This window comes from Hyperolius riggenbachi, chromosome 6, assembly GCF_040937935.1.
Source record: "Hyperolius riggenbachi isolate aHypRig1 chromosome 6, aHypRig1.pri, whole genome shotgun sequence".
NCBI lineage: Eukaryota > Metazoa > Chordata > Amphibia > Anura > Hyperoliidae > Hyperolius > Hyperolius riggenbachi.
Genome location: NC_090651.1, coordinates 99,611,227 through 99,726,175, shown reverse-complemented (window position 1 = coordinate 99,726,175; position 114,949 = coordinate 99,611,227). Strand labels below are relative to the sequence as shown.

The following is a 114,949-nucleotide window of genomic DNA, read 5'->3' as shown; positions in this document are numbered from 1 at the left end:
GATATCCGGGTAACCCGAATATCCGACCATTTTTCAGCTATCCGACCGGATTCGGATTCCGGATACCTGGGCCCAAATCCGGATAGCTATCTGCGGATAGTTGGCTGGGCAATGCGGATATCCACGGATACCGCGGATATCCGGCAGATATCCGACCATTGAGATACTGTATGACGTCAAGGACATCCTGGAGCCAATCAGAGGGCTCCCAGCAGAAGCCCTAGCAACCAATCACAGAGGGGAACCCTGGCCCCACCCCACCTGACCTCATTGAGCCAATCAGAGGGCTCTCAGCCTAAACCCTGGCACCCAAGGAAAGGAACACTGGCCAGCCCCCTGTATAATAATGAGGGCTGCCATGATGAGACATATCATCCCTTGCTTGTGAATGCTCACTGAGAGACATGCTCCAGTGCTGCTGGCCTAGCAAGTGTTTATACAGTGATAAACCACCTAAAGATGTTCAGTGATTAACCCCTTCACTATCACTACACTTTTGTTAAATCGTTAATTAGCTTGATTTCATTGTGTGACAGACAGTCAGAGTGTGTGCTCCAGTGCTGCTGGCCTAGCAAGTTTGTATACAGTGTAAACCTAAAGCTGTTCAGTGATTAACCCCTTCACTATCACTACACTATTGTTGTATTTTTAATTAGCTTGATTTTGTAACAATGTGTCAGCGAGAGCACAAGTATCTGATTATGTGGTGATCTGCAGTATCACCACTCAATGCAGATATATCCCTGAACCAAAGTAATCAGCATCTTACTGATAGTAGATCAGCGGAAGGCTCACTAGCACAAAATCAGTACTTTAATAAGAAATGTGATCACAGGTGTTTAGTGCACAGTATACAGGAATACTCCTATGTGATAGCCCCCTGGCTGTAGGGACTACCACTAACAGAGTGGTCGTACAGGCAAAGTCGGTAATGGATCGGTTCGGCAGCAGTACAGAATCGTCAGGCTAATCATAGTCAAAGGTAAGCTGAGGTCGGCAACGGGTCGGGCAGATAGGCAGAGCACAGAGTCGGAAGGCACAAATCAGAGTCAAAAGTACAGGCAGAAAATCGGCAACAGATCAGATAGCTAAGTACAGAATCAGGAGGCAGAAATCGGAGTCAGAAATTCGAGCAGAGGGTCGTACACAATAAATCAACAATAATAATGAGTTATAATTATAGCTATCAAAGGTCTGAGCGCTAACACGAGGTATTCGCAACAGCAGACACTGAGCAAATGACATCTCCATGCTTAAATACAGAAAGCATGTTAAAGTGAATGTTTACCAGATTAAAAAAGAAAAAGTCAGATACTCACCTAAGGAGAGGGAAGGCTCGGTCCTAATGAGCCTTCCCCCTCCTCTCCCGGTGCCCGGTCCCGCGCAGGATCCCCCGTGGCAGTATTCCACCAGTTCGGTCAAATACTGCCACTTTCGCATGCCTTCGGGAGCTTTCGAAAGCCTTCGGGAGCACTCCGGCTCCCGATGACGCGGCCGCTCCATACTACGCATGCGCGAGCGCCCTCTATGACGCACTCGCGCGTACGTAGTATGGAGCGGCCCGTCTTCGGAAGCCCGAGTGCTCCCGAAGACCTCCGAAGTCCCTGCGGCGCTGTATCCGGTGAGTGGGGACCTGAAGGGGGGGCAATCCCTAGCAGTCAGTGTCCTAGTTTTGTGAACTGAACCCTGTGGTCCCATCATTGGCAGATGTATGCATACGTGATGAACTTTTATGGATATGGGACTCTGATGAACTACTATTATGTTATAAATAATTCTTGTATGCAGCGCTTCTAACCCATTTGTTTATATACTAATGAAGGCTTGCACATAGCAGGGCAGCACTCTACATTTCACTGTTGGTGCACATATTGTAAATTTGATTGCCCATATAGCTGGTTGAGCGCTAATCTAATTGTTAGCTAACAGATTTCATTGTGACAGTCAGAGTGTGTGCTCCAGTGCTGCTGCAGCTGCTATGTGTCTGTGTGTTTGCTGTGCACAGACCAGGCCAGCTGCTGCCTGCTGGCCAGCTATTAGCCTTAGCTAGCTACAGTATAGGTTAGGTTAGGGATTAGGGAATAGCATTACTGTGTAATTGTGTAGTTAGTACTGTAGTACTGCAGTCAGTAGTTGTTAGAGTAGTAGTACTACTGTGTTAGCTTACTACAGAACTGCTGTATGACAGTTAGTGTCCTCTCCTCTGCTGTCTGACTGTCACTCGGCACGTGGCACGTGGCCCTTGACACTTGGCACGTGGCACTTTGCACGTGGCACTTTGCACGTGGCATGTGGCACTTGGCACGTGCAAAGTGCCATGTGCAAAGTGCCACGTGCAAACACGTGCAAAGTAGCACTTTGCACGTGGCACTTTGCGTGTGACACTTTGCACGTGTTTGCACGTGGCACTTTGCACGTGGCACTTTGCATGTGTTTGCATGTGGCACTTTGTATGTGTTTGCACATGGCACTTTGCACTTGGCACTTTGCACATGGCACTTTGCACATGGCACTTTGCACGTGGCACTTTGCATGTGTTTGCATGTGGCACTTTGCACGTGTTTGCACATGGCACTTTGCACTTGGCACTTTGCACGTGGCACTTTGCACATGGCACTTTGCACGTGGCACTTAGCACATGGCACTTTGCACGTGGCACTTAGCACGTGGCACTTTGCACGTGGCACTTTGCATGTGTTTGCACGTGGCACTTTGCACATGTTTGCACATGGCACTTTGCACTTGGCACTTTGCACATGGAACTTTGCACGTGGCACTTTGCACATGGCACTTTGCACGTGGCACTTTGCACGTGGCACTTTGCACGTGGCACTTTGCATGTGTTTGCACGTGGTACTTTGCACATGTTTGCACATGGCACTTGGCACTTTGCACGTGGCACTATGCACGTGTTTGCTCGTGGCATTTTGCACTTTGAACATGTTTGCACGTGGCACTTTGCATTTTGCACATGATCATGAGGGGCATTACTATAGCCCCTGCAGGCTCCTGAACTGCAGGTGGGCCTTGAGACTCACAGGGGCCCACCCATGCTGGCTGCCTGCATAAGGTGTTCCTTTACTGAGGAGAGCAGGCAGCGTACAGAGAGTGCAGGTGGCACACAGGGGCAGTAAAGGTAACCTCCTGCAACTTAGATGGAAAACTCACTGTCCCTGGCAGAGACACATATCCCAGCAGTCACTGTTTAGCATCAGATAGCCAATCACTAGTTCCCTTCCCTCACAGGATGTTACATCCTGCCAATAGCTTGCTGATGGAGTTGGTCACTTCTGCACCACTACCCTCTGATCTGATGCTGGCTGTGTGCTTGCTGGGCCAGTTCATCAGAGCAGCATTCAGTGACAGATGTAGTGGACTTCTGCTGGGAAGATGCCTATCTCTCCAGCACTGTGGTGTCGGGTGACACAGGGAAGGAGAACACAGTCTGTGCAGGCTCAGCAGAGGGATGAGATCCAAATCCATATCCAAAAAAGCTTTATTGGCAGGACCAAATACATTTAGCATTGCCAATGCAAAACAAAACAAAACATTAACATGGGGGGGGGGGGGATTGTGGGAATAAGGGAAGGATAAAGGGGGTTGGGGTATATAGTCCATAGGTGTGTGGAGGATGTAAGGGACAGCATGGGGGACTGGGATATACAGTCCATAGGGGGGTATTGGGGGGAATACAGTCCATGTGGTATCATGTTCCTCTCAGTTGGTGGCAGGCTGTGACATATCGGGCAGCTATTTGCACGGTTGTTTCCTCCTCCCCCAGTAGGATGTAGAGTTTCCTCTCCTCATCTGTGGAGGTAAAATCCTGGATGTGGGCGGAGAGTCTCTGGAAGTGGGCGGTCCTCACAGGTGCATATTTGCTGCAGTGTAGCAGGAAGTGGGCCTCATCCTCCAAGACCTCCTGGTCGCATTGTCTGCACAGTCTCTACTCCCGGGGCTTCCATGTCTGTCTGTGCCACCCTGTCTCTATCTCCAGGCTGTGGGCACTCAGACGGTACAAACTCAAGACCTGTCTGTCTTTGTGGTGATGTAGCCTCCCCAGATATGGAGCCATTGTGTACTCCCTCTGTAGTGATTGATAGACAGCGAGTTTCTTGGAATTCTTTATGTCACTTCTCCATTCCTCTATGTATCGTTCCTTGCAGCTTTCTATAGTCTGTTTTATTTGGGCTTTTGTCAGCCTGTGTTGGTGGCCTTGGCTGGGCTGGCTGCTGATGCTTTGCTTGAGAGCGCGTGGTATGGCCTCGCCCCCCTGGCTCAGTGAGGCTTTATGGTGGTAAGTGCTGGGGTTGCTGCTCTGTATATGCTCCCAGTATGAGAGTGCCCTCTGCTGGATAGTAAGCCATAGTGGGAACCTGCCTAGCTCTGCCCGGCAAGCTGAGTTTGAAGTGCTTCGATGGACTTGGAGGAGATACTTGCAGAACTCTAGATGGAAGATTTCTGTTGGACTGGAGTCCCATTTTGATTGGTCAGGGTAGGTGACCGGGCCCCATACCTCACCGCTATAGAGCAGGATTGGGGTGATGATGCTGTCGAATATCTTTGCCCACACTCTCACTGGCGTTTTAGGTGGTAAAGCTGTCTTCTGATGGCATAAAATGTTCTGAAGGCTTTGTCTTTCAGGGCCTGTACTGCTGGTTTAAAGCTTCCTGATTGGTTGATCTCCAGCCCCAGGTAGGTGTAGCTGTTAGTGGACACCAGTGGGGAGCCATTTAATATAAATGAGGAGGTGGGGGTTTTATTTCCATCCTTCCTCTGGAACACCATCACTTTTGTCTTCTTTGGGTTGATGGGCAGTGCCCATGTGGTACAGAAAGTCTCCAATACTGACAGGCTGTCCTGTAGTCCTTTCTCTGTTGGGGAGAGCAGCACAAGGTCATCTGCATACAGCAGGAACTTCACCTCACGGTCATGCAGGAGGAGGCCTGGAGCTGGGGAGGATTCCAGGGCTACAGCCAGTTGGTTAATGTATATGTTAAAGAGTGTTGGGCTCAGACTGCAGCCCTGCCTGACTCCTCGACCCTGCTTGAAGAACGCACTTCTCTTCCCATCTACTTTCACACTGCATTGGTTCCCAGTATATGAACTCTTGATGACATCATAGGTTTTTCCTCCTATTCCACTCTCTAGGAGTTTTAGGAAAAGGCCTGGGTGCCACACTGAGGCAAACGCCTTCTTAAAATCAACGAAGCAAGCGTGTATTTTGCCACGTGAGCTGTGGACATGGGTCGTGATGAGGCTGTGCAGTGTGTAGATGTGGTCGGTTGTGCGGTGGTTTGGCATGAACCCTGCTTGGCTTTTGCTGAGTACGTCCTGCTGTGTGAGGAAGGAGAGGATCCTCTTATTGATGATGCTGTTAAACAGTTTCCCCAGTGTGCTGCTGACACAGATTCCTCTGTAGTTTGCTGGATCATATCTGTCTCCATTCTTGTAGATGGGTGTTTTTAAAGCCTTCACTCCAGGCCTGAGGAAAGGAGCCCGCACTCAGGATAAGGTTGAATAGTCTTGCGAGTGCCTCATGTATTTCCTGGGGGCTGTATTTGATCATCTCTGGCAGGATGCCATCGGTACCGCTAGCCTTCTTACATTTTATCAGCTTTGTTCTTTCTCTTATTTCCTGCACCGTGATTGGTGTATCCAGAGGGTTTTGAAAGTCCTTGATTGTCTCCTCCATGTCCTTCAGTTTTGCGGCTATTTGTTTCTGCTCCAGGGTTTGGGCATTTTCTGGGATGTCTTTGTAGAGGTTCCTGAAGTAGTGGAGCCAGATGTGGCCATTTTGGATATGAAGAGGGCTTTTTTTAGGCTTTGCACCGATATGGTTCCAGGTCTCCCAGAATGAGTTGTCTTGGAGGGAGTCCTCCAGCTGTTGGAGTTTGTGGGAGATGTGGCTCTGTTTTTTCTGCCTGAGGGTGTCTTTGTATTGTCTCTGTAGGTGGTCATGGGTTTCCCTTAGGTCTCGGTTGTTGGGGTCTCTGTGTTTTTGGTTAGAGGCTGCCCTTAGCGAATTACGTAGAGCCTTGAATTCACTGTCAAACCATTTTTGGGACTGTTTATTTGTGGATCTCTTGAAGTTGGTCTGCTTGGGGCCTGCTTGTACTGCCATGGTATGTAGGATGTTACTGAAGTCCTTCACTGCATGGCTGACACCTTGTTGGTTTGGTTCATATGGGTTGTTATAAAAGTTTGTCAGCAGTTCTTGGATTTTGGCAGTTTTGGTCATGTTGGTGTATTCGGTGGCAGACTGTTTGGGCCATTTGAGGGGTGGTGGCAGCTTGTAGAGACCGGTCTGATGAGGCTGCTGTGTGGTTGGTTTGTCGGTGGATTTTAGGTACAGCAGGATTTGGCTGTGGTCTGACAGGTGTGTTTCAGGGGTGACTATGAGGGCATTGATGTTTATGGGATCTGTGTCTGTGACAGCATAATCTACCACACTGCTGCCTACGTGTGAGTTCATAGTGAATCTCCCAAGAGAGTCACCCCTGGTTCACCCATTCATTATGTATAGGCCGAGGCTCCGACACAGGTTCAACAGGGCTTTCCCGCTTTTGTTTACTGTCTTGTCATAGCTGTTTCTTGCTGTCTGCATTGGTTACTGGTAGTAGCTCTCTCCTCCAAGTATGTATGTGTTTCCCTCAGAGGTCAGATAGTCCTTCTCTGTGCCTGTTCTCGCATTAAGGTCTCCATAGATGAGTACTCTGCCCTGAGACTGGAAGTGGCTGGCTTCTCTTTGTAGGACCTCATAAATATCAGGTTTGTAGTAAGGGGACTCTGTTTGGGGGATATATGCTGCACACAGGTACATGTCAGACTGAGAGGTGAGGATGGAGCTGTTTATTTTGATCCAGATGTGGCTGTCTCCTCGTTTGATAGCTTTAATGTGCTCTGTAAGCTCCTCCTTGTACCAGATTAGTATGCCTCCTGAACGACGACCCTGTTAAACGTTCTTGTTTTTCTGTGAAGATACAGAGAATTCCCTGTATCCCATGGGTGCAAGAGATTCATCCTCTGCCCGGGTCTCCATGTCTCCAGGAGGATTTGAATATCAATGTTTTCAAGTCTCTTTTTAAAGTCTGGATCATTTGTTTTGCATCCAAAAGCTGAGGCATTCAGCCCTTGAATGTTCCAGCTACTGATAATGAGTGATGTCATTTTGGGTCTGTATACCTTGTAATGAGCAGGGATTGTCATAGGACTCAATATTTTTGGGGTGTCGCATCAGTATACTATATAAAGTGCTACACAAAGTCCTGATTTCCGCCGTGTTTCTGTCCTCCCTTGTTCCGTGTTGCCATTGTGGGTCAGGCGGTTTCCTCCGCATTTGTTGTGTTTGTGGGGGCTCTCTTTGGTAACGCTTTATTGGAGTTTGCCATCTGTGTGTTGGATTAGGTCTTTCTTGGGGTGTCCGAGGTCTATTAAGTACCATGTCCTTAAACTCCATTGCAAGGAGGCTGACTCCTTGTTTGCTAAGGTGCTTGTTGTTGTACAGATGTCGGTGAGCTGAGATTGTAGGGTGCTGTGCCAGTTGTATGCCTGGTGAGGATCTGAGATTGGAGGTCAGCTTTGCATTGATTTGTTGGATTGTCTGGTGAGAGATATCTTTTCTTGGGAGCAGGGAAGAGATGATAATCTTTGTATTGGGGAATTTCAGCTGTGCCCTTTTTGCAATTTGTGACAGTTTGTCTGTGATGGTTTCTTGGTCTATGGTGTTTTGTTTAATGTCATTGGTCCCGGTGTGCAGGATGAGATGTTTTGGGTCAGTGAAATGAGGCTCATTAATGACCCCTGCTACTTGTTCAATAGTTGAGCAGGTGATTTTAATGACATTCTTCCCTGGAAAGAGTCTCTTTATATCCAGGTATGTCCCATTAGAGTCTATAATCAGCACAATGTCAGGACTGCGAGGTCTATAGGAGCCATTTGCTTGGTGTTTAGGCTTAAGCTCTGGAGTGTTGGGTGGGGCAGTCTTGGCAGCATTTGGGGAGGGGTCTGGCTGGCAGTGGCTGGGCTCTGGGGTGTTGGGTGGGCATGTGTTGGTAGCATTTGGGGAGGGGTCCAGCTGGCTGTGGTGGTCTTTGGTGTTTACTGTATCTTGTGTGTGGTGTACAGTGCAGTCCTCAATCAGTGCAGGACTTGTGGGAACCTTTGTACATTTTGTTGTCACCTCTTCTTTTGGCTGATTTAATATCTGTATTTTCCGGATCTCCTTCTTAAGCTGTGAGTTCTCCTCCTGCAGTTGTTGAAGAGATGCTTTGATATCACACAAAGTTTCAGTGTGCTAAGATTTCAGCCTGGCTAGTTCTTCTCTCAGTTGGTCATTTGCATTTTTCACACCTTGTGTACTAAAAGGATAGAGAAAAGGACGGGAAGACACCGGGAGCCCAATCTGGTGTAGTATCTCACGGAGGGATACCGTAATTATTATGAAAAGATTATATATACTCACAAAGCTAGGTTGCACACAAGGCAACCAATCTGTATCGCATGTGGGGAAGTACCGTCCCCACTCGGCCTTGTGAGATAGGGTCGATGGTCGCAACTCCTTCAAGAAGATACTACCTGCCAAGGTAGTGACCCCTGATCCCAGGGGGAATTGTAGTACGGGAGGGTAGGAGGCGCCCCTAGAGGTACTATTGATCCGGCTTTGATTGGAATTTACCAATAGTTATACAAATTGTTGTGTGTAACAAAACACACCAATTTTTCGAAAGAAATCTATGTATAGTTCCTGGTGATATACGTATTGGTATCAAACAATTGTTGGTACAAGAAATTGGAATGATCCTACCTTAATAAGTAGTCAAATCCATTAGTGTAAAATTTAGAATTTATTGTAGCACTTTAAAATGACAACGCGTTTCGCGGTTGAAACCGCTTCATCAGGTCGTGTGTTGTGCCTTGGAAAAAAGAAGAGGAAACAGGGCACTGAGACAAAGGAACATCACATGATAAGCTATTTACACCAAAAGGTTTACGGAGTTTGCAACTAGTAAAAATAATTTTAAAATTAATACATTGCAGTGAGACATTGGAATAATGCATCAGTATAACTCAATCAGAGTATAGGCATCAGTATTTTACATTTTCCACATTGCAATGTGAGATTAATATAATGCAACAGGCATCAACCAGAGTATAGGCACCAGTGTTTTCCATATTGTGGAGAACACCAAAAATCTCATATTTGGGGAGAAAGAGAGGGGGGGGGGATGGGAGAGAGAGGAGAGGAATTAAATACATACATATGCCCAAATGTAGGTATGTTAAAAGAAGTATGCTGTATTACATATACACAAATCCTAGTCCTATGGTGGAGAAGTGCTCAGAATAAGGGGTGGTGTTAGTACACTTAGTTATGATTTACAGACCCCGCTAGGAGATAGTGACCTGTATAATACAAATCCCTGTGGGTCTAGGTTGTGGTATGAGAACGTACATATGAAGCTCACCTTTAAATAACAGTCCTCTGAGCTCAGGCGCCTTTGTGCGCCGCTGTAGCCGCTCGTGGTTTAAATAAAAAAGTATTTCCGCATTCATGGACGGGCAGGGGAGGCGTGGTGAGCAACGTCACCGCGCCTCTTGCGTAGTAGAGGGGCGTGACTCCATGTGTAACCTTACTTCACACACGGAGGAGAGGGGGCGTGGCCGATGATGTTCTCTCGCTCCCGGCGAGAGTACGCTATGCGTAGTGTTTTGTTATCATTGTGTCTCCTAGGAGACGAGGGAGGCGGCTCTCTCCCGGGGCTGCCCTATACATAGAGGTGTGCACATGTATAAACATCCCATGTTCCTACCCATGGTCGGGGCACCTGGTATATATTAACAGTATATTTGATTGTGTCTTTTAAAAACGTCAGACAATTCATTCCTATGGGTGTATAGGTATCCCAATTTTTCTAGTATAACAGTTCGCATCTGTACCCCCTATATCTCCAGATATGTATAGGGTATGTAAATATGTTTATAAAACTGGTGATCTAATGAGTCTACTGTGGTAATGTATTCATCATGTACTTATTTTGTGTATGTATTTATTTTGTCTATGTCTCCCCATATATGGGCTACTCCTTCCTTGTCTGAAGCACCAAATCTAAGGTTATGTATAAAAAAACGTGTATGCATATGAATATAATCAATATTCCTCTTAGGTAAACACTGCCGCGGAGCTGACAGGCTTCGGAAATATGGCCGACGCAGCCCCGGGAGAGAGCCGCCTTCCTCGTCTCCTAGGAGACACAATGATAACAAAACACTACGCATAGCGTACTCTCGCCGGGAGCGAGAGAACATCATCGGCCACGCCCCCTCTCCTCCGTGTGTGAAGTAAGGTTACACATGGAGTCACGCCCCTCTACTACGCAAGAGGCGCGATGACGTTGCTCACCACGCCTCCCCTGCCCGTCCATGAATGCGGAAATACTTTTTTATTTAAACCACGAGCGGCTACAGCGGCGCACAAAGGCGCCTGAGCTCAGAGGACTGTTATTTAAAGGTGAGCTTCATATGTACGTTCTCATACCACAACCTAGACCCACAGGGATTTGTATTATACAGGTCACTATCTCCTGGCGGGGTCTGTAAATCATAACTAAGTGTACTAACACCACCCCTTATTCTGAGTACTTCTCCACCATAGGACTAGGATTTGTGTATATGTAATACAGCATACTTCTTTTAACATACCTACATTTGGGCATATGTATGTATTTAATTCCTCTCCTCTCTCTCCCATCCCCCCCCCCCCCCCTCTCTTTCTCCCCAAATATGAGATTTTTGGTGTTCTCCACAATATGGAAAACACTGGTGCCTATACTCTGGTTGATGCCTGTTGCATTATATTAATCTCACATTGCAATGTGGAAAATGTAAAATACTGATGCCTATACTCTGATTGAGTTATACTGATGCATTATTCCGAAGTCTCACTGCAATGTATTAATTTTAAAATTATTTTTACTGGTTGCAAACTCCGTAAACCTTTTGGTGTAAATAGCTTATCATGTGATGTTCCTTTGTCTCAGTGCCCTGTTTCCTCTTCTTTTTTCCAAGGCACAACACACGACCTGATGAAGCGGTTTCAACCGCGAAACACGTTGTCATTTTAAACTGCTACAATAAATTCTAAATTTTACACTAATGGATTTGACTACTTATTAAGGTAGGATCATTCCAATTTCTTGTACCAACAATTGTTTGATACTAATACGTATATCACCAGGAACTATACATAGATTTCTTTCGAAAAATTGGTGTGTTTTGTTACACACAACAATTTGTATAACTATTGGTAAATTCCAATCAAAGCCGGATCAATAGTACCTCTAGGGGCGCCTCCTACCCTCCCGTATTTTTCACACCTTGGCTTCTTTGATATTGTTCTCTGAAGAGGGTGAAGTCTATCTCTAGATTAGACAAACAATCTCTGAGGGTCTCCAGGGAGGGGTGTGATTGAGAGTCTCTGGGGGGCAGTTTTTCTCCCTGTTTTGTAGTTTGATCCTCACATTTTTGTGTAGCAGGGTTATTTATGGTTTTATAGTTTTCTGCGTTCTCTCTGATATGGGGAAATAGCTTCTCAAATTCCTCCAGTCTGCATTTAGCACCTTGGATCAAGATGGTTCCACTGTTATAAACACTGATGGTTAATGCTGTCTGCTGGGGGGAGTCCTCATCCTGAGTTCTGATTTACCTGCCTGTGTCCCCATCCTGGTTGATGTCCACAATTGTAATATCTTTGTAGTGTTCACATATTGCCTTGTGCCATGCGAAGATATGTTCTGTATATAATATTAAATTAGTTACGCTCCCTAGGTTGTTATAATCTGCACATAGAGTTTCTGTATTGTCTTTCAGTATCGACCTCTTAATTGCCTTCCTTTGATCTTTGTTTGTTCCTTGTGGATATGTTATCTTTAGGATTCCTGACCTCCTGCTGGCTCTGCCTTCTGTCTCTGAGGCTTTAGTCTTGTCTATGCTGCTTTGCCTTTGCCTTTCCATTATCACAGTACTTTTCTTATTTTATATCTTTGTCTTTCTATTATAATGTATTGGCAAGTTTATGCAGTTTATGCAGCTGTATGGCAGAAAGCCCTTACCTTGGAGAGGGCTTGTGTTCTGTTCCTCTGGATTTCTGTTATCTCTCTGAGGGCAGGGCAGGGGTCTCTTCAGCAGTCTGCTTGTTGTTACTCCATAAGCTTGTTTCTTTTATTTTGTCTGGATGTCCTTGTTTAAAATTGTTTAGTCCATGTCTTTAGTTTTTTATTCTGTCTGTATGTCTGTTCCTTGCTTTTGTGATGTCCTTCAATTTGCTCATTACAAGGTATAAGTTGTATAGAATCAGGAGCTCATCTTCAGTGCTGCTTACTCTGCATGAGCCATCTCCATCTCCATGTGCAAAGGTATGCTTCATCCCTGGTGTGCCCTGCATTTCTTACACTCTCTTACACTCTCACTCTCACTCACTCATACTCTCTCACACTCACTAATACTCTCTCCCACTAAACTCTCACTTACTCACACTCTCACTCACTCACTTACTCACTCACACTCTCTCTCTTACTCATTTTCACTCACTCTCAATTACTCACTCTCTCTTTCACTCACTCACTTTCTCACTTACTCACTCACTCTCACTTTCACTCACTCACTCACTCACTCACTCATTCTCACTTTCACTCACTCACTCACTCACTCAGACAGACAGACAGACAGACAAACACTTATATTGCGCTTTTCTCCTGGCGGACTCAAAGCACCAGAGCTGCAGCCACTAGGACGCGCTCTATAGGCAGTGTTAGGGAGACTTGCCTAAGGTCTCCTGCTGAATAGGTGCTGGCTTACTGAACAGGCAGAGCCGAGATTCAAACCCTGGTCTCCCATGTCAGAGGCAGAGCCCTTAACCAGTACACTTCCAGCCACTGACTCACTCACCCACTCTCTCTCACTTACACCCACTCTCTCTCACTTACTCACACTCTCTCTCACTTACTCACTCTCTCTCACTTACACTGTTACTCACTCACTCACTCACTCACTCACACTTATTCACTCTCTCTTACTTAGTCACTTTCAACCATGATTGGAGTAAAAGAATTCAAAGAGAAATATGAGAACCAGAGAAAAGGTAAGAACCGTGCATAGAGTATATCCCATCACCAAATGGAGATCTAGGATCAAGAGCTGAAAAGAAGAACTGTAGGAAGATCAGGTAAATACACTCACTCACTCACTCACTCACTCACTCCCACTTACTGCCCCTATACACTTTTTCTCCTCTATTATGTAGTCTTTACAGTGGAGGTTAGTGCTCTACTATTCTACTGTTTGAATGTTGAATGCCTCTACATGACCCGATTCATCTTTGCACTCTGCAGTGTATTTACCTGACCTTCCTACAGTTCTTCTTTTCAGCTCTTGATCCTAGATCTCCATTTGGTGATGGGATATACTCTATGCACGGTTCTTACCTTTTCTCTGGTTCTCATATTTCTCTTTGAATTCTTTTACTCCAATCATGGTTGACAGCTGTTCTATGACTTATGCAGTATTCTTGCATTCGCTCCTCTTTTTCACTTAATTCTGCTTTTGTAAAATTTGTTGATTTTAAATTTGTCTATGTTTTATTCTTAGATATATTCAAGCTTTGTAAAGGCCTGATGAAGCGTTATCAACCCAAAATGGACTAGTGTCATTGCCTGAAATATATTTTTTCGTCTATCAAAGCACACTGTGTTTACTATAATTGTCTGTCAAAACAGAGTGATCTCCTGTATTTATGCTCTGAAGAGTCTTTGTTGACAAAAAGTTTTTACCATTTTTTGCAATTTTTGATATAATAAAGTCTGATATTGACCCTCGGATTCAAGAATGTATATTATGTAGTTTCATTATCTGAAATGATCTTCCCATTAGAGTTCAGTTTGTGTGTGGCTGAGATGGAGAGAGGACCTCTTCTGCTGAGCTCCAGCCGTTCCAGTTGCTGGAGTATCTCTTTGGATCCCTGCCTGAGACCTGTGACCCTGCCAAGGCTGTGAGGGAGGGAGAAAGACTCCATGGGGTCCGCAGGGCCCTTGATGTCTAGCCTGCAGAAGGACCCCATGTAGTCTGCCACCATGCGGGTCAGCCACTGGTGCTGACTAGTGGAGGATGGTGCTGCTGGCACCTCCTCTCGGGAAAGCTCTACTGTGTAGAGTTGCCTTGTAAGACTAAGCAGATCTCGTGGGCGCCTGCTGCTGCTGGCCACAGGCACCTGCTGTTGGGATGACTGGATAGGGACAGAGGGGTGGAAGGCTGAGGGAAGGCTTCCTCCAGTTTCCAAGCAAGGGCCTCCTGCAACTCCCTTGTTCGACGCTGTAACTCGTGATCATGAGTCGGTGCATTCGAAACCAGCATCCATGATCCACGCGCAGGTGCAGAGCTCCTAAATGTCTAAAGCAGTTCTGTGCCTGAGCGTCATTACAAGCAGGCAGAGCAGCAGTGTTTGAATGGACTGAACAAAGGAGAGCAGCTCAAGCATCTTATTGCGTAGCCATGTCCGCACTGTGCTGAAGGCTGTCTCACTAAATGCCTGCAAGGCAGCCAGTGTGGGCTGTGAGGACCTTGTCAGTGCGGGAGTTTGCATGAGGATTTATGGCAGTTGGGAAGACTGGGGCTGAGGGAAGAACGATTATACCATCAGTTATTTAGTTTATTTACTAGGACTGACAATGCTTCCCCTATGATGGGTTTATAGTTACAGAAGTCCATCAGTGTGGATGCAGGGACTGACATATACAATATACATTGTCTTATGGATATTTAAAGGGCCATGCTAGAAATTGAAATAAATGAGACTGTGAATATTCTGTATGATTGATATAGCTACTGTGGGGGTGTTTCAAAACGTAGTGTTTCGTGGCAATGGTCCTTTAAGCATTAAGAGCAGCCCAGATGTCTCCTGTCCTGCATGAGTAATTTGACCCCTAGAGCAAGAGCTCTTGGTAGTTATTTTTCACACCTGATCTTAGGGCTTGTTCACACTAAAGGCGCTTTTGGGGTTTTTTTAAGCGCTGGTGATTTTCAAAATCACCCTAGAAGCGCTGGTGCAATCATTCCCTATGGTAGTGCTCACATCTGAGCGGTGCGATTCCGATCTGCTCACCAAAGCGCTGCCTGTACCATTTTCTGAGCGTTTTGAATCAATGGAAGGTATAGAGAAATCACAAAGTGCTGGAAAAAACGCTTTGTATAGCGATTTCCCAACCGCTTTTATAAATAAATACATTGTATTTATTTTCATTGTACATTTATTGTACATTCATTTTCGGGTGAAAGATTTCACTTTTCTGACTGACGTCAGGAAGTGAAAAAATGAATCGCTCTGCAAAAGCGCTTAGAAAAGCTCTTTACAAAAAAAAAGGTAAGTGCCGGGAGGCGCTAAAACAAATTGTGCTCAAAATTGAAAAAAGCTGGATCACAGTGGAGAGGCTGGGTGAATCTGTGCTAAGAATCAAGTTATGCATTGTGGGAAAAAAACACATGGCAGTATTCCTGGCAATTTGAACATCTGAGTGAAACTGAAGGGATGCAAGAGACAATATCATTGCATCACAATGCAATGCAATAATATTACTATGGGGATAGCAAACTGATTGCAGTGTGGTGCATTGCAGCGGGTTCCATCAGGATAACATGCTGCGTGCAATGCATTTACAGGGTAACGTGTGTATTTACAGTGGCAGTGAAGCATACTTTCAATGATCCAGTATGCTTCACAGCACATTGCATCACATGTCTAATGTACAATGCAACTTTTCAGCATCATTGTGTTGTGATTGTGATGCAAAGTGCATAGTGTGAAATCAACCTAAGCAATGTGCAGTTTCCTCTAAAAGGAGCAGTACAAATACTTCTACCACATGCCCTCACTTCAGCTTTCCTTTCATATATGTGTAATATGTGTACTGTGCTGTTTACATCCTTCAGGTTACCAAATAGATTCAATATCAAAACATTAAAATAACATATTAACACACAGCTTGATGCAATGAATTTATTGATAAATCAGCCAGAAAAGAAATGAAATCATATGTTGATATAAGTCAGTCATTAATTATTTGTTGTAAAGAGTATTGATTAAAGAATGTTGATTAAAGGGAAAAAAAAAGAGAGAAATGATTGGATTTTCTTGGATTATTGGTATGCAGTTACACTCAGGATTAGCGGGATCAGTCCGGTTCCTGGAAGAAAGAAGAGGCACATTTAATATGTCAAACCAATAGAAATTTCTGAGTAGCTCTAGACTGGGATCTCCAGAGTAGAGATGTTACGGTGCAGAGAGACACACAAATAACAAGTACAAGACTCTGGAACAATCTTTTTAGTGGGTTTTAAAATAATGAAAAACATGACTCAGATTTTAAATCTATACTCTACAGTGTGTATTTTATTTAGAAAGATGTTGATTACCTCTGCATACTTTTTCCTCACAGGGTTAAACAAGAAGGTTGAAAGCACCACCTCCAAGGGCAGGCACTTGAGCGCTACCAGAAGCACTTACACCTCCTTTATTACCATCAGTGGCACCTTTACCAACAGCAGGGAGATTTGCAAGAAGTCCTTTCGCACCATTAAGTGCTGCATCCTTGTAGAGTAAAAGAAAACATCTATGAAATGTTTGCATTACAAAGAAGCTGAGAAAATGTTTTAGTATAAATAGAGACTAAGCACTGGCGTAACAATAGAGGATGCAACCCCTGCCGCCGCGGGGGGCCCGGGGCCCCCCTAGGGCCCGCTCAGGGACTTTTGTAGGGCAGGAGGGGTCGCAGCATAAGAGGAGAGCGTGGCCGCAGATCGGTTTGGGAGGGGGGACATTCCCCCCCTCACCTCGGGCTCTCCGCTCAGTGCTCCCCTCCTGCCATCATTGGTGGCAGCGGGCGGCGGCGGCAGGCTGAGCACATACCTCCTTCTCGCCGGAGGTCTTCTGATCGCTAAGAGCTTCATGCTGCTTCCTGTTTACACAGGAAGTTACATGAAGCACATAGTGATCGGAAGACCTCCGGCAAGAAGGAGGTATGTGCTCAGCCTGCCGCCGCTGCCACTAATGATTGCAGGAGGGGAGCGCTGAGAGGAGAGCCCGAGGTGAGGGAGGGGGGGAATGTCCCCCCTCCCCACCGATCTGCGGCCATGCTCTCCTCTTATGCTGCGACCCCTCCTGCCCTACAAAAGTCCCTGAGCGGGCCTGGATTTTTTTTGCAGGGGGGCCCAGGGATTTCTAGGTACACCCCTGAGACTACGGCCAGAGAATGAGTACAGTATGCATGTCCAGGGCTTCCTAACATTACTCATAGTGGAATTTCACCAGGCAACATTGTTGCTGAAAACTACAGTCAAATATTGCTAGAAAAGAGTTATTTGTCAGCACCAGCACTAGTTCAGCAGACTATGACAGGCCACACCTTCACACATAAACTTCTCTCCAGCAACCTTCACGGTCCCGAAGTCCCCAGGATTGTTTTCTTTGCACCCCATACCATACACCTGGGCTTCCTTTTGGACTTGGCCTTCCCTTGTTCTCTCAAAGTGATAAGGCCCTTCATGTAACACAGTCAACCAGATCCTGCTATTTCACCGCAAAGCTTTTTTAAGATAAATACCTGCAGACAGATCATGGGCAGATGGATCGGGGATCTCCGCCAACAAATGATCAGTCCCTGATCCATCTGGCCGTATCCGCAAGCATTGTGCGCGCCGTCATAAATGACCAATCTTTTACATGATCCCGGCAAAACCAGCGAAAGTCAATGAGGATCGGGACAATCCGGCATTGTGGTCATTCAAAAACGAACAATCACCGCGGGTGGCATCCATCATGAAATATGGTTTAATGGTTTTATTATTGTTTATTTTTCTTTGAGGGTTGCAGCACTGGATTGGGGCTGCTGAGGAGGACGGAGGAAGCCTCAATAGGGCCCAGAGGCTTCCAGCTCCTGAGGTAAGTATCTGATTTTTATTTTAAAGAAAGTTGCAGGTTTACTCTAATTTATGCTACCTCTGGAGAGCCCTCTACAGTCCCTGAGGGATAGTTTTTAGAGACAAGTTAGTAGGGAGGGGATTAGTGTAAGGCGTGGAAAGGAGGGAGGTTAGTGTTTGGCGTGGACACGGTGGAGGGGTTAGTTTTAGGCAATAAGAATGCAGGAAGGCCGGCTAGCATTAGGCATGTTAACTTTCTGTAATATCTTGTGCCAAGATTCACCTGTGGAGATATCATATAAACCTGGGATAGTGTTAGGTATATGGCATGGAAAGTTGGAGTTAGCAGGATGAGAAGGGTGCTAAGGTTAGGTTTCAAAAAGAAAGAAAGATTAGAATAAGGAGTTACAGAATGAAGGAAGGGTTGGAATTAAGCAATAGGCAGTAGAAGGGCTTTATTTAGGCTTGCACAGAGAACTAAAGGACTAGGGTATATGATCTGTGCACGGAGGGCTGCCCCCCGCTCCATAAATGCATACAGTTTATACCTCCATCATATATACCTCTTATCATATATACCCCCTATATAAACCCCATTATCGGTGAGAGATCACCATGGCCAGTCAGAGGGGAAGCTTTGGCACGTGACCAATCAGGGGGGGCTGGCACCAGACTGGCCAATCACCGGCCAGCTGTTGTTTTTCTTGTTAACTTGTGCCTATGGTCTAGCGGCCATGACCACGGAACCGTCATTGGGCAAATCACATCTGATTGGTCACTGCTACTGACCGAGCACCCTATGACGGGGCTGTGGTCTCGCCCAGAGGACCATCGCCACCAGTTAGCAAAAGGAGCAGCAGGTATCTGTGATTGGCCAGTAGCACCCCCCCCTGATTAGTCCAGCAGGTGCCACCAGTTGAATGAGGGTGGGGATGAGGAGGGTAGTGTGTGCGCCAGGAAAGCGGGTGAGAGAGCGGAGAGGAGGCAGACACCTGGTGGCCCAAACTGTGTAAATACTGCCTTCTAGATTTTGCACCTGAATCATGTGATTTAGGTGGCTTCATGTTAGGTTCAACCCTGCACAGGAAGTAGTTATTTCAAATTCTATATCTGTGTTTAAAGGAATACTTAAGTCAAAATAAAAAAAATATTTTTACTCACCTGGGGCATCCCTCAGCCCCCTGAAGCTGTATGGTGCCCTCGCAGCCTGGTTCCGATCCTCCTGTCCCCGTCGGCGGCTACTTCCAGGTTCGGCGACGGCCGCCGACAGGCTGGGAATGCGAGTGATTCTCCGCGTTCCCAGCCGCTATATCACCCTTTATGCTGCTATAGCGTATAACATACACACTATAGCAGCATAGAGGGTGATATAGCGGCTGGGAACGCGGAGAATCACTCGCGTTCCCAGCCTGTCGGCGGCTGTCGCCGAACCCGGAAGTAGCCGCCGGCGGGGACAGGAGGATCGGAACCAGGCTGCGAGGGCACCATACAGCTTCAGGGGGCTGAGGGATGCGCCAGGTGAGTAAAAATCATTTTTTTATTTTGACTTAAGTATTCCTTTAAGGGGGCCTTAGATACTTTCCTTGCATTCATAACATGCATGGCTATAATTACTAGGTAATTGCTGGCAGTGTCTATCCAGGGATTTTTTTTCTGTTTTGGGGCTAATTGGAACTCAATTAGAACTCAATAGAGGTATGTTTTTTTCAACCCAAATAGCTATGTAACTATGTTTAGGTTAGACTTAGGTGTATAGGAAGGGGATTGCAATGAGAGGGGGGATAGGGTTAGATGTATAGGAAGGGGATTGCAATGAGGAGGGTTAGGTGTATAGGAAGGGGATTGCAATGAGGAGGGTTAGGGTTAGGCAGGAGAAAGAAATTCACTGGGGTGTAGGAGGTTACAAAGTGGTAGGGCAGGTTTGGGTTAAGCAATAAGTAGTAGAGATAGGGGATCAACCAGAAACTGGTACAAAAAAATAAAACAGATGAAACTACCGTTGCAAAGCCAATAGTAGAACACTATTTTACCTATCAGTAGGGACAAGTTAAAATCTCCTTTGAAGTAATTTTGAATTTGATTGACTCAATTTTTGGTCAAAAAAACAACAGATTTTCCACATTTTTGCAAAAATGAGAACTATTCTGAAAATGTGTTTTCTGATGCCCATTGACTTCAATGCATTTGGAAAAAATGTGTTTTCATATGCAAACCATACATTTTCATGTATACAGCCATCTATGCATCAATGTCGTATCTCCTGCTCAGTTAGCTCACAATTAATCTTGTACTGGAGAAAATTAAAACTTAACCTTTATGGGCAATTAATAAGTAAAAAGAAAAGACAATTTGGATGTAACTGACCAGAGACCAACAACTACACTAACATAGTGGAGGTGGATGTCGACCTGTCCTTACATCATGCAAATTAGCACCCCCAGTAGTTTGTGGAATGACAGGTTGAAATCCACTGCCACTATTTTTCTGTAGTTGTTAGTCACTGATAAATTACATGCAAATAATGTTCTTTCTCATGCTATCTTTCATCTGTGCTACAATGTAACAATGATAGCAAAACGAAAATGGCCACTAACTCTCATCACTACCTATAAATATCAGTGGTTGCCTAAATGAATGCACACTTCTATTTCATTCAATACCATTCTTACTACATGTGACAGCTAGGCCCTCTATCCAATAAGCAAGTAAATCTGAAGTGGGAGGAATATAGTTAAAGGTGAATGTGCCTCCCTCCACCCTTACTCCATGGCTGCCTGCACATTTAATCCTAGGCTACGTATGTATACCCCCTGATTCACTGACATTGTTGATCCTGATATGCACTGTCCACACATGATTATATTAATTATTACTCATGTTCCATCAGCATTATATCTACACACTAGCACTCTTATTCTTTTTGCACCTTGGTTATTTATAGGAGGTTTTTCAGGTGATTTGCAATTGTTCAGACCCGGGTCCAGTACTGCTTAACATTGGGTTCAACTTTTGAACCCATGTTGGGTAATTGTTTGCAGCCTGCAGGGTTGATCTTGACCATAGGAGGTGAGGCATTGTTGGTTGGTTCCACATAATATTGTATTGTGGTCAGTTGCTGATGTCAGCACTTGTTTTAAATGTTCTTAGATGTTCTTAGACAGAATGTCCAATAAAGCGTTGTTATATTTGTAATTGGTGGTGCAGCGTTTTTGTGCAGGATTTCTTTCCTTTTCTGGTTTCTAATATAGTTAAAGGTGCAATTGCCGATTACCTGTTGAAATGCTACTTGCTCGATTGCTGCTCTGATCCACATTTTGTAATACCTGCTAAATCACTGAGCTAAGGAAAAGCAAGCAGATCAGCTGCTCTGACTACTTTGTCTTTACTGGTGTCAGCCTTGCCTGGCTATTGTATCTCAGGCCCCCTTGAAGCCAAGCGGTCTACATTACAGCAACCAGCATTTTATAGGGAAACTAGTCTACCTAAGCCCGTTTAAAAACAGGCTCTAGGTAGTGATTTAACCGCGCATGCCCGCAGCGTGCGCCTGCGCCGCGCTCACGCATCGTGCGTGCCATGCGCACTTGCCTGCCCGCCGCATGCACATGGCCGCCCTGCTCCCTGGCCTCACCTCCCGTCCCAACGGCTTTCTGTACTGCGCACATGCGCAGTACAAAAAAGCTTCGGACAGACAGACAGGGAAAGTGGATGACGCAGGGACAGTTAGGTTTTATTGTATAGGATAAAGATTGCACCTTCCACCTTTCAGTCACCTCATATTCAAAAAGTGCCCGATACTTGGGATTATTATAACTGTTTGCCTTTTCCTTTTTCAGCCAAGTTATTACATACAAGTGAAACTTGAAAAATTAGAATATCGTGCAAAAGTTCATTTATTTCAGTAATTTAACTTAAAAGGTAAAACTAATATATAAAATAGGCTCAATACATGCAAAGCAAGATATTTCAACCTTTATTTGTTATGATGATGATTATAGCTTACAGCTTATGAGAGCCCCAAAATCAAAATCTCAGACCATTCGAATATTGTGAAAATGTTCAATATTCTAGGCTCAAAGTGTCAGACTAATCTTCTACTACGACTCTAACCAGCCAATTGATCCAAATCACCTGCAAATAGGTCCTATTTCATATATTACTTTCACCTTTTCACAGTAATAAATGGACTTTTGAATGCTATTCTAATTTTATGAGTTTCACTTGAATATTAATACTGTATGGATAGTCTTCTGAAATTCTCTATTGGCAAGAGTCAGATTCCTGTTTCGTCACATGAGTTGAACATGAGTCTATGTTAATTAGTTTGTCATTACTTAGCTATGTACACAGAGATTTTCCTCCCCTGAGATGATCCTTCATACTCATGCTGGGGAAAGCTGTCCTTTGACTTTGCTGACAAGTATTCGACTTAGCTACATTATCATTGACCAATAGCTATTGTTATTTTGGGAGCTTCTGCCAAAGTTCCTGCAACAGGATCCAGCTTATTTGTCCCCCCCCCCCCTCTACATAGAATAGAACTGGCTTCTCAGCTGGCAGCTGGGCAGTGTGTCTATACAGTCCTCCTTCCTAAAACTGTCACCCAAATACACTCTAACAACTGTTTGAAGTTAAAATAACTTAAAATGTGCACCGACTTTACATTCAAGGTCAGTTGTGTTTAGTTTGACCTTAGTTAGTCCCCTATTTACCATTTACATGTATAGCCAGGATATGAACGTATGGTAATCTCAATGTAAACTGAAATCAAAGTGATATCAGAAGCCTGTGTGTGCCAGCAGTATTACACCTGGGAAGATGAAGAAATAAAGAAGTAACTGATATCTTACCACAGCGCAAAAAAGTGGGTTAAGAATGCCATCAACCGTTGCCTGTAAAAGAAGATTTAGAAACAAATTATGTCAAAGTAATAAGTTGATGAGGTTTCCTTAGGTTGGTTGTGAAACTGGAATAAGAACTGACATTTACACTTTCTTTTTGGTCTTTCAAAAATTACCAGCTGCAAACTTTGGGGTATTCTCCAATCTGTGTGTGGCCAGCAACATTCTGGCACAATTCTGGAAGTAGTCAGAAAGATAACTGGAGACATATTATCAGCCAATAGAATCAGAATCAGAACACCTCATCTGCATATCGAGTCTGGGCCAATAGTTCAGAAAGTAATGACAACAGTCGTATAGGCCTTAGTAATAATAGATTTCTTTAAAGAAGAACTACGTCTCCAAAATAGTTTCTTAGACATAGGGGTGTTCGGAAATGCCAATTTCCGATTCCGTGGAAAATCCGCATTCTGCCATTGCCAATCACTGATACCGCTAACGATTCCACTTTCCGCTACAGATTTCCGCATTCCGATGCGGATTTCCGCCGGAAATCGCAGAAATTCCTGCGGATTTTAACATTGATTTTCTCAAAAACTATAAGGTCTTTTTGAAAACTTTTTCTTCATCTTGTTCACAGTGTCCTGTTTAATAAACCCTGAAAATGTGGTGTGTCTAGGACCTATGGGGGATTTGCTATTAACCGCTAAAGTTGGCGGCTTTTGACTGTAATATAAAATGCAGAAAATCCGCATTATCCGTCATGCGGTAATTGTAAGCCAGACAACTCAGAATGAATAAGACAATCAGAGAATGTGGACATTTCCGCCTAAATCCCAATTCTTTGATTGGTTTATTCATTCCGAGTCTTCTGATTGGCTTAAAATTACCGCATATCGGATAATGCGGATTTTCTGCATTTTAAATTACAGTCAAAAGCCGCCAACTTTAGCGGTTAATAGCAAAGCCCCATTTCCGATTTCTGCATTCCGATGCGGAAATGCAATTTCCGATCGGAAATACGGAAATTGCATTTCCGCAGAATCCGAATTAGCATCCCTACTTAGACAGTCTGTTCTCTGTTATATGGCTATAACATGTGTAATATATACTGTCTTGGTAGTAATTACTTTTGCCGTCAGCTACAGTGCAAAGCAAGTCAGGAGACAGTCTGTAAACTTCACTAAACATCAAAACTGTAATAGTGCTGTACACACTATATACATAAAAAAAGAACAAAACTTGAACAAAATCCTTGCCACCTGATGAGTGACTTACTAGAACCTAAAGCTGAGAATCCCCTGACCTGGGTGCAAACCTAATGTTTGTTACAATGCAGAACAGAAATAAACACCAGCACAAGATTCAGATACATTTTCTTTCAGACCACCACAAGCCTGTGGTTCCCAGAGCAGGACTACTTGGGCTGATCAAATTACCAATTTTTCCCCACAAATGTATCTAAAAAATGAACCGGGCTCCTTGAGTAGCTGTAATTTATCTGCAATGGGAGAGATTTGGGGAGGGGCAGCAGATTGCAAAATGTAAACCACAGAGGTCCAGGGCCATATGCAATTCACTTTTTCACCTGAGTTTTCTCCTAGGTGATATTTTTAAACTTGTCAATAAAATGCCTTTTAAGCCACCAGAAAGCAAGAAAATGCTCAAAATAAGTTTGATAGTACTATTTCACCTACTTTTCGGTACTTTTTTAGTTGAAAAGTGTTGGAAAGTTATTTAAAATCAATGATGAAAAATTATCTCCTAGGATAAAACTCAGGTGAAAAAGAGAATTGCATATGGCCCCCAGAGAGATGACTTGAGAGCACTGCAAATTGCAAACCTTTTTTCCTGTACAATTTTTGATGGATTTTTAAAGTTCAATGCAATTGTACTAAATGGCACAAAATTGAGGGCTTTCTGGGAAACTGCACATCATAGCAATTTCCTGATTGCATGTAGTGTTGGGCGAACAGTGTTCACCACTGTTCGAGTTCTGCAGAACATCACCCTGTTCGGGTGATGTTCGAGTTCGGCCGAACACCTGACGGTGTTCGGCCAAACCGTTCGGCCACATGGCCGAACTAAGAGCGCATGGCCGAACGTTCCCCGAACGTTCGGCAAGCGCTGTGATTGGCCGAACGGGTCACGTGGTTCGGGCCCGAACGCGCTCTGATTGGCCGAACGGTCACGTGGTTCGGGTAAATAAATACCCGAACCACGTCATATCTCCGCCATTTGTCTGTGGGTTTAGCTTTGGGTAGGCAGGCAGGGTAGTTCGCTCTCCAGCCACGCTAGCCAGGGTCCCCCCCAGTCATTGTGTGTCGCTGCTGGGAACAGTAGTACACCGCTCGCTCAGCCACACTATATATAGCATTGTTTACTGCCACTGTGTACCTCGCTCAGCCACGCTATATATATAGCATTGTGTTTTCTGACACTCTGTGTACACGGCTTAGGCTAGTCTGACTAATATAGCATTGTGTGTACTGCCACTGTGCACCTCGCTCAGCCACGCTATATATAGCATTGTGTGTACTGCCACTGTGCACCTCGCTCAGCCACGCTATATATAGCATTGTGTGTACTGCCACTGTGCACCTCGCTCAGCCACGCTATATATAGCATTGTGTGTACTGCCACTGTGCACCTCGCTCAGCCACGCTATATATAGCATTGTGTGTACTGCCACTGTGCACCTCGTTCAGCCACGCTATATATAGCATTGTGTGTACTGCCACTGTGCACCTCGCTCAGCCACGCTATATATATAGCATTGTGTTTTCTGACACTCTGTGTACACGGCTTAGGCTAGCCTGACTAATATAGCATTGTGTGTACTGCCACTGTGCACCTCGCTCAGCCACGCTATATATAGCATTGTGTGTACTGCCACTGTGCACCTCGCTCAGCCACGCTATATATAGCATTGTGTGTACTGCCACTGTGCACCTCGCTCAGCCACGCTATATATATAGCATTGTGTTTTCTGACACTCTGTGTACACGGCTTAGGCTAGCCTGACTAATATAGCATTGTGTGTACTGCCACTGTGCACCTCGCTCAGCCACGCTATATATAGCATTGTGTGTACTGCCACTGTGCACCTCGCTCAGCCACGCTATATATAGCATTGTGTGTACTGCCACTGTGCACCTCGCTCAGCCACGCTATATATAGCATTGTGTGTACTGCCACTGTGCACCTCGCTCAGCCACGCTATATATAGCATTGTGTGTACTGCCACTGTGCACCTCGTTCAGCCACGCTATATATAGCATTGTGTGTACTGCCACTGTGCACCTCGCTCAGCCACGCTATATATATAGCATTGTGTTTTCTGACACTCTGTGTACACGGCTTAGGCTAGCCTGACTAATATAGCATTGTGTGTACTGCCACTGTGCACCTCGCTCAGCCACGCTATATATAGCATTGTGTGTACTGCCACTGTGCACCTCGCTCAGCCACGCTATATATAGCATTGTGTGTACTGCCACTGTGCACCTCGCTCAGCCACGCTATATATATAGCATTGTGTTTTCTGACACTCTGTGTACACGGCTTAGGCTAGCCTGACTAATATAGCATTGTGTGTACTGCCACTGTGCACCTCGCTCAGCCACGCTATATATAGCATTGTGTGTACTGCCACTGTGCACCTCGCTCAGCCACGCTATATATAGCATTGTGTGTACTGCCACTGTGCACCTCGCTCAGCCACGCTATATATAGCATTGTGTGTACTGCCACTGTGCACCTCGCTCAGCCACTCTATATATATAGCATTGTGTTTTCTGACACTCTGTGTACACGGCTTAGCCTGACTAATATAGCATTGTGTGTACTGCCACTGTGCACCTCGCTCAGCCACGCTATATATAGCATTGTGTGCACTGCCACTGTGCACCTCGCTCAGCCACGCTATATATAGCATTGTGTGTACTGCCACTGTGCACCTCGCTCAGCCACGCTATATATATAGCATTGTGTTTTCTGACACTCTGTGTACACGGCTTAGCCTGACTAATATAGCATTGTGTGTACTGCCACTGTGCACCTCGCTCAGCCACGCTATATATAGCATTGTGTTTTCTGACACTCTGTGTACACGGCTTAGCCTGACTAATATAGCATTGTGTGTACTGCCACTGTGCACCTCGCTCAGCCACGCTATATATAGCATTGTGTTTTCTGACACTCTGTGTACACGGCTTAGCCTGGCTCTATAGCATTGTGTGTACTGCCACTGTGCACCTCGCTCAGCCACGCTATATATAGCATTGTGTTTACTGCCACTCTGTGTACACCGCTCAGCCAGACTATATACCATTGTTTACTGACACTCTGTGTACACGGCTCAGCCTGACTATAAAGCATTGTGTGTACTGCCACTGTGCACCTCGCTCAGCCACGCTATATATAGCATTGTGTTTAATGACACTCTGTGTACACGGCTTAGCCAGACTATATAGCATTGTGTGTACTGCCACTCTGTGTACACCGCTCAGCCAGACTATATAGCATTGTGTTTACTTCCACTCTGTGTCTGCTGGGCCTGGGAACAGTAGTACACCGCTCACCCGCCACTGTATAGCATTGTGCTCTGTGTCGCTGCTGGGAATAGTGGTACTGTATAGCATTTCTGTACTGCCACTGTACTGCTGCCAGTCAGCGTGTACTGTAAGGATAAGTGAAATGAGGAAGAAATCCGGTGAAAGAGGAAGGGGCAAGGGAAGAGGTGTTTCCCCTGACGGTTCACGTACAGGCCACAGGGGAGCACCCAAGAAAACCCACTCAATACCGCCCATGTTGTCCAGGACAACAACCCTCACAAATCCAAAAGAACAGGACCAGATAATTACTTGGATGACCTCTCAAGCGTCCAGCAGTGGGTTAAGCAGCACCAGCACATCACGCACGAGGTCCGAGTCCTCAGCCAGTTACAAGGAGCCAGTGGGCACAAAGCTGACACAACCGGCAGCGACACCACGCACACAACTGCCAGATAACCAGTCCTATGAATTACCTCAGGACACAATGGGGTATTCGCAGGAGCTATTCCCAGCCCAACAAACTTCCACCTATGAAAGGTCAATGGAGGAACAGCCAGAAATGTTGTGCCCGGATTCACAACCATTAACTGTGGGAAATGCACCGCGCACTGAAATACAAGGCGAGTCCGAGGAGGACTCGGAAACCCAAATCCCAGAGCAAGTTGAGCAGGAGGGGTTGCAATTGCAGGAGGTCGGCCGACAAGATCTGGAAGACGACGTTGGAGTGAGCTGCGCAGAGGTTGTTCTGGGGAGCTCTACTCCACGGCGGCGGCCCCCCACAATGACATATGACGAGTTTGAGGAGATGGAAGAGGAGGGTATGGACAATGTGGACAGAGACCCAGATTTTATTTGTGAACGAGAACATCGCCGTCGTAGCAGCAGCACAGATGAGTCTGTTGAAGAACCCACTGCTGCACGAGTTCGCCTTGTGCCACAAGGTAGGCGGCGCGCAATTTCAGGCACCACAAGCGTGGAAGTTAGAGTGAGAGGCAAAAGAGGAGGAAACAGAAATCGCCAGCAAGGAGGCAGGTGCTCCAAAGTCTGGGCTTTCTTTGAAGACTGCACTGAGGATGTTACCATGGCGATTTGCAAGGTGTGCAAGACTCGCCTGAGCAGGGGGAAAAGTATTAACAACCTCTCCACCACCAGCATGAGCCGCCACATGCTATCCAAACATCCCACTCTGTGGGCAAACGCGGCAGGACAGGGTACCAGCAACACTGCCTCCCTTGGGTTCACCAGACTCACCACCAGACCCGCCTCAGCAGCAGCAGTAGCCCAGCCATTGCGTGGTTCACAACATTCACAAACATCAGACGACGCTGACACTGTCACTTTCCGGAGTAGTGCTCTTGAGGTCTCCCAGTGTTCATCAAACACAACAACCAACAGCCCTTCCGTGTGCAGCGCTACGGTTCAGTTGTCTGTGTCGGAGATGTTTGAGCGCAAGAGGAAATTGCCAGCAAATGACCCCCGGGCCGTGGCAGTAACAGCCAGCATAGCCAAGCTTCTGGCCTGCGAAATGCTGCCATATCGAGTGGTGGAGACAAACAGCTTCAAGGGCATGATGTCAGTGGCCATCCCACGTTACGTGGTTCCCAGCCGCTACCACTTTGCGCGCTCTGCAGTGCCTGAGTTGCATGAGCACGTGGTCAGCCAAATAACCCGAAGCTTGAAGAATGCCGTTGCCTGCAAGGTTCACCTCACCACTGACACTTGGACGAGTGCGTTCGGCCAGGGTCGATACATCTCCCTTACCGCGCACTGGGTGAACCTTGTGGAGCCTGGCAGCGATTCCTCACCTGCTACGGCGCGGGTGTTGCCCACGCCGCAAACAGCTGCACCGCCGTCCCTCCCACTGGATAACAACAGCAGCACCTACCTCTCTGACTCCTTCTCCTCCAACGCATCTCAAAGCTGTACCTCATCCGGAAACGCTAACCCAGCAGCAGTAGGATCGTGGAAGCAGTGCAGCACAGCTGTTGGCATGCGTCAGCAAGCGTTGCTGAAGCTGATCTGCCTTGGGGATAAGCAGCACACAGGGGAGGAAATTTGGAAGGGAATAAAGGAACAGACGGATTTGTGGCTGGCACCGCTGGACTTGAAACCGGGCATGGTTGTGTGTGATAATGGGAGTAATCTCATTCGCGCTTTAAGGTTGGCTAAGCTGACACACATCCCTTGCCTGGCGCACGTGATGAACCTAGTAGTTCAGCGGTTCCTGAGGACATACCCAGGCGTGGCCGATCTTCTGTTGAAGGTGCGTCGAGTGGCCAAACATTGTAGAAAATCCAGTACTGCTTCGGGGGCACTCGCCAAGATGCAGGAGCGCTTCAATCTCCCCCACCATCGCTTGCTGTGTGATGTCCCTACGCGCTGGAATTCTACGCTGCACATGCTAGCACGCTTTTGTGAGCAGAAGAGTGCAGTGGTCCAGTACATGACGGCGCAGTACCGAGGCGCATCCGGCCAGCTGCCAAGCTTCTGTGGATCCGATTGGGCCAACATGTTGGACCTCTGCCAAGTCCTCCAAAATTTTGAGCAATCCACGTTGCTTGTGAGCAGTGACAACTCTTCAGTCAGCATTACCATACCACTGCTGTGTTTACTGAAGAGGTCAATGTTGAAAATCAAGGAAACAGCTGTCATGATGCAACTGGGGGAATCTGAAGGAGAAAACGATCAGCGTGATGGTACCAACATCAGGCCATCCGCCTCAGGGAACGCTGGCCCCAGCAGCTATGACGAAGAAGAGGAGGAGGAACAGCTGGAGTTGGAGCAGGAATTTCATGCCACCACTGACGAGGGCCAGAGCGGTGCACGTTGGACTTCCACAATTCAGCGCGAATGGTCAGCAGAAGCAGACCAGGAGGAAGGTGACGACTATGATGCATCACAACAACTATCACAACGCTCACAAGAGGATGATGAGGATTCTGGTAGGACTCTTGCACACATGGCTCAATTCATGCTAGACTGCATTGAACGCGACCCACGCATTGTGCGCATTCTGGACAACACCAATTACTGGGTTTATACCCTTCTGGATCCACGGTACAAACACAATGTTCCAAAACTGCTTGAAGAAAGAGTCAGACAGGTCAAAATGGAAGAATACCAGCAGGCCCTTGTGGAGACTTTAGAGAGGAGATTGACATCCTCCCCCTCCTCTAGCCAGTTGTACGCCGACAGACTGACTTCCGCAAACCCAGGACGACCAGGAGGGCAGCAAACAACGCAAGCCGCAGCTAGTGCCCAAAAGGGAACGGTATCGGCAGTGTCCTTGGAGTGGGAAAATTTTCTGACACCCATGCAGCAGCAGCCCACTGAACAGGAAGCGTGCAGATCCACCTCCAACACCGATCGCCTGGAGAAGATGGTCAAGGACTACATGTCAGATGACGTAGCTGTGTCGAACAATCCATCTGCACCCTTCAACTATTGGGTATCGAAGCTAGACACCTGGCACGAACTGGCAATGTACGCAATAGAGGTGCTGGCTTGCCCGGCAGCCAGCGTTATGTCGGAACGCTGTTTCAGTGCTGCCGGAGGCATCGTCACAGATCGGCGTATCCGCCTCTCCACAGAAAATGCAGACCGTCTGACTCAAATTAAAATGAATCAATCCTGGATTGGAAACGACTACGCAACACTCCAGGACCCCAACCAAGTAACATGACCAATGAACATCTGGGATGGTGTAGCGTTACCGGTCCCTGTTTATTGAACCTCTCATCTGTATTACATTTATGACTGCATGGCGGCAAAAAGCATTGCTGCTATATCCGCACGCTTTTTGTCCTCATGCAAGGCCTGGGTTGTTGTGTCTCACAAAGCGTGGCCTTCTCCTCCTGCGCCTGCTCCTTTTCCATCACGTGTGCTGCTGCTGCTGCTGGGTTAGCGTTGCCGGTCCCTGTTTATGGAACCTCTTATCTTTATTAAATTTATGACTGCATGGCGGTACAAAGCATGCTATCCGCACGCTTCTTGTCCTCATGCAAGGCCTGGGTTGTTGTGTCTCACAAAGCGTGGCCTTCTCCTCCTGCGCCTCCTCCTGTTCCATCACGTCTGCTGCTGCTGGGTTAGCGTTGCCGCGTGGTCCCTGTTTATTGAACCACTTATCTTTATTACATTTATGACTACATGGCGGTACAAAGCATGCTATCCGCACGCTTCTTGTCCTCATGCAAGGCCTGGGTTGTTGTGTCTCACAAAGCGTGGTCTTCTCCTCCTGCGCCTCCTCCTGTTCCATCACGTCTGCTGCTGCTGGGTTAGCGTTGCCGCGTGGTCCCTGTTTATTGAACCACTTATCTTTATTAAATTTATGACTGCATGGCGGTACAAAGCATGCTATCCGCACGCTTCTTGTCCTCATGCAAGGCCTGGGTTGTTGTGTCTCACAAAGCGTGGTCTTCTCCTCCTGCGCCTCCTCCTGTTCCATCACGTCTGCTGCTGCTGCTGGGTTAGCGTTGCCGCGTGGTCCCTGTTTATTGAACCACTTATCTTTATTACATTTATGACTGCATGGCGGTACCTCATGCAAGGCCTGGGTTGTTGTGTCTCACAAAGCGTGGCCTTCTCCTCCTGCGCCTGCTCCTGTTCCATCACGTGTGCTGCTGCTGCTGCTGGGTTAGCGTTGCCGGTCCCTGTTTATGGAACCTCTTATCTTTATTAAATTTATGACTGCATGGCGGTACAAAGCATGCTATCCGCACGCTTCTTGTCCTCATGCAAGGCCTGGGTTGTTGTGTCTCACAAAGCGTGGTCTTCTCCTCCTGCGCCTCCTCCTGTTCCATCACGTCTGCTGCTGCTGCTGGGTTAGCGTTGCCGCGTGGTCCCTGTTTATTGAACCACTTATCTTTATTACATTTATGACTGCATGGCGGTACCTCATGCAAGGCCTGGGTTGTTGTGTCTCACAAAGCGTGGCCTTCTCCTCCTGCGCCTCCTCCTGTTCCATCACGTCTGCTGCTGCTGGGTTAGCGTTGCCGCGTGGTCCCTGTTTATTGAACCACTTATCTTTATTAAATTTATGACTGCATGGCGGTACAAAGCATGCTATCCGCACGCTTCTTGTCCTCATGCAAGGCCTGGGTTGTTGTGTCTCACAAAGCGTGGCCTTCTCCTCCTGCGCCACCCTCCTCCTGTTCCATCACGTGTGCTGCTGCTGGGTTAGCGTTACCGGTCCTTTTTCCTGGAACCTCTTATATGTATTACATTTATGACTGCATGCCGACAAAAAGCATGTTACCTGTGCAAAGAAAACAGACATTTCCCGCATTTAAAAGACAGTTTTCCCTTTGAAACTTTAAAATCGATTTTCTCAAAAACTATAACCTCTTTTTGCTAAAAAAATTTTTCCTCTTGTACCCAATCCCAAGGTGCACATACCCTGTAAATTTGGGGTATGTAGCATGTAAGGAGGCTTTACAAAGCACAAAAGTTCGGGTCCCCATTGACTTCCATTATGTTCGGAGTTCGGGTCGAACACCCGAACATCGCGGCCATGTTCGGCCTGTTCGGCCCGAACCCGAACATCTAGATGTTCGCCCAACACTAATTGCATGTGAGTTGTAAAGCAGATTAGAACATGTGCAAGTGAAACAAAGCCTTTAAAATAATGGTAGGTTTGCAGAATTAGAATCTCAGACTAAATACAAACAACCAATAAACAAATAAACATAATATATTGATAATAATCTAATTATAAAAATTAGGACTTTGGTCAGCACCATGTATACTATAGCCTCCTGTATCGTATTCACTTTGTAGTGTCTCATGTATTGTTTCTATATTGTCCCCTGAGTGGTGCCTATTGTATAGTGCCCTTAGTATATTGTCCCTTTGTAATACTCCTTGTATTGTGCCAAGTATATGTCTAGTTCTCCTCGTACCCCTTAGGCATAGCTTGTACTGGCATATGCCCTGCCTCCCACTCCCAGATTGTGCAATGCTTGGCTATGCCAGTAAAGCACAGTTATCTGCTTGGATGATTTCCTTGCGGCTGGCGATTTATTGTGTGATCTCAGAAATCCTATGAGAAACAGCTGCAATAAAGTTATCAGCGCTAAATATCTTGTGATAAGCTCCAATGCACAATCTGCAGAGCAGTGGATAGCAGCTTGCTGCAATGCAAGCTCTGAACTGGTGGGGGTTCTGTGGTTCAGAAATCATAGCGGCCATACATTTAAGAATAGCACTTCAGAACTATGGTGCTTCTTTAATGTTTTAGGACATTTCTAAAATGTTAAATAACGATAGTAACAAAATGTCATTACTGGCATCTAGTATTATTATTCATTACAAGCTCCCAGCAATCACATCTCCTCCACTTCCTGGTTAGTTTCCAAGTGTCCTGCAGCCAGCAAATTCCAGTGCAGGAACTGAAGCCGCATGGTGATTGGCTAGCTGCAAGAAACCTTCAAACTAACCAGGAAGTGGAGATGTTATTGTCAGGAGCAGGTAATCTATAATAAAGCCCCTGCCCACTCTCACACTGAACCCCCTCTTCACCTATGCCTAACCCTAAGACCCCACCTGGTGACTATACCCCTGCTGCCAAACCTTAACCCCTTAAAGTGGAACTTCAGCGTAAACAAACATTCTGTCATTAAGTTACATTAGTTATGTTAATAAAAATAGGTACTGTATATACTCGACTATAAGTCGAGAAATTTAGGTCTGATCTACTTTTGTAAAGTAGGGGGGTCGACTTATACTCGCAACAGACCTACATTTCTGACTTGAAGCAGAGTATAAAGCATCTCCTCTGCTCTACATTTGCTGCATTCTGCCCCCCTTGTGCTGCTAGCCAGCCAGATTGTGTCCCCCTGCTTCAGTTAAGATGCCTGGTCGCCATAATCCGCCTCCCCCTGCAAGCTGCATAATGGATTAACCTCCGCTCTGATAACACATGATCTCATACAGCCAGCGGAGCAGGAGCAGCTAAAATCCTCAGTTGAATCTGGAGCTCCATTTAATCTTTTTACTGCTTTAATCACTGAAGTGTCAGCACTGCTGATAACAGTGACACCTTTATTGTGCAGTGCTGGGGAGAGCAGCATTATCTATCAGCATTGAAGCAGTTTGCATTAGGGCTGGTTCAGACGGACGTTTCGGCGGTGTTACGTTCGGGGCGTTGCGGCAGCTGCACGGTCAGGTTTTCAGTAACCTTCGCGTCGCGGTCGCGTTTTTAATCCCCCTAGGGGGACATTAGCCGTCGCGGTTGGCCGCCCCCTGGAAGCTACATGTAGCTTCCAGGGGCAGCACGAACGCTACCGAAAATCGGGACCCGAACGCCGCGTTCGTGTAAAAGCACGCAAAAGCTCGGTGTAAACGCTTCCATTCACCTGAATGGAAGTGTTTAGCGCAACGTTCCAAAGGCTTGCGGTAAACGCACCGCAAGTGTCCGTCTGAACCAGCCCTTAGGTCTCCCGGTCCTGCTTCCTAGTGACATGAGGAAGTGGGGGAGGGGATCAGAGTAGCAAGACATGCTGGATGGGAGCTGAAGCCAGCGTGTTTCAGTGATTTGTGGAGGATATCAGCATTGAGAGGAAGTTTAGATGCATCCAGACTGGGTAATTCTCTAACATGTTTATTTGAGTCATAGGATTGGGCTCATCTTCCCTGTCAGCACTCAGCTCCTGTGTGCATTGTTGCTTATCATTGTTTTTATAACTGAGGCAAGATACTTGAAGTGATTAACCCCTTGTGATCTGCAAGCATGTTTCCAACACTGTGCTGCTTTTAATGTTCTGTATTAACATATCAGCAGCGCAGTGTGAGGAAGATGCATGGAGATCATGCATGGTTGCTCCTGGTATCAGTATCATACATGCCCACTGTTATTATTATTTAGTATTTATATAGCAGTGACATCTTCTGCATTGCTGAACAGAGTATATTGTCTTGTCACTAACTGTCCCTCAGAGGGGCTCACAATCTAATCCCTACCTTAGCCATATGTCTATGTATCATGTAGTGTATGTATCAAAGTTTTGGGCCAAGTTAGGGGGAAGCCAGTTAACTTATCTGTATGTTTTGGGATGTGAGAGGAAACCATAGTGCCCGGACGAAGCCCACACAGACACTGGCAGAGCATACATTGTTACGTTGCATACAGATGTTGACCTGGCTGGGATTCGAACCGGGAACCCAGCACTGCAAGGCGAGAGTGCGAACTACCTTGCCAGCATGCTGCCCTTAAAGGAATACTATCGATCCACATATTTTTTTCAATTGACACAGGAATTGTTTAGGAAGTGCTGCTAAGTACTGGTGTATACATTTTAGTAGCAACTTCTTTGTTTACTGTTATCAAAATAAATTCAAACTTTACTGACGCCAAAACTGACGGCTGACTGAGCCATGAGGAGAGGGGAAATTCCCCTCACACTTGATCAGTGAACTCTATGTGTAACTCTGCATGTGACAGAGAAGAGAGCTCCCAACAGCTGCAGCTCCTGTGTCCTGTGTTTCTGACTGACGTGTCTGAAGAGAGCAGAGGAAATGTAACTAATTGTCACAGCTTTTCATACGGCTTTTGCTTTCAGAGTTTGATATGTTTAATATTTGCTTTCTGTAGTCTGATATGCAACTCTGGCTGTGCATTGAAGCAGACACCCCTTCTGCAATTGATTTGTCCCAATGTAGCTAAATCCTACCCTCAATAAATTACAGCTTTTGCCTCTGATATTTAACATGAAAAGTAGGAAAATGTTTACACAGCTACTTAGACATTATTTGCACACTGTCATTTTAGAACACTTTTGTATCGATAGTATTCCTTTAACCTTGTTTATGATTTCTTCCAAAGACAGAAGGTTTGGACTTGACTACAACTTTGCTGGATAGACTTATATTCGAAACTAAATGCCATTAAAAAAATGCGATTAAAAAATGCCAGCTTAAGAGGGTCAAATATTGGGGTCGACTTATACATGAGGTCGACTTGTATTCGAGTATATATGGTGGGTAATATAATCTCTTACCCACCCTGTTTTAAAATAACAGGCAAATGTTTGTGATTTCATGGGGGTAGCCATCTTTTTGGTTGAAAGTAGGTGACAGGGAGCATGAGACACAGTTTCAACTGTCCTGTGTCCTGATCACCCCTCCCACCTGCGCGCGCTAGGCTTCAAATCTCAAATTCAAAATGTAAAAAACTAATTTGCGCAAAAACAGCAGAACGAGAACAACAACATCAGAAATCCCATCATGCTTTTTAGTCTGGAGGTTCACTTTTCACTTCACAGTAGGAGTGTGCGCTGTTGGTCATCCACAAACTTTCATAGCATTTGAGTGATGTTTTCCTGACTGATTTGTTTATAAGCACTGCACCCGGACATGGTAGCTGCTGTATCTTCAACAATAAATTCTGTCTACTAGCTACACTTTACCCCCTATCCACATGTAATGCTACTATTCTTCACCTTTAGCACCCCAATCCTGTCAGAGTGCCTGCTTGTTCACTCTTTACCAATAAGTAGTAGTGGTGGATACACTGTTTACTATCTGGTGTGAGAAGAGGAGGAGCAACATAAGTGCAGGAGTGACTGTTTTCAGCAGTCCCTGTAGGAGCAGGATCAGCAGGAATGTGGAGCAGATCACCTAACCACCTGCTGGCCAGGCATGACAACATGTGCAGCAACATGTCTGAGACCAGGCCCTGCATGACTAGAACTGGAGCAGGTAGAAAAGCAGCTGGCACTGCAGCGTTCTTCCCCTTCTATACTCTTGCTAATATAGTAATTTGATTGTATAAGCAATGGGGTTACACTAATCCAGGTCATTTGCCCCCCCCTCAGCCCCTCCAGATGTACATGATGCCAATGCATCTTTTTAAATGAGTCCATTCCCACCTAGTCCCCACCTCTGCCACTTTTGACTAACATGGTGCATCGTATATGGTATCACTTTTCCTCACAATTTTGCATTTATATACTTTTATCGATTTTTTTTATTTATATATGCACAATTTGCACTTTTCTATGTGCACCATGCATAATTGTGCAATTACTGTAGCCACTTACTGTGGTGTTTACTGTTCCAGTCCCTGCCTTAATATAAATGTACACTATAAATATATATATATATATATATATATATATAATATATATATATATATACATGTATATATATATATATATATATATATATATATATATATATGTACTGTATATATATGTACTGTATATATATGTACTGTATATATATATATATATATATATATATATATATATATATATATATATATATATATATATATATATATATATATATATTTCGCTCACCAGTGATATTTTATTCAGCCACTAGATGGCACCTATCCCCCACTGTCATCCAATACATGCAATAGCATTTGCAGCCATCTAATAAGTTTGGTCTGCAAAGGATGCCATAAGTGGGAGGTGAGGCAACAACCAGGAAGTTTGGTGGAACACATATGTGTTCCACTGTGCTATTTACTGCTCTTAAAGGAAATGGGCAGATTTTTACGGCGTGGATGCGCCGAATACCGTCCCTAGAGCTTATTTAAACCTGGATTATTGGGAGCTTGCTCTCCAGCCTCAGTAGAATCGAGATATAGCACGAAACGGCCATCAGGCGAGCAGTGCCCAGCACCCACTGCTACCACCACACCTCTGAGCACCGGTATGTCCATGCATGCTGCACTACTGTTTTGTATTTGCCCATTTGGACTGTGCCTCAGTTTTTGAAGAATAAATGTACTTTGCAGTGCCGATCATTCCTCCTCCTTCCTTCATGACTACAACTGTTATCACTAGTCTTTACACGGTTAGGAAACCTACAATCTCAGCAGACAACATAAAGAGGAAAGGCTAAGAGAATATACAAGCAGTAATAATAACAGCAGTAAGAATTTACCGCAAGATTTGATGCAAGTGGTTGAACCAAACTGATGACAGGTTGTACAGTTTCAAGGGCTTTCTGAAAAAGAGACACAACATTACTGGTTACTTCCAGGACAGGACAGATAGCCATACATTTACATTACATATCACGGAATAGGCCACATCTGACCACAATATAATGTGTATAAGGGTCCTTGATTCTCCCCAAAGTGTCAGTGAAAGATCATCCAGACTAGCCAACCTTATTCTTCTTTAGCTCACCCCACCAGCTCTGAGCCACTTTATCTCTCTTCATAGCAACAGAGCACATCACTAGCCTGGAGGCTAGCGATGTGCCTGTACAGAACTCAGCCCCAAAATGTTGCCTGACTGACTGAGTCCTTATCACTTGTAGGTCCCACTAATTGTAACTGTATCCACTCCTTAAAGGGAACCTAAACTGAGAAGGATATGGATTTGTCCTTTCAAAATAATACCAGTTGCCTGACTCTCCTGCTGATCTTGTGTCTTTAATGCTTTCAGCCACAGCCCCTGAACAAGCATGCAGATCAGGTGCTCTGACTGAAATCAGACCGGATTAGTTGCATGCTTGTTTCAGGTGTGTGATTCAGCCACTACTGCAACTAAAGACATCAGCAGAAGAGTCAGGCAACTGGTATTGTTTAAAAGGAAACATCCGTATCCCTCCTAGTTTAGGTTCCCTTTAAGGCACAGTTCTAAATATCTAAATATATTACCTGGCAGCCTGGTAAGTGCAGTGTCTAGGAGCTAAGCCTCGTATACACAGTAACATGACAACATACATAAGTGACTATTTAGGGATGTCTCAGCCATGAAGCTAGTATGTCTACAAGTGTCCCTGTAGTCATTTGAAGCTATGGCATAATGGTATGATGAGTTATTTTTAAATCAATAAAATACCTTTAAATTCCCCACCATGCAAGAAATGATTTAAAATAAGTTTGACATTACTTTACTTTTTACCTACTTTTTAGTACTTTTTGAATTGCTTAGTGTTGAAACTCAGGAGAAAAGTTAATTGAATAAGAGCTAGTATCTTTACAGGACAGCGACCGTTAAGAGCATTGTTCCTCTCCTCACCTCAGCTGCCAGAAGCTCCATTGTACACTGCGCTGTCATCCCTCCTCCCATCTCTGTCAACTGACTGTAAACATTGGCCCCTATTCAATTCAATTTTTCTCCTACGTTTTCTCCTAGGAGATAATTTTTCACCTTCTATTTAAAGGGAAGATCCGCGCTGCCCAAAAAAACCCAAACTACACTTACCTGGGGCTTCTTCCAGCTCCTGGCAGTCGATCGGTGCCCTCGCCGCAGCTCTTCTCACTCCCGGTGTCCAGCGGTGAAGAAGCCGCCTCGCCAGGTCGGCTTCCGGGTTGGCTTCCTGTGTGCTGCACGGCGCGGGTCACGTGGGGTACGTGACGTCATCGGGTCTCTACTAGTTCTGCGCCTGCACAGTAGAGACCTGATGACGTCCCTAAACCACGTGACCCCCCGCCGTGGAGCGCTCAGAAGCCGACCTGGAAGCCGACATGGCGAGGTCGGCTTCTTCACCGCTGGACACCGGGAGTGAGAAGAGCTGCGGCGAGGGCACCGATCGACTGCCAGGAGCTGGAAGAAACCCCAGGTAAGTGCAGTTTGGTTTTTTTGGGCAGCGCGGATCTTCCCTTTAAATAGAAGATGAAAAATGATCTCCTAGGGGAAAACGTTAATTGCATATAAGCCCATGTGCACAGATCTTTTGTTCATAAGAGATAAGACCTTCTTCAGATGCAATATTTTGTGTAGTCAATAAGAGACAAGACTAAGAACATGAGACAGGACAGAGATGTAAGAAGCAGGGATACTTAGAACAACCAAAAGGCAATGCAACAGGAAAGAAGGCCAAAAAAATAAATATCAAATGCAAGAACAATGAGGAGACAGGATGAGACAGGAAATGCAAGGCTGGGACTAATCAAAGAACTCCAGGACACGATCGGAGTGGATGAACACTAAACAGCCAAACTCAAAGCAAGACTGGGGACAGGATTACAAACTGTGACAAATCACCAGAAATATACCAGATAGAGGTGTAGTAATGCTAGGATCTCGGCTGGGATGGAACTGAATGGCCTCCTTGCCTGAGTATAATCTAGCGTAGTACATGCCTTAAAGAGACTCTGTAACACATTTTTCAGCCTTAGTTCTTCTATCCTATAAGTTCCTATGCCTGTTCTAATGTGCTCTGGCTTACTGCAGCCTTTCCTAATTGCACTGTCTCTGTAATAAATCTTATCTCCTTTCCTCTGTCGTGTCTTCTTAAAACCCACCTCGGGTTCTCTTTAAGGTAATATACACATTTGTGCAGCTTGAAAATGTACTTGCCAATAGCAACAGCTGCAGTATTTGAGGAGTCCATTTTCAAGCTCCAAATATTGCCTAAAATTAACAGAAACTTTTAATCAACTAATAATTATTTGTATCATATTTACCATCCCAATTTTTAAGTACAGATGGGTCTTTATTTTGACATTGCAAATACGCTTTATGGTGCACTTAAAGCACAATCCACTCAAATTGTACTGGAAAGTGAAATTCTTCCAGCACACAGGTTTTTTTTTATTTATTTTATTTCAGTTAAATTCCACTTTAAACACTTGTTTAGTAGTTAACATATATTACCAGATTCTTAGGTAGTACATCCAGGCAGCCTGATTTATCCTAAAACAAAAGAAGAACATTTTTGAATTACTAGAACTCAATTTTCAAACACTTTTTTAGTTGCCTCATAAAAAATAAATTAATCCCGGCTAATGGAACCTCTATGTAATATGAATCCTCTTCCGGTGCATTTGATGAATCAAAGTCTAATATGCAGCCACACATCTTACTATTTCTATATTACTATCTTGTAATTCCTAATGACTTACCGTATTTTCTCGGACCATAAGACGCACTTTTTCTGCCCACAAAAGAGGGAGAAAATGTTGGTTTCCTCTTATGGTCCCAATGTGGCTTTTTTCCCTCCTGAATGTTTGTACCCGTCGGACCTGCTCTTATAGCAGCCCTTCTCCTTATGCACAGCATGCTTGCAGGGATGTTTGTCATGATCTGTGGCTTTGCTAGTACTGTGGGTGCTTTTCTCAATTGTATCACAGCGGGCGCTTTTCCTAAGCAGTAGCAAGGCCGCAGATCCTGACAAAACATCCCTGTAAGCATGTTGTGCAGAAGGAGAAAAGCCGATATGAGAGCAGGTCCGACGGGCGCAGACAACTGCAGCACAACTGACCCCCTTAAATACTCTTTCTTATAATTGGATTCACCTGTGTATGTAGGTCAGGGGTCACTGAGCTTACCAAGCCAATTTGAGTTCCAATAATTTGTTCTAAAGGTTTTAGAATCAATAAAATTGCCCAACTTTATGCACCTGCCTAATTTTAGTTAAACAAATATTGCGCACTTACTGTAAATCCAATAAACGTCATTTCACTTCTCAAATATCACTATATATATATATATATATATATATATATATATATATATATATATATATATATATATATATCCTATATGATATATTTAACTGACATTTTTTATCATAACAACCAACGATTTATACAGGAAAATCATGACAATTAACAAGGTTGCCCAAACTTTTGCATCCCACTATATATTGCCTGTGAGAACTGCTGTCCTGCCTCACAACAGTGACCATAATAACTTGGGGGGAAAGCTCCAAAAGACTGCCCTGCACCATGGACACACCAGGTTTAGTATACATTTTTCCCCTGGTTTTTGCCCTATAAATTTGGATGCGCCTTATGGTCTGGGGCGTCTTATGGTCTGAAAAATACAGAATATGAGATGTCTTAAGGGAGACCTGAAGAGAGAATGGTATGGAGGCTGCCATATTTATTTCCTTTACAACCATACACATTGCCTGGCTGTCCTGCTGATCCTCTGCCTCTAATGCATTTAGACATAGACCCTGAACAAGCAGATGTTTCTGACTAAACAGTCAGATGTTTCTGACTAAAGTATGACTGAAGTCTGGCTGAAATAGCTGCATGCTTGTTTCAGGTGTGTGATTTAGACACTACTGATGCATGAAAAATCAGCAGGACTACCAGGCAACTGGCATTGTTTTATAAGAAATAAATATGGCAGCCTCCATATCCTTCTCAAGTATCCTTTAATAGTGTGTCTGACCACTTGTATATTTGGTTAATTGTAAATAAATAAACATTGATTTTAAATGATAATTTTAACCCCTTTACCAAGTGAACTACTTCACCACTAAGGGGGTTTTCCCCTTATGGACCAGATAATTTTTTACCTTTCAGCACCGCTCCCTTTTATTTGCCAATAACTTTATCACTATTTATCACACTAAAATGATCTATACCTTATTTTGTTTGCCACCAATTAGGCATTCTTTAGGCAGTACATTTTGCTAAGAATCAGTTTTATTGTGTATACATTTTAAAGGGAATATTAGGAAAACAAAAAAAATCAGTATTTAAATATTCTATTTTTAAAATAATATGTTACTGTAATTAAAATCCACAAATTTTATTTACCCATTTTTCCTAGTTATTACAATATTTAAATGATGTCCCTTGTACAATGTATGACAACAGTATTTTATTTGGTTTTGGTTTTCTCATTGTACTCTACAGATAATTAAAAGCCCTGATTTATAAAAATAACAATAATATATCCGTATAGCATACATATATAAAAAGCTAAGTTCCTAACCTAACGTATAGTTGTTGTTTTTTTCCAGGTTTATTTTTTTTTCAGGGGGGGGGGGGGAGGAGGGGGGGCAACTATGAATAAGTTAATGCGCTAGGAGTATGATTTTTTTTAAATAAAAATACATATAATAAAAGTAATTTTTACCACTTGATGGTACCTTACTGCTTAGGAAGCTGAATCACAGCTTCCTAAGCTAAAATAAAACCAGAAGTTAGTGGGAATTTTTTAGACATTCATTGAATTAACATTGCATGCACACCACCCGTTTGCTGCAGAAGACGAGTATCTATGCCTCTGAGACAGGAGCAGTCTCTTCCCTCGGAGTGTAGATATACTAGGTATACTGGTTAAATTATTTTGTTAGCATTTAACCACTTGAAGACCACAGTCGTAAACCCCCCTAAAACTAGGCTATTTTTTCATAATATGCCACTGCAGCTTTAAGGCCAAGCTGCAGGGCCGCACAACACAGCACACTAGCGACCCCCCCCCTTTTCCCCCCACCAACAGAGCTCTCTGTTGGTGGGGTCTGATTGCCCCCCAAATGTGTGGGTTTTTTTTTATAAATATTTATTTGTTTGTTTTTTTAACATTGTTCAAAAAATTTTTTTATTTTTTTTCAAACCCCTCCCTCCCCCCAGCCGGCCAATCCTTGCGATCGGCTGTCATAAGCTTCTGCCTATGAGAGCCGTTCGCTCTCAAGTGCCCCAGGGGGACAGCCGTGTGACACAGATCGCAGCGCTGTACATGTAAATATACGGCGGTTACGCCGACTAACAGTCTCCCGAGCGGCTCGGAGACTGAAGGAGGGGTGGAGCTCCACCTCCAGAGCAGGAGATGCACACAATCTTCTGCAAACTGCAGCCCCAGGACTTGACGCCAAGTGGCGTTAGGCGGTCCTGGGGCTGCCTGGGGCTGCCACGCATGTTGGTAGTTAAGGCATTAGGGGTTTATAGCCAAAGGACTTAGCTTTTCCTCTCTCTTCACAGTCCAAGAGCAAATGTGGGTAGGGTGGATGTAGGCAACGAGGAATGAGCCAACATTTTATGCTGCATCTGCAACACTTTGTATAAAAGTACTGTTAAGGTCTACTGACATTTTGGGTTTTGGTGCATGGTAAGAAAAGTAAGAAAGTTATAGAATATACTGTGGAACCTTGATTTGTGAGCATAATTTGTTCTGGAGCTTGTAATCCAAAGCACTCTTATTTAAAAACAAATTTCCCCATAAGAATTTAGGGAAACCCAATGGTTAGTTCCACAACCCAAAAACAGTTATAGTAAAACAGTATAAAATAAAAATATAAACAAGACTTTCACTATAACTAACATAATCATTGCTATCTGTTGGCTTCTCCAAACTTTTTTTTGTGTAGCTTTAATAAGGGACTTACCCAATGACAGTTACTATTGAGGATTTTGTAGAAATGTGACTTTGCACAGTCTCTACACTCTACACAATTAAGTACAATCCTGCAGCCCCAAAGGGAAAAGAACTATTGGCTCAGATGTGATGACGTGACGCGTGTACACTTTTTTGCTTGTATATCAAGTCAAAATTTCACAAAAATGTTAGCAAAGCGTTCTTAAACCAAGTTACTCTCAATCCAAGATTTTACTGTATTTAATTTGTTTTCCAGAATTTTAACGGATTAACTAATATTTCAGAATGATTAAATACCGGACTTTTAAAATAGTTTATTATTATTATTATTTAGTATTTATATAGCGCCGACATCTTTCGCAGCTCTGTACAGAGTATATAGTCTGGTCACTAACTGTCCCTCAAAGGAGCTCACAATCTAATCCCTACTATAGTCATATGTGTATGTATGCATCATGTCGTGTATGTATTGTAGTCTAAGGCTAATTTAGGGGGAAGCCAATTAACTTATCTGTATGTTTTTGGTATGTGGGAGGAAACCGGAGTGGCTGGAGAAAACCCACGCAGACACGGGGAGAACATACAAACTCTTTGCAGATAGTACCCTGGCTGGGATTCAAACCTGGGACCCAGCGCTGCAAGGCAAGAGCGCTAACCACTACGCCACCGTGCTGCCCCTTTGAGTGCTTTTTAGTCTTTGGATAGTAATGCAGAACTGAAGTAAAACGTGTCGTAAACTACGTTATGATGTCACGCTTACCAAAACACTGGTTAATGCGTTTAAGTCCAAGTTGTCCTTTTTAAGCTGTGAAAGAAGCAAAAACATTGCAATAAGGATCACAGTGTTCACGGATAATAACAATTCACTGCCCTTTCATTTAACATATATCCTTCTCGCTGCTGCTGCTGCCACTTACCGGCACCCTCGGAAAGATGCAGAAAAGGAGGACAGAAGGGCTGGCAGTGGCACTCAATGTGGCAAAGTACAGTAGAATAACGTAGCCTCCACGTGCTCACAACAAGTAACAAGTTGTATAATTGTAAGTAGAGAAATCACGCTGAGCACTTGGGAGTTGACCTCACCCCTCACACACTTTGTTTTTGATGTACCAACTGAAATAAAATATGCAAGCAGCAACTCCTCGGAGCCCAGCGTAATATCTCTACTTACAATTACTGTCTGAAATATCCAGGCCGCTCTACTCTTCATGCATGCACTAAGCCGTGCGGCCAATAAGCAATCATAGCCACACCTACATAGTAGCACAGAGCCACTTGTGCATGAGCAGATCTGGCTTACTACACAGGCGCGGCAGTACTCACATAAGCCCAGTACAGCTGCGCTCGTGCACGAAGAGGACCGTGGCCCAGATCTTCAATCCAACAAGTTCTAGTCAGATTTCTCTTTGGGGTCTGTAAGCAGCAATGGAGGTCCAGAGAATGACATGGGAAGCCTCTATGGGATCCAGAGGCCTTCCTATTCTTAGGTAAGTATGTGTTTTTTGAACCAAGGATAGCCTTGGGTATAGTTTAAGGGCATATTACTAAGGACATAAACATCTTTTTTATGTTACCTTGCCTCATTATTTGGCACAGAGGTACTAATTATTTATCACATTGTGAAATTCTTCTTGAATCTTACAGCAACCCGCTAACATCTCCCCAGCATACTGCTATCCAGAGTGTTGTTGGAAGATCATTTCAGGTGACAAATATCTGAGGTCTGGACAATGCTAAACCCCTCCTTGTAAAGATATCCCAAGATATCCAGGGGCTTCCCAGCTGCACAGGAATGTATTAGGGATACCTGCAGCTACTCACCTGCTGGCTGAAGTATTATTATAGTCTCATTTGTGATGTGAAAGGTTTAAAAAGAATTTTGGGAGTAATGTCACAGCACATAATTCATACCTGACATAAGTCAAGTTTCAGGGCCGTTTGTACTGCCTTATCAGATACTGTCTGTAAGATAAAACAAAGATTAAATTCAGAAAAATTCATAGGAAATACATATTTAATCATCAATGGTGGCATCTGCTGTAAAAATGACTCCGGGTTGTATAATGTCACAATTATTCTGATTTTGCTAAATGGTTAAACCCAACTCCACAGTTTCAGGCAATAATATTTAAGTTTTGGATAGTGTGGGAAATCTGTTTTAGAACTTTACTACTGTCTTCTAAGCCCCATGGGCTACTACAGTGGTGGTAACTGCATATCCAAAACTAAAAATACTGATCATGTTACCTACTAATACTGATCTACTGTATGTATAATACATCATGCTGAGACCAACAAAAATTGCTCCTCCCCATGTGTTGCCACTGAGAGTCATGCCTACTGATTACACATGTTACACTCAACTGCATCTAAATAAACAAACACAGTTCAGTGCAGCTGATTTCTGCAGTATTTCTTTGTGGAATGAACAGTTTTCAGTTTGTTCTTTGCAAGAGCTCGGGTCCACTTTAAAGTGAACCCGAACAGAAAACAAACTATTGAGATAAACAACTAGGTCTGTCCTCCTAAAATGACTTTTTTTTAGATAGCTCAAGGGTTTATTTTATGTAAAAACATTTACAAAGCAGATTTAATGTTTTACCATTTCTGCTCAATTACAGTGTCTCAAGAGTCCCAGAGCAAAAATACATGAACTATTGACCTTTTTATCTTGCATCCTGTAATCAGAAGCTTAGTTATCTGCGTAGGAAAGTGTTTTATAGCTGTGATTTGTTATCAGTGAGCCGATTGAGTCCCAACGGGAGAAAAACTATCAGTTCCATAGCTGAATATTAAATCTTTACGCAGGGAAAAAAGGAAAGGAGCACAGCAGAAGTGTCTGTATGCTTGCCACTGTACATACACATGCAGACAGAGGCGCTGTACTTGGCTACACTACTGCTGGGTTACTCCTATCTGTATTATTTGCAGGCTAGAGACCTGCAAAATGTGTTGCATTTGTTCTGTAGTACGAATTAAATCTTGTTTAAACCATACATAGTGGTTGTGTTTGGTTTTGGGGAGGTAAGACCCCCAACTTTTATCTGTTTTTACTTATGTTCAGTTTTTACTCTGCTGGCGCCTCTGCTTCCATTGCAATTATTGTTATCCACCTGGTGGATAAGTTGCCTTCCGCTGCCTGCACATGGCAAGTTTATCATTGTTACAGAAAGCATCCAAAGACATACAACAAAAGTTGTTCAGGTGATACATAATGACTAACTGTACAAGATTTTTCTGCAAGCTTTCTAGACTTTAAAGTTTATTTTTCAGGCATGTTTCAGCCTGAAGAAGAAACTTAAAGAGAACCCGAGGTGGCATTGCATTACGTTAGTGGGGCATAGAGGCTGGTTGTGCACACTAACACCAGCCTCTGTTGCCCCATCGTGTGCCTCAAAGAACCCCCTGCTCGCTGCTATACTCCCCGCAGTGCTGGCGACACTCAGCGCATCGCCAGCACAATGTTTACCCTAGCGCTGTCTGTCAGCGCTGCTCCCCCGCCTCCTCCGCATCGCCGCTACCCGCCCTCGTCCCTTCCCTCCAATCAGCGGGAGGGAAGGGACACGGGCGGGTAGCGGCGATGCGGAGGAGGCGGGGGAGCGGCGCTGACAGACAGCGCTTAGGTAAACATTGTGCTGGCGACACGCTGCGTGTCGCCAGCACTGCGGGGGTATAGCGGCGAGCAGGGGGGTCTTTGAGGCACACGATGGGGCAACAGAGGCTGGTGTTAGTGTGCCCAACCAGCCTCTGTGCCCCACTAACGTAATGCAATGCCACCTCGGGTTCTCTTTAAGGTTCTGAAAGCATGCAGAGAAAATCTTGTAATTGAAAGGTAAAATAATGTGCTTGGAGGTTTACTTGAAACAGTTCTCTATTTATGCTTTTAACAAACAGAATTGAATTAATGTAAATTATCAGTTTAACTTTTTATATCATATTTTCGTTTTGATAGTTTGCAAAATATTGTTTTAACTTTTTATACGTTTTTTCTTTTCCATTTTAATAACTTGTAAATTATCATTTTAATTTCTTATAGCATTTTTACATTTGTTTTGAGAGTTATAATTTTGTTAATTATCGTTTTTTTTGTATTAACCTTATTTTAAGCTGAGAAAGGGGGTTTTTAGGTTTAGGCATCAGGAAGAGGATTTTAGGGTTAGGCACCAGCTAGGGGGGAGGGGGAGTCTTAAGGTTAGGCACCACCAGGGGAGTCTTAGGGTTAGGCACCACCAGGGGAGTCTTAGGGTTAGGCACCAGCTAGGGGAGTCTTAGGGTTAGGCACCACCAGGGGAGTCTTAGGGTTAGGCACCAGCTAGGGGAGTCTTAGGATTAGGCACCACCAGGGGGTTCTAAGGGTTAGGGATAGGTAGAGGGAGGGTTCTGTGTGAGAGTAGGGTGAGGTGGTTTAGTTGTAGTCAAATATTGGTAATATTTACCAATGTTTTACTATAGTTATTACAACTGTACATATATTTTTAGTTTTCATTGTTATAGATGATATTTTCAGATTTTATTACATGAACAAAAGATACAAATATTGTAATATACAATATTATAACATTTTGGCTATAACACACGCCCTTTTTCAAGGAGCCCTATTTGATGTACGCTTAATTATCAGTTTACCACAGAAAAGAAGAAGAACACAGTAATTTTGTCTACATAGGGCAGTATTAGGAACAGTGTTATATTAAAATCTAGTACATACGTTTGTTATTTTGCTCAAGCATGCTGGATTCAGCAGGGAATTGATCTGTAAGATATTGTGAAGTTACTAAGTAGTATTGTAATGTGTACAGTTCAGGATACATAAAATATTACTGCAATGCAAGTATGATTCTGCACAACATTGCCTGAAAACAATCAAGGAAATTAAAGTACATTGTACTAAAAATAAAAGTCTATAAAGTAAAATGAGAAAGATTTTAATTGAATTTCAAAATGAATTATTGTGATAACAATAGCTCACTGTTACCATCTAGTTCCTCCACCAAATCATATGTCTCCATTTAAACCATACCTGTTACAAATCTGAGAAGAAAAGTGATGAAAACGTAACCCACGTGTCACTTTTAGTGAGATCTGTGTGTCAACTATAAACAGCAACTTCAGGGATCTATGCGCTGAAATGTTGACTTTTCATGGATAAGGAGCTTGGTTCCACCTTTCCTATATCTCAGGCTTCCTTACTGCTCTTTTATATTTTTATATTATTTTTAAATAGTGTAAAAAGCGGTTAGAAACTTATGGGGATTTTCGCTGCTTTTTCTTTCGCCACTGGAGAATCTCCTTTCACTTCCTGTCTTTGGGACCACTATGGGAATTTGTGACATTAGAATGAAAACTGGTATTCCTGGGAACAGGAAATGGGAGTACACTACAATAACTAGATGGTGGATTTTAACTCTTCTCCTCTTTACAGATTTGTATTTATGTATTTATTTATGTATTGCTTTCTCTGGGTACAGGAGGTATTAGCAAAAACTAGCTCTTCACTGCCTTCACTCTCTGTTTTATGAAAGTTATTTCCGTGAGTGTGAGACAGACAATATTTTATATTTAAAATCACAGAACATTTTTTTTCAATATGTGAGGCCTTGTTTATACTACAAGAGATTTTCTAAGCCCTTTGTGATTTTAAAAGCTGTGTTCACACTGGAGTGATGTGATTTTGTAAAAATCCCCCATAGCATTGCATTACCAAGAGTTTTTCAAAATCACTAGCGCTTAAACAGCTCTTGTAGTGTGAACAAGTCCTAAGAGTCAAAGTCAGTCATTTATGTAAGAAGAAAGCGTGATTTATTCAGAGAAGTATTTTCTTACCAAATTACATGCATCGGTCACTATATTATCTGCAATCCCAAGTTGCTTCTAGAATATAAGAAAAATTTGTTATGTTTCTTAATTTTTTTTTTTCTTATAACAGACTTTTTGAGTACTGTCAATCCCTATTAGCCTGACACAAACACACATGGGAGGTCTGTGCTAAACAGCTCTACTGGCAAATCAGGCAATGTTATGTTTTTATTTTGGACAGAGCAAAGGATATTTTAAACTTTTCAATGGTTCTTATTACAATTTCATAGCTACAGAAATATATATATAAAAAAAGTATATTTGCATTATTAAAAGCTATGAAGTACAGTGGAAGTGAGGGTATATGGAGGCTGCCATATTGATTTCCTTTTAAGCATTACCAGTTGCCTAGCTATCTTGCTGATCCTCTGACTCTAAAATAGTTTTCTATATATCATGAACAAGCATGCAGCAGATCAGGTGTTTCTGACATTATTGTCAGAGCTGACAAGATTAGCTGCATGCTTGTTTCTGGTGTGATTCAGACACTACTGCAGCCAAATAGATCAGCAGGGCTGCCAGGCAACTGGTATTGTTTAAAGGAAATAACTATGGCAGTCTCCATATACTTCTCGTTTCAGGTTGCTTTTTAAGCCTAATCTTTTACTCTATGTTAGCTCTCTTCTATTTGACACTCTGGGCCATATCCTATTAAAGGTGATAAGTAGCTTGGAGATGCGAGCTAATTATCACCTTGCCATCACGTGAGGATTACTGGCTAATCCTATTGTCGCTTTCCTTAGTGCGATGGCTGATTACTAGAGAGCATTACTCAGCAAAAGCCTGAGCAACGCTCCCTTTTCCTAGACGAAGGGGAGTGAAGTTTTATGTTGTGGCGCTGTCCTTCAGCACCACGGCCTCGCTCCCCAGAGATGTGCGCAAACCCTCCGAACATCCGCCACCATCTTCCACCACTGCATCTGGGGTCTCCATTAATAAGGAGACCCCCAGAGCATTCAGTTGGGCTGCCGCATATTGGCGAAGCCCCCCACAGCTGCGTCGTCACCCATTACCACTTTACCTACCACCACTAAACACCCTCTGCCTCTCGCTGCAAGTCCCGATGCTGTAATTACAGTCTATCTGTAATAGTCTTTCATGAAAATCCATTTAATTGCCACAGTTTAGATTAACTTCCAAGAAACTTTACACATGCCATGCCTGGATGATTTTCCCCACTAGCTCCTAACAGGTACCCAAGAGGTTAAACACACACGGCCTAAGGTACTCAGGGGATGCCTGTTTTGTTCCGTTGTCACTCTGCTGCTGTGCTGCTGCCTAAGGGGTTTAAAAGCTTGTCCCGCCAGTGAAGGCTGCGGGTCCTATCAGATTTGATCAGTCAGACTTGCAGGAGAATGGGCTGATTCTATTAGCTCCCTGCGTCTGTCAATCACAGCTGCACCTGCTTCTGCTAGTGAGTCACGCTCCCACAGTCTACTCTCCACATTCTTTTCACCACTTCAAAGCAGCTGGTATTGCTTTGTGGCTTTATCGCTCCTTGGGCTTGATTCACTAAACCGTGGTAACTCATATCACGGCCGTTTTAGCGTGCATTTGTACGTTTGCGCGCGATCGCGAATTATTGCGCGCAATCGCAAATGTTCACGCACAATCATGCATTTTCGCTTGAAAATGTTCACGTTTTCGTGCGAAAATTCTCAATTGAACGCGATAATTCACAATTGCGCGCAAATGCGTGTGAAAACGGCCATGATATGAGTTATAACAGTTTAGTAAATCAAGCCCCTTGTCTGCTTTATGAACTGACATTTACTAACATGTGTTGAGGTAATTACCGCACAAGTTGGTGATTTACCTCACTGCTCGGTAATTTTAGCTTTTCCTGCGGTAACAGGCTTTATGAATTGACATTTCCCTAACTGCTTGGTAAAGTCATCTGATTTCTGTATTGCCAAATGCGGTAATGCTTTATGAATTGACCCCATAATCGGCAGTGTGAGATGCAGAAGCTTCCTGTGTGGGTGTGCTGACCACCCTCTACCAGCTTAGCATAAAGCACATATTATCCCAGGCAGCTGAGGAGGGCATAATGTTCAATAAGTTTTTATAAGGAGCTATACTAAAAGGCATTGAAGAATAGCACCTGTTAGGCGCGGTTCACATTAGCGTTTTTTTGCGGATTGGAACCGAAACGTATACTGTACAAACAGAACGGATGTGAATGGATCCAATGTTAACCTATGGATCCATTCACATGCGTCCGTTGGTACGGATACGTTCCGTACGTTTCAGTCCATGAATCGAAACAATGCTGAAGACCCTAATTTTCCGGACCGTTCTGCCTAGCGGAACGGATCAGGACAAAAAATACTGCAGCATTGGGGCAATGGGAAACGGAACGTTTGTTAACACTAGTGAAGAAACGGACCGTTCCACGGGGGATGGGGGCATATGCCGACGCAAATCTATGGACGGGAGGGTGAGGGGAGGGCGCAGCAGCTGGGCGGGTGGGTGGGGGAGGGTTTATACATACCTAATTTTCAGTAGTAGCCGGCTGTAGAGGCTTCCGTCTTCTTCCGCGTCATGTGACAACATGACGCTTCATGTGAACCGGGCCTTAATTTGGGTGACCCATTTGTGGCAATACAAATATCTTTTGAATGGCACTAACTGTATAATATGGATTGATAGGTACATTGTGGCTCTACAGCCACACTAATTAGCAGCTTTGCAGCTGCTGTAATTAGTGGCTTTACATTCACTCAGGTAGTGAAGGGGGGGTTAGTGTTAGGTATAGCGCATAACACCTTTGTCTTGCAGCGCTTGATCCCTGGTTGGAATCTGACCAGGGCACTCTCTGCACAGAATTTGTATGTTCTCCTCATGTTTGCGTGGGTTTCCTCTGGGTACTCTGGTTTCTTCCCACATCCAAAACACATACAGATGAGTTAATTGGCTTCCCACTAAAAAATGGCGCTAGCCTACACTATGACAGACAGTTAAAGGACACCTGAGGTGAAAATAAACCTATGAAATAAACAATTGTTTCTATCATCCTCCTCCTCCTAAAAATGACTTTTTAAGATATTCCACATTTTATTTATAATTTAAATTTACTTTTTAAGTATTTACTGTTTTATTGTATTTGCTTAATGACACATTCATTAAAGTATGCCAGAGCCAAAATTGACAAACTATTGACCCTTTTTATCTCATTCCTGCTCTCAGAAGCCATTTTCTGCTAGGAAAGTGTTTTATAGTTGTAAGATCTTATCAGTGAAGGTCACACTGTAGTCTGACCCAGTCCTGACTCACTTACATACCTGATGCTTAACTCTTTCAGGGAGAGAAAGAAAAAAGGAACACAGCATAGTTATTTGTGTGCTATTTGTGTGCTAGGCACTGTACATACACATGTTTAGCTTATCATGTCACATGTCACCTCAGGTATCCTTTAAGTGACAAGACTATATACCCTGGACAGCACTGAATAAGATGTCTCTACTACATATATACTACAGTAAACAATAATAAAATAATACTTATATAGGGAGAAGCTTAGTGTTGGGAGGAGATGAGGGCAGGTTAGTGTTATGCATACAGTAGATGGGGGGGGGGCTTAGTGTGAAAATTAGGTTACAGTGGAAAATAGTAGAATATCTGTCTTATTACCGGTATTCTACTATAGGTGTAGTAGAATATACAGTAGGTAAAATGATTCTACTATTGGTATTTCCTTGTGCCTATTTTAGCAATATTAATCACAGTGCTACGCTAATGATTAACAAGGTTATATAAGGAAACTACAGTCAGCTGATGTTCCCTATTTATTCTCTGGCACTGCATAGTATGTTGGCACTTTATAAATAAAATAGGCGAATAATAATAGACTAATAAGGTTATGTAGGGGAATTACAGTCCATTTATCCTAGGGTAACAGCTGTACAAACACTTTCAACTTACAGTAGTTCTTCCAAGTCCTTCAATAATTTTTTGTGCACCTTCTCCACTCTTGTCTACTAGTGGTTTCTAGAATAAAAAAAAGTATACACATTATGATCAAACCATCATATTGACCATTATCTAAATGTGCTGAAAAACTTTGAAGACCTAAATTCCCCACTGCCATCATTATGACGTCATGCCTTCCACTTGTCCCAATTGTGACAAAATATTCCTGATCTCTAGATTACTCAGGAATGAGGTTAAAGTAGAATCCCGCCTAAAACTTTTGGTATATAGAAAGAAAGATGTGAGAGCTTTAAGCTGTTGTTTATTTCTATCTGTTTCTCTTTCCCTGCAGGTCTTATATAAGAAATCCTTACAACAAAAGGTTTTCTTTGCTGTCTATGTAGTCATTGGAGAGCTTCTCCTGTACTTTCAGTCCTGTGGCATTACAGCAAGTGAGGGGGAAATCACACACCACAAACTGCAATACAATAATGAAAGTGATCAGCGGAGGACTGGCTGGGGGGAAGGTGGGACATTTCCCCCCAGGCTACCTCTCCTAACGATTTAGGGCTGGTGCAGGGCCTGCTGCATTTCAGTTTTTTGTAGGCAATGTGAAACACTAGGCTAACTGAGGGAAATAAAAGTGCAATTAGGCCCAGTGCACACTAAAAACCTCTAGCAGATCTGCCAAACGCTAGAGGTTTTTGAAACAGATTTCAGAGCAATTCTAGGCATGTTTAGACTAGAGACGTTTTCTAAACATGCCTAGCGTTTTTTGGAGCGTTTTTATGTAGCAGATTACAAATATTGTTACAGTAAAAGCTGTTACTGAACAGCTTCTGTAACAAAAATGCCTGGAAAACTGCTCTGATGTAGCGTTTTTCAGAGCTGTTTCCTATACTTTAACATTGAGGCAGAAACGCCTCAGAAATCTAAAAAATGCTGCAGCCCCCAAGTTTGCGTTTGTGGAAAAAACGACCCGCTCTGGTGTGCACCATCCCATTCACTTTCATTAGCCAAGCGGTTTTCCCCTGCAAGTGTTTTAAAAAACACTTCAGAACTGCTCTGGTGTGCACCAGCCCTTACAGAGCAATTAGAGGAGGGGTACGCTGGTAAGTGTACACAGCAAGATGCAGAGCAGAGACTTGCCTGGAGTGTCCGTAGAAAACAAATTACTGTGTGCTCTCTTACCATCAAAGCTCCCAACTGTCCCGCTTTTGAAGGGACAGTTCCTCTTTGGACACAAGTGTGTGTGGCCATACATCTGTAGACTTGGCGATCAGCCAACTGTTTTGATAATTACTATCGAATCCCAATTGATGATTTGACTGATTTCAGGCAGAAATTGGTCGAATTTGATATGATGGGAAATCTCAGGCTGAAGTGGCTGACCGGGTACACAGCTGTAATGGCGTGTGATAATCACCAATGACAGACATGGCGGAAAACCCTGGATATCTTCCCTCCAAATGTATTATGTGACCCCCGATGCCTGTGCATTTATACTTTACCTGTCACGCGGTCTTGCAAGTTTCCTTGCTATATTTCCGCATTGGCGTCCTAAATGACTACCGGCATATAGCAAGTAGGGCGCATGTATGAAGCCATTTGGGCTGGGGCTGCCATGATAACCGTCCTCTAGGTTGTGTTTTCCCCCCAGGCCAAATGGTCCCAGACCTCCCCTGAAAGTGATTCTGCTACTGACCCCATTTGCATGTAAATGAAACACAGTTAACAGCATGATCAGCAAGTGCTGTGAAAACATTTTAGAGACTTGTGAAAAATGCTCTGAGATGAGGATATCTTGCATAATTGAAAGGAGTTTTGAATCAGGATCATACCATTTATTGGCTAACTTAGAGATGAGTAAACAGTGAGCTTTCAGCTGTGTTTTTCAGTTTTGGTCAGGAACCAGTCCGACGAAGGCTTTTTATAAGCCGAAAGCTCACTGTTTACGCTTCTCTAAGTTAGCCAATAAATGGTATCATCCTGATTCAAAACTCCTTGCTTTTACTGATGGCTAACACGGTACAACACTCTACTGCTTCTACTTAGCATAATTGAGGAACTGTTTTATGTTTTATATTATCTGGATGAAAGTTTGTAGCTCAACATTCCTTTTTCTGTTCTGGGACTTTATACACAGGATCTCCTGTCCAGAGACGAAATTTCTGTATATACCTCATTTCACCCCAACCGTTGTCATGACAACTACCCATGAATTATTTTTGTTTTGTATGTACTAGAATATAAAATGCAATTAAGGGATTCTGAGTTTTGGAATTTAATATATTATCATTTTTGGTCAGTTACACCATATCCCTTGTATAAATATCCATCTGCCTTTATATATGTAAAAACCCTTTCAAGGCTTGCACCAATTAGCCCTAATAGGGAAAAAAAATTCAGACCTGACTCCATATGGCAATCAGAAAAGATTCCTGGATCAACACCGCTGGGAATGACCTAGTAATTACAGCCTTGGGTGTGCTTTAAAGCAAGGATGGCTATATGATGAATAGTTTTTCTTTATCAATAAAAAAAACCCTAAAAAGTGCATTACCACAAAAAAAGAAAGAAAAAAGATGAATGTGATGCATAAGTGGTGTGACCAACTTTTTGGCTTTAAAGAGAACCAGTTTCCCTAGGGAGGTTCTTGTCTGACATGTCTGACGATTGTGTCTGGTCACACTGACAAGTTTCAGGTGGCATTACCCCACAGTGATGCCACCTTCCAACATGCATGGTGGGAATAATTAATAAAATAGGATGTACATACATAGGTAGATTTGGAGCAGCACAGCTCCGATAAAATACAAAATGCTGCATTAGGGAAGTGTATAGGCTAACATGTATGTGGCCTGGCAGTTACACTCTCACAGAAAATAATGGAAGTGGTTTCTAGTCATTGTTACAATTATTTCAGCATTTTACAAAGCAAGGCACAAATTCCCATTCAACCAGAATGCACTGCAGACAGCGTGGGCACAAGCTTGCTTTAGATGTTTGATGCTTAAAACCACAGAAACAATTTCTTAAAATGCTTGCAAAGCACTTGAACGATGAGCAAAATGCTATGCATGGTTTTCAGGTATTTAGGTCATCATAGTGAGTTTTGCCTGAAGGTCTTACAACCACAAAAAGTATTTCCAGGATCAAAATCTGATGTAACCATATTTACATTTCTCTATAGAAAGAGGTGACTGACATTATTGTTCATGCTGTCTCTTGTCTATACAACAACCTACAGGCATTTATGGTACATTTTAAATATATATATATACATATGAATATATCTATATTATGTATCAGCAAACTTACTACTGTTAGACCAGCGAGCTTCTGAGTAATGCACTCAGTTTTAGTCTGTAAATTAATGAAAAATATTATATTAATACAGTCATTAGTTTATTAAAGTTCACTAAAATGTACTCTATTTTAATCCTTTCCAATCCATTTTCGCAATCACTCACATCCCCCCAGCACCTGCTGTTTTCTGCTGTGTGGCGGGAGGATGTGGGTGATCGCGGTTGTGCTGCAGCGGGGTGGGAGGTAGCTCCGCCCCAATTGCACACACCCCTGCTTCTGAGTATTTTGAAGCCAGTGAAAATAATGCATGGTCTTCCAGAATGCTCTTGGTGGAGAATTCCACATAGTTAAACAGCCTAAGCTAAGCATCACTGGAAGGCTGGGGCTACATACCCCTATACAGGATCTTCTCAAAAAAATAGCATATTGTGATAAAGTTCATTATTTTCTGTAATGTACTGATAAACATTAGACTTTCATATATTTTAGATTCATTACACGCAACTGAAGTAGTTCAAGCCCTTTATTGTTTTAATATTGATGATTTTGGCATACAGCTCATGAAAACTGAAAATTCCTATCTCAAAAAATTAGCATATTTCATCCGACCAATAAAAGAAAAGTGTTTTTAAAACAAAAAAAGTCAACCTTCAAATAATGATGTTCAGTTATGCACTCAATACTTGGTCGGGAATCCTTTTGCAGAAATGACTGCTTCAATGCGGCGTGGCATGGAGGCAATCAGCCTGTGGCACTGCTCAGGTGTTATGGAGGCCCAGGAAGCTTCCATAGCGGCCTTACAGAGAGAGAACAACACTTCTCTCTCTGTAGGAAAAAATAAATGTCCTATGTGTACTTCAGGAGGAGGAAGCCTCTGGATCCTAATCAAGCTTTTCCTGTCCACCTCCGTCCCTCCATTCCAGCGCTGTCAGCCACTGAAAATCCAGGGCTCCAGCTTCATAAACATCCTGTGTGAGCCTCCTGTCGTGGCTTTCCTTCAGGCTCAGGCAGAAATAGCCGAGCCCAATCTGATCCGTGCGCGGTGTCTGCATCTGTGCGGATCCAATCATGTGCGGCATTTTCTGCCTGAGCTGGAAGGAAAGCCACGACTGCTTCTTCAGGAGGCTCACACAGGATTGTTATGATCCTGAAGCCCTGGCGGATCTTCGGCAGCTGACTTAGCTGAAATGGAGGGATGAAGGAGGATGGAAATGCCTCATTAGGATCCATAGGCTTCCCCCTCCTGAGGAAAGTACCCCATAGGGGCACATTATTTTCTTACAGATTATTTTTCACATATCTAACAATTATGGTCATTTTACCATGTATGGGAGCTTTGCTATTAAGAAGAAGAACCAGCCTCACATCTGTGCAGGAAAACACTGGCTGTATGAAACTCAGAATAGGCAAATTCTCTCTGGGCAAATCCCCTGAGCGTCCCTCAAGCAACTGTATGTTCTTAAATAACATATTTCCCCGTGATCATTGAACTGAGCTATTTCTCGTAAATCACATGACTTTCTGTAATTATGGTGACATATGATGATATACTGCGCATGAGCAAATTCTGTATTGAGTAAGATATAAGGAAAGCAATTGAAGTAAAGAACTAGCATATTGTGTGCTCACATTCTGTGTCTGTCTGTGTTCTGTTAACCATTTTATGTCCTGGCGCCAGGAACTTAAATAGTCTAAAAACATCTGATATCTGACAAGGCCGTGACATGAACTTACATAGCAACCACTCCTTTCACTGCTTAATTCGGCACGATTGACTTTAATATCATTTTCAAAACTGTTACAGACAATGATCGTAAGTTCGAGAAAATTATTGTGAGACTGCCAGAGGTGTTATTATTATTATTTTTCATTTATATAGCGTCAACATCTTCCATAGCATTCTTGCTCATCCCTAATACTATTTGTTATTATCTGTATATTGCCTATAAAACTTCTTTGTGAATTCTGCCTTATAAATTCACCCCTTAAAGTGAACCTTAAGTCAGAAAAAAAAAAATTGTTTTACTCACCTGGGGCTTCTACCAGCCCCCTGCAGCAGTCCTGTGCCCTCGCAGCCACTCACTAATCCTCTGGTCCCCCGCTGCCAGCTAGTTTCATTTTTGCCGACAGACCCGTCAGGACTGGCCACGTGTAGCATGTTCCGCAAAAACACGTGGCTGTCCCATTCACTTTTCAGCGATGGGATCAGCCACGCAACGCATACAAACGCGGATGGCGTGCGTTCGTACGCGTTGCGTTCCGCGTGTGTGCCCGTCCGCGTTTGTAATGTGAACGTGGCCTAAAGGTAAACAAACTAAACCAGTATGAAGAGAGGCTTGAACGGAGGTGCCAGAGTAGAGTAAAAATGTTTAAAAACCATTTAAAAAGCGCGGCCGTGGTTGGCTTACCTCCTCCACAAGTAAAACACAGACTGTGTTGATTAAAAGTTTCAACAAAGATACCGTTTATTTGAAGAGGTTTAAAACCCGGACATAATATTCAATAAAAACATGTTTTCCTACATTTTATATGCCATACGGTTATCATATTTGCATTTTTGCATAAGTATTATTATTCATTTATAAGTTATAGCTTCCCAAAAGTACCGTTTTTTGCTTTATGCATTTTATTAATAACTGCTTTTATTCATTCATTCATTCAGGCAGACATGGTTTGACTCTCTCTCTCTGTGTCCGGGAGCTCCTGCACAGTCAGAGAATGTGTCACATTCCACACTTGATACATTTAAGTAAACACAAGATTACATTGTTTAACTTTCGGAAGCGGACAGCTCTGAAGGCATTAAAGCTTCTAAAGCCTGTGTAAACCCTTTGAATGATGTTCTAGTAAAAAAAAAAAAAAGCTGGTTGTATATAATATGCTGTGAATAATCTATTAGAGCAAAGAAGAAATTCTGGGTTATATTCCGCTTTAAGTACTCCACAATGCAACGCATTTCACAGGTTATATCGACCTTCACTAGGCAATCAAAGGAGTAAAAACTTGTACAAGTCTGGGTCCAAGACAAACGCCTCTGTAAAACCAGCTATCACAACTCATGCATTTGTTGCATCTGATTGAAATAAAATACATCCATGACTTACCGACAATGAGCCAAGTTGTGTGTTGTATGCATTAATAGCTGCATTCTGCTCGTCAACCTGTGGAATTGATATGTAAATCCCATTAAAAAATGAACACCATGATGGATTATTACAGGTTTACATCTGACGTATTCAGAGACTTGCATGTGGTCAGGCTGGTCTGCAGAGAGCCGAGCATGTAGAGCAGGACTGCAGCCAGTCATGCTTCATCAATCAGGTGGCGTTCTGCAGATTTCTTACATCTTCATGCAGTGGTGTAACTACAAATCATGAAACCCCCAGCAAAACTTTGATGGGCCCCCCACACCCAGTTCCTTGCTTCCCCTTGGTAAGCCTTAAATGGAACCTGAAGCGAGTAAAATTATTTAAAATAACCACATGACGTAGCTGCAAATGAATATTACATACTTACCTCACCATCAGTTCCTCTCAGAAGCTCACATATTCTTCTTACAATGATCCCTTCCAGTTGCTATCAGTTATATACAGTATTACCACCGCTGTCAGTTACAACTGAATGAGCAAGGTAATGTCCATGTTTCCCTATGGCTCAGGTGGGCGATATTACAGTTTAACAGTGAACTGACCAGGAAGCTGTTGGGGGATAATGGCCATTTTTAAAATGGAGGATGGAGAATTCCATTGATCACAGTGGACAAATAGGATGCAGGAGAGGAGAAAGAGATTGATGAGTAGACTACACAGGAGGTAAGTATGAGCTGTGTATGGTTATTTTGGCTTTTTATTTTCAGTTCAGGTTCTCTTTAAAGCCATGGAGCCAGTGCTGGTTTTACCATAAGGCACTGTAGGCGCATGCCTGCAGGCGCCTGATGATGGAAAGGTGGCTTATTCCCCTCCCCTAGTGCCTCCCTCCTTCCCTATGCAGAGCCCTGAGCAGAGCATACATGCGAGATTACTCATCCAGCTCTCTGCATTTCACTGTTGAGATCTTCCTTCAGTCGGGACACCACTATATATTTAATACTGAGGGTACCTCTGGCTACCTAATGCTGAGGGACACCTGCAGCTATGGCGGGCAAGGGAAGTAAGTGAGAAGTGACAGCTGACACAGCCAGCACACTTGCAGTGCAGTTTGGTGGGGGTTTGATTTGTAGGTTTGTGGAGGGCAAAGTCTAGGGTGCCAGAACATCTGTGCCTATAGGCTCCTGTTAGGTAACTCTTGGCCTGCTGGGGGTCCATCTCGTAAGGAGCGTAGGAAGTGTAGTCCCAAAAACACTTGATCTGAGGAAGGATCCCTTTATAGGAGGAAGGGAAGATTAGTAATTGGGGTCCCCTCACAGCTCTGGTCCCCCTGCGGTTTCCGGGGCTGCCACCCTGTCATTACGCCCGTCTCCATGGATATATTTAGCAGAACAGTAAACTGTAGTTTACAAGAACAATCCTTAATAAGCATATTACAGTGGAAGAAGTCCAACAAGCCATTACTGAACTTAAACCAAATAAATCTCCAGGCCCAGATGGCCTTCCATCTGAATATTACCACTGTTATTCAGATATATTAGCCCCAAAATTATGCTCTCTTTTCAATAACGTATTAGAAGATCACCCCCTGCCAGATACTTTTTCAGACGCAGTAATAGTGTTAATACTTAAACCAGGTAAGGATCCGACATTGTGTGGGTCATACAGACCCATCTCCTTGTTAAACACAGACGCTAAGATTCTGGCGAAAGTACTGGCCAATCGGGTTAAAATGATTATTACCACATTAATCCATGGGGACCAATCGGGATTCATGCCCAACAAGGGCACGGATATAAATTTACGTCGGCTGTTTACCAATATAGCTCTTCCCTTCTCGGTGTCTGATCGTAGAGTAGTTGCCTCGTTAGACACCGAGAAGGCATTTGACTCTATGGAATGGATATATCTCTGGGAGGTACTAAAGAGGTATGGGTTTGGTGACGGATTTATTAAATGGGTTAAAGCTCTATATAGATCTCCTAGGGCGAGGATCCGCACTGGAAATACCCTCTCCACATCCTTCTCCCTACACAGGGGTACGCGCCAAGGCTGTCCCCTTTCTCCATACCTATTTGCCTTGGCAATTGAACCTATGGCAATTCTACTACGCGAGTCGGATCAAATACAGGGGATCCAAATTGGCAATATCGAAGAACGAGTATCCCTCTATGCCGATGACACTTTGCTATACCTTGGGGACCCAGAGGAATCCTTAAATGCAGCTCTCAATATAATCACGACCTTTGGCTCCTTCTCTGGCCTGTGTATTAACAAGAGTAAGTCTGTCGTCATGCCCCTAGACAATATTAAACCAACAACTAATACTACCCCCCTACAATGGGTGACGCAATTTCGCTATCTAGGTATTAATGTAACTAATGATGTGCAAGACTATTTCAAACTCAATGTTGCGCCCGTGGTGGAGGCCTTTCGTGGGAAATCTAGATCCTGGAAACGACTACCGTTATCACTCATTGGGAAAATAAACATTTTCAAAATGATTTTCCTACCCAAATTTCTGTATGTGCTACGACAAACCCCGACCACCATATCTAAAAATTTTTTTAAAAACCTTCATTCTCTAATAACGGCATTTGTTTGGACGGGCCAGACCCCAAGAATTGCTTTCAACACATTACAACTACCCATAGATCAAGGGGGCCTGGCTCTTCCGAACATGCAATTGTACTATTATGCTGCCGTTCTGGTGACGGCTCGATGGTGGTTCGGACAGGATAATTACAATCCCGCGGTGGTTGCTGAAGCTGCTCAAATGGGATCCTACGAGAGGCTTACACTTCTAGTCTTTAGAGGAACAACGAATGATCATAGGTGTACTATTCCGATGACTACAGTATGTAAGGTTTGGGCTGAGGCTATCCGTTATATGGATGGGGACCAATACACTTCTCCACACACCCCCCTATGGGAAAACCCTAAACTGCAACATTTTATGCAAATACCGGACCCAGTACTCTGGGCTAGATCTGGAATTAAGTCTTTGAAACATATCATTGGAGATGGAATACTTATTCCTTTTAACGACCTCAAACATACATTCTCCCTTTCAAATAAGATGTTTTTTAGATATTTGCAACTCAGGCATGCCTTTTCTGCGCAGTTCCCTGAAGGAGCCCCTACTTTATCAGCTAGTGATATGGAGCAGACACTTATGATACGCTTCCTTGAAAAACCCCTATCCATAATATACTCGGCCCTGGTGGGGAGAGGTACTGAAAAACTTCTCCTTTGCCAGACTAAATGGAATCAAGATATTCCAGGCTTAGATAATAGTGACTGGGAGGATATTCTGAACGACTTTGTTAGACTTCCGATATCCGCTAGAGACAGACTGGTACAAGTCAAATTCCTACATAGGACTTACTTTACCCCTGAAAGGATGCATAGGATTTCCAATGCCAATAGTATACTATGCCAACGATGCTCTATTGAAACAGGCACCTTCTTTCACATGTTCTGGAGCTGCCACAAGATCATGCCGTTTTGGGAAGAAATATTTTTCATTATTAATGAAATTTTAGACTCCCACTTTGTTTGCTCTCCCAAACTAGCCCTGTTAGGTCTATTTGATGAGCCCTCATGTGGTAAACACACACAGTACTTAATACGCATTTTATGCTACTATGCTCGCAAGGAAATCCTGAGGGTCTGGAAAGGTGAGGCCCTGCCTTCTATTAATCTCTGGAAACGTATGATAAATAAGGATCTTCCGCTATTCCGCATGACATATAAAAATCGTAATTGCCCACAGCGATTCGACAGAATATGGGCACCGTGGTATAATAATGTGGTAACTGCAGGATCCAACCCTGGAATATAACGGTGCGTAATATCATCATTTACTGTAACCTTACACTCAGGGGCGTAGGAATAGGCCCTGCAGCCCCTGCGCCCGCGGGGGGGCCCGGCCCCCCCCCCTGGGGCCCGCTTGGGGCCGTTTTGTGGGTGCTGGAGGGGTGGCAGCATGAGGGGAAAGCCTTGCCCACAGTCGGCGGGGAGAGGGGTAGTTCCCCCCTCTCCCTCACCTCGGGGCTCTCCCCTCTGCGCTCCCCTCCAGCTCGTAAGTGTCTGTGGGGCTGTGGTGGGCAGCGAGCGGCGGGCAGATACATACCTGCTTCCGTGCATTCCATCGGAGACTTCTCCCTCTAGCGGCTGACGTCACTTCCGGAAGTGACGTCAGCCGCTAGAGGGAGAAGTCTCCGATGGAACGCACGGAAGCAGGTATGTATCTGCCCGCCGCTCGCTGCCCACCACAGCCCCACAGACACTTACGAGCTGGAGGGGAGCGCAGAGGGGAGAGCCCCGAGGTGAGGGAGAGGGGGGAACTACCCCTCTCCCCGCCGACTGTGGGCAAGGCTTTCCCTTCATGCTGCCACCCGTCCAGCACCCACAAAACGGCCGCGAGCGGGCCCCGGGGGGGGGGGGGGGGGGGGCCCGCTCAGAAAATCTGCAGGGGGGCCTGGTGGGGCCTAGTTACGCCCCTGCTTACACTGTCCACAATCTGGCCGGGCGTGCCCGGAGATGGGCTCGGAGCCTCTTCTTCTCTTCTTTTCTTATACCTCCTCTTTTCCTCCTCTTTTCTTCCTTCTGATATCACCATCTGTTCCTTCTTCTCCTTCATTTTACATGGCGGCACTGCTTCATGCAGAGAGGATTGTAGGATCGATCCTATTATCACACTAATAATCCTTCTCTCCATAATGTGTAAATGTTTCTGATATGTTTAATACTTACACAGCTTATGTTGTACATAATTATGCTTCAAGTATTGTGTATGAATAATAATATACGGTATTCTTATACTTACCTTCCCTGCGTGGATGCGGTGCTGTTATATCTGTTTGTTCTCTTTTTTGCAAACAATAAAAATTGATGTGTTAAAAAAAAAAAAACTGTAGTTTACAAATTAATTGATATGCTTCATTTTTTTGCATGCATTGTTATTTATAATGCCAAGGAAAATATATTTATGCTGACATGAACCTGACCATTAGATTACACAACAGATAAAAGATTTGTGTGGCTCCAGCACTGGGGATTTCCACACTAGAATTACTCAGTTGCTCAGTCCAGCTTCCACAATAGTGGGCAAATGAGTTGGGAGGGTGGCCAACAACATTGTATAGATCCTTTGCATAGAGCGCTTTTGTAAAAAATAAAGGGAGTACTGAAAATCCCTCCCAGGAGGTGGACTAGTCCAAAACCTGTCAGATCTTTCAGCTTATTATTACCTACTGTGTGTGAGAACAACTTAGGAAGAAGGCAATTTATAGTTTACGGTGGAAGAAATGGACGGTACATTTTTAATTTATGCATTTTACATTTGATAGTTTTTCATGATAATGTTTGTCTAAGTGAGTATTAGGCAGCTTTGAGAGTTTTATTATAATCGTAACTTTTGGTTTTGGATAAACCAGATTCATTTAACAGTGCTATAGTCTACAACACTGTAATCTTGCTAGTCATGTGACACTTGTGCTTTAAAAAAAAAAATAGTGCTAAATAAGAATTTATAATTAATGTAATCTCCGCTTTTAGTTTGCTTCACCACTTTGAGTGCTGCCATTTAATTGCGCTGGTTGGTTGAGACCGCTGGTTAGTTGAGTTCCTATTGTATATGTTGGCTCTACTGTAAATGTTTTTTATTTATCTTGGTAAAATTGTTTTTTCTTTATTTTGTAGATTAGACAAAAATAACCTCACTGTCAATACTGGCGTAGTATGTAAAATGCATAAGTCCTGTTCCTGTTGAAAACCAGTCATAAGTTGACTTATACTAGATGTGATGATCCGCTCAGCTGGCTGCACAGGCAGACAGCTGTTTGTCCATTCCTCTAGTCTGTGGGCTGCAGGTCTCTGGAACAGAGACCTGTCTTTTCATTGCAAGTTTCTGTTCTGTTCTCTTGCTGGGGAATTTGCATACATTCGTTATGCAAATCCCCTACCTGCCTTCTTTGATGACTGGCACTATAAGAGCTTTATCTTTCCCAGAATGCTTTGCTGGTCATTTCCCTTCCATGCTCAGTTCCTGATGGACACTGCTGGAGTGTCAGCCATTGCTATCTAGTATAGTTAATTCCTGGGGGTTGCTTTAGGCTCCCCTTCTAGCCCAGTCAGGTTGTATTATCTGTATTGCCTGTTCTGTCTTGTCTTGCCTGTTTGCCATTGTCCTGTCCCTATGGTGGTTGACAAGAAATGGTTCTGATCTATGTTCTTGGAGTATAGCTGGTGCAGCGGTTGCTACCAGCTATCTCTTCTGTTCTGTTTCCTGGGATCGCGCTAGCTACTTTGTGCTAGCGCTGGGGATCCTTCTGTTCTGTTTCTTGGGATCGCGCTAGCTACTTTGTGCGAGCGCTGGGGATCCTTCTGTTCTGTCTTGTCGGTCGCGATTGCGCTGTCACCAACGGCGGTTGATAGCGAATCGTTCTGTCTTGCTGAGATCGTACTAGCCGCTAGCGTTAGCGGCTGTGGATCTTTCTGATCTGTGTTCCTGCTTGGATCACACTTGCTCTGGCGGAAGAGCGGTGGATCCTTCCTGCCTAGTTCTTGTTTTTCGTGTGTCTGTCTTGTCCGCTGCGCTTGCTACAGGCTCGGTGAGGTAACCGTTAAGCAAGCGCTCGCGTCCCCTGTTTCATGTTTGTCTGTTTATGGTTAGTTAGGCGTGCTTGTCTCTATTGTGCTTATCACGTGGAGATCGCGCATAACCGCGTGCACTGTTGCGAATGAGTGCGGTGTTCGCGGTTAGCTAGCGGTTGTTATTTTCCGTATCTCCTTATTGTATTTGCTGTGCCTTTGCTACCCTCGTATTCTATTCTGTTCTGCCTTGTGTCACGTCTCGCGATCGCACCTCTCGCGATCGCGTTCCTATTTCGTATCTGCTGTTGTGTGTGCGCGGTCGCGGAGTGGCGACTGGATTGGCGCACACACATACAACCTATCCCTTTTGCTCCATCTCATTCGCAATCGCCTCTCTTGCGATTGCGTTCTGCGCTTCGTACAATTCCTGTCTGGCACTTGTGGAGGTACAGAGGATTGGTTCCTCTGCACTCCCCAGCGCCATCTGCCGACAGGAATTTCCCTCTACAGGTGCGTAGCACCTTTTGCTGGGTTCCTGCTAATTATACGCTTGTGGAGGATCTCCGCCGTGTCAGCGCACGCGTTGTGCGCTGATCACGGGGAAAGTTCCACAATCGTGACACTAGACTGATCATACTTTGTTAAATTATTGTTACAGCACTGATGATCTCACCCATGATAGAGCTATACGTTTATTTACTTTTTCTAAGGATGACTCTCAGATACCGAAGAGAATTGCGAGTTTCTGCTTTGGAATTGTTTTTTACAAAACTGACAATTTGTGGGAAAAGTGATGCTTATGAAAAACAAAAAAACACTTTAGCACAATAAGTACTTTGGCACTTCACAAATGATCCCGTCACTTCAGACCTGAAAACTGCCATCTTCAGCCTTCAGACCATTTAAAAGAAACAAACAAACAGACGTTTTCATTTTTGGTCTTTGACTTTAACCACTTAAGTTCCAGTGGTCTCTGCCCCCTTAAGGACTAGAGACCACTGGTACAAGAACGACGGAATCGCAACGAATCAATGCGCATACCTGCCGCAACTGCCATCATCACTGCACCCCGGGACCCCCAGGACATAGACTCTGCCATATCTATAACTGCAGAGTCATGTGAGCCGGTCAGGAGCCGCTTTCATTGGCTCATGACCATGTTTATCAATGTAAGCCAATGGGAGCAGCTTACATTGATAGACACAGCCAGGAGCCAATGAATCGGCTTCTGACCGATCATATAGCTCTGCCGTCATAGAGACAGGCAGAGCCTGTGAGATGCGGCGAGACATGTCGGGTTTGAGTGGCACGGTCGGCGGGAAGCGACGGAAACACCGGATGCGTGCATCGGCAGCTAATTGAAATCTACGCCCAGCCAGCCAGGAGCCCACCAAAACAGGGCGTAGATTTCAATTAGCGTGGTGCTAAAGTAGTTAATGAAGTAGTAGTCTTCTTACACTACCACTTACACTGCTTACACTAGAACCACCAGGCAGCTCATAGAGAACCACCAAGTATTTGAGAAGAGGGTCTAATGGAGCTAAAATTTCCTGTGTTAGACCTTCTGTGAAGTACAGTGGTGCCTTTAAAACCTTAGTAAAATATAGTCTTCAGGTCTGGAATCAAAGTAATGTTTAAGTTTACGGCAAACAACCTACTCTGCATTGCTGTGAATAGAATGGTGTCCAAAAACAAGTGAGGTGCCAGTGATCTCTGCATAGGGTGGACACTTGCCTTCTTAAAAACTGCCTGAGAGGAGGTGAGTATACTCTGTTTTCGCCTTTGAAATTTAAATTGACAAAAGATCCACTATAAACTGAGTTCATTACATTTTGCCTACTATAAATTTGAGCCCTATTGATGACTTAAAGAGGCTCCTAGGACTCTATAGTTGCTGTTTGTAATGTCTGTTTTATAATCCTCACACTGTACTAGAGGGGACATGATGAGATAGACATGGGTATGTACAGTGCCAAGCATACAAATAACTAGGCTGTATTTAACATTCAGGTATGCAAGTGACAGTTTCTATCCAGTCGGAACCTAGTAGGGCAATAGTGTACTGTATATACTCGAGTATAAGCCGACCTGAGCATAGGCTGACCACCCAACTTTTACTTAAAGAAAACCTGTAACATCAAAAAGTCCCCTGGGGGTACTCACCTCGGGAGGGGAAACCTCAGGGTACCATAGAGGCTTCCCACGCCGTCCTCCGTCCCTCGGGGGTCTTGCTGCAGCCCTCCGAACAGCGGCAATGTAAATATTTACCTTCCCGGCTCCTGCGGCTCTCAGCTCCGAAATAGGCGGAAATATCAGATCGCCATCAGGTCTGCTCTACTGCTCAAGCGCAAGTCTCCGGCGCCTGCGCAGTAGAGCGGATCCGACTGAGATCGGGTATTTCTGTCTACTTCGGAGCCGAAAGCCACAACAGCGCCCCCGCTAGAGCCTGGAAAGGTAAATATTGATCAGGCTGTCAAGTCTGACAGGCCGCTGTTCGGAGGGCTGCAGCAAGACCCCCGTGGGACAGAGGATGGCGTGGGAAGCCTCATTGGGACCCTGAGGCTTCCCCCTCCCGAGGTGAGTACCCCCAGGAAGACTTTTTGATGTTACAGTGTCTCTTTAAAAATATTGGAAAAAATGATTGACTCTAATATAAGGCAATGGTAGGAAACGCAGGAGTGGTGCAGGTGGAATTTCTCTGTGTTCAAATTCTCAATCAGATGGTGATTCTGGCTACCCTGGACTTCAGGATGTGAGTGTAGCTCTGCAAGGTGAGAGTGCTAGCCATTTAATCACTGTGCTAGCCCTACCACTGAATTGAGCTATTCACCTCACTGTATTGCTATCCATTCATCCCACCATCTTCCATGTAAATAGTGCCGCAGGCACATTTGGCGGCCGAGTTACCCTCCTTCCCCCCTCCTTGCGTGCCACCAGAGTGAAATGTGTAGCAGCTTTTTCTGTGTCCACTGTCACACCCAAGTGCCCCTGTCCTGATAAACAGAGCTGCGCAGACTTCCTTTATTTATTTATTTACTGGGACTCCCCATAGCTGCCACCAGGAAATCTCCATAGCTGCCACTGGGACTCCTCCTAGCTTCACCTATGAAGGAGTCCCGGCGGCAGACTGGTAAATTAAGGAGGCTCCCATGGTGCTGACATTATGAGGCCCACACGGCTCTGCTTATCGGGACAAGGACTCTTGTGTGAGGCAGAGAACAGCGCAAAAGCTGTCACACATTTCGCTCCGGCAGAGTCAGGAGGAGGAGTGTAACTTGGCTGCCAAATGTGCCTGCAACACTATGTAAATGGCGGGGGCCATCAGCGCGCTGCTTTTTTGTTCATATTGCATTGGGGGGAGCACTTGTGACTTGAGTATAAGCTTAGACCCCCACTTTTGGGCCACTTTTTTTTACCTCAAAAACTCGGCTTATAGTCAAGAATATACGATAATCCTCAAGGATGTGGTATTACTGCCATAAAACACTTGTTTGGCAGAAAACAGCTTTTGAGTGCACGGGATAGATAAAATGGTCAATAAACTATTTTAGCCCTGGGACACAGCAAGTCTATGCCATTGAGCAAAAACGATAGAGCATTACATCTTCTTTTTACATTTTTAAAAATAAAATAATACTATTTTATATCTAAATATAGATATCTAAAAAAAAGTAATTTTATGAGTAGGAGGATAAAATGCCAATTGTTTATTTTATCAGTTTATTTTCAACTCACTTTGAATAAATAAATATATTTCTATACACATCTGTCAGACCAATAAAACTCCATGGTCCATATGCAATTCCCCTCCTCTCCTGAGATTTCTCCTAGGAGATCAATTTTCATCTTCGATTTAAAATAACTTCCCAGCACTTTTCAACTGAAAATGTACTGAAAAGTAGGTGAAAACTTGCTATCAAAATGATTTGAGTATGTTATTGCTTTCTGGTGGCTTAAAAGGCATTTTATTGACGAGTTTAAAAATATCACCTAGGAGAAAACTCCAGAGAAAAAGTTAATTGCATATGGGCCCTTAGCTCTTGTTCAATTTTTCTCCAAAGTTTTCTCCTAAAAGGTAATATTTTATCTTCTGTTTAAAATAACTTTTCAGCACTCTAAAATTGAAAATGAACCAAAAAGCAGGAGAAAAAGTACTGTTAAAATAATTCTGAGTACTGTATTGGTCACTGGTAGCTTAAAAGACATTTAATTTATAAGATTTGAAAATATCACCCATGAGGAAACTTTGGAAAAAATCTGAAATGAATTAGGGCCCTTGATGGGGATGAAAATGGAATAATCTATCAGAAGACATCTCACTATAGAGACAACAATATTGATTACCTGAGGATCTTCCAGCTTGGCCAATCACTGAAAGGGTGGTCACCGATTTTATGACTGGTACACACCACGCAGATTGACAGGTCAAATCGATAATTTGCGACAGTTCCGATCTGATTTACAATTGTTTTTCTGATCGATTTTGTACAGAAGTGATTGGAAAATTTATCAGAAAAATGATTTAAATCAGATCGGACATGTTGGAAAATACTTAACCTGTCAATCTGCTGGAAAATTGCATGGTGTGTACAAGGCATTAAAGTACCAGGGACAATCATATTCCCAGTAAAAGAAACACATATATAAGTAGATAATAGTAGAGCTGGGCCATCACTGCTGAACCTTCACCTCCCACTGCCCCCCTCCCCCCATTTCTCCTTAGGGATAGCAGATGCTTGCCAAGTGAGAGTGTTTGCGCCGTAGCATGGTAGCCTCGACTCTTGGCTTTTGGACATTACTCCCCACCCCCCTTTCAGAGTCTGTATGAGCTGAAACCAATTCCAGGTACAACCCCCTCTTTTGTACTTAGACTATAAATGATTCTGATTCTGATAAATATTTATTCTACTTACTTAACATTTGTATTGTACTGTCCATGTTTTCATTTCAGTGAATTTTATATAGTAAATAAAGAGAATTCTTTTGTAGGCATTTTCCATTTTTATTTCTTCTGACTAAAGCCAATTCTGATCTAATTTACACCCTTACCTTTTTTATCCTAGAAATTGCACTGTCATCTCTGGCTTGCTTTGTAAACACATGCGAGCACAGCATAGATCATATTTCAGCAGCTCACTAAATTGCCCTCAGCCAATCCGTGAGAAGCAGGAAAGTGGGAGGGGAGAGGACAAGCTTCCTTCTCTTCAGCAATAAAGCAAGGGTGACTGAGATTTATTATAGCAGAAACATTTCTGATTAGATTGGAATGCTTGCAATGCATGGTCAGGTTGAAGGCTACATAATAGACACAGAGCAGTGGGTAAATGGAATTTGATGTTATGGCTGACAAGCCCATTTTAAAAATTAATGTACTTCTCTTACTTTATCTTGGAATTCAATAAAGTCTGTCTGAATGATATTAAAGAATCGTTATGCAAGCTAAGGTAACTACAAAAGTATAGCTGTATTGAAGATTCTTCTTTACAGTCAGCAAACATAACCTCTCTCAGTGCTGACTTTATGTCACTGATTTCTGTACAGCATACTTTGAGTAAAAGCTCACTATACCAGCAATATAGAATTTTCTGTATATTTACCGAGGCAGGTCCAGTAAGTGCGCATGTTAGACTCAAAACGACTTTAGGCAATCCAACGACATCCTAAACAAACAGAGGAAATTGATTGAATCATTGTTTTTCAGTATATACCATTTCCTCATTTTAAGCAAAGGCAGAAGTGTTCACATAATCATTGTCAAAGTATGCTAAAATATATTCTTTTTTTATTATCATCAAACACTTCAATCAGTGGATTTGACAAGGCAGATGAAAAAACAGTGGTTCTCTGTCAGTACACACAAGGCAATATTTACCACCAATTAATGAACAATATGATCAGATCCACCACTGAATGGAACTGAATTCTTCTACCATACATTTGGAAATAACTGAGAACTGACTGCTGGTTTCTTAGTAAATACAGTAATTCTCAGTTGATCCTGAACATACCATATACAGTGGGGCTCTAAAGTTTGGGCAACCTTGTTAATCGTCATGATTTTCCTGTATAAATCGTTGGTTCTTATGATTAAAAATGTCAGTTAAATATATCATACAGGAGACACACACAGTGATATTTGAGAAGTAAAATGAAGTTTATTAGACTTACAGAAAGTGTGCAAGAATTGTTTAAACTAAATTAGGCAGATGCATAAATTTGGGCAGCACAAAAAAGAAATGAAATCAATATTTAGTAGATCCTCCTTTTGCAGAAATTACAGCCTCTAAATGCTTCCTGTAGGTTCCAATGAGAGTTTGGATTCTGCTTGAAGGTATTTTGGACCATTCCTCTTTACAAAACATCTCTAATTCATTCAGGTTTGATGGCTTCCGAGCATGGACAGCTCTCTTTAACTCACACCACAGATTTTAAATTATACTCAGGTCTGGGGACTGAGATAGCCATTCTAAAACATTGTTTTTGTTCCTCTGCATGAATGCCTTAGTGGATTTTGAGCAGTGTTTAGGGTCTTTATCTTGTTGAAAGATCCAGCCGTGGGGCCGCTTCAGCTTTGTCACTGATTCCTGGACATTGGTCTCCAAAATCTGCTGATACTGAGTGGAATCCATGTGTCCCTCAACTTTGACAAGATTCCCAGACCCTGCACTGGCCACACAGCCCCACAGCATGATGGAATCACCACCATATTTTAGTGTAGGGAGCAGGTGTTTTTTTGGAATACTGTGTTTTTTTTCCTCCATGCATAATGCCCCTTGTTATGCCCAAATAACTCAATTTTAGTTTCATCAGTCCACAGCACCTTATTCCAAAATGAAGCTGGCTTGTTCAAATGTGCTTTAGCATAGCTCAAGCAGCTCTGTTTGTGCTGTGGGCGGAGAAAAGGCTTCCTCTGCATCACTCTTGCGTACAGCATCTCCTTGTGTAAAGTGTGCTGAATGATTGATCGATGCACAGTGACTCCATCTGCAGCCAGATGATGTTGTAGGTCTTTGGTGCTGGTCTGTGGGTTGACTCTGACTGTTCTCACCATTCATCTCTTCTGTCTATCCGAGATTTTTCTTGGTCTGCCACTTCAAGCCTTTACTTGAACTGAGCCTGTGGTCTTCCATTTCCTCAATATGTTGCTAACTGTGGAAACAGACAGCTGACATCTCTGAGACAGCTTTCTGTATCCTTCCCCTAATCCAGGGTGGTGAACAATCTTTGTCATCAGGTCATTTGAGAGTTGTTTTGAGACCCCCATGTTGCTACTCCTCAGAGAAATTTAAAAGAGGAGGGAAACTTACAATTGACCTCCTTAAATACTCTTTCTCATAATTAGATTCACCTGTGTATGTAGGTCAGGGGTCACTGAGCTTACCAAGCCAAATTGAGTTCCAATAATTAGTTCTAAAGGTTTTGGAATCAATAAAATGACAACAGTGCTCAAATGTATGCACCTGCCTAATTGTATTTAAACAATTATTGCACACTTTCTGTAAATCCAATACACTTAATTTTACTTCTTAACTAGCACTGTGTTTGTCTCCTATATGATATATTTAACTGACATTTTTTACTGTAACAACCAATGATTTATACATGAAAATCATGATGATTAACAAGGTTGCCCAAACTTTCGCACCCCACTGTATGTGAAAATGAATGAACAATATAGTTAAAACCCTGAAAGAACTTGGTGGACACAAAAGATTTGATGTAAGTGCTATCATCTCAGGTTTACACTTACCTGGGGCTTACTCCAGCCCCATGAGGTCTGACTAGTCCATGAGATTTGGCCCAGTTCCCTCTGTTCCTCCACAGGCTAGCCCAATAAATTTGCCAATTGAGCCCAGTTGCGCTCCACTGCGCATGCACGCCCTGATCGTGCTCCCATGGCCAGGAGCATTCTGCGCATCGACAGTTCACATAGACTGTAACTGCCCATGTGCGGAATGCTTCTAGCCATGGGAGCATGATCAGCACACAAGCACAGCTGGGACGCGCACACCCAGTGGCCCGCAACGAAACTAGATAGATTGATATCCGAATGGGACCAGATGGACCCCATGGGGATGGAGGGAGGGGACTGGATGGAATCCTAGGGACTATGTGGACCCCATAGGGCTGGAGGAAGCCCCAGGTAAGTATAAAACCTGAGATGATGTTCAATTCAGGTTTCATTTAAAATAAGAAAAAGATAGAAAGCTCTGAAGACTTTTGTCTAACTTCTTTCTTGCCTAAGAACAAGTTACTGTAACTAAACAAAAACATGAGAATATCAACAAAGCTAAATAAATTCTATTGTTTTATAAATCTGAGTTTAGTTCCTTATGAGTGTTCTGCCTCTTTGGTTAACAACAGATTGTTAATTAAAGGACCACTATCACAAAAGAAATAAATTTAAAGTACATGAAAACACATAAATACAAAGTACATTTTCCCCAGAGGAGTAAAATGAGCTATAAATTACTTTTCTCTAATATTGCTGTCACTTACAGTAGTTAGTAGAAATCTGACAAAACTGACAGTTTTGGACTAATCCATCTCCTCATGGGAGGGTTTTCAGAGTCGTCTGTATTTATTTGTAAAGAATAAAAGAAATACTGGTAATTCCCCATGAAGAGATGGACCTGTCGAAAAACTCAGTTCTGTCAGAATTCTACCAAATACTTTAAGTTACAGCAACAAAGGAGAAAAGTAATGTATAGCTCATTTTACTCCAGAAGAAACATACATCTTATATATGTGTTTTATATGTATTTTAAATTTTACAATTTTTCGCGATAGTGGTCTTTTAACCTATGCCATTTTATCAATGATCTATCGATCTATGCATTTTTGAAATGTGCCTCTAAAATGATACTTTGTATAAAAAAGCAGATATTCCTACCTTAAGAGTCCCTGTAGTACAATCCGCAGCTGGCAGTGGCACTGGCACTGGCAGATCTATGAAAAGAATGTATTATATAATATATTAGAGAGTATTTAGTAAAGATCATGACTGTCATTACGTAAACCACTGATAACCTGCTTGTCACACTGAGCTGGTTTTCACATTAAAAATGATAGTCCAGCCTCAGAACAAACTCCTGGAGGATATATAAGGACAAACACATCCACATAAACAAAGGTAGTTTCTCTTTTAAAATAATTTTGAAAATTGAGTCAAATATTAAACTGGCAGCTAGGATAAATGCGGAAACATACACTAAAAGTACAGTGGGGTAGTGATGATGAGCACACATTTCACATAGAAGTAATTTTGCATCGAAATTTGCAATTAGAATGCAAAATTGTAATGTGAAATTTCAGAAAAAAATCGTAATGAATTTTGTGTGCAATTGTAATCATGTACGATTTTGAGTAAATTTCCATGTAATTCTCGCGTAATGTTGTGCCAAATTTAGTGGTTAATAGCAAAGCCCCCATACATGCTATTGCCACCAGAATTGCTATTCACCACCAAAGTTGGCAATCATTACGAACGATTATTCGAAATCAATTAAATTTACAAATTATAGTTACACATTGTAATGATCTGCTCTGCTGTCTGCACAGGCAGACAGCTTTTTGACCATTTTGTAGCTCTGAGCGTTGCAGGTCTCTGGAAAGGAGACCTGTCTTCACTCTGCAACTTGCTGAGCTGCTGTTCTGGTGAGAAATTTGCATCCACTTGGCATGCAAATTGCTTAGCTGCTTCCTTTGATGGCTTGCAGTATAAATACCATTTTCTCCCAGAATCCCTTGCTGGTCATGATGGTTTGTTCCTGCTAACTCACCTGGAGTATAGGCCTTTGCTATTGTTTGCTAAGATTATCTTAGAGTAATTCCTTGGGACTGCACTAGGCATCCCTTCTAGCGTAGTCAGGTTGTATTATCTGTTTTGCCTTGTACTGTCTTTCTGTTGCGATTGTCTTGTCGCCAGCGACGGTCGACAGAAAATCGTTCTGTCTGTACTCCGTCTTAGGGGTGCAAGCCAGAGCAGTGGTTGCTACTGGCTACTCTTTCTCTCTGTCTTGTCTGGTACGAACGCTTGCTGTAGGCTCGGTGAGGTAACCGTTTAGCAAGCGTTCGCGTTCTTTATTTCGTGTTTGTGTTGCTTTGGTTAGTTAGGGTGGCACACTTATCACTGGGCGCCTAACGCGCAGTGATCTTGTCATTAACGCGTTCGCTGTTGCGAATGAGTGCGGAGTTCGCGTTTAGCTAGCATTTGTTATTTTCCTTGACGTTCTGATCTTGTTATTTGCTGTGTCTTTCTTGCTACACTTGTGCTCTGTCTAATTCGATCTTGTGTCACTATTGGCAATCGCCACTCTTGCGATTGCGTTCCCACTTTGTTTCCGCTGTTGTGTGTTCACCGTCGCTGGGTGGCGACTGGATTGGTGGACACACATACATTCTGTCTCTGTGCTATTTCTCTTTAAGGGCTATCTTGCCCTGCATTACTTCAACTCGTACAATTCCCATCTGGCATCTGTGGCAGTGTAGAGGCTGTGTTCCTCTGCACTCCACAGCTCCATCTGTCGGTGGGAATTTCCCTCTACAGGTGCATAGCACCATAGCTGGGTTCTGTTAAATTACACACTTGTGGAGGATTTCCGCAGTGTCAGCGCGCATCTTGTGCGCTGACCATGGAAATAATTCCGCAATCGTTACACACATAGGTGTAATTGCAAAAATGTATGCAAAATTTTGCGTAATCGTAATTAGCTGAATACCATCATCACTACAGTGGGACAGCTTTTCATTGACAAACTCATCAAACTCATTAAAAACCAGAGTAAAAGTACAGTTGCTGTGAGCAACCAACCAGATTTCTCCCATTAAAATAAATGGGAAGGGGCTGCTTAGCTTTTGTTCCTATTCCCTGTGTATGTGTATTTATAAATCTACCCCAGGGTGCCTCAGCAGATTGGGCAGGGGACATTTACAGACCTATAAGGAAAATGGGGTCTAGGCAAGGCAGCAGCATTGGTTTCCCATTGTCTACATCTCCTCTTTTTGTAAGCTAAGGTGGTGGCTCTGAAAGGGGGAAGCTGGGCACCTGATATCTACCGGGTCCCATACACTTGCCTAGTTTTCTTTCCAGATGACATGGCTATGGGACAATTCCATTCCATTACTAATATGTTACTAGGAATAAACTACTAAAAATCTCTTCTACATCATATGAATGAACTAATTAATTAGTTATGAAGAGAAAATGGAAGGCTCCATGGGCCACTTAATTTCGCATAAATAATGCCTCATCTAAATATCACTATTAAAAAAAAGGAATTAAAGCTCAACAGTAAGCATTCTCAAGTTACTGCATTAGGCAATTAATGGTTATATATATATATATATATATATATATATATATATATATATATATATATATATATATATACATACATATATATATACTAAAGACAAGGGAAATCATGAATTGATCTATGTGTTTAAAGAAGCTACAATTGCCAAATCAACTATAGGGGCTGCTATGGGACCCAGGATGGAGGGAAAGGGCGGCAGTCCTATCACTCTCTACGGTTGTGCTCTTTCTCTACAGGTAATAAGAGGCAGAAAATATAATAATTAAAACAATGAAGGCCCAACTCCAGTTTTAGATAATGTAGACAAGGATTAGAATGCCTTCATATTTTGTTTTAACACTTAGAGAGTAAATCTTTTTAATGGTACAATTAAAATCAATGAGCTAGGGCTCGTTCAGACTACGAGCGCTGCCGTGCACATTTTGGCAGCGCACATAGTGTTTGACACGCAAGAGTAGTAGAAGAGCATAGACAGCCTTTCTACCGTTCCCATCATATGCGCTGTGCAGCAGTGCGATGCGCTATCGTACTGCTGCATGCATTTTTAAGAATCGCAGAGCAGATCCCATTCACTGTGGTGAATGGGATGCGCAGCGCATAGTAGCACAGATGGCGTGCGATTGTACGCGCTGCGTTCCAATCGCACAGCCATCTGCGCTGAATGATGTAAACGAGGCCTAAAGCGTAAAACATTTTGGAAGATTCACATCAAAGTAATGGAGGTCCCAGCAACAGGAAATAAAAGAAAATTTCCCCAAAGTGTACAAAGACAGCAGAAACAATTAGCCAGACAGTAATACCCGTATTCCCATGACTTAAAGGCAAAAAAATATTTTTAGCTGTAATAAAATTAATTTACTTTTACAAACAAAAGCTATGGATGAGTTTTTGTCATACAGACAATTTTACATGTATCTTTAATTCATACAACTAAAGCTTTTTTTTTTCTGATAACTTTCAGGCCCAGTGCACACCAAAAACCTCTAGCAGATCTCCAAAACGCTAGAGGTTTTTGAAGCAGATTTCAGAGCGACTCTAGGCATGTTTAGAGATGTTTTCTAAACATGCCTAGCGTTTTTTTGGAGTGTGTGTAGCAGATGTCATATATTGTTAAAGTAAAGCTGTTACTGAACAGCTACTGTAACAAAAACACCTGGTAAACTGCTCTGAACTAGCGTTTTTCAGTTTTCCACTTTCCTATACTTTAACATTGAGGCAGAAACGCCTCCGAAATCTAAAAAATGCTGCAGCCCCTGAGTTTGCGTTTGTGGAAAAAACAACCTGCTCTGGTGTGCACCATCCCATTGAAATACATTAGCCAAGCGTTTGTCTATCCCCAAGCTTTTTAAAAATGATCCAGAACTGCTCTGGTGTGGAACAGCCCTCACTGTTGACCTCTGTAGTGAATAATTGTAAATGTGGACAGTGCTGGCTGACTGCTTGACTTTGCTGTGCCCCTCTAGCACAATATAAATTCTCTCTGAGTGGAACATGGGGCAGGAATAGCCCCTATGTGTTTGAAGTGTCAGATATCAGTTAGAAACAGGAGCTCTGCGGGTAATGTTATTTTTAGAATTTGTAACTAGCAAGATGGAAGCCCCCATGAAACAGAGACTTGCACTATGCACTGATAAAGCACTGTTCTTTAGGTAGATTAGAACATGACAAAGATAAGATCAAGTGGAAGAAAATTGGTTCAGGTTTGCATTAAAGAAATAATGATAATGGTGTGCTTAGCGCCGCTTCCTCTTCCCCTGATGTCCTAAGCATAGACGTACAAGTATCTTAAACTAACTGAAGCTCTACTCACACTATGACTCACTAGCTAAGCATCAAGAAATCATTTCCAGTGCATATTTTACTTAAGCATTCAATAGAAGGAAATTGCTTACCAACACAAAGTCCAAGGCTGACCAGCACGAACAAAATGAAGAACTTCATTGTGCAGGTTATTTGGTCCAGTTGAAGGTACTGATGGCAAGCAGGTTTGCTTTTTATACCTTTAAAGATGTCGACGTCATAAGCATTTGGCACAAAGACAAGGACTTAAAAGGTCTTCTCTTGACAGTGATGATCATACATTAAAATTTAAGATAAATATTGGAAGTAGTTCAGAAAACAGTGCTCACATGCTACTTTGTTCATGTTCACAAACCAAGCCTAAATAAACCACCTTGTATTTCTGTACACAGATGAAATGCCAGCCAACATGTTGGCTCAGAATGCTGGAATCAGCTCCTGCTCTTGTACAGCAGCCACAAATGACCCACATAGCCTTGGCCAAACCAATCAAACTCTTCAACCAATATAGTGAAGAAAAAGGAAAAATCCTTATTATTATTAATACTATTATAATTATTAACATTGTTGCTTTATAAAGTGCTAAAATATTCTGTGGTGTTGTAACATAGACCTAAAGTTACATAAAATCACCATATGCAGCTTTAACACCCACCAGGCTATTGAACTGAATGTACTTTTTTGACCTTTTAAATCACATACTATGTTTAATGCTAAATATACTTTTTAAAACTTTTTTTTATTATTTCCAGATTTTAACAATGTTATTTATGCACAAGCATATACTGTACATGTGTAACCACTTCAAAATTGTATACCGTATATACAATACATGAATATAAACCAAGACATTTTTGCTCCTAAAATACCCCCAAAGCAAAATATCTGTCTATACCTGCGGCATACTTGAGACACACATTACCTGGTGTCTAGTGTCCCCCTCCCTCTCCCATAGAGTGTTCCTTGGTGGTTTAGTGACTGCCCTCCCTTTCTGCATCCCCTGAAAGCATGGAGAATCTCGGTGCCTCCATTGCCTCTTCTGAAATTAGGGGATGCAGAGAGGAAGTGCAACTACTAAGCAACCAGGAAACTCTCTATGGAAGAGGAGGGACTGCTAGCCACATGGTGGCTGTTGGGGAATGGAGGGGGGGGGGGGGGCACTAGACTTGAGCAAATGCTATATGGGGGACCATCTCAAAAGCTATATGGGGATAGGGATGTTAAAAGTAGCAGCCTGGGTTTCTACCCTAGATTAATACTTGAGTCAAACAATTTTTCTGGTTACTCAAAGAAAAATAAGGACCTTGCTTTATACTTACATTGAAGCATATATGTAGGTAAATGAGAAAACATGAAACTAAACAAGCAACAGTAAACAGCATCTATATAATAGTAAGAGCACAAGAGTAAATCACATTAAAGAGACTCCGTAACGAAAAAGTTCCCCTGGGGGGCACTCACTTCGGGAGGGGAAAGCCTCAGGGTCCCAATGAGGCTTCCCACTCCCCTGTAGCTGCAGGCAGTCCAGGGCTGGCTCCCCCGAAGTGTTCCGGAATCCTCCCTCGGCAATCTTGACAAGCGCTGATAAGAGCTGATTTATTTACCTTGCCTGACTCCAGCGGGGGCGCTGTTGCGGCTCTCCGCACGGAGATAGGCGAAAATAGCCGATCTCCGTCGGGTCCACTCTACTGCGCAAGCGCAGGAGACTTGCGCCTGCGCAGTAGAGCGGCCCTACAGCGATCGGCTATTTCTGCCTATCTCCGAGGCAGAGAGCCGATACTGTGCCTGCGCTGGAGCCCGGGAGGTAAATATTTACATCCCCGCTGTTCCAGGAGGATCTTTGCCGCCGCCGTGGGACCGAGGAGGACGGGGGAGCCTCAATAAGATCCAGAGGCTTCCCCCACCCCATGTTAGAACCCCCCAGGGGAGGTTTTTCTCATTACAGGTTTTCTTTAAAGGAAGACAGACAGTGTCGATTGTTAAGCCACCTATCTTCTAAAGTGAGATGCAGCAGGAAAGCCATCTATCTTGATTATCAGAAGAAAAACAAAAAATTATCAAAACGCAAAAGGGATCCACATCTTGCATAATTTTGTGCTTACTTCATGACAAATGTATGCCTAAGAAACACATATCTAGGACCTAGTCCTCTGGGCTTCCCTGGGTAAAGGAGTACAATAGAACCAAAAGACAGGAGTAGGGAAAGGTGGAGAGGGAGGGGGAGGAAAGAGAGAACACTCGCATTACTCGAGTATCGCGGGTTGCACTAATAGCGTAACTCACAGTACGCCACCACTGGTAGTAATTATAATATTGCCAATCTGTAAAACAATATTATGAAAAGTTGTTAATAATAACAATCAATAATTTGATAATATCATATGGGAAGCTATAATTGAAGGGAGAGGCATTAATATTGAATTGGAGGTACGAAGGATAAATTCGGAAGAAGAGTTCTTAAAATAAAGATCTAATACATATCCTGGAATTGTAGTTTCTCAAAATGATTCCCACTATCTTCCACCAGGATATGTTCAATTGCTGAGATTTTCATGGTTCTGGCATCCTTATTATGAAAGTCTTCAAAGTGCCATGATACGCTAGTGGGTTGAATCCTTTCTTCAATGTTTCTCCTTTGTTGTCCAATTCTGGCTCATAATTGTTGTGTCATTCTTCCCACATATTGCAATCCACATGGGCAGGTCAAGAGGAACACAACATAATTGGTCTCACATTTAATTATTTGTTCAATTCTGTAGGTTTCTTGTATGATCAAGGTTTTGAATCCAATAGCCTGTTGTTCTATCGATTGGCAACATAAACATTTGTTTTGTTTACATGCATAAAATCCTTTCGGTAGTGCTTCTGTATTGGTTTCTATTTTTCTCTGAAGTGCTCTGGGTTTACTCGGTGTGATCATATACTTGATGGTTCTGACCCTCCTGAAAAGACACCACGGTTTCTTCTCGATATTTGGTTTTAAAAAAGGATCTGCTTAAAGAGACTCTGTAACAAAATGTTCAGCCTTAGTTCTTCTATCCTATAAGTTCCTTTGCCTGTTCTAATGTGCTCTGGCTTACTGCAGTCTTTCCTTATTGCATAATAGCTGTGTTATCTCTGTTATATGATTTAATCTTCTCTCTTCTGTCGGCTCTGTCGGCAGAGGCTGGAATGTGTGGAATGTGCTGCACTGCTTGTCATTGGCAGAAGCTATGCACACCCCCTCCAGGCCCCCTGCAGGCTCTGTATGACTCACACACTCTGCTTATGTGAGCCTATCACAAGCTGGTTAGTTTGTTTGTAAACATTGCCTAAAACTGTTAATTACAAGCCAGGTTTGCAGCAGAGAGTGGCAGAAACAGCACAGAGGGGCCCAGGAGAACATAATGAATAGAATGGTAAGCTTTTTGCTCTAAAAATTTTAGAGTAGAGATTTTCTTTAAAGTAGATGCCAATGTTTAGATAAAACATCCTTGATAGCATTATGGTTATTGGAAAATCTTGTAATGAAATGTGGTGTAGCACTGTATAAGTTTTGCTGTTCCTCCGGCTTTTGGATGATGAGGTCCCTTTTTTGTGTGAATTCTATCTCTTTCCTTTGCCTCACTTATGAGTTTTGTAGGAAACTTCCTTTATTTGAATTTGTTTTGAAGTATCTTAGTTTGGATATCTTAATTCATTACAACTGTATAATTCCTTCTCATTCTGTGAAATTGGCCAAAAAGAATGTTAGCGCATCATGGTTTGTGGTGACAGCTTTCAAAGTGTATATAGGAGTTGGCATCAACTTGTTTGAAGTAGTTTTTAGTCTTGATTTTGGAATTCAGATGCTATAATGACAGATCTAAACATTCTATTTGGTAAGAATTTTGGATATAAGAGAAAGTTAGGCCCAGTGGATTGTCATTAAGCTATCTACTAAAATTATCTACTGACCTCTCATCATCTTTCCATATACAAATTAAGTAATTGACAAATCTACAATAAAATATAATATTAGTAAAAAGAGTGTTTTTTTATTGCACATCAATTCTTGCAGGTATCCCATTAGCATAGCAGGGTGCGACGCTAGAGCCCATAGCAGTTCACACTGTTTGTTTAAAAATTCTATCCCAAAAAGTAAAAAATGTTATGATCTAAAATGAATTTAATAGAGTCCAATATAAAATACTTTTTTTTTTTATGGGTAAAAATTGGTCTGATAATAAAAAGTGCTACATCAAACGATATTTAACATGAGAGTCAATGACGACACCCTCTTTGTCCACTTGCCTCATGTGCCCAAATGTCCTGCTTCTGGTGTAGGATCCCTCAGGATAGGTAATGAGGTGTAGGTGCACTCAGAATAGACAGTCAGGAGTAGGTGCTTTCAGGATAGGTAGCAAGATGTAGGCACCCTCAAGATAGGTAGCGAAGTGTAAGTGCCTTCAGGATATATCAGTAGCGAGGTGTAGGTGCACTCAGGATAGATAGCTAGGAGTAGGAGCCCTCAGGATAGGTAGCAAGGTGTAGGTGATAGGTAGTGAGTTGTAGGTGCCTTCAGGATAGGTAGCGAGGTGTAGGTACCTTCAGGACAGGTAGCGAGGTGTAGGTGCACTCACGATAGATAGTCAAGAGTAGGTGCTTTCAGGATAGGTAACAAGGTGTAGGTGCCCTCAGAATAGCTAGCGAGGTGTAGGTGCACTCAGGATAGATAGTAGGTGCTTTCAGGATGGGTAGCAAGAAGTAAGTGCCCTCAGGATAGGTAGCGAGGTGTAGGTGCACTCAGGATAGATAGCCAGGAGTAGGTGCCCTCAGGATAGGTAGCGAGGTGTAGGTGCCCTCAGGATAGGTAGTGAGGTGTAGGTGCACTCAGGATAGATAGCCAGGAGTAGTTGCTTTTAGGATAGGTAGCAAGGTGTAGTTGCCCACAGGATAGGTAGCGAGGTGTAGGTGCCCTCAGGATAGGTAGCGAGGTGTAGGTGCATTTAGGATAGTTATCCAGGAGTAGATGCTTTCAGGATAGGTAGAGAGGTGTAGGTGCTCTCAGGATAGATGGCTAGGATTAGGAGCCCCAGTAGCATGTGGTGGTGGTGGGTTACTCACCAGTTCTATGCGTTCCAGCGCTGTCTTCCTCCGAGCTTCTTTGCCTCCACTCTGTGTATAATTAGAGCCGGGCTACAAGAAAATGACCACCGTTGTCTGCATTTGTGGACATCGGCAGCCATTTTCTTGTAGCCCTGCTCTAAATCCACAAAGCAGATCTAGGAAGCGAGGAGAGGATAGAGTGGGGGAATGCGGCGAGCAGCGACACATAGCCGGTGCTGCCAGTTGGGAATCACTGCTCTACGGGATAACGGATACAATTTTGGTTTATTCTTAAAGCGGATCTGAGATGAAAAACTAACTATAACAAGTAACTTGTCTACATATTTTAAGTTTTAGATAGTTTACACAGCATATCTAGATGCAAACAGCTTCAAAAGTTTAAGATTATCTATTCCTGTGATACAATGAGGGCAGCCATGTTCTGTTTGTCACATTGTCACAGGCTAAGGTGTAAATTCAGTCCCCTCTCCTCCTCCCTCCTCCCTTCTGCCTCTGAAATCAATGGCTAGTAACCTCCTCCTCCGCCTGCCCAGATAGAGCTTTCATAAGCCTTTGCTACAGTGCCAAGGCACAAAAGGAGCTGTGGGCGACGCTTGTTTAGTTTTTATTGGGAATAAGAGTATTAAAACGAAACAAAAAAAGAATTTGGCTTGAGGAATGCCCTGTAAACTATATGAAAGGAACACAATTATGCAATGAGTAAACGTTTATCTCGGATCCACTTTAAGCTGTGTATGTATGTATTTTTCTGATTTAATTAATAGGATGGGAATTCTTCTTCTTCTGTAAAAATTGGTAATTGTCTAGGTCCTTCTTGTTGTTTAGTTCCTTGATGGTGTAATGCCTTTTCAGGGTCAATTTCATTATACATGGATTAAGATCAACAAAAAGAATGAGCCCTCATTGTAGCAAAAAGATAGGCCACGCTGTAGGATTGATTGTTCCTTCTATTGACAATACAGTATATGGTCTAACAGATACATTTTGGATTTTCTTCTTTTTCAAGTGTTTTATTTATCTCTCCAGTTCTCATTTTGTGTTGCATTTTTTTCCCACCACCTCTTTTTCGGGGCTTGTTTTGCTCTGTATTTTTGTGTGGATTGGCAATGTTTGTAATGATATCTGGTTTTCTGTGGTGGCATAAGATATGGTGCTGTTTCCACACTTGTGGGCAGGTCTTAAAAAGATCTCCACGTTTGGGTCAACTTCAGTGTTTGATGTTAGTCTTGTTTTTGGATAAAAATCTGTGATTTGTTTAGTTTGTATATTATTTGTTTTGGTATAATTTCTATTGGATACATTATTGAGATGGGGGGATTTAGTTTTGCTAATTACTTTAGCTGCCAAACTGTGCCTAGCTCACCGGCGGTGAACATATACGTATGACACTCATTACTTTAAGTCCATTAAACCCTCATCTATGTATACCCCCTGCATCTCAATAGAAAAACTCATTTTTTAGTAAGCCTTCATGTTCGTGAAAAGTGGGTCAAAGATTGTGGATCGCCTGTTTTTGTTTTTCCTCCTTGTTTGTGGGCTCTTTAGTAGCAGTTATCCTATCTTGGATTTTGAGTTGTTAGAACAACTGGGATCTATGATTGAATCGTTGATCAATAAGGACCATTTTCTCCAAAGGTCTTCCACTTGTTCAGTCTCTCACGGTAAACCCTAATCTTAGAAACTCTGGTGTGATTCCTGGTAGTTTGGATATTACCTCCAAGATTCTAAAGATGAGAGAGACCAGGAACCCATTAGTGCAATATAGTTTGTATAAAGAGTATATTAGTGGATGATGTATTATACTCACAAGGGTGGGTTGCAACATTTGCAACCATTTGCAACATTTGCAACCATCGTCAGACACCGCAGTAAAGTGACCATTCCCGCTTGGTGTCCTTGGTCTGCTGTGCAGGTACTGGTCAGTCGCACTCCTTGGGTAATTGGAAGCACAAGGTTTGCAATATTGAACCCCAAGGGGTTCACTGTTGGAGGCGCCCTAAATATACCGTATTTTTTGGACAATAAGGCACACTTTTTCTCCCTCAAAAGTGGGGCAAAAAAATCCCTGCGTCTTATAGTCCAAATGTGTCCCCTAATGGCAGATGCAAAAAGCGCAGCGGAAGCAATTACCTATCCATGCCCTCCTTAGTGCAGACCACTCTGCGCCAGGGCAACAGCAGCATGATCCAGGCATCTCAGCATACCGGCGGCTGTCCTCTGAACTCCCTGTACTGGCGTTGGAGTGGCAGAAGAGCAGCAATCCACGTGGCTGCAGCGGCTGTCATCAATTCCCCCTGTACTGGCAGTGGTGGGGCAGAAGAGCGGCAATTCATGTGGCTGTAGTGGCTGTCATCAAACCCTCTGTACTAGCGGCGGTGGGGCAGAAGAGTGGTGATCCAAGCGGGGGCTGCAGCGGCTGTAATGAGTACTGATATCTCTATACTTCTTTGTTTACTGGTGCCCCCTTATGACCAAGCCGCATGTGCATCACATGTCATGAGGGGGCGTCGGTAAACAAGGAAGTACAAAGGCATCAGTACTCGTTACAGCCACTGCAGCCACGTGGATCGCTGCTCTTCTGCCCCACCGCTGCCAGTACAGGGGGATTGATGACAGCTGCTGCAGCCACATAGATCGCCGCTCTTCTCTCCCACTGACGCCAGTACTGGAGGAATGATGATAGCCGCTGTAGCCACGTAGATTGCTGCTCTCCTGCCCCACCGCCACCAGTACAGGAGAATTTATGACAGCCACTTGTGGTTCGCCGCTCTTCTGCCCTACCACCGCCAGTACAGGTGGATTGAATGACAGCCACAACTTGGATTTTTGCTCTTCTGCCCCACCGCCTCCCGTAGATGGAGTTCGGAGGACAGACACCGGTATGGTGAGATGCCTGGATTGTGCTGCTGGAGAAGGACAGAGAGCATATGGATGAACATCTGGATAGGTGGAATCATCCACTTTGCAGCTGTAATGTTTAGTTAGTGTAGCTGGTGGGGCAGCATGGGTTAGCTTGATGTAGGGTAGTGTTACTGGAGGGGCAGCAGGGGTGGGTTAGTGTAGTGTAGTAACTGCAGGTGGCATCAGGGACTAATGTAGTGTAGTGTAGCGCAAGGTTATTGGTGGGGCAGCAGGGGCCGGTTAGTATAGTAACTGGCGGGGGCAACAGGAATAGGCGTAGTATAGTGTAACACAGCACCAGGGGTTAGTGTAGTGTAATGTAGTGTAGTGCAATGTGACTGGTGGGGCATCAGTCTAGCTGGTGGGGGCTGCAGGGGTTGATGTAGCTGGGCAATGAAACTTAGACAGGGACAGCTTGGAAGAAAAAAGTCTACAAGACACCCCTGCACCAGGTTTAGTACAGTATATATATTTTTTCCTGTTTTTTTTTTCCTTCTAAACCTAGGTGCCTTTAAAAAATACAGTAACTATTACATATGAAATAGGAGTGATTGGATCTTACTTTCTTCAAGGACAAACCACAAAAGGTAAGTTTAATATTTATTCATGCACATAAGACAACGCTTTTCATGGGTGCTGGCCTGCTTCCTTGGGTCAATTCAAAGTGCGTTTAACAAAAAACATATAGGTATATATTCTACATGCATCAGAAACATGGTAGGGCTCTGACCCAGTTCTTAATCATGCCTGAAGAAGAAACTTAAACTTTCAAAAGCTTGCAAAGAAATATTTTACAGTTTGTCATTAAAGGTATTAAGGTATTAACCTATAAATAGAAATGGCCTGAACATCAAAAAGTTTCCGCGAACCACCATAGACTTCAATGGGCAGGCAAATTTTAAATACCTACAGGGACTGTTTCTGGCTGCAAAAGTGATGGAAACGTTGTTTCAAGGGGCCTAACAACTGGGCCGTGGCATGCCGGAGGGGGATCCATGGTAAAAGTCCCACCAAAATTACGTAGTTGACGCACAGTCGGGTTTCAATCTCTAAAGGGCAGAAATCACATTACATTCCTACATTTACGGAATAAAGTGCTGCTTTAAAATGTCTGGAGTGTGTACACATCGATCAGGTAGTGTAAGAGCTATGCACGCTTCACACTGACAGACCAAACGCCGCGTTTACAGAAATTGAGCGCTAACAGGTCTGTAAGACCCTTAGGTGTGTGGTGCTGCATGTGCTCTCAACTCAAAGGACCAGTGTGGGCGTGTAGCAGTGGCATGTTTTAGAATAAGAACAAAGTATTGTATCATGGAACCAAACAGACTAGCGTCAGTGTATAACTTAACTACAGTATTATTTTTTGGGGGTGGCTTATTTGGGAACTCCTCCATGCTAACTAGTTATGTGACCATGCAGCCACAAGAGATTAAGTGCTAAAAGGTCTATAAGGCTCTTAGGTGTGTGTCGCTGCATGTGCGCTCAACTGAACAGACCAGCGTGGGCATGTAGCAGAGGCCACCAAGCAGCAGACAGGCTCAGTCTTCACCCGAGTTTATTTTTTACTTTTTCACCTACTTATGATTTGTGAACGCCTCCATGCTAAGTAGTTACGTGACCATGCAGCCACGCGAGATTGAGCGCTAACAGATCTATAAGAACCTTAGGTGTCTGGTGCTGCATGTGCACTCAACTGAACGGACCAGCGTGGGTGTGTAGCAGAGGCCATGTTTTGGAATGGAAAGGAAGTTATTGGTTGAACTGTATGGTGGAACCAAATAGACCAGCATCAGTGTACAACCTAATTATTATTATTGTTTTTTGGCTTATTTGTGAACTCCTACATACTAACTAGTTACGTGACCATCCAATCGAGATTGAGTGTAATCGGTCTGGATGTCATGGATATACATTTTGCATACAATTTTTTTTTTAAACTGTTGACACTGGTGACACTGATGAGAGATGCGGTCACTTGGCTCTGCACATGATGGTGCAGTTTTACACATACAAAAAGGTTTTCAAAAAAATTGTATTGTAGCAGAGGCCAGAAAAATGTTGTCATGGCATATACATTTTACATAAAACAGTTTTTTTGCAAAAAAAAAAATAAATGTTACAGCCATGGTGACACTGAGTGACAAGAGATGCGGTGACTTTGCTCCTAACATGATGATGCAGGTTTACATACCAATGTAATATGACCAAAAAAAAACAACTAATTTTGCAGCCGCTGTAGCAGAGAGGTCATTGGGCTCCCTATCAGATGCAGGGGTGCTCGGATACCCCTTTTCAAAATCCGAATTGATTCGGATCCGGATACCCAGATATCCGGATCTGAATCGGATATCCGAATCCAAACTTTTTGATATCCGAATGCAGATATCCGAACAGAAAACCGGAAGTGGCCTTTAAAGGAGTTATCAGGCAAAAAAAAAATGAGTTTCACTTACCTAGGGCTTCTACCAGCCCCATGCAGCCATCCTGTGACCTCATAGTCACTCACTGCTGCTCTGGTCCCCCTCTGTCAGCTCGTTTAGTTTTTAAAGTAAACGCAACAGGTACTGGGTAGTTAGATGCAGTGAGCTGGGTTCACTCAACAGTAAAGGTACTTAAGATGCAGTGAGGTGGGTTCTCACTCAACACAACAGGTAGTTAGGTGCAGCGAGGTGGCCAGGTGGGTTCACACTCAACACAACAGGTAGTTAGATGCAGTGAGCTGGGTTCACTCAACACAACGCTAGGTATATGCAGTGATGAGGTGGGTTAAGTAAACACAACAGGTACTGGGTAGTTAGATGCAGTGAGCTGGGTTCACTCAACAGTAAAGGTACTTAAGATGCAGTGAGGTGGGTTCTCACTCAACACAACAGGTAGTTACATGCAGTGAGCTGGGTTCACTCAACACAATGCTAGGTATATGCAGTGATGAGGTGGGTTAAGTAAACACAACAGGTACTGGGTAGTTAGATGCAGTGAGCTGGGTTCACTCAACACAAAGCTAGGTATATGCAGTGATGAGGTGGGTTAAGTAAACACAACAGGTACTGGGGTATATGCAGTACTGGGTAGTACAATGTGCAGCTCCCTGTCACACACACAGGTAGTCACTGAATGTGCTGGGCTGCTGGCAGTGGCACACACACTATCAATTAGCAAGGCTGTGCATGCAACAAAAGTGTCAGTTTGACACACAGAAAAAAAAAATGTACAGGTTGAGCTCTGAAAAGAGCTGTTGCTGGGTGCTTTAAAAGCAATAATAATCAGTCAGGAGCAAGCAAAGCAGCCTAGAACCTAACTACTCTGTCCCTAGGAGAAAAAGTCTGCAGCAGCTGTCCCTTTCCTCTCACTAGCAGGCACACGAGTGAGTGTAATGGCCGCCGGAGGCTGCCTTATATAAGGGGGGTGGGGCTCCAGGGCTTAGTGTAGCCTGAATGGCTACAATGTGCCTGCTGACTGTGATGCAGAGGGTCAAAGTTGACCCTCATAGTGCATTATGGGGCGAATTGAACTTCCGCAAAAGTTCGCCTGGTGCAGGCGAACGCGAACCCCCTAAGTTCGCCTGGAACCGTTCGCCGGCGAACCGTTCGCTACACCTCTATTGCCTATACCAACTCAGTAGTTATTTCTTTACATTTCCCAGAAATACTACTTTATTGGTGCTCCTGGTGCTCTTTTTGTCTCCTTTTCCTTTACAATGGCTCCCATGATCCCCTCCATGCCACTTTATCTGTTCAGCAGAATAGTGCAGCAGAGCTCTGCTTCACCTATTCCAGTACCGGGCTTCCATAGGGACAAACTGGCCAGTGCCTAACTACAGGGGAGCAGCTCCTATAGCCACAGGGGGAGCCCAACTTAGGTGAGTCCTTGTTGCTGGACTGAACTTTTGAAGAATCAACAAGGTTCATAATGTCAAATGGGAAAGGTACCAGAAAGGTGGCAGGTTTTTCAGAAGTCATACACTGCAGCGTGTGCAGGTACCGCAGCTGAATCGCAGTGGGGGATCCAGACGAAGTTTCTGCTGAGATTTTAAGAGACTCTAACACGGTTTTCTCACATTCTGCTGCAAGTATCTGTCAAGAAAGAAAGAAAGAAAGAAAGAAAGAAAGAAAGAAAGAAAGAAAGAAAGAAAGAAAGAAAGAAAGAAAGAAAGAAAGAAAGAAAGAAAGAAAGAAAGAAAGAAAGAAAGAAAGAAAGAAAGAAAGAAAGAAAGGATAATAACAGGATTATAAATTATAACAGAGGAGGTTAACAGCTATAGGGATGTGCCATGTGTCTAATTATGTAATAAACTGTGAGATAGGGTAAAGGAGGGGTGTGACCTGATTGAATATAAACAAATCTAATTTAAAAAAAGTACAAAACTTTAAAAATTATTTATCAAAAATATTAAAACTTACAACATGAAATAACTCCCACCAATTGTCCCCCATCCACATGGACCCACCCGCTCCCCCTGATCCCCCCAAAAAACCTCCCAAATGGGCTGCTCAAAAAATTGTGACATATACACATGAACCGGTTCTATAACTGTACATTTTTTCGTCTGAGCTCAAAAATTGGATAAAGACAGTTTTAGTAATTCGCAAAATGACTCGAGTTTGCAGAGTCGACCTGGAAAATTCACTAAAGTTCCACTTGTCTAATTATGTATACCTTCTGTAATGCTTGGGGGGTATACTTTCTGAGTCAGCGTGCATGCTCGAGACCGGAGGGCTCGCTCTTTACCTGCTGACCCTGCCTGGCACGCCACTAGCTGACCCTCAACCTGTCCCTGCCTGGCACACCACTAGCTGGCCCTAATAGAACTTAGGTGAGCAAGCATGCAAGCTGACATAGAAAGCAGACCTATCACCAAAAGCAACAAGACTATGTAGTTGAGTAATGGAAGAGGCTACACAGGTGGCCACAAGAGTAATGAACAAGGGAGCAAGATTGCCCAGAGCAACTGCAGCTCTGGGCTTCCAATACCACCTATCACGCTAGATGCTATGTGATACAATACACAACAGATGTAGTCGGTAACAGGCTAGGGTCATACACGTTAGATCAGATGGCTGCGGTACAATGGACTAGGCGGAATCAGAGTCGGTAACAGGCTAAGGTCATACACATTCGATCAGATGGCTGCGGTACAAAGGACTAGAGAATGGTCAGTAAAGCTAAGGTCGTACCTATGTCAGTCTGGCAGTCGCATTAAAATACATTAATTGAGTAATAAAAGTCACATTAAAACACAATGGCTGCTTAGTGCATTAGTCTTGAAATTTCGCCTGCCCATTGAAGTCTATTGCGGGTTGCATGGTTCACTCGAATGCGAACTTTTGCAGAAGTTTGCGATCGAGGTTCGCGAACCTAAAATTGGAGGTTCAAGCCATCTCTACATTAGACCTAATACATACATTTGGCATATTCTCAGGTCTGAGGATTAAACATGGGAAGTCAGTAATAATGAAAATTGATGACTTTCCTATAGGCACATCCATTTACCCCCTTAAATGGGTTAAAGAATTTAAGTACCTCGGTGTAAATGTTACGGCGCAGGTCCCTGATTTTTCTACATTAAATGTAACTTCCATACTGAACAACTTTAAATGGAAGGCTGTAGTCTGGAAGAACCTCCCACTCTCATTGATTGGCCGCATCAATCTTTTTAAAATGATCTTCCTCCCCAAGTTCTTGTATATTTTTTGCCAGTCACCTATAGTAATTCCCAAAAAGTTTTTTTGCACCCAGGGGTGCCTCTCCCACCAGTCACTAGAGGCAGCCGCTTGGGGCGCTGTGCAATCAAAAGGCGGAGCTGCCCGCCGCATCTACTGTGAGCGTTTTTAACTTTTTTCATTTATTTACCTTTAGCACGCTGCCCACGTGCTCACTAGTGCCTCCCTCTGTATAGTGTCTCCATTAAGTAGTCCCCGCCTCCTCCTCCGCTGCCTCTCCGATCAATAGAGCAGTGAGTCACCGCTGACTCTTCTCTCCTCCACTCCTCAAGCTGCGCCCCTGCTTCTCCATTAGCCACGGGGTAAAGTGTTTACCTCATGTGGCCACACCCCGCCTTTAACTCCGCCCCCGCCAGTCAACTCAAGCACTCTGGCGCTGTATTTGAAATGTCTGATGACAGTGACAGTCCCCGTTCCTGCTGTGAGCAGCTTCCCTGTCTGTGTCTGCAGAGTGCAGACTGCAGGTCTGAGCCCTTTCATGTAACGACATGTGCTGTGTGGGGGAGGGGGAGAACGATCAAGAAGGAGAGCTTCTGTGCAGAGAAGGGGGAGGCTGCAGCTGAAGGATGTACCCACTACCCAGGGAGAAAGGAAACTCCAGTCCCAGGACACATCACATCTTTCTAACCAGTGAGTAAAAGCAGGCTGACAACTGTCTGCTGTTTGGGATGGCCAGGCACTCCTCATTAATCACTGGCTATTCAGTGATTGTTCCAGTCTGCACTATAATCTGATAGAGCATTATATGTAGGGGAAGAGAGACTGGGCATCAATGTCATCTGTTTAGCAGTATATACTGTGTGCTGCAGTTGTGTTATGCCTTGATGCAATTTGAAAGATGCTGGGTCCTTGTTATAGGGGCCCAATATGTGAGCATTTTATCCATTCTTGCAACCTGTAATATATTAGTAAAGTATAGCATCTTATTTCACATATACAGATCTGCTGTTTGTTTGGGTGTCATGGTAACGGTCACCGGTCAATGACATTCTTGAGCACTGGGGGGACGCTTAAAGAGAACCAGAGACAATCTAAAGAAAAGATTGTATACATACCTGGGGCTTCCTCCAGCCCCATACGCACGGATCGATCCCACACCGCCGTCCTCCGCTGCCCGCAGCTATGAGAACTGGCTCCCCGCTCTGGCGTCAGTCGGAGCCAGTCTGAGCGTAAGGGAAGTGCGCTGTTTGCGTATCTCTGCAGCAGCCGCTGGAGAGATACGTAGAGGGCACACTTCTCCTGCGTAGCCTGGCTCCGATGATGTCAGTGACGGGAGCCGGTTCTCGTAGTTGCAGGCAGAGGAGGATGGCGGCATGGGAGCGATCTGTGCGTATGGGGCTAGAGGAAGCCCCAGGTATGTATAAAATATTTTCTTTAGATTGTCTCTGGTTCCCTTTAAACCAGACCTGAAAATGTAAAAAAAAAAAAGTCTCACTTATCTGGGGCTTCTACCAGCTTCCTGCAGCCATCCTGTGCCACGCAGGTCCCCAACGATCCTAGCGGTGCAGTTTTGGTTTTGCCAACTTAGAAGTCGACGTCCACTGCGCTTGTGGGGCCCTGGCTGCACAGGTCCTCATTCGCTCCAGTCACTGGAAGCATCCTCTGTGCGGACAGAGTACGGGAAAATCACTACTGTGCAGGATGCTTCTGGCTGCAGGAGTGAACGAGGACCTGTGCACCCAGGGCAGGAGCAGCGAACAGTGACTCTACAAACCGAAACTGTGCCGCAGTGGGAGAACAGAGGATTGTTGAGGACTGGAACGAGACAGGTTCACTTTAAGCAGTTGACCAACAAGATAGCAAGCACTGAGGATTACAGTTTTACATTTGTTTTTCCCATGGTGGAGGGGTTACTTCTGGCTGCAGCTGCTGCTACTACCATCTCAAACTGAGGCCAGTTGAAAGTGTTTGTAAACCCCTAGCAGTTCTGTTGTATAGGCAAATCATTAGGTTTAGCTTTGTTTCTGTCTATAGCCAAGTAGCTTAGATTCTAAGCCTTTGGCAGGGTGCTTCCTTATCTCGTAATTCAACATAATCATGTGCTCCTTTTCTATGACTGCTATTACTGGGCCCACCTAACCAGCCCAAAATTGCATGATCACGTATTCTCTACACTGTTTGCCTTGTATAGCCTTTCTACGTTGTATAACCTTGTTATGTCTGCCATCCTTTTAAATTATTGTATGTATTTATTGCCCAGCACTGCGTAATATGTTGGCACTTTATAAATGCAATTAATTATAATTGTATGGAAAATGAGTTTGTTAAATAGAATACACTTCATTCTGGACGACTCTGTGCTTTTGAGATTAAAGGATACCCGAGGTGACATGTGACATGAGGAGACAGACATGTGTATGTACAGTGCCTAAGTAGTAAGAATTGGTTAGCACTCCAGCTTCTCAAGTGAGCAAGTATTTTATTCTTCAATCATGTGTCAACACTTAGGTTAACAATTGTTTCGGGGCCAGCAAGGGTCCCCTTCATCAGAACAGTGCAGTTCTGATGAAGGGGACCCTTGCTGGCCCCGAAACAATTGTTAACCTAAGTGTTGACACATGATTGAAGAATAAAATACTTGCTCACTTGAGAAGCTGGAGTGCTAACCAATTCTTACTACTTTGGACTGTTTTCTGGATGCTGCTGACATCCATGGTTATGCACCCACACTACGGTAAGTTGTGCCTCTCCCCACCGTCTACTTTGTATGTACAGTGCCTAGCGCACAAATAACTATGCTGTGTTCCTTTTCTTCTTTCTCTGCCTGAAAGAGTTAAATATCAGGTATGTAAGTGGCTGACTCAGTCCTGAAGTGACTACAGTGTGACCCTCACTGATAAGAAATTCCAACTATAAAACACTTTCCTAGCAGAGGATGGCTTCTGAGAGCAGGAAGGAGATAAAAGGGTCAATAGTTCATAAATGTTAGCTCTGGTATACTTCAAAGAATGTGTCATTGAGCAAAAACAACAGTTAAAACTTAAAAAAGCAGATTTAAACATGAAATAAAACTGTGGAATATTTTAAAAAGTCATTTTTAGGAGAAGGAAGATAGATATTTCATTAGTTTATTTTCGCTTTGAGTGTCTTTTAAAGGATAGCCAAGCTGAAAATGTATATACAATAGGGGTCTATACATACTTAATTTTTAGGGTTATCCACACCAGGATCACTGCCTCCATTGCCTCAGCCATGCTCCATTTACATGCAATCAGTCTTGGACTAGGCCCCCGTCCACAAGTACCGGTAGTTGGTGACCTCTAAACCAGATCATGAAGGCAGTGGCAGCCCTGCCAAAGTGGTGTCCAAGAATAAACTATTCATGCGTAGTTGAAGAATATTTGCTTCAACCCCAGTTGGGGTCTAGACTGGGAATGACTGCAGGGAAACGAAGCCTGGCAGGGGAAAATGGAAGCAGCAATCCTGGTGTGGATACAGGATCCTTTTATTGATGCAATTTCAGCTCTTATATCCTTTAGGGTTAAGCCCCATCTACACAATACGATTCTTTGTGCAATTTGATTATGATTCTATTTACGATCCGATTAAATCTGACATGTCCGATCAGGATTCGATTCGATTCATTTCAATTTGCCATTGTTTTGCAATGGCAAATCGAATTGAATCGAATCCCGATTGGACATGTCGGATTTAATTGGATCGTAAATAGGATCATAATCGAATCGCACAAAGAATTGGATCGTGTAGATGTGGCTTGACTGACCACGGGTGATTGCCTGGTGCCCCCTAATGCCCTATCCTCAAGAGGGTTGTAGTTTGGCTGCAAAAAGTAGTGTTGGGAGTGGGCTAGGAGTAGGTTTTGCACCAACTATGGTTACTTAAGTCTGGCCACCAAACTGCAGAGAGGGGCGCAGCCCCAATCAGCTGGGGGGGGGGGGCGCCACAGGTTTCCTTGCCTGGAGTGACAAAAAGGCTAGAGGCGCCCCTGTTTGCACCCTTCACTCATGTGTAACTTGTTTCATATGGCAAGACCAACCTCCTAAGATAGCATTGACTACATTTCAGTTACCTAGCGACTACAGTGGACTAGCCGTTCGAATTCTTTATTTATACTACTGTGCTGCGGTATTGGTTTCTGTCCGCTGTTGGTTCTCCCAAGACACATACCGTACAATACATCGGTCACAGTAGAGGCAGCTCATCTAGGATCATACGAGAGACTCACTTTCTTAGTATTTAGAGGCACAGGTAGCGACGATACAATCACAACACCTATGGCCACGACCGTGAAAATTTGGCAAGATATGATTAAACTTAGAGGTGGGAACAATCTGTTGTCGCCGTAATCTCCCCTTTGGGATAATCCTTATTTGCCTCATTTCATGGAAATTCCTGATCCTCTACTATGGTCGCAATATGGCATTAAAGCACAGCATCACATAGTTGAAGACGATAAGCTTCTTACGCTTAATCAACTTAGACAGGTCTATTCACTAAAAAATAGTATGTTTTTCCACTACCTTCAAATTAGACATGCCTTTGGCTTCCAATTCCTGGGAGGCAAAGTGACAAACATGAGCGGTGCTGCTCATCCAGATTCCGGATATCCGGGTAACCCGAATATCCGACTATTTTTCAGCTATCCGACCGGATTCGGATTCCGGATACCTGGGCCCAAATCCGGATAGCTATCTGCGGATAGTTGGCTGGGCAATGCGGATATCCACGGATACCGCGGATATCCGGCAGATATCCGACCATTGAGATACTGTATGACGTCAAGGACGTCCTGGAGCCAATCAGAGGGCTCCCAGCAGAAGCCCTAGCAACCAATCACAGAGGGGAACCCTGGCCCCGCCCCACCTGACCTCATTGAGCCAATCAGAGGGCTCTCAGCCTAAACCCTGGCACCCAAGGAAAGGAACACTGGCCAGCCCCCTGTATAATAATGAGGGCTGCCATGATGAGACATATTATCCCTTGCTTGTGAATGCTCACCTGAGAGACATGCTCCAGTGCTGCTGGCCTAGCAAGTGTTTACACAGTGATAAACCACCTAAAGCTGTTCAGTGATTAACCCCTTCACTATCACTACACTTTTGTTAAATCGTTAATTAGCTTGATTTCATTGTGTGACAGACAGTCAGAGTGTGTGCTCCAGTGCTGCTGGCCTAGCAAGTGTGTATACAGTGTAAACCTAAAGCTGTTCAGTGATTAACCCCTTCACTATCACTACACTATTGTTGTATTTTTAATTAGCTTGATTTTGTAACAATGTGTCAGCGAGAGCACAAGTATCTGATTATGTGGTGATCTGCAGTATCACCACTCAATGCAGATATATTCCTGAACCAAAGTAATCAGCATCTTACTGATAGTAGATCAGCGGAAGGCTCACTAGCACAAAATCAGTACTTTAATAAGAAATGTGATCACAGGTGTTTAGTGCACAGTATACAGGAATACTCCTATGTGATAGCCCCCTGGCTGTAGGGACAATCACTAACAGAGTGGTCGTACAGGCAAAGTCGGTAATGGATCGGTCGGCAGCAGTACAGAATCGTCAGGCTAATCGTAGTCAAAGGTAAGCTGAGGTCGGCAACGGGTCGGGCAGATAGGCAGAGCACAGAGTCGGAAGGCATAAATCAGAGTCAAAAGTACAGGCAGAAAATCGGCAACAGATCAGATAGCTAAGTACAGAATCAGGAGGCAGAAATCGGAGTCAGAAATTCGAGCAGAGGGTCGTACACAATAAATCAACAATAATAATGAGTTATAATTATAGCTATCAAAGGTCTGAGCGCTAACACGAGGTATTCGCAACAGCAGACACTGAGCAAATGACATCTCCATGCTTAAATACAGAAAGCATGTTAAACCAGCCCGCCCAGGGGGCTGGAACCCAGGTCAGCGTGTGATTGGCTAGAGTCAGCTGATCGCCGGATCAGCTGACCTGTCTTCTCAGACGATAAAGGACCTGGCGCCGCGCGCGCGCGTAAGCCCTAAGCCCGTGCGCAGCAGAGTGACCTGCGCGCGGCGACCTGACAGTGTGCGCGGCGGGGATAGTGGCGGCGGTCATGCCGCTGGACCCCGCCGCATCCCCGCCGCTTGTTACAGATTTCATTGTATAGAAACAAATGGGTTAGAAGCGCTGCATACAAAAATTATTTATAACATAATAGTAGTTCATCAGAGTCCCATATCCATAAAAGTTCATCACGTATGCATAGATCTGCCAATTGTGTGACCACAGGGTTCAGTTCACAAAACTAGGACACTGACTGCTAGGGATTGCCCCCCTTCAGGTCCCCACTCACCGGATACAGCGGCCTAAATGGGCCCGTCACAGCGTCTGAGGTATTGGCCACCTCACAGCCCCTCGATCTGGTCTCGATCTTTCGTATATGGATGAGCCTCCTCCGCACTCCAATATAATCCAGTGGCAGATATGGCACCTTATGTACCATGGAACAACGTTTTCTTCAGCTCAAAGTATCATCATCAGCGGATTTCATCAGTCACGTGATGGCATCTGCTTGGCTGGCGCTGGTCTGGACTGTATCATTTTTCAAATCGGGCAGTCGGCGGCTGGCTGGCTGGCCTGGCACTAGCTGCCTGTCTCGCTCGGTGGTGGGTGGCTTGCTGGCTGCGGCTGGCTCTGGCTGTGACCACTCGCTCTGCTGGCTCACAGCGTCGTCGGCTCCTCCCCCGTCACCTGGGCCAAACGAAAGGTTGGGCTGCTTGTTTCATTTGGCCCAGGTGACGGGGAGGAGCCGACGACGCTGTAAGCCAGCAGAGCGAGTGGTCACAGCCAGAGCCAGCCGCAGCCAGCAAGCCACCCACCACTGAGCGAGACAGGCAGCTAGTGCCAGGCCAGCCAGCCAGCCGCCGACTGCCCGATTTGAAAAATGATAGAGTCCAGACCAGCGCCAGCCAAGCACATGCCATCACGTGATGGATTAAATCCGCTGATGATGATACTTTGAGCTGAAGAAACGTCGTTCCATGGTGCATAAGGTGCCATATCTGCCACTGGATTATATTGGAGTGCAGAGGAGGCTCATCCATATACGAAAGATCGAGACCAGATCAAGGGCTGTGAGGTGGCCAATACCTCAGACGCTGTGACAGGCCCATTTAGGCCGCTGTATCCGGTAAGTGGGGACCTGAAGGGGGGCAATCCCTAGCAGTCAGTGTCCTAGTTTTGTGAACTGAACCCTGTGGTCCCATCATTGGCAGATCTATGCATACGTGATGAACTTTTATGGATATGGGACTCTGATGAACTACTATTATGTTATAAATAATTCTTGTATGCAGCGCTTCTAACCCATTTGTTTATATACTATTGAAGGCTTGCACATAGCAGGGCAGCACTCTACATTTCACTGTTGGTGCACATATTGTAAATTTGATTGCCCATATAGCTGGTTGAGCGCTAATCTAATTGTTAGCTAACAGATTTCATTGTGACAGTCAGAGTGTGTGCTCCAGTGCTGCTGCAGCTGCTATGTGTCTGTGTGTTTGCTGTGCACAGACCAGGCCAGCTGCTGCCTGCTGGCCAGCTATTAGCCTTAGCTAGCTACAGTATAGGTTAGGTTAGGGATTAGGGAATAGCATTACTGTGTAATTGTGTAGTTAGTACTGTAGTACTGCAGTCAGTGCTAGTAGTTGTTAGAGTAGTAGTACTACTGTGTTAGCTTACTACAGAACTGCTGTATGACAGTTAGTGTCCTCTCCTCTGCTGTCTGACTGTCACTCGGCACGTGGCACGTGGCCCTTGACACTTGGCACGTGGCACTTTGCACGTGGCACTTTGCACGTGGCAGGTGGCATGTGGCACTTGGCACGTGCAAAGTGCCATGTGCAAACACGTGCAAAGTGCAAAGTAGCACTTTGCACGTGGCACTTTGCGTGTGACAATTTGCACGTGTTTGCACGTGGCACTTTGCACGTGGCACTTTGCATGTGTTTGCATGTGGCACTTTGCATGTGTTTGCACATGGCAATTTGCACATGGCACTTTGCACATGGCACTTTGCACTTTGCATGTGGCACTTTGCATGTGTTTGCATGTGGCACTTTGCACGTGTTTGCACATGGAACTTTGCACTTGGCACTTTGCACGTGGCACTTTGCACATGGCACTTTGCACGTGGCACTTTGCACGTGGCACTTTGCATGTGTTTGCACGTGGCACTTTGCACGTGTTTGCACATGGCACTTTGCACTTGGCACTTTGCACATGGAACTTTGCACGTGGCACTTTGCACATGGCACTTTGCACGTGGCACTTTGCACGTGGCACTTTGCACGTGGCACTTTGCATGTGTTTGCACGTGGTACTTTGCACGTGTTTGCACATGGCACTTGGCACTTTGCACTTGGCACTTTGCACGTGGCACTTTGCACGTGTTTGCTCGTGGCATTTTGCACTTTGAACATGTTTGCACGTGGCACTTTGCATTTTGCACATGATCATGAGGGGCATTACTATAGCCCCTGCAGGCTCCTGAACTGCAGGTGGGCCTTGAGACTCACAGGGGCCCACCCATGCTGGCTGCCTGCATAAGGTGTTCCTTTGCTGAGGAGAGCAGGCAGCGTACAGAGAGTGCAGGTGGCACACAGGGGCAGTAAAGGTAACCTCCTGCAACTTAGATGGAAAACTCACTGTCCCTGGCAGAGACACATATCCCAGCAGTCACTGTTCAGCATCAGAGAGCCAATCACTAGTTCCCTTCCCTCACAGGATGTTACATCCTGCCAATAGCCTGCTGATGGAGTTGGTCACTTCTGCACCACTACCCTCTGATCTGATGCTGGCTGTGTGCTTGCTGGGCCAGTTCATCAGAGCAGCATTCAGTGACAGATGTAGTGGACTTCTGCTGGGAAGATGCCTATCTCTCCAGCACTGTGGTGTCGGGTGACACAGGGAAGGAGAACACAGTCTGTGCAGGCTCAGCAGAGGGATGAGATCCAAATCTAAATCCAAAAAAGCTTTATTGGCAGGACCAAATACATTTAGCATTGCCAATGCAAAACAAAACAAAACATTAACATGGGGGGTGGGGGGGGGGATTGTGGGAATAAGGGAAGGATAAAGGGGGTTGGGGTATATAGTCCATAGGTGTGTGGAGGATGTAAGGGACAGCATGGGGGACTGGGATATACAGTCCATAGGGGGGTATTGGGGGGAATACAGTCCATGTGGTATCATGTTCCTCTCAGTTGGTGGCAGGCTGTGACATATCGGGCAGCTATTTGCACGGTTGTTTCCTCCTCCCCCAGTAGGATGTAGAGTTTCCTCTCCTCATCTGTGGAGGTAAAATCCTGGATGTGGGCGGAGAGTCTCTGGAAGTGGGCGGTCCTCACAGGTGCATATTTGCTGCAGTGTAGCAGGAAGTGGGCCTCATCCTCCAAGACCTCCTGGTCGCATTGTCTGCACAGTCTCTCCTCCCGGGGCTTCCATGTCTGTCTGTGCCACCCTGTCTCTATCTCCAGGCTGTGGGCACTCAGACGGTACAAACTCAAGACCTGTCTGTCTTTGTGGTGATGTTGCCTCCCCAGATATGGAGCCATTGTGTACTCCCTCTGTAGTGATTGATAGACAGCGAGTTTCTTGGAATTCTTTATGTCACTTCTCCATTCCTCTATGTATCGTTCCTTGCAGCTTTCTATAGTCTGTTTTATTTGGGCTTTTGTCAGCCTGTGTTGGTGGCCTTGGCTGGGCTGGCTGCTGATGCTTTGCTTGAGAGCGCGTGGTATGGCCTCGCCCCCCTGGCTCAGTGAGGCTTTATGGTGGTAAGTGCTGGGGTTGCTGCTCTGTATATGCGCCCAGTATGAGAGTGCCCTCTGCTGGATAGTAAGCCATAGTGGGAACCTGCCTAGCTCTGCCCGGCAAGCTGAGTTTGAAGTGCTTCGATGGACTTGGAGGAGATACTTGCAGAACTCTAGATGGAAGATTTCTGTTGGGCTGGAGTCCCATTTTGATTGGTCAGGGTAGGTGACCGGGCCCCATACCTGACTGCTATAGAGCAGGATTGGGGTGATGATGCTGTCGAATATCTTTGCCCACACTCTCACTGGTGGTTTTAGGTGGTAAAGCTGTCTTCTGATGGCATAAAATGTTCTGCAGGCTTTGTCTTTCAGGGTCTGTACTGCTGGTTTAAAGCTTCCTGATTGGTTGATCTCCAGCCCCAGGTAGGTGTAGCTGTTAGTGGACACCAGTGGGGAGCCATTTAATATAAATGAGGAGGTGGGGTTTTTATTTCCATTCTTCCTCTGGAACACCATCACTTTTGTCTTCTTTGGGTTGATGGGCAGTGCCCATGTGGTACAGAAAGTCTCCAATACTGACAGACTGTCCTGTAGTCCTTTCTCTGTTGGGGAGAGCAGCACAAGGTCATCTGCATACAGCAGGAACTTCACCTCACGGTCATGCAGGAGGAGGCCTGGAGCTGGGGAGGATTCCAGGGCTACAGCCAGTTGGTTAATGTATATGTTAAAGAGTGTTGGGCTCAGACTGCAGCCCTGCCTGACTCCTCGACCCTGCTTGAAGAACGCACTTCTCTTCCCATCTACTTTCACACTGCATTGGTTCCCAGTATATGAACTCTTGATGACATCATAGGTTTTTCCTCCTATCCCACTCTCTAGGAGTTTTAGGAAAAGGCCTGGGTGCCACACTGAGTCAAACGCCTTCTTAAAATCAACGAAGCAAGCGTGTATTTTGCCACGTGAGCTGTGGACATGGGTCTTGATGAGGCTGTGCAGTGTGTAGATGTGGTCGGTTGTGCGGTAGTTTGGCATGAACCCTGCTTGGCTTTTGCTGAGTACGTCCTGCTGTGTGAGGAAGGAGAGGATCCTCTTATTGATGATGCTGTTAAACAGTTTCCCCAGTGTGCTGCTGACACAGATTCCTCTGTAGTTTGCTGGATCATATCTGTCTCCATTCTTGTAGATGGGTGTTATGAGGCCTTCACTCCAGGCCTGAGGAAAGGAGCCCGCACTCAGGATAAGGTTAAATAGTCTTGCGAGTGCCTCATGTATTTCCTGGGGGCTGTATTTGATCATCTCTGGCAGGATGCCATCGGTACCGCTAGCCTTCTTACATTTTATCAGCTTTGTTCTTTCTCTTATTTCCTGCACCGTGATTGGTGTATCCAGAGGGTTTTGAAAGTCCTTGATTGTCTCCTCCATGTCCTTCAGTTTTGCGGCTATTTGTTTCTGCTCCAGGGTTTGGGCATTTTCTGGGATGTCTTTGTAGAGGTTCCTGAAGTAGTGGAGCCAGATGTGGCCATTTTGGATATGAAGAGGGCTTTTTTTAGGCTTTGCACCGATATGGTTCCAGGTCTTCCAGAATGAGTTGTCTTGGAGGGAGTCCTCCAGCTGTTGGAGTTTGTGGGAGATGTGGCTCTGTTTTTTCTGCCTGAGGGTGTCTTTGTTTTGTCTCTGTAGGTGGTCATGGGTTTCCCTTAGGTCTCGCTTGTTGGGGTCTCTGTGTTTTTGGTTAGAGGCTGCCCTTAGCGAATTACGTAGAGCCTTGCATTCACTGTCAAACCATTTTTGGGACTGTTTATTTGTGGATCTCTTGAAGTTGGTCTGCTTGAGGCCTGCTTGTACTGCCATGGTATGTAGGATGTTACTGAAGTCCTTCACTGCATGGCTGACACCTTGTTGGTTTGGTTCATATGGGTTGTTATAAAAGTTTGTCAGCAGTTCTTGGAGTTTGGCAGTTTTGGTCATGTTGGTGTATTCGGTGGCAGACTGTTTGGGCCATTTGAGGGGTGGTGGCAGCTTGTAGAGACCAGTCTGATGAGGCTGCTGTGTGGTTGGTTTGTCGGTGGATTTCAGGTACAGCAGGATTTGGCTGTGGTCTGACAGGTGTGTTTCAGGGGTGACTATGAGGGCATTGATGTTTATGGGATCTGTGTCTGTGACAGCATAATCTACCACACTGCTGCCTACGTGTGAGTTCATAGTGAATCTCCCAAGAGAGACACCCCTGGTTCGCCCATTTATTATGTATAGGCCGAGGCTCCGACACAGGTTCAACAGGGCTTTCCCGCTTTTGTTTACTGTCTTGTCATAGCTGTTTCTTGCTGTCTGCATTGGTTCCTGGTAGTAGCTCTCTCCTCCAAGTATGTATGTGTTTCCCTCAGAGGTCAGATAGTCCTTCTCTGTGCCTGTTCTCGCATTAAGGTCTCCATAGATGAGTACTCTGCCCTGAGACTGGAAGTGGCTGGCTTCTCTTTGTAGGACCTCTTAAATATCAGGTTTGTAGTAAGGGGACTCTGTTGGGGGGATATATGCTGCACACAGGTACATGTCAGACTGAGAGGTGAGGATGGAGCTGTTTATTTTGATCCAGATGTGGCTGTCTCCTCGTTTGATAGCTTTAATGTGCTCTGTAAGCTCCTCCTTGTACCAGATTAGTATGCCTCCTGAACGACGACCCTGTTTAACGTTCTTGTTTTTCTGTGAAGATACAGAGAATTCCCTGTATCCCATGGGTGCAAGAGATTCATCCTCTGCCCGGGTCCATGTCTCCAGGAGGATTTGAATATCAATGTTTTCAAGTCTCTTTTTAAAGTCTGGATCATTTGTTTTGCATCCAAAAGCTGAGGCATTCAGCCCTTGAATGTTCCAGCTACTGATAATGAGTGATGTCATTTTGGGTCTGTATACCTTGTAATGAGTAGGGATTGTCATAGGACTCAATATTTTCGGGGTGTCGCATCAGTATACTATATAAAGTGCTACACAAAGTCCTGATTTCCGCCGTGTTTCTGTCCTCCCTTGTTCCGTGTTGCCATTGTGGGTCAGGCGGTTTCCTCCGCATTTGTTGTGTTTGTGGGGGCTCTCTTTGGTAATGCTTTATTGGAGTTTGCCATCTGTGTGTTGGATTAGGTCTTTCTTGGGGTGTCCGAGGTCTATTAAGTACCATGTCCTTAAACTCCTTTGCAAGGAGGCTGACTCCTTGTTTGCTAAGGTGCTTGTTGTTGTACAGATGGCGGTGAGCTGAGATTGTAGGGTGCTGTGCCAGTTGTATGCCTGGTGAGGATCTGAGATTGGAGGTCAGCTTTGCATTGATTTGTTGGATTGTCTAGTGAGAGATATCTTTTCTTGGGAGCAGGGAAGAGAGGATAATCTTTGTATTGGGGAATTTCAGCTGTGCCCTTTTTGCAATTTGTGACAGTTTGTCTGTGATGGTTTCTTGGTCTATGGTGTTTTGTTTAATGTCATTGGTCCCAGTGTGCAGGATGAGATGTTTTGGGTCAGTGAAATGAGGCTCATTAATGACCCCTGCTACTTGTTCAATAGTTGAGCAGGTGATTTTAATGACATTCTTCCCTGGAAAGAGTCTCTTTATGTCCAGGTATGTCCCATTAGAGTCTATAATCAGCACAATGTCAGGACTGCGAGGTCTATAGGAGCCATTTGCTTGGTGTTTAGGCTTAAGCTCTGGAGTGTTGGGTGGGGCAGTCTTGGCAGCATTTGGGGAGGGGTCTTGCTGGCAGTGGCTGGGCTCTGGGGTGTTGGGTGGGCATGTGTTGGTAGCATTTGGGGAGGGGTCCAGCTGGCTGTGGTGGTCTTTGGTGTTTACTGTATCTTGTGTGTGGTGTACAGTGCAGTCCTCAATCAGTGCAGGACTTGTGGGAACCCTTGTACATTTTGTTGTCACCTCTTCTTTTGGCTGATTTAATATCTGTATTTTCCGGATCTCCTCCTTAAGCTGTGAGTTCTCCTCCTGCAGTTGTTGAAGAGATGCTTTGATATCACACAAAGCTTCAGTGTGCTAAGATTTCAGCCTGGCTAGTTCTTCTCTCAGTTGGTCATTTGCATTTTTCACACCTTGGCTTCTTTGATATTGTTCTCTGAAGAGGGTGAAGTCTATCTCTAGATTAGACAAACAATCTCTGAGGGTCTCCAGGGAGGGGTGTGATTGAGAGTCTCTGGGGGGCAGTTTTTCTCCCTGTTTTGTAGTTTGATCCTCACATTTTTGGGTAGCAGGGTTATTTATGGTTTTATAGTTTTCTGCGTTCTCTCTGATATGGGGAAATAGCTTCTCAAATTCCTCCAGTCTGCATTTAGCACCTTGGATCAAGATGGTTCCACTGTTATAAACACTGATGGTTAATGCTGTCTGCTGGGGGGAGTCCTCATCCTGAGTTCTGATTTACCTGCCTGTGTCCCCATCCTGGTTGATGTCCACAATTGTAATATCTTTGTAGTGTTCACATATTGCCTTGTGCCATGCGAAGATATGTTCTGTATATAATATTAAATTAGTTATGCTCCCTAGTTTGTTATAATCTGCACATAGAGTTTCTGTATTGTCTTTCAGTATCGACCTCTTAATTGCCTTCCTTTGATCTTTGTTTGTTCCTTGTGGATATGTTATCTTTAGGATTCCTGACCTCCTGCTGGCTCTGCTTTCTGTCTCTGAGGCTTCAGTCTTGTCTATGCTGCTTTGCCTTTGCCTTTCCATTATCACAGTACTTTTCTTATTTTATATCTTTGTCTTTCTATTATAATGTATTGACAAGTTTATGCAGTTTATGCAGCTGTATGGCAGAAAGCCCTAACCTTGGAGAGGGCTTGTGTTCTGTTCCTCTGGATTTCTGTTATCTCTCTGAGGGCAGGGCAGGGGTCTCTTCAGCAGTCTGCTTGTTGTTACTCCATAAGCTTGTTTCTTTCATTTTGTCTGGATGTCCTTGTTTAAAATTGTTTAGTCCATGTCTTTAGTTTTTTATTCTGTCTGTATGTCTGTTCCTTGCTTTTGTGATGTCCTTCAATTTGCTCATTACAAGGTATAAGTTGTATAGAATCAGGAGCTCATCTTCAGTGCTGCTTACTCTGCATGAGCCATCTCCATCTCCATGTGCAAAGGTATGCTTCATCCCTGGTGTGCCCTGCATTTCTTACACTCTCTTACACTCTCACTCTCACTCACTCATACTCTCTCACACTCACTAACACTCTCTCCCACTAAACTCTCACTTACTCACACTCTCACTCACTCACTTACTCACTCACACTCTCTCTCTTACTCATTTTCACTCACTCTCACTTACTCACTCTCTCTTTCACTCACTCACTTTCTCACTTACTCACTCACTCTCACTTTCACTCACTCACTCACTCACTCACTCACTCACTCACTCACTCACTCACTCACTCATTCTCACTTTCACTCACTCACTCACTCACTCACTCACTCACTCAGACAGACAGACAGACAAACACTTATATTGCGCTTTTCTCCTGGCGGACTCAAAGCACCAGAGCTGCAGCCACTAGGACGCGCTCTATAGGCAGTGTTAGGGAGACTTGCCTAAGGTCTCCTGCTGAATAGGTGCTGGCTTACTGAACAGGCAGAGCCGAGATTCAAACCCTGGTCTCCCATGTCAGAGGCAGAGCCCTTAACCAGTACACTATCCAGCCACTGACTCACTCACCCACTCTCTCTCACTTACACCCACTCTCTCTCACTTACTCACACTCTCTCTCACTTACTCACTCTCTCTCACTTACTCACACTGTTACTCACTCACTCACTCACTCACTCACTCACTCACTCACTCACACTTATTCACTCTCTCTTACTTAGTCACTTTCACACTCACTCACTCTTTCACTCTCACTCACTCACTCACACTCTTTCTCTTACTCATTCTCACTCTTTCTCACTCACCCACTCGCTCACCCACTCACTCACTCACTCACTCACTCACTCACTCACTCACTCACTCACTCACTCACTTAGTCACTCTCTGACTCATTCACTCTCTCTTTCACTTTCTGTCTCTGTATCTCTCACTCACTCACTTACTCCCACTCTCTCTCTGACTCACTCACTCTCACACTCTCTCTCTCCCCCCCTTTCTTAACATCTTAGTAAGGGGGCTTTTAGGACCATTGTAGTCCCTTACACACCCCAATGAGTTCTGGGTCACCATGAGCTTGCTGGTTAGTCTGTGCCTCTCGGATTTACAAGCCCTACTCCATAGAGCCAAATTAATCCATGCCATGCACTGATGAGGATCAAACAATCCGAAACAGTCTGTATGCATGTTGGATTATTATGGCTCTGTACATATTAACAAGCTGACACATCATTGCATTCCAGCGGTTCTGGAGGTGTGTTTAGCTTCTAAGGGTACAATGGTTAATTTGCATATATTCAGCAGTGGTGCCTGGGAGACATCTCGAGCTCACTCCAACCTGAATTATCGCAAATTCTTTCTGTTTTAGGAAAGCAAACTTTTGTTTTTCTCAACATCTTAGTAAGGGGGCTTTTAGGACCATTGTAGTCCCTTACACACCCCAATGGGTTCTGGGTCACCATGAGCTTGCTGGTTAGTCTGTGCCTCTCGGATTTACAAGCCCTACTCCATAGAGCCAAATTAATCCATGCCATGCACTGATGAGGATCAAACAATCCGAAACAGTCTGTATGCATGTTGGATTATTATGGCTCTGTACATATTAACAAGCTGACACATCATTGCATTCCAGCGGCTCTGGAGGTGTGTTTAGCTTCTAAGGGTACAATGGTTAATTTGCATATATTCAGCAGTGGTGCCTGGGAGACATCTCGAGCTCACTCCAACCTGAATTATCGCAAATTCTTTCTGTTTTAGGAAAGCAAACTTTTGTTTTTCTTAACATCTTAGTAAGGGGGCTTTTAGGACCATTGTAGTCCCTTACACACCCCAATGAGTTCTGGGTCACCATGAGCTTGCTGGTTAGTCTGTGCCTCTCGGATTTACAAGCCCTACTCCATAGAGCCAAATTAATCCATGCCATGCACTGATGAGGATCAAACAATCCGAAACAGTCTGTATGCATGTTGGATTATTATGGCTCTGTACATATTAACAAGCTGACACATCATTGCATTCCAGCGGTTCTGGAGGTGTGTTTAGCTTCTAAGGGTACAATGGTTAATTTGCATATATTCAGCAGTGGTGCCTGGGAGACATCTCGAGCTCACTCCAACCTGAATTATCGCAAATTCTTTCTGTTTTAGGAAAGCAAACTTTTGTTTTTCTCCCCCCCTTACACTTAACTATGACCTCTATGGCCCTATGTTAATCACTTCCTGATATACTAATACGGGGGTCCATATTGAATATATAATGAGGGGGGCCCATCCAAAAATATCGCATGGAGGCCCAATGATCGTTAGTGATGCCCCTGCGTGGGACACCTGTTTGTTTGCACCAGGGTGATCTGTGCACCCCGCTACTCCTTCCAATTTTTTGTGCCATTGATACTCTTAATGACCTCTCCTCATCCATGGAGCTCAGTTTTTTATTGCATGTCTTATTTATTGATTTTTTTAATAGCATGTCTTATTTACTTATTTGTTGAAACCCTGTCCATCATAAACAGCCTGAATATAAACAGTCTCTGTATCTTCTTCTCATTGGTCACTTCTGCTCCTCTACCCTCTAATCTGATGCTGGCTGTGTGCTTGCTGGGCCAGTTCATCAGAGCAGCATTCAGTGACAGATGTAGTGGACTTCTGCTGGGAAGATGCCTATCTCTCCAGCACTGTGGTGTCAGGTGACACAGGGAAGGAGAACAGTCTGTGCAGGCTCATCAGAGGGATGAGATCATGTGCAAAGTTATGCTTCATCCCTGCTGTGTCCTGCATTTCACTGATATTGTGATGTGGTAGCAGCGAAAAACACACTCACTCTCTCTCTCACTCACTCACACTCTTACTCACTCACTAACACTCTCTCCCACTTACACTCTCACTCACTCACACTCTCTCACTCACTAACACTCCCACTTACACTCTTACTCACTCACACTCTCTCTCACTCATTAACACTCTCTCCCAATTACACTCTCACTCACACTCTCTCCCACTTACACTCTCACTCACTCATACTCTCTCCCACTTACACTCTCACTCACTCATACTCTCTCTCACTCACTAACACTCTATCCCACTAAACTCTCACTTACTCACACTCTCACTCACTCACTTACTCACTCACACTCCCTCTTACTCAATTTCACTCACTCTCACTTACTCACTCTCTCTCACTCACTCACTCACTCTCACTTTCACTCACTCACTCTCACTTTCACTCACTCACTCTCACTTTCACTCACTCACTCACTCACTCACTCACTCTCACTTTCACTCACTCAGACAGACAAACCCTTATATCGCGCTTTTCTCCTGGCGGACTCAAAGCACCAGAGCTGCAGCCACTAGCACGCGCTCTATAGGCAGTGTTAGGGAGACCTGCCTAAGGTCTCCTGCTGAATAGGTGCTGGCTTACTGAACAGGCAGAGCCGAGATTCAAACCCTGGTCTCCCGTGTCAGAGGCAGAGCCCTTAACCAGTACACTATCCAGCCCCTGACTCACTCACTCACTCACTCACTCACTCACTCACTCTCTCTCACTTACTCACACTCTCTCTCACTTACTCTCTCACTTACTCACTCTCTCTCACTTACTCACACTGTTACTCACTCACTCACACTTATTCACTCTCTCTTACTTAGTCACTCTCACACTCACTCACTCTTTTATTCTCACTCACTCACTCACTCACTCACTCACTCACTCACTCAAACTCTTTCTCTTACTCATTCTCACTCTTTCTCACCCACTCACTCTTTCTCACTCACTCACTCACTCACTCACTCACTCACTCACTCACTCACTCACTCACTCACTCACTCACTTAGTCACTCTCTGACTCATTCACTCTCTCTTTCACTTTCTGTCTCTGTCTCTCTCACTCACTCACTCACTTACTCCCACTTACTGCCCCTATACACTTTTTCTCCTCTATTATGTAGTCTTTACAGTGGAGGTTAGTGCTCTACTATTCTACTGTTTGAATGTTGAATGCCTGTACATGACCCGATTCATCTTTGCACTCTGCAGTGTATTTACCTGACCTTCCTACAGTTCTTCTTTTCAGCTCTTGCTCCTAGATCTCCATTTGGTAATGGGATATACTTTATGCACGGTTTTTACCTTTTCTCTGGTTCTCATATTTCTCTTTGAATTCTTCTACTCCAATCATGGTTGACAGCTGTTCTATGACTTATGCAGTATTCTTGCATTCGCTCCTCTTTTTCACTTAATTCTGCTTTTGTAAAATTTGTTGATTTTAAATTTGTCTATGTTTTATTCTTAGATATATTCAAGCTTTGTAAAGGCCTGATGAAGCGTTATCAACCCAAAATGGACTAGTGTCATTGCCTGAAATATATTTTTTCGTCTATCAAAGCACACTGTGTTTACTATAATTGTCTGTCAAAACAGAGTGATTTCCTGTATTTATGCTCTGAAGAGTCTTTGTTGACAAAAAGTTTTTACCATTTTTTGCAATTTTTGATATAATAAAGTCTGATATTGACCCTCGGATTCAAGAATGTATATTATGTAGTTTCATTATCTGAAATGATCTTCCCATTACAGTTCAGTTTGTGTGTGGCTGAGATGGAGAGAGGACCTCTTCTGCTGAGCTCCAGCCGTTCCAGTTGCTGGAGTATCTCTTTGGATCCCTGCCTGAGACCTGTGAGCCTGCCAAGGCTGTGAGGGAGGGAGAAAGACTCCATGGGGTCCACAGGGCCCTTGATGTCTAGCCCGCAGAAGGACCCCATGTAGTCTGCCACCATGCGGGTCAGCCACTGGTGCTGACTAGAGGAGGATGGTGCTGCTGGCACCTCCTCTCGGGAAAGCTCTACTGTGTAGAGTTGCCTTGCAAGACTAAGCAGATCTCGTGGGCGCCTGCTGCTGCTGGCCACAGGCACCTGCTGTTGGGATGACTGGACAGGGACAGAGGGGTGGAAGGCTGAGGGAAGGCTTCCTCCAGTTTCCAAGCAAGGGCCTCCTGCAACTCCCTTGTTCGACGCTGTAACTCGTGATCATGAGTCAGTTTCAAATGCAATCATGGGTGCATTCGAAACCAGCATCCATGATCCACGCGCAGGTGCAGAGCTGCTAAATGTCTAAAGCAGTTCTGTGCCTGAGCGTCATTACAAGCAGGCAGAGCAGCAGTGTTTGAATGGGCTGAACAAAGGAGAGCAGCTCAAGCATCTTATTGTGTAGCCATGTCCGCACTGTGCTGAAGGCTGTCTCACTAAATGCCTGCAAGGCAGCGAGTGTTGGCTGTGAGGACCTTGTCAGTGCGGGAGTTTGCATGAGGATTTATGGCAGTTGGGAAGACTGGGGCTGAGGGAAGAACGATTATACCATCAGTTATTTAGTTTATTTACTAGGACTGACAAGGCTTCCCCTATGATGGGTTTATAGTTACAGAAGTCCATCAGTGTGGATGCAGGGACTGACATATACAATATACATTGTCTTATGGATATTTAAAGGGCCATGCTAGAAATTGAAATAAATGAGACTGTGAATATTCTGTATGATTGATATAGCTACTGTGGGGGTGTTTCAAAACGTAGTGTTTCGTGGCAATGGTCCTTTAAGCATTAAGAGCAGCCCAGATGTCTCCTGTCCTGCATGAGTAATTTGACCCCTAGAGCAAGAGCTCTTGGTAGTTATTTTTCACACCTGATCTTAGGGCTTGTTCACACTAAAGGCGCTTTTGGGTTTTTTTTAAGCGCTGGTGATTTTCAAAATCACCCTAAAAGCGCTGGTGCAATCATTCCCTATGAGAGTGCTCACATCTGAGCGGTTTGATTCCGATCTGCTCACCAAAGCGCTGCCTGTACCATTTTCTGAGCGTTTTGAATCAATGGAAGGTATAGGGAAATCGCAAAGTGCTGGAAAAAACGCTTTGTATAGCGATTTCCCAACCGCTTTTATAAATAAATACATTGTATTTATTTTCATTGTACATTTATTGTACATTCATTTTCGGGTGAAAGATTTCACTTCCTGACTAACGTCAGGAAGTGAAAAAATGAATCGCTCTGCAAAAGCGCTTAGAAAAGCTCTTTACAAAAAAAAAGGTAAGTGCCGGGAGGCGCTAAAACAAATTGTGCTCAAAATTGAAAAAAGCTGGATCA

General features: G+C 44.1%; 1 protein-coding gene across 1 annotated transcript; it reads right to left on the bottom strand.

The window, feature by feature from the left end:
* Positions 1-16,028: 16,028 nt before the first annotated feature.
* Positions 16,029-80,476, bottom strand: LOC137522501 (uncharacterized). The gene is made up of 15 exons (XM_068242573.1): positions 80,347-80,476; positions 76,030-76,085; positions 72,734-72,796; positions 60,555-60,611; positions 57,463-57,507; positions 54,154-54,219; positions 50,197-50,244; positions 49,082-49,126; positions 46,285-46,335; positions 45,134-45,178; positions 40,915-40,953; positions 38,246-38,308; positions 22,809-22,850; positions 16,459-16,633; positions 16,029-16,229 (listed from the first exon to the last, which is right to left on the bottom strand). Exons 1-14 carry the CDS (start codon positions 80,393-80,395, stop codon positions 16,484-16,486), a joined length of 819 nt encoding a protein of 272 aa, XP_068098674.1. The 5' UTR covers positions 80,396-80,476; the 3' UTR covers positions 16,029-16,229; positions 16,459-16,483.
* Between the last annotated feature and the right edge of the window lie 34,473 nt (positions 80,477-114,949).

Coding starts and splice junctions, on each gene's coding strand:
- LOC137522501 (XM_068242573.1), bottom strand. CDS start 80,395: ATGAAGTTCTTCATTTTGTTCGTGCTGGTCAGCCTTGGACTTTGTGTT. Junction 76,086..80,346: donor CAGCCTTGGACTTTGTGTTG/GTAAGCAATTTC, acceptor TTCTTTTCATAG/ATCTGCCAGTGCCAGTGCCA. Junction 72,797..76,029: donor GTACTACAGGGACTCTTAAG/GTAGGAATATCT, acceptor CTGTTTGTTTAG/GATGTCGTTGGATTGCCTAA.